General features: G+C 36.9%; 3 protein-coding genes across 3 annotated transcripts; 1 reads left to right on the forward strand and 2 right to left on the reverse strand.

Moving 5' to 3' along the window:
* Positions 1 to 14,803: 14,803 nt before the first annotated feature.
* On the reverse strand, positions 14,804 to 99,610 carry commd10 (COMM domain containing 10). Its single transcript, XM_020937945.2, has 7 exons — positions 99,484 to 99,610; positions 98,974 to 99,064; positions 98,061 to 98,171; positions 97,652 to 97,807; positions 96,280 to 96,390; positions 17,166 to 17,225; positions 14,804 to 15,551 (listed from the first exon to the last, which is right to left on the reverse strand). The coding sequence occupies exons 1-7, from the start codon at positions 99,516 to 99,518 to the stop codon at positions 15,513 to 15,515; spliced, it is 603 nt and encodes a 200-aa protein (XP_020793604.1). The 5' UTR covers positions 99,519 to 99,610; the 3' UTR covers positions 14,804 to 15,512.
* Positions 99,611 to 99,786: 176 nt separating this feature from the next.
* LOC110172091 (adaptor related protein complex 3 subunit sigma 1) lies at positions 99,787 to 113,361 on the reverse strand. The gene is made up of 6 exons (XM_020937912.2): positions 113,093 to 113,361; positions 108,846 to 108,937; positions 106,985 to 107,096; positions 106,171 to 106,242; positions 105,256 to 105,363; positions 99,787 to 100,890 (listed from the first exon to the last, which is right to left on the reverse strand). The coding sequence occupies exons 1-6, from the start codon at positions 113,159 to 113,161 to the stop codon at positions 100,762 to 100,764; spliced, it is 582 nt and encodes a 193-aa protein (XP_020793571.1). The 5' UTR covers positions 113,162 to 113,361; the 3' UTR covers positions 99,787 to 100,761.
* Positions 113,362 to 115,213: 1,852 nt separating this feature from the next.
* Positions 115,214 to 119,276, forward strand: cdo1 (cysteine dioxygenase, type I). The gene is made up of 5 exons (XM_020937923.2): positions 115,214 to 115,472; positions 116,333 to 116,410; positions 116,609 to 116,763; positions 117,234 to 117,403; positions 117,979 to 119,276. Exons 1-5 carry the CDS (start codon positions 115,303 to 115,305, stop codon positions 118,006 to 118,008), a joined length of 603 nt encoding a protein of 200 aa, XP_020793582.1. The 5' UTR covers positions 115,214 to 115,302; the 3' UTR covers positions 118,009 to 119,276.
* The last annotated feature ends 2,620 nt before the right edge of the window (positions 119,277 to 121,896 follow it).

Raw genomic sequence — 121,896 nt, forward strand, 5'->3', positions numbered from 1 at the left:
GAAGAGAATCTGATATAAACTTGTCAGTGCGTGACTGATTTGCTGCAGTCTTTAACTAAATGCGTGTTTGGTTATTGCACTAAAAACATACAGGTATGGTAAATGTCAACATTATATAGCGCTTCTATAGTACTTCTGTTCAGGCGCTCGAAGCACTTATCTGCAGTAGTTCCTCTCTTCACTTTCAACACAAACCCCCAGCCACTTAAAACTACGCATTCAATTTATGTAAAGCACTGAGATACAAAATGCTGCTGTACAAGATGAAAGCGTTGAAGGTAGTGTATGTAGCACTTTACTCTTAATTAAAACTCCATTAAAACTATGCAACAATCACAACTTAATTATACAAAATCGACCTTTCAGAGCTCTTAGTCATGTTATAGTTGTTCTCCCTTCTCATTTACCCTCTCTAAGTTGTACTTGGAATGATTCATGTGTATTCATGAAAATTGCTGTTTAAAATTTGAGAATTATATCACAATGATAGACGGGGGTGGTAGGTTATAACTATACAGCAGGCTCAATGTTTTGTGGCAATCTAAAGAGCTCATTCAGAAATGGAACCAACACCTTTTGCAAAGCTTTGTAAACATTATAGGAATTTTCACTAGCTAGGACCACGCCAACAATGACATAGTGCAAAGAAGTTTATTGATAATGTACGAAGCGAGGCAGAGATGGCTGGGTTGAGACTATGAGTGGGGGCTCCGTCTCAATCTGCAATTGGCCCAGCCGGAACGAGACCCCCCTTGTAGGATTCTTATGACTGAAAGACAAAATAGGGGATGGGAGGGTGGGGTCGAGTTAGCCAGTTAGTTAGACAAACTGGGATGATGGGAAAAGGCTGCTACATATAGGCTTCTGGAAAATTAGAGTCGTGGTCGAGGTGAGTTGTGGTTCGCTGGTGAGAGGAGAGGGCGGCTGAGGTGTGGTCCTGCTCCTGAATCTCAGTTAATCATATTAACTACATATAAAAAATCTCCCCAAAAAAATCTAATTTGATTCCATGGTGATGTTATTAATCTTCCTGGATTGTGATGACGTTAGGCCTTTATGTTTATCCATGCAAACAAGCAGGTGACAAGTTACAGGTCAGATCTATGGAAAGACGACACCAGTCACAGTAATAATGTGTTTTTCAAGGAATTATTTAGCAGTTAAAGCACCTGTAGTTGAATAAACGCAAGATAGATCAATTTAATGCCATTCTGTAAAACATTCCAGACAAGTTAATTGTTTCTCCATGGCAACAAGCATGTCCATACCAGAAATGTTACATAGCACACCTTTAAATGTGATGGAAATAAGAAAATTCTTAAAACATTAAGATAAAACAACATAACATAGATTAAAAAAACTTTTCACATAATTTCTCAAGTGAAGGATGAGTACAGCGGGAGAACATCTTGTCCATAGCCGTGGGTGCAGACGATACCAAAGAGAAAAGAAGCTTTAAGAGGCTGGGTGAGGCGTTCTTATCTGCACACAGTCCACAGGCCCAGGGATCAAGTCCTGCCTCTGGTCAGGGCAGATAGGAAAAAGTCGAAAAGTTTAGAGAGAGCGAGCTGTCCGAAATGACCGCATACTAGCGTTTGATTTCAGCAGCATGCAACCAAGACTCCAGGGTTTGCGTACTATCAGTTTAAAAGCACCAGAGTCAGAAATATGCTGCTCAAGTCTGGATTATACTGTATATGAAGAAAAGAGACTTACAAAATCATTCGCTAAAGAAAATGTTCAAAAAATGAGTCTTCCATTTGCAATAAAACATTTATAACAGATTGGATTTTGACAGAGTAGACCAAATATATATTATACATTTTCAGAGTGAGTGTGTTTGAATGTTTCAAAGATGCATTATGTAACTTTTCTGGTGGAGGACCTGCTGTCTGTGTTTCTCCACGGAGATATTGCTTTGCTTGTTCCATAGTAATGCAGCACTGGTATAAACTTGCATCTTCATAGTTACAAGATATTCAGGACGACTTTAAAATATTTAAACCATAATTTGCCTTAAAGGGCCCATATAAGACTATTTTCTGATCTCTGTTATAACATTATCTCATCAAAAACATACCTGGAGTTGTGTTTTGTATCATCCACACATATTTAACCCACAAATCCTGCATATTTAGGTTGTGCTCAAACAGGTTCTCTCAAACAGGAAACAAGTGGAATTGAATCTCTACTAAATTAAAAGTAAAAGGTAGCTGTTAACTTCACAAATATTGCTTCACATCACATTACAAGGTGGAAGAGAGCTTTTTGAGCTTTAGAAATCTGAACAGACTAATAATAAAGGATTACTCAGACATGTGTGAATGAAACAAAACATCCATTTGAGAAGATAGCAGCATTATAACACGACTTAAAGCTCACAAGAGTCAACTTTGTGTAATATAGAACCTTCGATAAGCATGAGCAGATTTAATTAAGGGCTTAGAGCTGTGAGTTAGGGTTAGAGTATTAATTTACTAAGCCTGAATCCTTTAAACCATGTCAAAGATGCATTTCCGAAATAGTATAATATTGTGTAGCCAGACTGCATATATATGTCGAATATTAGGTATTATTGTAAAGTTCTGAAATGCAGTAGAATTTGCGATGCTATTTGTACTGTTGAAACGGCGTCTGTGTGAAGTGTGTGTAACCAGGAGTCAGAGGTGGAAGTGTGACATGTTAACACCACAGCAGAGTTAACAAAGCACGGAGCGGGTGACAGGAAGTTCAAAGCGAAATCTGAATATATGTGCTACCAGTGCGCACCCCGACAGAACCAGACTTTGAAGTCAGAACTCAGAGGGCTAATTACATTACTATGCTACTAACGCTAAAGTAGGTTACATCCAGTGATAACATGTACAGCAAACAACCTATATTACTACTATAGGTGTGAGGAGTAGTTTTACAAATGGTTAAGCGTGACCGCCTCAAATGGTAGAAAAAAAAAGGACATGCTGTTGAATCTGCTGGAACATGGAGGGATGGACTCAGAAAATTTAAAATCATAGATATATTGTAGATTATAACTGCAATAATAAGATCTGCAGTTTTTATAATTCTCAACCAGAGTGAATGTATACAGAATGCAGTTAATTTTCCAAAATCAAAGCATATATACTGTATTTGATCATGTGATTTAGGCTTCAAACGAACAGAATCAGTGAGAAAAATAGACAATATTACTCTTGCGGTGAGTGTATGTGTGTTTTGTACATAGTGAGAGGAAATGCTTATCAAATGAAACAAATATAAAGCTGTTATCAATACTATGTTTAATCTTTACTCTATAATTTGAATGCACGTATTCTAAGTATTCAGAATGCAGTACTCTTATTGTACCATGTATCAAAATATGTTACACTTTAAGCTAGGTATTCAGTATTGTGTACCTAAATGCATTTTGTTAGTATTCTTCCCATTACTGCATGTTGTTGAGTGAGCCGGGACATGGAGGGATGGACCCAGAGAATTTAAGACAAGACATAGATTATAACTGAAATAATATGATTTTCATAATTTTTATCTTTCGTAGCACACTGAGAGATTGGAATAGATGGTAACATCCCACCCCTGAAAGTCAGAACACCCAAAAAGATTTGATCTATTTGAGAAAAAAAAAAAGTTATTGTGGTTTATATGTAAATGTAAGTCTTTTTTTCTGTAATTTATTTGGCATTAATGCTAAGTTGGATATTCTCTAAATAAGTGAAGGATGAGAAACAGGGGCTTAAATTACTGTAGACGACAAGACTATGAGCTGTACTTATTGTTTGCTTGGACATGGTGATGGTGAAGAAGAGGATATGAAGAGGCTGGTGGTTTGGCTGCTGTGGCAGAGTAGAAGAAGGATGATGCATGTGGCTCAATGAGGATAAATCTTCTTTTCCCTGGCAATGGAGTGGTTGACTGCGTTTGCACCAGAGCGGAGTAAGAACAAAGCCTTTCCTGTCATGTTTACCTCGCTGCCCCTGGGTGCTGCTGTGATGCTGCAGGACACAGAGGAGGGACACTTCCTCTCCTCAAACTGCCCTGATACGAGATCTGCTGACCTGGACTGACCAGTCCTCCTGTTAAACTCCTGAGACCTTTCACTGAGACATAAAGGTGAATGAGAAGTAGTGGAAATTTAGGGGAAAGAGAGTGTATCTGTATGAAGGACTTGAGCTAAGACTGGTTGAGAAGCAAAGAGGAGAAAACGCAGATTGGTTGAGGTCCAATTCTACTTTATTTTGTACTAGTTTTCCTCTTTATAACATTGATTAAAGTTTGTATGAAGTGGGTCAGACCAGCTCCTTCTTAAGTTTTAATCCCAGGACTACTAAAAAGTTTATGTGTATTAATAATGAATGGCTTGAGTGCATTTGGTTTCTTTTCCCCAAAAGTGAGAAACATGCTAAGTAAGTCACAGGTGCATAAGATCTAAAGTATCCCAAATCCACTGACAATAAAACTAAAACACAAACTCTTTTCTGTGTAATTAACTGTTTAAGGTCCTATATTACACAAAGTTAATTATTGTGAGCTTTTTGTCGTGTTATAATTTCTGTAAACTGTCTCATCTTGATACAGGTAGTTGTGCCGTGAGGATGACCTTTGATTTCTCCAGTGCATTTAACAACATCCAACCTCTGCTGCTCAAAACCAAACGAATCAAGATGAGAGTGGATGCTTCTCACCGGGAGACCTCAGTATGTCCGACAGGGAGCGAGCACCTTTGACACTGTTGTCTGCAACACCAGAGCTCCACAGGGGACTGTACTGTCACCAGTTCTGTTTACCCTGTACAAGTCAGACTACAGATTCAACTCAGAGCTGTGTCACATGTAGAAGTACTCTGATGACACAGCCATACTGGGTTATATACAGATACACCCCACAATGGTTGCAATTTAATATTTACCTCTCCACAAACCTCCAAGAAGATAGATATGCTGACTCTTATAAACTTTAAGCAGTGTTATAATGTTGTTACCTCCTTAAAGGCATAACTGGAGTTGTGTTTTGTTTCATTCACACATGTCATGGAGTAATGTTCAATTATTAATCTGTCTACATTCCCAAAACACAAAATGCTCTGTTGCATCATGAAGCAGTAGTTTTCAAGTTAACAGCTACCTTTAGCTGAATAAAAATGGGCAATTCCAGGGCTGAAATGACCCAAATGATTCTGGTGAAAGTGTATGAAGTTTAAAAACACAGTGGAGCACTTCCTGTATTACCACATGACATCGCAAGGTGGTACAGTGTTTCCGGTTTGAGAGAAGAACTCGGCATAAATATGAAGAGTTTGTGTGTTAAACATGTGTGAAGGATGTAAATAAAACACAGCACCAGGTATGTTTGTGATGAGGAAACAACATTATAACATGGATCAGAAAATAGCATAATGTGGGCTCTTTAAATGAGCTTATTTGGATGAAGTGGCCCTCTTAAACAGGAAATGGACTTATTTATGTATAGTTTTGCAAAGCTAAGTAGGCCATTCCTAATTAATTAAAGTGATGCCTTAATACCTAATTACATTTTTGAGTTCATAAACATATTTGGGTTAATGAATTCTCTTTTTATATCTAGTCACTTCAGTGCGTTTAATCTGTGTTGAGAACAACTATGTGCCATTCAACTGTAAACGTTAATCCTATAGGCACCAATCTACACTATTGTATTGGATCATTAGCTATAACAGTTGGCCAATACTAAGGAAATTGACCATGACACAATAAAAGTGCGCTGTGTAACTTTTCTCGTGGAGGGTTCATCAAATGCTTGTCTTAATCAAAATGTTACTGCTTTGTCTGGAGTGTTTCACAGTGTGGCATTAAACCTTTCTATCTTCATGGAGGCCAGACCAAACCAAGTTACAGGTTAGATCTGTGGAGAGGTGACCCCACTCAGTCAGAATACCTTTTTTTTTTTAGGTATTTTTGAGTTATAAAACTACCTGTAATTTAATTCAATCCACTTTCAGTCCAATCCACTTTAGTTATATAGCACATTTTATAAGCATGACATTTTCCAAAGTGCTGCACAAACAAATTACTACAATAAAAGACAGTAAATCATGAATAAAAAGTGTTAAAATGCATAAAGCTAAAAAATATTTTTAAAAGAATAAAGCAAAAATAAATGAATAAAAGACACAGAGGACCACACAACTCACATGATATTAAAAGCCAGAGAGTAAAAGTGGGTCATAAGACAAGACTTAAACACTCCATTGTGGGGGCTGTTCGGACCTGGAGGGACAGAGCGTTCTAGAGTTTAGGGTTGGCCACAGAGAAGGCCCTGTCCCCGTCCTGTCCCGTCTTAGGCATCACGAGCTGGAGCTGGCCCTTGTACTTCAGAGAGCGTGCGGGGGGTGTAAATCTGGATGAGGTCCGAGATGTTTTGTTGGGCCAGTCCAGGGGCAAAGCTTTAAAGATAAACAATAAAACCTTAAAATCAATTGTAGATCAAACAGGAAGCCAGTGCAAAGACGCAAGGATTGGTGTGATATGTTCTTGTTTTGTGATTCCTGTTAAAAGTTGTGCAGTGGAGTTCTGGACTAATTGCAGACGGGAAAGTTAATAAATGTAAGGTAAAGCTGTCATACTGTGGAACATCTAGGAAGAGCAAAGACATCTTCATGGAAACAAGGAGGTGATGGATTCCCAACTAAAACGTTACATAGTGCACCTTTAAAGATGCAGTTTTACCCACTGCTTGTTGCTAGTCTCCATGGAGATATAACTGTTTTCCTAAATTATTCCACAGCATGGAAAAAAAACAACAACTTGGTTATCATAATGGAGACAAGTTAATGGTCAGATCCATGGAGAAGCAAGCATGCACATGGTAAGCATTCTTGTTTTTTAATGTAATTTTGAGCTATAAAATACTTGCAGCTGAATAAATACAAGGCAGATATGCTTAAGGCCCTACTGTGGAACATTCCAAGCAAAGAAATAACATCTACATGGAAACAAGCAACTTGCAGAAGCCCCACCTTTACATACTGCAGCTTTCCTTTTCACTGACTGAACTGAAATTAACCATCTCCTGCCCTTGGTACAACGTTTTATAAATTAAAAAGTTCTCCACTTGTTTGCCAAATGTACCAAAACCTCCCCAAAGCTGAACTGTGCCAAACAAAGTGTGCCGCGATTGCAACTCACTGAATAATTGATTGGACTAATTTAGAGGAAAAAGCATCGCAATCTCTGTCAGAAATGGGCCGTTCATTTTTCTCCCCTAATGATGCATAAAAGTGGTGTCAAAATAAACATGCTCTATTATAAAGTGCAGATGGAGCACTGGGGCTGGGTGGCTAATGGCTCAGGCTGATGTTTTTAAAAATAAATCGACACGTCCAAAACTGACGCTAAAAGGCAAAGACAGATTCTGGTAATTTCAGGGTACTAGATTAGGAAAGTAAATGGTGGGTAGATTGGAACTGCAACCACCCTATCAACTGTTTTAGTGAGACGCATGTGGAATGACTCAGGACAAAGCTGTTGACATTTTTGCCATTTCCAACATGAGAAACAAAGTTGGTTAGAATTTAAAAAAGAAGAAAATCACACATGGACCAATAAAACGTCATAATAATAGCCTACGTAGTGGCCAAACCTCCTTGTCAAAACTTGGACTTGTCAAAACTTTGTGCCCTTAAAAAGCCCATGTTACTCTATTTTCTCAACACAAACATAGCTAGAGTTATGTTTTGTTTCACACATGTTTAACACACAAACCTTGCACATTTAGTTTTTCCATCAAACACAAAACACTCTGTTCCACATTGTGATGTCATGTGGTAATACAGGAAGCGCTCCACTGTGTTTTTTAAACTCCATAGATCTTCATTAGAATCATTTATCAATATTTTCAGCTCTGGAATTTCCCATCTCTACTAAATTAAAAGTAAAAGGTAGATGTTAACTTGAAAATGACCACTACATGACATCACAAGGTGGAACAGAGCATTTTCATCTTTGGAGACTAAGGCTGAATCCCATTGCACTCCTTGGCCACTTTCCATCGTCCCAGTTACCGTTAAAGCAGAGGGGGAAAGTGGAGGAAAGTGGCAGGACTATATACGACTCCAAATGAAGATTTTTCAGAGGCACACTCCATATGGTATGAGCAATTTTCCAGAATGCCTTGCGAATCACCAGCAAGATGGCTTCTACCACAACCACAGAGGCCAAAGAAGTTCACAAATTGTAGATGGCATGTTGGATTTCTGGCAAAAGCTCATCGCATCTGCTGACTTAAAAGCTGGCAGAGACTACTGATGATGTATGTGATTGTTGAAGGGGTGTATTTGTAGGGGTTTACTTTCAACCCCTACCTCTTGTTGCTCAGTTTCAAGGGGCAAGGGGCAAGGGGCAAGCGGTAGGGCAAGAAATTAGAAATGGGATTGGCCCTAATAATGAAGGGATATACAAACATGTGTGAATGAAACAAAGCAAAACTGTTGGTAACAACTTTAAAGCATAGATCAAAAAATAGCGCAATATGGGCCATTTAAAGTATGTAACATAATTTAAGTGGATAGAATAAACCCTCTGCTTATCATTACTGCTGCTTTGAGAAATAGTTGTTTATCTTTTTGTTTATTCTAGTAACTTTTCTTGGATTACACCATGCACACTCTTTAAATTTCCCTCAAATTTAACCAAAATCATCTGCCATAAACTGGACTTGTGCTACAGTCAAAATAAACAGGTTAGCAGCTTTTAAATAGCCTCACAGCACATTCTGTTTGCATTCCCAAATCCTCGCCAACAGTAACTGAACTGTCATGAAGTTATCCTCACTGGGAATACTGGCAAATTATAATTCTGAAATCCTCTAAACCGTGAAAAAGTGAAATGGAAATCTAAAATTGAACCTTAAATCTGGGAATTCACATTAGAAAATGTAACGTGTGGTTAAATTTGAACAGTGTTATTCTCATAAGTACAGTGATAATGAATATTTGAGGCGCAGGGACCTTTTCAGCAGAGGTATGAAAACCACAGTGTTAGTGACACAGAGCAGACCAAGTGGTGACAGGTCTCTTACTCCTGCTCTTTTTATTAACTCCAGTGTTTTAGGAACTCACATTTGCCTTCAGGGGTTATTTTTTTCTTTCAAGCTACAAGATAGAAGGTAGTTTTTAGTGTTTAGCTCTACATATACATTTTGCTTGTATATAAGACTATTAAAGGGTATATACAGCCGATGAGTGCAAGAGGATGGACTGATAACTTTAAAAGTCTTTTCTGTTGGTGCTGCTGAGCTTTGAATTTCCTTCAGGATCAATAATGTATCCATCTATCTATCTATTAATTAAATGATCTTGAAGCTTTGTCTTTAGAAATATACTGCAACAATTTGTAGCATAGCGTAAAATACACTTCACCAGACAAACACATGTATTTTATTTCATTTTCTGTGTTATCTTTGCAATTGCTTTAAAGTCACTGTACCAGATTTTTACTGTCTTACATGAAAAGGTTGAACTAGTTTAATTTAAAGGGATAGTTTGTTATTTAGGCCATAGGGCGCCATTTCCTAATGAGCCAGAGTGTTGGAGACGTGTGGAGACACTTTTTAAAATATTCCATCCAGTCCTCGTATTTGCAGAGGTCGCTGGTGCTAGGCTAGTGCATGTCAATGGCCATAGTTAGTCTGCCACTAAAAACAGTCTTACCCACTCCACAAAGCATCAGAGGCAAAACAATTATTACCCCAGACTGTTGATGTAAATGTCTGTGTTGATAGAATAATGTTTGAAGTAACAACTGACCTTGCATCACATGAATCGTCGCATGTTGAAGGACTATTTTCTCATATATCAGTCCGCTGCTGCTAAGTTTTCTATCAGGAAGTACAACTCACTGCTGCTGCTTAGACATAAATCCTTAAAATGCAAGGTTGGTTATACTTCTGAAATTATTCTATTGACACAGACATTCACATCGACCGTCTGGCTTAATAATTGTTTTGCTTCGGGTGTTTTGTGGAGTGGGTAAGACTGGCAGGCTAACTATGGCCATTGACATGCCCTAGCCTAGCACCAGCGACCTCTGAAAATACAAGAGAAAAAAAGTGTCTCCACACATCTCCAATGCTCTGGCTAACTAGGAATTGATGCCCTATGTCCAAAATTCTGAATTGTCCCTTTAAAGTGTTAGCACTGGTCCAAAATTAACCCTTACTTGCCTTATGCAATCCGAGCATGACCTTAAAGCTAAGAACAATTAGCGTGCTAACATGCACTTCCTGATTATCAGATAATAAATGCTTTATAATTAGAAGCAGACTTATTTTGACCTCATGAACTTTATTATGTAATATTTTTGCACTGGGCAAGACACATTTTGCTCAAGTACATGGAACAAAGTGAAGTGGAATTTAAACTCTAGGTCTAAAAATGAACACGTTGAAATTACACAGAACAAACTACCATTTGAAATTTATTGGTTTCGCTTTCTTCACTATCTGTCAATAACTTCCCTCTCTCCTCTGGCCCTGCATGTAGCTAGTTTTTCTGGGCCTCTCTCAGCGTGTCGTGTCTTGAGTCGCCGTGTGATCCCAGTGGGACTACAGCCTCACAGAGACCACTCCATCACACACTTATTAAAACAGGTCCACACACGCACGCACACACGCGCGCACACACACACACACACACACACACAACACCTGCTCTGCTCACACCACTCAGGTTACATGTCCACAGTTCCTGAGAACATCTCACATCCCCGACTGAAGAACAGAAGTGCACTGTAAACGAAAAAGAAGTGGTGCTTGTTTTTCAACCATACATATGTCTAATGTCAAGATGAAGCTGCTGTGTGTCGTCTACATCTAATTATAATCATTTCTATCGTCTGCAAACCAGGAAGTAAGGCTGGTGTTCTGTTAGCATGCTAGTTGTTATTAGTTTTACTGTGAGGGCAAAACTCTGCTCTGGTTTATTAGTTTTCTTTGAATGTTTCAATCCATGACATGTAAATTATTTGTTTCCAGGTGACATGACCAGATCAAGTTAGATCTGTGAAGAGGTTAGCTTGTCACAAGGACATGTTTTTAGAGTAAAATAGAGCAAGTAAAACACCCATAAAATAAAAGCTAGAAAAGTTTGATGCTGTATTGTGGAACTTTCCAGCCAAAGCAGTTTCCAACACATTTCCATGGAGATAAGCACATGGCAGACACTCCACTAGAGAAATTACAGTACGCACTTAAATGGTAGAAAATATAAACAAATCATGAGTTGAAATACCCATTTTGCTTGAAACACATCCAAAAATCTGGACTTTTGAGTCAGATATTCCGTTTATGCAGCGTGACCAGAGGAGTAAATGCAGAGACGGAGCCTTGGAGCTTCTCTCAGTGGGGCAGAGTGCTGCTGGTCCCAAACACAGCTCCTCTTCTTTTCCAAGTGGCCCGCACGCTTCCACTTGTCCATCTGTTCTCCCGCCCGGGTTCGGGAGCTCTCAAGCCTCAGGCAACTCCACAAACACGAGAAAATACTCCATGGGTGTAAAAAGGGTTGGAGTGGTGGCACAGAGTGGATTTGGGCTGTTAACTGTTGCTGTGGGCGAGGGCCGATTGGAGAATAGACACTAGATTCATAATTAATGACAGAAAGAATTTAGTTATTGCATGAAGTTCTATCAAAAAATACTAAGTTAAGTGATGGTATATTTAAAAGTTCTCCTTAAAAAGTGACTTACTCCATAGTTTTGTACAAGGAAGTTTTAAAAATGTTTCATTGCATTTTATTTTAATATTTCAGCCATACATTATTGCATTTTGAGAATATGTAAGTACACAACCAGTCAAAAGTTTCAACATACACATATATAGATACAGATTTTTTTACTACTTTCTACATTTTGGAAACATGCCTTATCATCATCAAATATATGAAGCAAGATGCAGTATTATGTAGTAAAGAAAAAAATGTTTAGTGGCTACTTTGATGGTTTGAATTATTGAAAAATTTATTCATTTACCTTTTTTTTCCCTGTTTAAAATAAACTAGTTAAATACAAAGCCATTTTAAAGCCTCTCAGAAAATCACTGAAGTGTTGACTTGTTGGTACACATGTACGTTGAACATTTTACTCAAACCAACCTATTTTATATCATATTTTAAATGCAAGCCTCTCAAATTCCCCATTGAAATGAATAGGAAAGTGTCTGAAAGCAAAAGTAGGCTGGTCACAATAAGGTCAATAGGCTACATAGAAAAGCTCGCCCACTGCATTTGACCCATCCTGCTACTCTGGTTATGGGTCAGTTACTTGTCCAAACGTAGTAGTATGCTCTAAATTCACATCTGCAGATATATATTTATCTATTTGCAGCCTCTTTTTTTTTTTTAACAATGTCCATGCTTTTTGAAAATATACCGAGATTATGTCATTTGACTTTAACTTGGTTTGTTTTGTTGCATGTTGTTATTCTTTTGAACTGTTAAAAATAATGATAAAAGCTGTTTTCATGTGGCTGTGGCATGAGTTATGGAGGCATTATATTCTAAAGCAAGTACACATTTATTTTATGAAGAGCAATACCTGTCAGTTTACATGATCCAATATAGTACTTAGAGGTATTTATGGCCCCAGTTCAAGGCAGAGTTCTCATAGTAAAGTGAGTAATAAAATAAAACATTTTACAAGGTGGAAGTGGGTGTGATATCTGTATTAAGTTGTGCACTCCACCTGCCAATTACCCAATTAGAATGGCAGACTGCAACCAAGGCTTAAAACAGAAAATGGGAAAAGAGCAGTAGAAGGGAACTGCAAAGTGGCCTAGGCTAGAGCAATAAAAAATAAGGCGGTGAAAGAATTTAAACTAAAAAGGTTTTTGACATTTTAAAAGTGTAGTGTGTGACTTATCTCGAGTATTAAGGTGACCTAATGCCATACTGAGGAACATTCCAGGCAAAGCAATAACATCTCCATGGAGACAAGCAACTGGTAGACACGCCACTAGAAAAGATACACAGTGCATCTTTAAATTACTCATATTACGCTGTTTTTTGATCTATGTAATGTTTTTTGCTCATCAAAAACATACCTGGAGTTTTGTTTCATTCACATGTTTAACACACAAACCCTGGATATCTTCTCTCAAACAGAAAACACTCTGTTCCACCTTGTGATGTCATGTGGTAACACAGGAAGTGCTCCACTGTGTTTTTAAACTCCATACAAATTCATTAGATTAATTTGGATGATTTCAGCCCTGGAATCGACTATCTCTATTGAACAAAAAGTAAAAGGTAGCAGTTAACTTGAAAACTACCAATTCATGACATCAGAAATAAGTAAGTCTTTATTTATATAGCGCTTTTCACAGACATTTTCTGTCCCCAAAGACGCTTTACAGTGCATTATTCAGCATTATTCATTCAGCATTCATTCATTCATCCAGCATTAGATTAGAAGGTGGAACAGAGCATTTTGAGCTTTGGAGATGCAGACAGACTTATAATAAAAGGTTGTGTGTGAATGAAACAAAACACAACTCCAGGTATGTTTTTGAGGAAGTAACAGCATTTTAACATGGCTTAAAGAGACTCATAAGGGTAAATTTTGCGTAATATAGGACCTTTCAAGGGACAGTCTGGAATTTTGGACATAGGACCTCATTTCCTAGTGAGCCAGAGTGTTGGAGACGTGTGGAGACACTTTTTTAAATATTCCATCCAGTCCTTGTATTTGCAGAGGTTGCTAGTGCTAGGCTAGTGCATGTCAATGGCCATAGTTAGTGTGCCAGTAAAAACAGTCTTACCCACTCCACAAAGCACCCGAAGCAAATCTATTATTATGCCAGACTGTTTATGTGAATGTCTGTCTCGATATAATAACTTTAGAAATAAAACCAACCTTGCATTTGAAGAATTTATGTCTGAGGAGCAGCAGTGAGTTGTACTTCCTGGCAGAAAGCTTGGCAGCGGCGGACTGATATCACCTAACACCTGCCTGATGCTGAGAAAATAGTCCTTCAACATGCAACAGTTCATGCGATGCAAGGTTAGTTTTATTTCAAACATTGTTCTATCAACACAGACATTTACATCAACAGTCTGGTGATTTGCTTCAGGTGTTTTGTGGAGTGGGTAAGACTGTTTTTAGTGGCAGACTAACTATGGCCATTGACATGCACTAGCCTAGCACCAGCGACCTCTGCAAATACAAGGACTGGGGGAAATATTTAAAACAGTGTCTCCATACATCTCCAACACTCTGGCTCACTAGGAAATTAGGTCCTATGTCCAAAATTCTGGTCTGTCCCTTTAACAGTTAATGTAGCAACAGTGATCTGTTTGTGAAGCCTTGTTTTATAGAAAGCGGTGGCAGATTTCACAATGTTTCTCCTGCCAAATTTAAAACCTTTTTTCAAACGACTCAAAAACAAACAAAATTGGACACAATCAACTAAAAACTATGGTAAGGACAACACCTGGAAAAACTCACATTGGAGAGAAAATAAAGACAGATGCAGTTGGACATGTTACAGCCCAAATCCACACACAAAACTCACAGCCAATGATGGTCGCCATGCCTCCCAGGACTCCCATCTGTTAAAGCAGCAGTCCAGGTTGGTTATAATGAGAAATAATGAGCTTCAACAAACAACAACAGATTGGGAGGATACTTCAGTTATTCTAGTTTTATTTTTTTTATTTTTTTTTTATGGAATGGACTCAACTTTTTCTTCAGTTCTTCTCTATACTGATGTGGTTCCAGTGTTTCGTTGAGTAACACTTAACTACAAATCCTCCACGTAAATAAACAATCACATGAGCAAATGAAACTGAAAAAAGTTATTTATTTAATGTGAAATGTACATTAAATACAAGATACTATGCATACTGTTAAGAGGATGTGAAAACTATTTATGGGGAGCATGCACAAAAAGCAAACAAATCACTATGAACAAGTGAGATAATATTTTATAAAACTACTTAAGGACAAAATAGTTACTAGGATACGAGGGATGCACTGATCTTCTGAAAATATATAATATAACATATAAATCGATGCAAGAAGACTAATTATGGTTTGTAAGAAAGAATGTTTGAACTTTTATTGACTCTGTGGTTACTTGAGAGATAAATAACAGCTACATGGCACTTATTTTACTTTTTTCCAAAAGAAATTAATGCTATTTTCAGTCTCTGCACTTGTACCTATTGATATCGGGTATTGGCAGATACATAAAGCTAAAAAGAAATCAGTATCGGTACTGAAAAAGTCAGATCAATGTATCCCTAGAAGAAAGTCTGACTGGACATATTGTTTTGTAGCTTTGTTATCATAGTTCAGTCAAACAAAGAGTTTCCAACTTAAAGACAGAAAAACACATGTAGTATTAGTCGTACTAGTATTCAGATTTGGTCACAATTTGTCTGTAATGAATCAGAAATAAAATGGCACTGGTGGAGCAGAGCAGCTGTTTAGACTTGCAGCAATAACAGCCCGGTGCAGGTGCGTGGTCAAAGCAAAGACCACCCCACTTCATGTCAGGGAATCCAACTGGCCTTGGACAGTTTCAAGCTGGAATACAAAAGAGAAAAAATATCATAGTTAGAAGTTCAAGTTTGTAACTATTTTACAGCAGGCCCGGTTCTAGCCTTCTGGATTTTGGTGAGCAGACTGAAACTAAAGGTGTATGTGTATTTGTATTAGGCAGTAGGTTTTTTGAGGTGGTCAGTAGTTTGAGTTGTCTATTGATACTTTGCAGTGACATTACATCATATAGTATCTGTGTGTATCTCTATCGGTGAAATGATCAGCATTTGTCTGGGTGACACAATGCACACTTTAGTATACACTGTGAAAAAAGTTTTAAGATAGAAAAAATTATAAAATGGATTCAAGCAACACATTTTCAGTCAGAGCGTTCATGGTCCTGTTTAGGTGTTTAATTTTCAACAAAAAGGTGAGTGTGAGAAACTGAAAAGCTGTTGGCTAGTTAGATTGGTCCAATTTTACGAGCAGGAGACTTTTTTAAGGGCACAAATCATCTCACCTGTTGTAGTTCCAGCTAAGCCAGCTCTTTCTGTTCAGACTGTGTTAAAATAAAGCTCACATTAAAGTCTAACTTGAGTAACAGAGCTTCTAACAGAGTAGTGCCTTCAGGTAGCATCACACCCCCGGGGAATGTTGGTGACATCAACTTCAAAGTATCAATAGCTTGTGCCAGCCCTGGAGCAAAGTTAAATATGGACGACAATGACTAGGCCTACATCTTAACATAATATTCATTACGGATCAAGTCTTTTTTTATGCTTATCTTCTGACCCAACCCAAAACATGCTGCATTGGTCTCCAGGAAGAAAAGTTGATAGCTAAGGTCAATTAAATACAATCAATCAATGAACCTGCCCAGGACTACAGGTAGAAATTAGCACTGGTGCTACAACCTGGTACAATGCATCTCTCCTGTCAAGGTTAATGTATAAATTGTGTGCTGTCCCTGTCTCAAATAAATAAACAAATAAATAAATAAATCTATGTTATAATGTTGTTTCCTCATCAAAAACATACCCAGAGTTGTGTTTTGCTTCATTCACACATGTTTAACACACAAACGCTGCATAATTAGAGTTTTCTCAAACAGAAAATGCTCTGTTCCACCTTGTGATGTCATGTGGTAATACAGGAAATGCTCCACTGTGTTTTTAAACTCCATACAGCTTCATTAGAGTCATTTGGATTATTACAACCCTCGAATTGCCAATCTCTCCTGAACCTTAACACTTGAAAATTACCACTTTATGACATCACAAGGTAGAACAGAGTATTTTGAGTTCTGGAGAATAAGACGACCGAATAATAAAGAGTTACCCAAACACATGTGAATGAAACAAAATGCAACTTCAGGTATGTTTTTGATGAGGTAACTGCATTAAAAAATGGCTTAAAGCTCACAAGAGTTACTTTTGTGTAATATAACACCTTTAAGAATGATTAGTAACGACTTTATCAGTACCCTAACTCCTTACCCTCTTTTTTAAGCAACTACAAAGCCTGAATCATTCTTAATAAACTGTTCACTATGCATTAACTCTTTGTTCATGCTTTATTAAGACTAATTAAGGTATAGATATTGTAAAGGTACCTGACAATAACATTTATATAGGACACGAACTTAGTGGGAGTACAGACCTTGTTATAGAACTCAAGCAGCTCCTGGTGGTTGAACTCTACAAAGACGTTTTCCTGAGCCTGGAGAAAAGAAAAAAACAAAACAAAGTGAAAACTGAAGCCAGAGAAGAGTCTGGGAGCAGAGGGGCAGTCGTGTTCGTCAGCAGGCCCAGTGCTTTCTATAAAAACCTTCATTAATTATTGCAACTCTCTGGCCAGCCTGTTCCCTCCTCTTATCCATCAGAGGGTTTAAAAATACACCAAGGCTGCTGTCCACCTGCACATGGGGAGAAGAATACTGCTTTTTCTATTTTAAAAGAGGTTGTTATTAAGTATTATTATTTTTATTATACATAAGACTATTATGGCAAAATATTAGAGACACACCAATCCAGCCCTCTTAGTTTAGAGTATGAAATGCTGGCTGTAATCATCTGCCAATATCTAATATCAGCTAAAACCAGGGCAATGAAAAGAGGTTTTTGTTGAAGGGAAATTAAATTCTTCAAAGAATTATAGAACAGCAATGAATAGATAAAGAAATTAAAGATGCACTACATAATAACTTTTCTGGTGGAGGGTCTGCCACCTGCTTGTCTCCACTAAGATGTAATTGCTTTGCTAGGAATGTTGCAGTGTACAGCATTTATCTCAACTATCCCAGACTAAGCACCAAGCCAGTGCACTAGGCTAAGTTACAAGTCAGATCTGTGGAAAGGAGACCCTGGTTACAGTAAGACTGCATATTTTTCCTACCTGTTTTAACCGCCTTAATGCTTGAATTTATATAGATGTATATAAAAAATGTTTTGTGTGTGTTTTTGCCTTTGAGTAGATGGTAAATTAAGTTGAGATTATTAATTTGACTATAGCAAAAAAAATAAAAAATAAAAAATAGATATAGAAATATGGATATGTTGCAAATTTGAGACAACGAGAAACAAATGATTGCCAAAGGTTCCAAGGAAGGTCCTGCATATGCACTAACCAGATTTGGGGGAATGCAGCCACTATCTTGTCTTATATCTTGATCCAAAACGGTTTGTTGTATATTTGTGACAGTCGGCGTTAAGGGGTTAAGCAATAAAAAACAGATGAGTCTAAAGCCATACTGTGGAATCAAGCAAAGCAAAAACAACTCTATGGAGACAAGCAGATGGTATTCCTCCTTTAAGAAATTATAAAACACTGTGGAATTATGGACCAGTGAATGTCTTGTTATGTTCATTGATAGCCAAAGTTTTAATGACTGAAGCCAGGTAGTACAATTTTGTTTTGAATGTAGTAACAGAATATAAGAAGTGTATGAGAAAAGGACTTTTGTGACAGACCAAAATATCTGCTGGCCAATAATTGGACTTTGTAGCTAATTGTCTATAAGCCTTTAATTTCCAGCACAGGATGGTATTTTGTTTTGGGTGACATGAAGTAAAATACCCATAAAGCTTTATTTGAACACTTTTGTGCAAATAGATCACTGCTGAAAACATGACAACACAGCTCTCTTATGGGTTTGTGGGAGGGGGGAAAGCCTCTGGGTGAGATTTTAGTAAATGTGAATTATTTTATTTGTGGGAGAAAATCTAAATTGGCTCCACACCTCAGCCCAAAAATACTGCCAGAGCCCATTGGCCATCAGTTGCTCTGGATTCTAGATAATCAGCAGCAGCCATGAAAAAAAAAAAAAAAAACATCAGTCAACCTCTAATGTTTACAGTACAACTATATTACAATTTCACAAAAATCATTCTGAATAAAAATCGCATTGACAATTCAAATTTCAGCAATTTTCAACAACATCATCTTGTCTTGTACGTGGAAGCTTTTTGTCCCCCTCTTTTGTTTCTCCTCCGAAGAGACTAGCAGACTGCAAACTGGGGCACATATCTCTAAAACACAAGAAATCAAGGCCAACCAGCGCGGGCCTGCTATCACCATCACTGTTATCATCGCTCCATCCAAACAAAAGCACAACAATAATCTTTCCCAGGGAGCAGAACAGCACCCACTTTATCAGAAAACAGCTGTAATGTTGGACTGCTTTCTTCAATGAGAGGGGGCCAGTGTAGTGAAGTGCACTCAGAGCTGGAGAGATGTCCAAAAAGCCCAAAAAAGTGACAAAAGACAGAGTTGCCGTGGTGAAAATTGTGAGTAAATAGAAGAGTGTTTTGATTGCACTTACTAGCTGTCTCCTTGCAGAATTAATGGCGCCTAGGGGCTGGAGGCTTACTTAGGGGTTGGGGGGAAGCAGGCCATGAGTCACAGAACATTACTGGCAGAAATTATAATTAGAAGTAACATAAAGTTCAGTTCTTAATAGAGTTAGAGCGATGATCTATTTTTAGCATCGGCTAGGCATGTTGATGTGCTCTTGATGTGATGTATCTACCATAGGCTAATACCTACAACTAAAAGGGCTATATTACAGAAAGTGACTCTTGTGAGCATTAAGCCATGTTAGAATGTTGTTATCTCTTTAAAAACATACCTGGAGTTGTGTTTTGTTTCATTCACACATTTGAATAACCCATTTTTGTTCCAATTTGTGATATCATGAAGTGAAATTATCCATATGATTCAAGTGAAGCTGTATGGAGTTTAAAAACACAGTAGAGCATTTTCTGTATTGTCATGTGACATCACAAGGTGAAATATTGTTTTCTGTTTGAGAGAATAACTCATCATAAATGTGCAGGGTTTGTGTCTTAAACATGTGTAAATGAAACAAAACACAACTCCAGGTCTGTTTTTGATGAGGAAACTACATTAAAACATAGATCAGAAAATAGAGTAATGTGGGCACTTTAAAATGTCTGTATGTGCACAATGTTTTCTTCATAGCCTCATTCATTAAATGTCACTGAGTTGTACTTTTATAATTAAATTTATGCACATAATAGTATAAGTATTGAATAAGTATTGCATATTTTTTACCATATATCTATGTCAATCTGTCCAGGAAATAGAGAAAAGGCTACGTTTCCAAAACCTGGCACAGACATTTGTCCAGGTCATTTTTTAAAGTGCAGTACCTTGATAAACATAATTTAATCAAAATTTGTAATTTGATTTCTTAGTTTTTGTCTTTATACCATATAAAAAGTAGAGAGGTCCATAGCCTGTTCCCACAGTTAATTGCAGATTGACTGATGATTGCAGAAGGTTGAAACTAAATCATTTTGCTAATTGATTAACTTGTAAATTGTTTTCTTTTCTTTTATTTCATTTGTTGTTGTATTTTTATTAATTGGTTCATTCTTAAAAGGCTAATGAGAATGAGACTAATGTTTGTATTAAATGTTCCCCCTGTGATGAAGTTGTGCCGCTTGAGGACATTGTGCTTATATAAAGACAATTTTGGTTGTTCAAAAACACTACACTTTTCCTGTGTCACTTTGGTGCAATTACTGCTCTGTCTGACTCACAAAACCTTTCAGCACCTGTCTGTTTGTACTCCAGACAACATATCATTCAATTGCTAAATTAGCTGACTATTACTTCAATAGAATAGCTGTGATTAATCCAAATAGTTGTATCATAGACTGTATATATGAATGGGCATATCTAAGTGGTTCGTTCTAGCTCTGGTTGCAGTTAACGTCTATAGAAAAATACTCTACTCTCTGTAACTGCTGCTGTCATTTGGGTCTTAAAATTGTCATTTGGGTCTTAAAATGTTTATATTATCTTGCTCTATATGATCCTGGAGTTTTTATTTCACTATTTTGTCCATAAATCAAGATATCAACATCTATAAGAGACCAATCCAGCACCTGCTTTCCCCAAGGTCACTCCCACTAACGTTAGCAACAGGTTGATTGACAGCCTCGTTGCTAAGGGCCTGCCCCCTACCAAACCAGTCGGCGAGAAAGTGCGTGTACATTCAAAGGCCTAACTCCTCATTGTCTCTTTAGATTCACACTCGGATTTCTAAATATGTAGCCAGGCTGGTGCCATCTAGTGTCTCCGCTCAATTTCCAGCGAGTAGGTCAGGAGTCGGAATACAGTAGATGATTTGCAAGAACCCTGGAAGTGCAAGTCCGGGCACTAGCCAATCAGAGAAGAGCCAGACATTCTGTGTTGGCAACGATTCCCAAGATCGAGGATTTAAAGCCGGAACAAAGAGAATGTTTGGTGAATTTTATCAAGGGCAAAGACATTATTGCCCTTCTTCCTACGGGATTCGGGAAAAGCGTAATATACCAGTTAGCACCGTTAGCAGTGCATTACATACGTCACGATCAAATAGCAGCGTTTGGTTACCTGCCTACCGTCGAGCGATCTAATTCTAATGCTGCAAGATCAGATGGTTTCCAAGAAGTGAAACTGGCTGATGAATCAGGCTACTAAATATGGGCCCTGGTTGCAGATTAGTAACTAACTGCTAGCCTCGTTGAGTTCCTCTGGTTGCAGCTGAATGCTGTGGGTGATGTCCACTCCTTTTCATCCGCTTCTATTATACAGTTGTATATGAGTCTATGAGTTGTATACAGATACTTTCTCATTCACTTACTGTGTATGGGCAGACTTAGATTTACCACGTTCAAAGCAGGACCTCTGGCTGTAATCACTCACTGTATTCTAATGTCATGTTAAATTACCATAAAGTGCCAGTGCTCTACACATTGTTTTACTGGGGTCAGACTGAGGGCTGAAGCTGACAGTGTATCTGAAATGCCACGTCACTCAAATAAAAACTCAACAAACACAATCCAACTCTGGGGCTAAAGTCTGCCTTTATTCTGCTGCATGAGACACTGACAGAGCATTATGCGCACATGTTTGAGTAATTCTGTGTTACAGGACTATCTACATCTTCAAAGCTCAAAATGCTCTGATACACCTTATAATGTCATCAAGCGGTGGTTTTAAAGTTAACAGCTATTTTTTTTAGCTTGAATTGAACTATTGAACTGTTATACACTAGAGTAGCCACATTTTCATTTTGTCTTTTGTTCAGAACACAAAAAGACTGCAATATTTTCTGATGTACTGAGGGCAGCAAATGATCCAAATGATTCTAGTGAAGGTGTATGGAGTTTAAAAACAGAGTGGAGCACTTCCTGTATTACCACATGACATCACAAGAACATGTTTTTTACTCAAACAGAAAACACTAACTTAAAAATGCAAGATTTGTGTGTTAAATGTGTGCATGAAACAAAACTCCAAATATGCTTTAATGAAGATACAACATTAAATCATAGATCTAAATTGTGCATAATACAGGCCCTTTAAGATGCTGCTACCATTCAACCCACTTCACTGTTCCTCCAGGCCCAGTTTTTACCAAGAACAACCCAACGCAGCTCTGACAGATCTGGGCTAACACTAATGGGGATAGGAGGCACCATTATCTTCATCATCACCGTCATCATCCTCCTCACACGCCCACAGCACAAAGGGCACAACACAGAAGACGGGGTTAACACGGAAACGTAATTATTAATTGACTCACAGCTGCTACTCACGCATGAGTCTTGTTTTATGTCAAAATAGGTTAAGAGCTACGGGAAATTAGACATAAGAAAAAGAGTATAAGTTTGTGAATATAATGTTGAATTGAGTGTTTAGAGAACTTTGAAAAATAGATATGGTGTAGTAATTAAGACTAAAAATTGTTATCATAGTTTTACATCAGTTAAGCGGCAGTAGGTGGAAAAAAAAAGTTCAAAAGAAAAGTACAAAAACACAGGAAGTAGCTCTACCAACACTGGCAATTCCATCCAAAATCCAGGGACAACTTTATCTTTAATTAAAGTATAATAATCATATATTAGTGTAATAATAACTACTGTGTAATATACAGTTTGATGGGTGACATGTTTCTACATAGTCTGCTTTCTACAAAATGTAAATAATAATAATAAGAAGAAAATAAGAATAAGAGATTTTAATACAATTCTAACTATTATGACATTCAGTACGTTTGAGTGAAATGAATCATACACATTTTATTGCAATGTCCCGCTTCATATGTTAAAACCATTAAAAAATGAGAGGCGTTCTTCTCTTTGCAAGGCCTCCTTTTACATAGCTGTGGTCATTATTCCCACTATTCAATATAGATCAGATTGTAATTTCCATCTGAATTGTAAAACAGCACAATAAATCCAGGGGAGTATGTGGCAGCAGTAGCTAAATAGTAAGAGCAATTGGAGAGTAAGTTAATAGGATATTGAATGTATTAATATCACTGCAATGAGACCACAGAATGGATACTTCACTGTCCCAAGTTCCACCGTATTGAACATAATAATAAGCCTGAATGATATAGATGTATTTCTGCTTTTAATGGGCTATTACAACCTGAAAGAAATGTTTTGTACTAAAACTCCCACAATATTGAGCATTATGACAACACACAGGGGCCTTGGTAATGATATTATTTGTCTTAATGTTATTTTACTGCCTTTATTATTGCCTTTGTTGACAGATGCAACCAAGTGCCCATTTTCCATTCTCCTTTTTACCAAATCGATGAGTACAAAATGATTCACTTGTGCTCTATGTAACTTTTTTTTGATGAGGGTCTGCTACCAGTTTGTCTCATGGGATGTTATTGCTTTCCCTGGAATGTTTCATAGAATGCCATTAAACTATCTAGCTTGTATTTATTAATTACAGGAGTTTTGTGGCTAAAAAAATGGTACTCACATTTGTTACTGTAAGTGGGATTGTCTCTCCACAGACTTGACCCATAAATTGGCTTGGTGATGTCTCTTATTCATTCCAGGCAGAGCAATAACATCTCCATGGATACAAGCAAGTGGCTGACCCTTTCCCATAACAGATACATTATATTATGTCTAAACAGTGTACTATTTGTACTCTTAAAGGTGCACTATGCAACTTTTTGGTTGGTCGACCATCACCTGCTTATTTCTATAGATACGTCAGTGCTCTGCCAGCAATGTTCCACAGTATAACATTACATAGAGCTACCTCACATTTATTCAGTTACTGGTGGTTTTAGGCTACGTTTATATGATGACAGTCTGAACAAGATGCAAAAGCTGCGTCGCTTCTTCTGCATTTAGAAGAGCGTTTTTGGGAGGACATCTGCATGCATACGGTGCAGTGTGCGTGTGTGTGGAATTCGATTGAGTATACTTGTACAGCAACAAGAGCATCTTTGGATTTACGGAAGTTTTGCATTTTTATCAGCTACTCCTTCCACAAAGTTGTTCCACCATCGACCGGTTCTCCCAGATCTCGTCCACAGCCGTCTGGCTCGCCTGCAACAAACTGGTACATCTAGAATTTGGTGATTGCAGATCCTTCTCTGTTCACTGATAGTATCTCTGCATATTCTGTACATTTCCTGTAAGTTTATTAGAGCTGCCAGAGCAGCTTGAAGGTCCGACGCATGGAAATGATCTGACATGTTTTTTTCTGTGTATTGCATGTATGTGATGTATACGCATACGCAATGTGAGCAGATTTGACCAGAGTTTTGTGTCTTGGGCAGTGTAGACAGAAACGGTACGATGGAGCGTATTCAACTTTTCCATTCTAGTGGGCGGTTTCAGATTTTTGGTTTTTAAGCTCCAAAAACACTGTCATGATCTAAACGAAAGGAACTTCAGATAAAATATTTGTTGTGTTTTCCTGCAAGCATTCTCATGTAAACAGGCTCTTAGTGCTCAAAAATACATAAAAAAAAAAGAAAACAGGTAGTCTGACTGTGAGCGGGGCTGCCTCACCACAGATCTGACCTGTGATCTTGGCCTGGTGTGGTCTCCATGATGACAGAAAGTTTTAATGCCATACTGTGAAATATTACAAACAAAGCAATAACATCTTACACATTGCACCTTTAAATCAACAAACATAAAAATATATATAACCTAAACAGTGTATGTATAATACTTCAAAATTCATCTAAAAGTCATATTTTCTAAGCTCGATTGAAAAAGTAAACACGTCGAAAGTAGGTTAACACTGTGCTCAGACTGTGGCGTCAGGGCCGTCAGGTTTACATACAGAGTCTATGGGGGACATGTGTCTGAGCTCATCCAACATTTCCACGGCGTTTTGAGCGTTCAAATGGCATGTTTGAGCCAGAGATAAAACATCTGAACTTTCTGCAAAATCCGCTCTGCGTCAACAAGGAAAGGCGGTCCAACCAGAAGCATTTGATTTTGATTCCGCAGTGTGAACTCACTGCAAAAGCAAGTTAAAATGGCTTAAATTAAGAACATTTTACTTTATTTGAGTAGATTCAACTTCACAAGTAAAATTATCTACCCAGGGAGTAAGTGTTTTCTTAATTCAAGTTAACACTGGATTTTGTTTCTTAGTTATGTGCAAAGAGTTGTTGTTTTTCTTATCTTAGTATAGCATGTTTTTTCAAATTATCATAAGTACAAAAAGGCTTGTTCCATTTGTAGATAATTCTACTTGTCAAATGAAATGAATCAAACCATGATAAAACTGTGTTAACTCAAGTGATCTTAACTTGGTTAGATTTTAGTTTTTGCAGAGGGACAGAGTGCAATCAAATGAGACATGTCCCACCTCACGTGAGACTAACGTTTTCTAGATTAGACTAATTAAAACCATAGCATCTGATTTATTTTGTGTTGTCATAGTTCATATTTTATACAGTCCAAAGATCATGAAAGTATTTCTCCCAAACTGAGACTTGAGCTTTTTGAAGTTGTGCTACAGAGAGTGCATTAAGATAAACAAGACCAAGTCCTTTTACTGCTGATTGTAGCATGTCATCCCCAAGAACAAGCTGTACCTGGGCTGTCCGTGGCCCATTTTCCTCTTGATTTGAAAATAATTTGCAGTCTTCAGGAGATTTACAGAGACTTCCAGAGTGGGCCAATCAGAATGTCTCTTTTTCTATCAAAATGACACGTTACACTTGTGCTTTTATCCCGTCATGTGCTCGATGCTGTCAGTAAAGTCACTTTCACGAGACTGCAGAGTGAGTGAAGAATATAGAGGCAAAAAGAACTAGTTGTCAAAAATGTCTATTGCCAATGCAAGGGATGTGAATAAGTTCTGTGATATGTGTTTATAAAGAAAATGTGAATGGAAAAAAACATTATACAGATATTCAATCAATATTATGGCAATTAATAAAAAAAAATATGACAAAATATGCCTGTACGTCTTGGTTGAGTTTTTAGTGTCTCACAATAGTGAACAGGAAGCAAAGAAAAGAAAGGATTTAAAGATTTTGGTAGACTTAAATAGTTTTCATCATCTACAATTAGGGCTCAGCAAATAAATCTATTAAATTCAAGGTCAAATTTACTTGTTTGGAAGACTTTTTTTTTTTTTTACTTGCACTTAGAAAGTCTGCCCACAGCAGTCACAGGAGCAAAGTTTAGCACAGGGCCATACAGCGATGACTGTTTTGAAATCACGTCACGTCAAAGGAAATTTTGGGAATGCATGTTTAATGCAATAGTCTGTTTTATCTCATTCATAAAAGATTTCCCCAATGGCCAACGGATTAAATACAATCACTGAATACAATCTTTTCAGTTTTGACCATGTTCTGTAGTTTGCAGAAGATTTTTAAAGAAGGGGGGAAACTAAAATTAAATCGAAAATCTGGCAAAATCGCCCAGTCCTATATACAATGTATATATTATTTTTCATATCTTCAAAAATTGTGATATTATCTGTATTTAAATATAGCTTCCATTTATTGTTGGGTTCAACCAATAACCCTGTGGTTTGCAGCAAAAAGTTTTAACCAACCAAAAATCAAAACCAGGATCTCATACATTTTTTCTAAAAACATCTTGGCAACACTATTCAGATTTTAATATTCAGATTTCATTTTATTGTTAGTGAGAATACAAAGTCACGCTGCCCACACAATTCAACCAAGGAGTTGGCAAGTCATTCTCACGTTAAAATCTACATATGAAACTTTAATGCTCACACTGACAGAAGACAATGTCATACCTAAAATTACTTTGCACTTAAGACTTCATCAGGACGGTGTTTAAACTCACTCAGGAATGAGATGTCAGCCAGAAATCATCCTCAAATATGCAGGTCTACACTTACACAACCCAAGTGAAGCAGATGTGGCTATATGGCGTCAACGAATGTCAATCACTTCACAAAACTACAGCAGAAACATGGACTTTTCTGACAGGGTCTTATGGGACAAGACATGACAAAGACAGGTGGACTTTGGGCGGCAGTTTTACTCTGAGACTGAACTATATTTAAGCTCCTCATGATCCTAAATTACCACTTGTCACTGTCATCGTGACTACTGTTGAGTTTCCTTTCGACAGTCTCAGCCATATTGAATTGTCTTGAGTTTGACAGGACTGCTTGGTGACAGGTGGGCTCTTGTTACTGAGGACCTTGACAGCAAATTTGGCCATGTTGGACATCTGAATCACAGAAATAAGTGTACAAGAGACATTTCTATTTTATTTTATTTTACTTTTTTACATTATTTGGATCAGTTTCAAACAACTGAACCATAAACTCTTAACATGGCCTCCAAAGAATTAAAAATGAAATGAGGAGTAGGCCTGTCATGACAACAAAATTTTGATGTGCGTATTGATGAAGAAAATATAGACGATGAATGATAATATTGAAACTAATTTATGCGACTGAAACAAAAACCCTAAAGCAGGATTACCCCTCAATAAATACTGTTATCTATAATGAGTTACAGTACTGATTTATTCAACCTTTTATGGCTTAAATCTTATTGTGTAGCAAAAAAATTACCAAACATTTCCCATTAGTGCAAAGAAATTGTACACATGATAACTACTGACCCAGAAAAATATAGTTCCAGCTTTCATATATTGATCAATAAGTCGATATAGTAATTATCGTGACAGGCCTAAAAATGACTAATGCTTTCTATTTCCAAAGGGATTTCAAGGTTAAGGTACACTTTTCTTTTTTCATTTGCCATTTTCTGATCTATGTTATAATATTCAGTCCGGGTATTGCCAATCTCTACTGATCTAAAGGTAAAAGAAGCTAACTTGAAAACTGCCACGAGCTTTGGAGATGTAGACAGACTAATAATAAAACTCAATCGTGTGAATGAAAGCCAAATGCAGGTATGTTTTGGGGGATCTAACAACGTTCTAACATGGCTTAAAGCTCAAGAGTCATTTTTTGCATCATATAGGACCTTTAATCCACCTCTCAATCACAGCCATGAGAATTCAGACAGATAAGATTGGATCACACGTGTTTGTACAGTCTGAGAAAAGTGTGAACGTGGCCAGGCAGAGTAACTATGGGCGATATGAACACAAATCTTCCATTAAAAGTTTTAGGCAGCCCTCCTTAAAGTACCATAATTCTTCCTTAAATAAATACTCAACCATTCTGCTACTCCTCACACTAAGTCTTATCTGGTGAATGCCTTTGACAGGTTCCTTGTTTTACGCGTTACCCCACTTGACCCGAGGATTTCAACTACATCTAATGGCTGACAGGTCTATCGTGTCTGGTCCCTGCCTTGTCAATTGATAAGAAACATCATACTGTTCCACTGTCCATACTGACAAATTTATTGTGATAGACGGCCCAACTGGAAGCTAGGCCTGTCAAATCAAAATAGTTTAAGTCCTTCACAATGACTCATTCTGGGCAGAAATATCCAAAAATCCTCCCTGTAGTCCACCTGCAATGCATACATACAGAGCTCAAGTCAAAGCTGTCATATAAAATATTAAAATTCACAATGCTCCTGTGAGTTTTGAAATAGTTACCATGATAACTCCAACGGTGTTTTGATGAGGTAACTTGAAATGGTAAAGTTTAGATAAGTTTAGCACAATACAGGCACATTCATATTAAAGCAGTTCTATGTAACTTTTTTGTGGAAAGTCCGCCACATTCTGAGACGTTATTGTCAAGAATATTCCACAGTGTGAATGGCGTGAAATCTAATCTTACCGCTATGGAGACAAGCAATAGACCTTTTTCAAAATGGCCTGAAGTGCCGTGATGTAGAGTAAACGTCACTTACGTTAAGGTGTTTCTATGGCAAAATACCTGTGGAAATGTCTCACGTATTTTCCACCAGCATCAAAAATCTGCCTACTCAACACCAAATCTTCATCCAACAAGGTCCACAAAGGACATATTCTATCCATGAAGAATTTATACACAGCTATCAAGGTAATAAAGATGAAAACGTAAAGGCGAACAAGCATTAGTGAACTACTCCTGAGCAAAACTAACTTTATGGTCATGAATAAAACATAAGTACCTTGTCAACTCTAGACTGATTCCACAATTAAAATTAAGAATCAATTTCATGGTGTAGATATTAGCATAAACTGAGAGATTTGTGCAGTTTAAATGCTCGACATATAATCCCTGAACATATGTAGTATTTGAACTGCACAAATCTCAGTCTATGCTAATACCTACACCATGAAATCGATTTTTAATTTTAATCGTAGAATCAGTCTGAGTTAACAAGTTACTTATAGTTCATTCATGACCATAAAGTTAGTTTTGCTCAGGAGTAGTTCACTAATGCTTGTCGATATTTGCCTTTACGTTTTCATCTTTATTACCTTGATAGTTGTGGATAAATTCTTCATGGACAGAATATGTTCTATGTCGACCTTGTTGGATGAAGATTTGGTGATGGGACAGATTTATGAAGCTGGAGGAAAATATGCGAGACATTTCCATAGATATTTTGCCATAGGAAAGCATTAACATAAGTAATGTTTACCCTACATTGATGAACTTGCGGTCTATAAAGGGTTTATAGGCACAACCTGGCAAAGTTACAGGTCAGATCTGTGGAGTGGTAAGCTACCTTAAACACAGCATGCAATTTTCACCCATGAATAATTACTCACCATGAATAATATTAATCTCGTCAATAACAACTTGATAACAGTATTTTCATGAGCCTATAGACTCAGCTGAACTGTGTTGGTAAATGTCATTTCGGAGCTCCTTGACAGTTGGTCCAATTGCCCGGCCGCAGACTTGAGACACTGACATGCGAGACTAAGACAAAATGCGAGCGAGAATGCACAGGAGGCCCAACTGTCAGAATTTGGCAAATCCATATCCTCCTCCAAACACCGGCCTCCCCTTTCCTGACAGGAACAAGCACACACACAGACCCTGTCAATGCACTTTCAGTCCAATTTTAATTACACACAGAACCATCTCCAGGCTCGTCGCTAACCCAGTGCCTGCTGTATTGACTTACAGTGTCCATCGGCCTGTCCACATGCCTCAGAGCCTCCCTGTATGTGTCATTACCGTTTGTCAGTTAAAGCTAAGCGCACTCTGCCCACCTGTCTGCCTGTCTATATATGGGCCTGCCACTGCCAACCGCCGAATACAAGCCTCCTGCCATGAGAACTGCAGGCGGCCATCTTGGAACTGATTATCTACTTCAGAGTGAGTTCAGGAGGGTGCCACCTGTAATGTTTTTGAGATTAGCAAGGGAATGTGTCATGAAATTAAAAGACATTTGAGGACGCAGAGGACACGGGGAAATGGCAAACTTTTCAGTTTAAACAAATGTGAAAAACAGGACTAGTTCATTGCAGTTTGCAGTGGTGATTTTTTCACTTTCTCATGCAATCTGAACATCCTAATTAGTTCAGTGCGAGTTTATAAGTGCTTTTCACAACTCCAGAGACCAGTGGTTTTTGCTTTAATAGTAAAGTTAACAACAGCATGCTTACACACACTTCCTGACTGTCAGACAAAAAAATGCTTTATAATTAGATGCAGACAGCACACAGCCGACTTATGTTATGTCTTGCCTCAATACAAATATATTGTGCAAGCTGCTCTTGAGGTCAGACTATTTTGCTCAAATACAGGGGGAAAAAATTGAGCACACGATCAAGTTCAGAAATAGTTCAAGCATGTTCGGTCTTCTACATATGCGGGGCCAGTTTTAGGGATCCAGAAAAAATAATAAGCTTTTTTTTTTTCTTTTTCAAATGGGAGAAAATAGCAACTATGCATCGCATATGTCATTTCTGATAGAATTAGATGAGCAACAAGACTAAAGAAGTAGAATTAGGACTTTTTTTAAGTGGAAAGGTAATTTTACTACAATTTAACTTCAATTTGTGGTTGATATTAGCAAGTTTTTGTTGTCAGCCACAAAAGCAAGTCAAATGTAAGTAACAGAAGAACAAAAGCCAACACTAAGAACTTCCTATATACAGCTGGGTTGATGGAGCACCAGCTTAAGTAGAGAGGCCCAGACCATCTCCTCCAGGGAGTATTCCAAGTCATTCAAAAAACACCTGAGGGAAAAAAAAACTCCCAGTGGGACATGCCCAGAGATATCAGGAGGAATAGAACATATGCCCAACTCACCTCACTTGGCCTACAGCTTGATATCGCCATGGTGGGAAATGAACCCATTTTGTCCTCTTAATCTTGATCTCATAGGATTGACCAGAAAAAGAAGAGCTTTGGCTAATAGATCATCCCCCTATTCATTGCAACAGATCAGCACAACAACTCATAACTTACAATTTCTGAAACAAACTGAAAACTGAATAACCCTAGAAGAGCTCAATAAACTCCACAACACTTTGGTTTACAAAAACCTTCTGTACAAGGTGTTCTCTTTTAATTGTGTTTAAAATGTCTATTCCTGTTCAATTACCAATTGAATTAGGGGTTGTGCAGTTTAATAAGAAGAAGAATCTGATCAAATCTCAAAACTAGACATGGTTTAGTTCTGGTTTAGTCCTAGTTTAGACCTAATTTAGGCCTGTTTAAAATGTGAATAAATGTAATGTATGTAATGTAAAACTTTTTAAATCTTGTCCCAAAGAGAAAGGGTCCATTGTTGAATTTGGTGAATGTCCATGGCGTGCGGAGAGGGCCAGTGTTTATGCGTTCCAATGAGTTGAGCTACAAATCTGTCAGTAGTTTACACAGACACTCTGTCAAAGTCCGCAGCGCTGTCAAACCTGTGCACTTTAATGTCTCTATAAAGACTGTGGAGTTAGCATCAGTGCTACAGGTGATCCCCTTTAAACCCTCCATCTGCCTGGACTCCATCACCTCCTTCCAAAATAAACTGAGCGGACTGCAGCTGAGACACAGATGGGGAGGTACACAGCTGCACCAGAGTGGACTGACTAAGTTAGGACATTAACTGAGGAAAGGATGATTGAAGACACAATATGAGACACACTTAGATAAACACCACATTAGAATTGGGACTAAACCTGGACCAGAATTAAACTACAACGGAACCAAACTAAGCATACATCAAGATTAAACTGCACTCAAACCAGGACCAAACAAGTAAAAGTTATAATTCTTTCCTTAATATCAATATTTACAAATTATTAACCTAAAAGGGCTACACTTATAAAACTGAATGGAGAATTTAATTTGGCATTATACTTCTAGTGCTCGTGCCTCACATCAAGGAAGTTTCTCAGGCAGGGTGGGCCATGCACGCATGTTGGATGGGTTTTCTTCGGTCATGCGGGTTTATTCCATCAAAGAAAAACCATACTATAGAGGGGCAGAGGAGCTGATTCTCAAACAGGCTCCTACAGCTCCGCTCCAACAGTGAGAGATACAAGACTACATTTATCAAATCTAGTACTTTCTTACATCTAGCTAAGTGCTTACCTGTGTTACATACAAGTTTTGATTTTACTTCAGATAAGCTTCTGTTGCTGCACTAGATTCCTGTAAAAAACACCAAAGTGGATTTTTCATTCCCATCCCAAAAAAGCTTGGCATATTTTTCAATAACACCAACAGAAAAACAGGCGTTCCGACAGACCCCAACATGTTTAATCTTCCCATGACCCTTTGAGCCCTCCGCGACAAACAACCGACAGGAGCCACATATTGAAAACACACACACATACACACACACACGCACAACTAGACAACAACAAGAGCCCTTAGCCATCCAGCAGTGACATACATAGAGTCTCAAAACGTCAAGCATTCACTAAAAGCCTGCCTCCAACAATGAATAAGAGCTGTCAGGGCCCCAACACTGGAAGCTGCCAATCACCACTGGTATTTAGAACAGAACTGTGTGCAAGCGGAAATATGTGTACAGAAAGAGGAGGAAATATTCAAAAGAAAACAAGATTGCCAACACCATCGAATATACAGTACGTCACAATTCCCTCTAACTTTCCTCAACGTGGGACTTTGCTGGCCTAGAATTCATGATCACTCGGAATATCAGCCCTGAAAACATCCTCCTATATCTCGACAGCGCGTTTTGATTCTGCTCTCATTCTATCTCAACTCTAAATAGGAAGCACGCCGAGAACAGTGAAGCGCCAAGGGACGACGTCTGGGAAACTCTTGACAACAATCAAACCGAAAAAATAAGACAAGCAAAACAATAAACAAGAAGATTTGGAGAAGGCGGGAGGGTGCGCGCTTCCTCAAAAGCCTCAAAATAGCTTACAGTGGGGTACATGTATGCGGTAAAAACATTGGAACATTGCTAGCCATCTGTTGTAACCTCTCCTCACTAAGCAGAGCCTTCAGGCATTTTTCATAGACTGTCAAGGTGATTCTTCTATCTCTTTATTATCTTCACATGTTGAATGTAACATCTAATTCTTATTTCATATGTTGTCGTATGCTGTGTTTTTTTTTTTTTTATAACTAGGCTCAGTCACCTACGGCAACTCATTAGGAGCAATGTGCAACTTTGCAATGTCACCCAGGAAACCATAACATTGGCTAGGGTCTTTGGTCAGGAGGATTTGTTTATAATGTACATGTTTTACCATGACACAATAACAACTTAGAGACTAAAATTCAACTCTTTTTTGTCAAAAGTGCAAAATAAAAGTACAAAATACAACCCAGCAGGTGCAGTGAATGTCATTTTCACATATAACATGCAGGTAATTGTCAGTTTTGTATTATAGGAATAGCTACATAGATTTATAGTCAAACCCATGGTGCTTAAACCTGTCATGAGTTGGATGAGTGGTCAGTCCATTGATGCTGCAGTGACAAATCCAGCCCAGAACATTATCCCCATTGAACATAACAAACTGCTTTTGTTCAGCTGACAGGGCACCTACAGCTTTCTAAAGGTCCAATTTTGTGGCCATTTTTACCTGTTTTCAGATCATAAACTTTGCCTCAATTTAAAATAAATCAGTTGACTTAAAACAGCTTTTTAATATTAAGCTTCGTCAAAAATTTGTACTACTGTATATGTTTTATTTTATTTATTTTTTAAGAGCTTTTGGGTAATTTAGTAAACTATACAGCAATGATGTATAGAATATCCACTTGTCAGGCTATGTGAGTAACACACCTAAAATGTGTTGTTTTTATATGGTACAGTAGCTTCACACCTTTCAAACAAACCTGGTCAGATACATATTATGTTGCTGAAATAACAGCATTTTGTGAGACGTATTGATCAGACTTTGTTTTGGCAAGGACAATAATAATAATCATCATCTAAAAAATTCTCCAAAGATTTTTCCTCTGTCCACTCCCTACAATTTTTTTCTGTGTCCAAACAATACAAGAGCATTTCCAGCGACCAAACGGTACATTTTTCATCAGTGGATACAGGTGGTCGAGACATAGTCACAAAATGAAAGGCACAGCTGTGTGGGCTGGCTCTTTTAACTCTGAATAGATTGTATTGCTCATTATCTGTGATTTCACTATGTACTCTCAGTTCAGATGAATGTAGTATGATATTATAATATTGGGCTTAAGCTACAAACATCATTCTGCCTCTTGTTAATGCAGCAGAGTGGCATAATACTACACTTACGTTGTGTTTTAAAAGGAACACATACACATTTATAACAGCATGTCTTTGCTAAACAATTACATGCACTAAAAACAAATCAATAATTAAAACTACAACAACATAATAATAATAATCCATTGGCTTTATAAAGCGCCTTTCATGACACCCAAATAATGTTAAAGTGCATTATTCATTCACTCCACATTGGTAAGCTAATAGCCATAGCTGACCTGGGATAGACTGAAGCAAGGCTGCCAATCTGCACCATCTGCCCCCCAACCATCACACACACACCACATTCATACGAGGCAAGATGGGTATGTGCCTTGTCTAAGAACACAACGAGAGAACTTGGTCCAAGCAGGAATCGATCCTCTGATCTTCAGGCTGGGGGACCACTGCTTTAATCACTGATCCAGCCTATATCACTTTTTTGCTTAGACTTTTTGGTTTTACAGCAAACTAGAAAAGCACTCAGAGAGCGCAGACCTCCGCCAAGGACTAGCCCCATTTTTTATATAAATTGCGATAAAATCAGTCTTCTGGATCAGATCCGGATCAGCCTTTGGAATATGAAAGAGGATCCCATTGTCCATCCCTGAGTCAAATTTCATGGGGTTTGGTCAATAATTAACCGAGATATTGAGAAACAAAATCTTTGGCCCCATTTACCACAATGTTAACTAAAATTTCAAAGTGATCCAGAATCCAGGATTTCTTCCGGATCACCCCCAAAATGAAATCAGTTCTTCCTTTTCACATTTCCAACAAATCCTGAAAATTTTATCAAAATCGGTCCATAACTTTTTGAGTTATGTTGCTAACAGACAAACAAACAAACAGACAAACGCCGGCAAAAACATAACCTCCTTGGCGGAGGTAACAAGTTATTTTTATTATGCCTTGCAGTCACAACCAGCAACACCCAGTGAGACTAGATGGTCAATGTGAGTGAAGTATCTTGCTAATGTGTACAAGAACTGCATGTACTCAAGCACTGAAACAATGACCTGTTAAGTGTAGAAATCAGTTGCAAACCAAATTAGGCATTCTTTGAGCCCTGTTTGAAAATGAAAACCTGATCAGGGCTATTCAACTCAAAATCAGGACAAACAAAAAGTGATCCTTGGCTAACCCACGCAAAATGGTAACCTAGATTTCATTAGCAATCTGTTGAGAAAGAGCAGAACATTGCCGTAAACATTCAATGAAATGGGAACACAACCCGCAGCGCAACATCAACTGCAACAACAAGCCTATTGTTAAAAGTAGAGACATTACCAAGTCACTAAATAAACACTTTATACAAACTGGGAGCTTTGACAGTGAAAAGATGGCGCGCTCTGTTGTTGAACTGTGATAAAGCCTGACGTTTATGACCAGCAGGGGGTTGGCTGACTAAACAAATGACTTTGTAGCCCAGAGGTTGACGTAGATGACAGCTATTTTGCCTATTGGGTCTTTACAAATAGAGCAGGTCACCTATGTCCCAATCCCGTTCCATTGTTCGGATTTGTTTGCGCGTTCCTCCTCAATTAGAATCCACCGCATCCTGTGTTGTGGTCACGGACAATGGGAACATGACTAGACTTCCAACCAGAGCACACAGTGGCCACATCCTGCCCCCTGGATCTTTACATGCTACAAAGGACAAAGCTATGTCTGATATTGTCGACTGTCTAAAGAACCACTGAAATACTTCTAAAGGTATTTTCTGATCTACTGTATATTATCATGTTTCCTCATCAAAAAAATACCTGGAGGTGTGTTTTGTTTCATTCACACATATTGAACACACAAACCCTGCATAATTAGGCTGAGTTGTTTTCTCAGACTGAAAACACCCTGTTCCACCTGGTGATCACGTGAAGCAACACACCTCACTAGAATCATTTGGACAATTTTTGCTCTAGAACTACAGATCTCTACTGAACAAAGGGTGAAAGGTAGGTGTTGAAAACGAGGTGGAACAGAGCATTTTGTTATTCAAACATGTGAATGAAACAAAACACAACTCCAGGTATGTTTTTGAAGTCAGTTTAAAACATGTCTGAAAGCTAACACGAGTAAATTTTGCACAGTATTGGACTTTTAATGACTGAATACTCTTTGCATATGTTAAAGTCATATCGGCTTTAGATTTCACGCGAAGGTTCTGAGTTTGGAGGGATGCCAAGTTTACAACATACAAGGAGATTGTTAAAAAGCGCTTTGGTGGTAGTTACATATGGCACAGTACGCTCCACTCTGGATAATATAGGAGTTCATTCACTGGAAAAACACACTACTGCAAAAACGGAATCCGACCTCACGCCCGCATGTAAGGTAATACGGAAAGGTTTGGGAATTACTAACATGTTATTTCTAGCAATATATGTACATGATGGACGTACAGTATGGTGAATAAATGAAAATGAATGGTAAATCTACATATAGGCTTCAGTCATTTCATTTCCAAACACCCACATTTAATTTTTAGTTTATTTTTAGTCTGTGGTTACTATCTTCACTGGCAGGCATAAATTACAAATGTGCATGTTACATTTATCTTACCTGACGAGTCAGAATCACACACTTTGGCAAAACTTTACAAAGACTAGTAGATCTGGAGTCGTGATTGACTGGTGGGTTAACCAATCAGAGAGACACACGCTCTGTTCATGTCAAAAATATGGCAGTTTACACGTAAAAAAGGGAAAAAACAACATAAAGAAAAACAGCATATTTACAGAATCAACTACTGACGCACTAAACTATTATTACTATTACTTCAGCTAAAAGAAATTGTATATTTTGTTCAGAATTTTTCCAGATTTGAGAGACAAGTGCTACAAATTGACAGCTGTGGTAGGATTGTCTCAAGTTTGGACAGAGATTTTTCTATTGTCCATTTCCCTTCTGAATTCGAACAGAATGTAGAAGCTGATCAGACAAACGTTTATCTGGGCTTGGTACCAGCAAAAATACTGGGTTTCTACTGCAGTATGGTTGGATCGCATCAGTTTAAATACACATCCCACAGTGGACCAAATTATTCCCAGCAGTATACCTCTTACCTACTATTATTGGGAGTCTTGGATTTCTTATGAAACAGTTGAGTTGTTGCATCTTGATTGTATAACAGGTAATACACATAAAAAGTAGTGATGGGATTTTCGGCTCTTTTATGGGATCCGAATCTTTTGGATCTGAGCCATTCAAAAGACCGGCTTTGTAAATATTTACTTAAATGACAGACACTAATATGAAAACTAATTTTATCTACAAACTATAGAAATTATTATTTACTAAGCCTGCTCTGCTTCTGTGCTGCTCTTGTGTTGGTTCAACTTTAGTCAGAATAAAAATGCATAAAAATTTGCAAGAAAAAATATGAAATTCTTCTGAAAAATGAGATTCAGCTCCAACTGTTCACATTAAGAAACTGTTCAAAAGAATAGATTCATTAATCATTAGTAAAAAGAATAAAAATAATGGAAATAGTAACTCACAATCAACAAAGTTTGTACAGTTGTTAAAAGTGTCTATGTATAGTGGTGGAAGGTAATGAAGTACAAACATAAAAGTACAGTTTTTAGGTATCTGGACTTTTCTTTAGTACAATTTACAGTGGATATTTTTTTTACTTTTACTTCACTACATTTGAGAGCAGGTATTTATACTTTCTAGTCCACTACATTTTAGATTTGGACTGAAAAGTAAAAAGTATTTTTCTTTTTGGTTTGAGATCTGCTGAAATGGCTGAAACTTATTTTCAAGAACATTTAATTTGAGGTAAAGTCTCAACACTGAGAAAACCAAATACACAAATACACAAAAACAGCTAGAAAATTTTGGAAATCATTTGAATCACTTAAAACCACGTAAATTCTTTATCAAAATCACTACATTTGATGGTTTAATCATTTTAAAAATGTCCGTAAGATACTTTGTAATTTTAACATGCATTTTTAAACATGTACTTTAATAATTTTACTTAAGTAGATTTTTTCATGTATAATTTTCATGTGTAATAATTTGACCCTGTAACAGAATTGAGTACTTCTTTTTGTTTTAGTTTTCAGCCATTTTCTTAACAAAAAAAAAAAATCACATCTCATGGGCCTGTCTGCAGCTGAGAGCCTGCAGTGTAGTACAATCATCTAATTATTGCAGGGCTTAAGAGTCATTTAGCTGCACGTTTGGACAAAGACAAACTGTGCTGATGTTGCTGAGTCAGTGAAAGCTCCGTGGCCTCTATCAGGGTCAGCTCTTGAGGTCAATTAGATTCTCACAGTCCTTGAAACAGAATGGGAATATGTTGAACAAGAATGCAGTTAATTCAGATGCAGTATGCACTCATGTTCCCATGGTTTGACCCAACACACCAGTGTCTGCAGGTATTCAAGTGACACATTATAACATAATTCAGTTCATTCACACAGCATGGAACAGCAAGTCACAAAGCTGGCCATTGTCTACTCTCAGTGGGGTAGGAACATATCCATAGGGTCAGGCTTATTACGCAGTTTTCTGATGTATGCCATAATTTATATAAAGTTTTTGATAAGTTGTTTCCTTATCAAAAATTTACCATGTTCTGTTAAGTTCACATATGTTTAACATACAAACGCTGCATATTTAGGCTGAGTTCTTTTCTCAAACAGAAAACACTCTGTGCCACCTTGTGATGTCACGTGGTAATATTATAACATAGCTAATAGCCCAGAAGAGTCAACTTTTGGGCGAAATAAGCATTTGCAATTTGAATGGGTGCAATGGTCAAATGGCAAAGGGTGCAAAATTCTCATTGATTCTGCACAAAGTATGTCACCTGTGATATTTTATTTCTTTTTTCCTCATAAGCAGTCATTGATACGGATGGATCATGCAGTTCCTGATTGGCTAATCCACCTGTCAATCACTCCCATTTGAAAACAAGAAGATTCTGGATCCCAGGCAATTAGTTCAGGCCTCTAAAAACATGTCTATGAACTGAGTCTTGGTATGTGAAAATATAATTGCAACAGTTGACAAAAAAATCACAATTAAATATTTGTTTCAAAATGATTCACAGTACTCTGCTATATTAGTCCTTGTTATAAGCAGCCAATTGCTTAGACAAAGTCACTAAATAACTTTTTAACTAAGCCTGCTGTCAAGAAAAGCGTTACACAGACTTAAATGGGCGATAACTCTCCACTTCAGTTTAATGAGGACTACTTAGAGCTGCAGCGTCAACACATTTGGTTTAAACGCTCATTGTATTAGAATGCAATCAAGACTGTGTGTGTTAAAAGCAGCTCCACTGTTCTGCCTGATGGCTTCCTGCGGCGTCATAAAGGGATTTGTGGCATTTTGATCAGTTAATTCATAAAAGCTACAGACAAAAATGAGGACCAAGCGCCTGGCTGCCAGCTACTGTTAGCTTAAGAAAAGATTCTGTCACGCTTTATTAAACCATAGTAAATGACAGCACTGAAGACAATGGACTCATTGTGCCTAGAAGGAAGCCAGTGACATTTTTCAATTTCAATTTAGTCAAATCATGTGTTAGCTTTGTTTTTCTTTGTCCAATCCCTTATTTTCCAAAATAGGTGCCCAGTCAATATTTTATCATTAAGATATTTAACACAAAAAGCCTATTTGCAAGTCTTAATTTTGGATTTTGTGAGAAAATGATGCATGTACGATGCCACAGAGGATGTAAAGTAGCGAAAGGATGCATTACACTAAATATGCACTGCAAATGTGCACAGTCATCCCACACACAGTAAGAGTGCATGTTTTGTATGTTTTTCTTATATATAAAGCAATATATGTTCATCACAAAGGGTCACCACAACAACTATGAGAACATTATTTACAGTATATGATTAAAATATGTTATTTGCATGTCCTGGGACTGACATTATTTGATTCAGTGATTTCATCTTGTTTCCTGCATTTTAATTAACATGACTAAGAAAAAGAAGTTTCTTTCACAGCCTTGGTGAAAGTTATTCAAGCTGAGCATTGGGGTTATAAGTTGGGCACTAACTGGCTCACATTTGGAGACTGCGTGCTCTGGGCCTAGTGAAGCAGCGTTCTAACATCTGTGCTGGTCTGACTGGGACCACCACCAGCACCACTTGGCCCAAAATCCTCCAGCCTTTTTGTGGTTGCTATGACACTTTGCATGACAAATGACCTATGAGCACATTCCCCCACTTCACCACATCATTATTATTATTATTAAACCACACAGAATCCGCCCTATGCAGAACTATATGACAGCTCCTCCGTGTTTCTCCTTTAAACTGTGGTCAGAGCTGCAGGCAGAGAAGGCAAAGACTGCGTCAACTCTCACGTGCTGTGCGGTCTCCCTCTTCGAAATGATACACAGGGCCAAGTGACAGTCTATAAGGAGTTCACTGGGAGTTTATAGTGGTCGATATACACTACGAGTCAAAAGTTTGTACTCACCCTGTCATTCAATCTTTACTGTATGTTTACTACTTTCTACATTTGATATAAATACAGAAGACATCAACAATATGAAGTTAGATGTATGGAATTATTTTTATATCTTATTATTTAGATATAAAGGTGCATTGTGTAACTTTTTGGTTGGGGGTTCATCACCTTCTTGTTTTTAAATGCAATTACTCTGCCTGTAATGTTCCACAGTATGAAATTAAACAGCTCTACCTTACATTTACTCAAAAATACTCAAAAATAAATAAAAATAGAAAAACAGCCATTCTGTGAGCAGTTGCTTATCCACAGGTCTGGTTTGGTCTCCATGACCATAAAAATATTTAATACCATACAGTGAGGCATTCCAGACAATGAAATAACATCTCCACGGAAACAAAAAAAAGCATGTGATGGACCTTTGACCAGAAAAGTGACACAATGCACCTTTAAGGTCTTCTGTATGTAATTCAAATAAAGAAAGTACTAAACATGTATAAATATTAAAAGCAAAAAACAAAAAAACAAAAAAACATTGAATAAGAGGGTGAGTCCAAACTTTTGCCTGGTAGTGATAGAATGAACTTTAAATTATACTAACCCACATATTGAAGGGCTGTCCTAAAACCACGTGAAGTTGCTCAAATACCAAATACCACCAGTGATACAGGGACCAGCAACACCAGTATACTTAAACTTCTTAAGTTGTTTTCTCTTTTTTCTGTAAGTTAATGAACAAAAGAACACGAAATTACCATTTCTGGATTCATTCCATTATACATCTAACACCTGTCTGACACCACGTAATACCTTAAGGAGAAAAAGTACAACTATAATGAAACAACTGACTGATTGAGCTGTTTTGAACAGTACTTTTGCAAACCTAAAAATAATAATGAGACTTGTTGTTTGTTTGTCACATTCAGAGACGACTTCACAAGATTTCATGAAGGAACAAAAGTGTTTTTACACATTGGTGTAGCAGTGTGGCTCTTGGTAATTGCAGAGCAATTACACAACAGCAGTTTTTGTGTTACCTCACAAAACTCACATGTTCACTCAGAGTCCCTGAAATCCATGGATTACTTTTTAAATTTCTAAACAAATAAACAATACAAAAAAACAAAAATACAAAAAACAAAAAAAAAGTGATTGAAATAGTAACATTCTTTGTGGAAGCATTAACTTCCAAATCAATACGGCTGCACAACATTGGAAAAGACACAGTATGTGATGGCTATCAAGTCTCATGATAATGACATTGCAATAATTTATTATTTATATATTATATTGAAAAAAGACAATTTAAGAAAACCTTTTCATTATAAATACAGTAAATCTCTATGCATGGATCTTGATGTAATTAGGATACATTTAGTTGTAGCCACTATTATGATATCAATACTTTCACAATCTCACAAAAACCAGACAGCTTATTATTATACATTCTAAAACTAAAACTCTAATATTAGTCAGATAGCTATTATGTTTACAATAGAAATTTGAAAGAGTGAATATTTAGTTTATCCAATGAGTACCTCAAGGTCCTGCGTTAGATCATTTTACACAGCAGCTAAAAATGCCCAAGGCTGAGCCACAGGCAGAAATAAGAGAGTGACACTGTCACATACAAAGCAGTTCATTTTTAATGAGTGAATCTGTCATTGTTTCGAGGACAGAGGGAACAACTTAAGGGAGAAATTAGACCTGACAATGATTTAACAGTACTGAAATTTAAGAAAAAACAAGATACACTATGATATGATAAGGTATTTTCAGGTGATATTTAGTTTGATAACTCAATTAACATTCAAATCTACAAAATATATACTTTTTAAACATTACTTTAAAATATATAACTTTGGCTGTATCGGAGGTAAATCATTTTTAGGCCTATATCTTTGAGCTTAAACATGTTACTTGAAGACAATCCTCCTCGTCAAAGCCAGATCCCGCCTCATCTCAGAAGGGGGAGACACTAGGAATATCAGGGGCCAGTCATCTAGTCCTTAGGCAAGACACACATTGCCTAGCATGAATGTGGTGTGTGCGTGACTGATGTGTGGTGGTTGGAGGGGTCGATGGCGCAGATTAGCTGCCTTGTTACTGTCAGTCTCACATTTTAGAGTGACTTTGAGTATCTGAAAAGCATCATTATTATTAGCACAATATGCTACTCCAGTCATTTCCACTCTGAGTCATGGTTACATCATTATAGTGACAGATGGTTTGATCTCAACAGAAGTCAGTGCACTTTAGTTTTGTTTTTAGTGAACAAAATGTCTTATGGGGTGAAATTACACAGCCCATACTCCATTAAGCATCGCCTACAAACAGCGCCCCGCTTTCATGTAATCCTGATGATATGAAACTGACAAAATTGTGAACTTTGAACTACGAACTTTGAAAACTTGTGCCAAAAGACCCTGGAGAGCTTTTAAAGACAAACGGAAGACATCTTTTCATCAAGGTCTGCGCCCTGTAGTGAAAGAGGCTAATGGAGGCAGGGAGAAACTGCACATCGCAGCCTCCTCCTGCTAAAGCTCATTCCATCTTTCATATTCATCCCTCGTTCTTGTGTCTCTGCAACAGCCCTAACAGATCCTCCTGCTGTTTTAATACTACTGTGTGATTTGCAAAGTCGTTCCAAATATAAACTGACTGACTAGACTTATATAATCTCTTTGGGAGTGGAGAGTATAAAAGCCAGTTTGAACCTTTTGAACACGTTAGTAAACTAGTGGCCATGTTACATTTTTAACAGTGATTACATGTTTATGCAGTTTATTCATTAAGATAAGAGGTTTAATATGGACAGTCCAATTGAAATTCAGAACTCCATTTCCAGCTATTGTATAAGAAAATAATTAGGATACTGAGAGAGATGAAGTACTCAAATAATAATTCCAAAGCACGTATTGTTGAGACATGCAAATTTTATATATTTGAAAATAATAGCGTATGTGTTCTTATAAAGACACTCCAAGTTGCTTAATTCATTCAACTTATATAGTGTATATATAGTATAGGTCTGATTGGATGCATGGCTTCCAATGCAAAAGTGGGAGAAGTGACTTGCTCAGGGACAGAACAACTCTAAGCAGTGATTTTGATTAAACCACCAGCCTTTGGGGAAAGGATCTGAGCCATTTCATGTGTAGCTGTGTCTTGTGATTTTATACCACGCGTACTTCAAAGTAGAGCTGTGCAATGAATTTGAATCAAAAAGGTCTAATCGTTTTAAATTGTCAATTATCAGAGGTCACCCACCAATCCTGTCAGCAAAATTATGTAGTTTGGAGTAAAGTTCAGAGGAAAACTTTTGCTGTACCCATTTTTACTGTTATAAACCAGTTCAAAATTTGTTCATATGGATTGTAGCAGTCCAAACTTATGCCTCACTTTCCTGAACACATTCTGAACTACTTATTTGTCCACCACAATGAGTTTATAAGCAGTTTTCACAACTTTCAGAGGCCAGAGGTGAGTTTTGCCATCATAGCAAAGCTAACGCAACTAGAATGTTAGTGGCACATTCTTTCACAGTGATAAAAACTGTATAATTAGATAGAGAGAGCACTTTTAGAATTGCATTTACAACATATATGTAATATATCTGGGGCAAAAAACAAAAATTTTATTACTTAAAAAATAAGGTAAGGCCCCTTTACATTGGCACAGATTAAAAGTTTTCCAGGTAATGATGAATGAAAACCACATTTATTCATATTTAAGAAGAAAAATGATAATAGTTACTTTACTCACAATGTAAGGAACATTAATGAAGGCCTATTGTGCTTGTGTCAGCTATATAGTTATAATCTTTTACACCCATGGATCATTAATGAATTAAATATTCATCTAAAATGACTTAATAAAATGCACAATGGTGCGCATCACCAATTAAGAAAATAAAATTAGAGAAAGAAGTAAGTACAGAGCAGTGGGGATGTGCTGGTGGTGGTGAAGACAGAGATTGATCAGCAATATGGTGTCTTGAAAATAAGCGATTAAAGATTGCTCAAATCAGTCCCTCCAAATACAACTTCGGGTGAGTAAATTGTGAGGGGAAATGGCTATCACATGGTTAAATGCTCTAAAAAGTCAATTTTGCATAATAGGTCTGCTTTAAAGACTCTCCTTATGATGAACTATCCCTTGAAGGCAAAACATTAAAGTAAACGCTAAGCTATCCTCACATAGCGTTACACTGAAAATGAGATAAAGTGCGGGCTAAATGAGGGGAGGGTCTTCGCGGGCGTCTGAAGATGGGTAATTCCATTTGAGAGTAAAGTGAGAGAGTTAATCCCCGTCACCCGCCTGGCAGGCCTCGTACTGTATGTGGTCTGTGGGCGTGGCCGGGCTGGGCTGCCCTAGATACATGCTAAATGAATAAAACCAGGATATCCTTTGATAGACTCTTTGAAAATACAGCACAGCTCCGAGCGGCATCTGTTCCCACTTCTAATCTGGTTAGGCTGTTTTTCTACGGCCACGCATAACCATCACTGGCAGCAAGCATGGATCTAGGAATACCACATTATCAATACTGGAATAATTATTAATTCACTCACTAAGAAGCATGTCAAATTTTTAAGCTTAATATGGAGTAAACTGATAATGTACAGATTTTATGGTTTGAAGCTATAGTATTAATTATAATGGGTGCTCTAAGTAGCCTTGCACTGGTTTATTGTTCTCTTATACTTCAGCATTAGCAACTGAACCATTTCAATGGATATGGCAAGCTAAAAAGGGTCAAAATACACTTTGTATATCATAAAATGTGTCTTTGTTGAGAGAATTGTCTATTTACAGAAAGTAAATAGACGTATTTTATGTTGACACTTGATATTCAAATTTTGTATAACCTAAAACAATTATAATAAAATAAAAGCCGGTGGTGTAGTGGATTGAGACATTACACATACAGGACAGTGTAGGTGGTTGTTACTATCTCTGTGTCACGGGTTTGTAGGTCTGTCATAATAACAAATTTTATAGCATGATATATTGCTACAGAGATATACTGCAAAACAATAAATACAATAACATTAATGTAAGATAATCATTGTAAACCATTTTTAGATAGACAATATACTCAAAAGGCCTGTGCTGCAACAAATAAATAGCAGAATGAACCGATAATTAGCCATAGAAGTTACTTTTTTAACCCTGAACAGCTCAAATCATGTCATATTACAACAAAAATACCCCAAGTCTCCACACTTTTCCAAAGAAATGGTACACACAATTGTACACAAAACACAGTTATCTTACAAACTCTAGATATATTGCCCTTTTCCAGTTATAAGTCTTTGCCATACTGTAAATGTTTTATTTTTTTGTGATAGTATGTTACTTGAAGAGTCACCCAAAGTTATTCAAAACAATATTTCCTCATTTTTTAATGGTTTTAGCCACCTCTTGGAAAACCAATACCACCACTACTATTTATCTGCGCAAACATACTTGCTAAATCTTCGCTCCCCACTTACCAAACTTTGAACTATGAAGTACGCAGAAAGTCACCTGAGACCTGAGCCGATGCTGATCAATTATAAATACTGACATGAATTTGATGGTTTGATTCCCGGCCAGCTCCACACTTCCACAACGTTGAGTCCTGTGTGGCCCATTTAGCCTGACCGACATCCACATGCTCAAAGTGCGTCCGCCTCTCCCCGCACTAGTCATTACTCTGTTTGTTTATCTACTGCTCAGCGCCTCAGAGGACTCTTGTTAAAGAGGAAGACGAGGAAGCTTTAAAAGTGGAAAATACGGCGTACATTTTTGAGGCTGGTCCCCGGACGGAGCTCGGCGAACCGGGCGATTTCCATAATGGTTAGCTGATCGGGAGCGGTATAGCTAACGCGGCGCCCTCGTTAAGGCAGTCACTCAGGAGCAGATTAGCGGCTCATTAGCATACAGAGGGGAGCGGGGGAAATTAGCGTTCTCCATTTCACAGTCTGAGAGGCAGAGTTACAGATAAGTGCCGCCGAAAAAGATGGACTCAATTTGGCTGCAGATAAAAATCAGTGTAGGGTTTAAAAACTGGCATTTAACAGAAGCAGGTGATTTTATGTTTGCAAATTAAAACTAAAATCTTGTATATTAAGGATGTCAATGTTGATACTTTGCAGCTGAAATCATTAACATTCCCTGGGGGTGTGATGCTAACTGTAGGCACTGCTCCATCTGAGGTGTTGTTAAGACTTTAATCTGATCTTTGTTTTAGCACAATCTGACCAGAAAGAACTGATTTAGTCAGAGAAATATAACACCTGCTAAAGTAAACAGGACCACAAACACTTGTATTGATCACCGGTTCCTGAAAATGTGTTGTTTAAATCCATTTAGTATTTTTTCTTTTTCAGACAATGTTAAAACTTTTTCAAACAGTCTCTGCAAACGTGTGCATTGCGTCTCCATGGTAACTAGTAAAAATCTATACTGACGAATGTTTGTTTGATTTTCTAACTTTCTGCTGGTTAAATAAACAATCTAGTTAAGCCTCGTGAGATGAATGCTGCTGTGATTTTGAGCTTTACAAAATAAATTGAATTGAATTGTCTATAAATTTCATGTTACAAAATATCAATTTTATTCTAAACTGAGACATTTACCCATCAATATTCACTTTTATTCACATTGTCTAGTATGTGGCCTGGTGGTGTCACTTTCTCGTCTCCATGGAGGTGACTGTGGGACATTTCTGGTATCTCAGTGTAGACAGGCAAGTGGCAGACACTTGACCAGAAAAGTGATATAATCCTCTTTTAAAAATCAACTTTATACCTTATAAGTAAACCTAAAAGGATAGATTAAATCAAAATACATTATTCTTGCTTCTAAATTTGTTATGTTTTAGTTCTTGTGATTTGTATAATCACAGTTATAAATTAACCGATTAATCTCAATATCCCAATGTTAAAACTGATAAAATTTTGTGGTCATACAATACAAGCCAATTTTTATGGATCAGGTTTTCACCTTTGAATTTTGGAATATTAAGTGCACACAGAGTCACTTCTATATTAAATCCTATAGCAATCCAACTGCATGCCTACATTTATTTCAGTGACGATTATAATTTGTGTGATATTCTCGGTATAAGAAGGGCTGGTTTGATTCGTACTGAGATGAGACGTTTTTGCTACAAGTTTTCATCCATAATAACCCAGATGCAAAAAGAAAGGAGGCGCAGCAGGGAGAGTGGTGAGTTTCAGCCTCTAAAGACCTCCTGCTGGTGGGGCAGGGCAGACCACTTCTAACCCCGAACAATATCCATTTCAATTAGCTCTGATTCATCGAAAACTGGGCTTTGGAGAAGGCTAGTATTATTCTCCTCAATCTATTCAAACTTTGATGTCAAATGTCAAGAAGAAAGTTTTGAACAAATGATTAAAAGTGAACAGGAAAAATTTCAGTCATTACAGATGGAAGCAGAGCTAAGTGGGTCTTAAGTGATTATTTGAATATATATGAACAAAATGTGTACCCCTGCATTTGAGTGGCCTTTATTTCTTATATCCTCCCTACATTTCAGGAACTCTAATTAGTGAAAATGCCAGTCTGACCAAGAAACAGATTTCAACTTGAGATTTTTATATTTCTAAAAAAAAAAAAAGTGTTTCCTCAAAGTATCACCAGCTGCTTATGCCTTTACTTTGTAGTTTCAGAAGTTTCCTTGAAAAAAATCATGATTACAAGTTTTCAGTATGGTGTGGCCAGTGTAGAGATGGTTTCAAATAGTGGCCTTAGTTAGCTCAGAGTTAACTACATCCATCCTAGTGCCTCACGCCAGAACTATCAAATTGAAAATGTCTCGATTGCAAAAAAGCAATCAAACACAGTGGAGCACTTCCTGTATGACCACATGACATCACATAGAGCAGGGGTGTCAAACTCATTTTGGTCCGGGGGCCGTATCCAACCTATTTTGATCCCAAAGGGGCCGGATCAGAAAACTCATGGCAAATAAACCCCAAAAATAACAATAAGTTCAAATATTTGTGCAGAGAAATGCAAATCTATTACAGAAATCTTTTTAATGGATGAACTCTTTCTTATTATAATATTATAATATTATGAACAACTTGAAACTTTGAGAAAAATTCAATTTCAACACAATGTTTTAACATGAACTTGTATGTAAATAGGAATAAGTCAGTTTTTCTTGGAAAATCCTGCACTCGGCTCCACTTTTCTCATTTTTGACATTTTGTTGATGAGGGTGTCACGGTCAACAGTCAAAACGATCGTCTTTTAATAGCGTTTGGAAAGAGACAAGTCTTCATCTGTGCTGCTCTGGTGGGAGGGGCCACGTACAGAGACGCTGGAGACGCTGCTCTGATAAACACCACAGAAAATTAACAATATTTTAATAGAAAATATAATTAAAATATTTTAGTAGAAAATGACCCAAGGGCCACATTAAAGGTCTTGGAAGGGCCGGATCTGGCCCCCGGGCCTTATGTTTGACACCTGTGACATAGAGGATCTGTTTTCGTTTTGAGAGAAGTATTTAGCATAAATGCAGATTTTATGCGTTAAACATGTGTGAAACAAAACAAAACTCCAGGTATGTTTTTGATGAGGAAACAACATAACATTGATCAGAAAATAGTGTAATATGGGCCCACTCACCAGCCAATCTCCATTTTTAACTACAAAGGCTAATCAACACCACAGCAGAAAGTGTTAAACTGTGAATCTCATTTGGATATTATACAAATCTGAAGCTTGCAATAAATTAATAAAAGTTGTCTTTTAACACCCATCTATAGACATCTCTCTCTCCTGCCGTTAATGCTTTAATATTAACAGTAAAGAAATACTTTTTGCTCAAAGATATATAGTTTTAGTATTTACTGGTTGCAGTCGCCTCGAAAAGTCTCTAATATTTGATGATCTTTTATTTACACAAACCTGTTCTGTGGTTACTTCAAATAATAAATGACAGCTACAAAACACATTTTGATGAGTTTTGTCTTTTTTTTTTTTAATAAAGAAAATAAATGCTGTTGTCAGGTTTTGCACTGGTATCAGTTGATATCAGGAATCAGCAGATACTTAAAGCTATAGTATCAGAATTGTTATTAGAACCGAAAAAGCTGGATTGGTGTAACCCTAATGTAATTAAATAATAAGCTGACTAATAAAAAATTTGGTCAACTAAGATGCCACTGATGGACCTAACTAACTAACAGCCATAAACAATACATTATCAAAATAAGTACTATATTTACTTATAGTTCAGTATATGAAAGTTAGAACAATATATTTTGGGGCTCAATATTTATCGTATTACCTTTGCAGTACTACTACGATTTGCAGTAGTACTGCAAAGGTACTACGGAACTGTGAATCTCACTTGGATATTATATAGATTTGAAGCTTGCAATAACTTAATAAAAGTTGTCTTTTAACACCTGTCTATAGACATCTCTCTCTCATGCCCTTTGCCTCTCGTGCTCATAATAAAAAAAGGGTTATTATTACCTGCAGAGTTGACTTCGTTCTGCAATCACTCAAACTATGTGTTCAAGGCAAATTAACTGTGGACCATTCAATTTTTAGCCTCATATGCTTTAATATTAACGGCAAAGATTTTTTTTTCTTTTTGCTCAAAGATATATACACATATATTTTTATTATGGAGATAATACTGAACTTTAAAAAAAAAAAAAAACTCTTTAAAGGGCCCATATTAAATTATTTTCTGATCTATGTTATAATGTTGTTTCCCTACCAATACATATTCCATACACCTTAGACACACTAGAATCATTTGGATAATTGCAAATCTCTACTGAACTAAAGGTAGAGGGTAAAAAGGAGTAGGAATAAAAGAATTACTCAAACATTTGAATGAAGCAAAACAAAACGCAATGAGGTAGCAACGTTATAACATGCCTTAAATCTCACAAGAGTAAATTTTTTTGTAATATAGGACCTTTAATCAAATGCCTAACCCCTAAAACCAACCATTTATTGAAGGAAAACTTGAAAAATTTGAAGCTACAAAGGACTTACTAAATTTATGTAATAGGTATTGAAAAACAATTATTAAAACTCTGCTATCTCTGTCTATCTACCTTCTATTTTTATGTTCAACCAGCAGTTATTGAATCATTGCACTGAAAATCATCATATTAGGGCCGTGCACTCAATTAAAATTATTGCATTGTGTAGTTCCTCCTTATAAACTATTTCAATGGGAGCCGCTCCAGATTTGTAAAACAGCGCTAACAATACTGCATCAGCCTGGTTTTGAATAGTTTTTAGCTCGTTTAGCATTAGCAAAGTTAAATTGCTTTCAGACTGATCCTCAAACCCAATCAGGAGCACGTTTTGGGATGCGACCTGAATATTAAAAAGTTAATTTGCAAACCAGAATTCACATCAATTTCCCACCAATCCTCATCTGTTTAAAAATTTAATTTGCTCATAACAGCTTGGCTCTCTGGTGTCTTAAATTATTTGTTGGGATTCTGGGTGATTTCTGAACTTAATGGTGTCAATCTAACGTACAAAGCAATGAATGTAGGCATCACTATCCACTGTAAAATCAAACTTTTCTTCTCCATAAAATCTGGATTTTAACGACATTTTAGTTTAAGGGGCGTCTCCATGGAGATGTTATTGCTTTGTCTAGAATGTTTCACAGTTTGTCATTAAACCTTCCTATCTTCATGGAAACAAAACCAATATTTTTGAGCTATAAAACCACCTGTAATTGAATAAATCTCAGGTAGAGCTGTTTAATTTCATACTGTGGAACAGCAATGACATCTCCATAGAAACAAGCAAGTGCTGGATCTCCAACCAGAAAGTTACATAGTGCACCTTTAATTTGCCAACTAAATGGAACATGGAATTAGCAAAATTATATATATATTTCTAGGATTTGAAAATGCATTTGACTGGAAGTGCACTGACCAGACAAGAAAAGTTAACTGTGTATTTGTTAAAAAGCAAACTCGATTCATTCACAAATTTCAGCTAGTCACTGCCTTCTCCTTTCTGCTGTGGTGCATATAAATCCTAATGAATCTAAATTAGGGATGCACCGATACTGATATCGACTTTCAAATATCTGTCAGGTCGATATCCTGGTTGGACATATAAAGTTATGTAATAAGACTATTTACTGGTCATAGTCGCCCTGAAAAGTTTCTAATGTTTGATGATCTTTTATTTACACAAAGCTGTTCTGTTGTTACTTCAAATGATAAATAACAGCTACAGAACACAATTGGATCTTTTTTTTTTTTTTAAATAAAGACAATAAATGCTGTTCTCAGGCTTTGCTCTGGTATCAACTGATATCAGGAATCAGCAGATACTTAAAGCTATAGTATCAGAATCATTATTGGAACTGAAAAAGCTGGATTGGTGCATCCATAATCTAATTAAATAATAAGATGACTAATAAAAATTTTGGTCAACTAAGATGCCACTGACCAACCTAAGTACCTAACAGCCATACACAGTACATTACCTGAATTATTCATAGGTCTGTCACAATAACTACTATATTGTCTTATTGTTCAATATATGCAAAGCTAGAACAATATATTTTGGGGCTCAATACTTATCGTGTTACTTTTGCACTACTACTAAGATTTGTGCTGTAAAAGATTGAATAAATAACGTCTATGACTCATTACAGATGCAAACTAAGAACTAAAGTTTCATTCTGCTGTTTATTTATTGCAAGCTCATGAGTTTTTAACAATACTGAACAATTAAAATAGTTTTTGAGGTTTAAATCTGCTCTTGGGTTTTGTATCAGTGACATGAATTAGTTTCAATATTATCATTTATCGTCTATATTTACTTCAGCAATATATCGCAATTCAGAATTTGTTATCATGACAGGCCTAATTATTCAAGCCTTACAAGACTTGAAACGGTTCCCTACCTGCACCTAATTCTCTCTTGAGTGAATACTGGAACAGTCCATGCCCCGGTTTAATGGTAAAATCCCTGTAGTTTGAATAATAGACGAAGCAGGCTGACAGGTCCACTGCTCTGACCATAATGAGGCTACTCAGAGCTGGGGGCCGGTCTCCCAATCTGCTCTCACATTAGAGTTCACAGGTGGAGGAGCGACACTGAGCTGCAAATTGAACCAGGAGGGAAAAAAACACTTCTAACAATGGAGTAAGATTAGGAAGTCATGTATTCATAGTCCCACAATGCATTGCAACGTCAAGGGTATTAATTATAGCAATGAGGCGATCCATCAACCACCTGTACAGTCAGTTGGACAAGTGGCTCACCTGGGAGAAAGATACATTCAATTTATACCACTACAAGTCTGACCATGTTGAATTTTAGGATTTTGAGGAGAAAGACAATTGTTAAAGCAGACCTATCGACTTTTCAGCACCTAGCTATTAATGTTATAGTTGTGTCCCCTCAACATTTACGTACCCATAGTTGTATTCTTAAAATCTTGAGAATGTATGTTGGCATGTGGCTACGAGTGATTAGGCGGCCGGACCAATCACAGAGCAGTACTGAGTTTTGTGCCGAAGCCAAAAACAAAGCAGCCAAACAAACCCAAACAAACATGGAGACGCTGGCAGATGCACTTCAGTCAATTTTATCATAAATACAGACTATTTTGATTGTGAAAAATGTGCAGAAAGTAAGCGCTTTGTGCATTTGTGGACAGGGAAGATGTCTGTGCTTTTCTCTCAAGTGGATGTAATGAAACATTTAGCTTGTTCCACTGTTGTGCTGCTTCGACAAATCAGATTCAAATAGTTATCATGACTTTCTGCTTTTTTCAGCAACAGCCATCTCAGATTCTTAAATGTGTAGACTCAATTCAGAGTAGGGATGGGCATTCGATTAAATTTTCTTAATCGATCATCAGGACAATTAACAATCGATTTTCAATTAATCAGTAAAGTTTTTATATTAAAATTATCATCAATATTATTACTATTACTAATCTGCATAAATAAACTCAACTTTACAAAATATAAACCATAACCACTATAGAGCCACATCAGCCCATTTGAGATTATAATGTTTTTAATGCAGCTTTGTGCACATTTGTTTACGTCTTACAGAAATGAAACTTAAAACTGCATGGCTAATTAGCATAAACTAAAAGCGCTGCTCTGAGCACTTAGCGCAACTTTTTATTCAACAGTCATTTCACTCACTTTATTTATGTTGGTCACTTTATTTTGGCTACTGTTGTGATGAAAAGACTGAAAAGTGTCTTTTGGACACATGCACTTTATGTTGCAGTAACCGGGATACATGCACCATGACAGAATACTGATGTGCATGTAAACGCACTTGTTGAGTGGTACAGTGATCTCCAAGGAGGTGCCAGAGCCGAAACGTGGGACTGTGAGGCCGCAATTCCAGTGTTTGCACTGTCAGACACAGACTCTTCTCCTTACACTACGCACAGCAGCATACATTCTGTTTGTAGATTAAAATTAACATGATCGACAAAATTCTTAACGATCAATTATCGATTACATGAGAAATCATGCCTATCCCTAATTCAGAGTGATACACATATTAATGTGAGTCAGGTTAATAATCTATAACATAATCTACTAACTGCGTAGAAAAACATAAAATTTATTCTCTGTGCTATGTTTCAAATAGAATACATAGCGATAGTTCTCCGATATTCTCTTTTTTGCATTCATTTTTTAGTCCAATAAGGTTTTGTGCAACACTTAAACCTCAACCCCATGACATTTAGAGGCATGTTATAGTAAATTTTTGATGGATTGCTCTAATATTGTCAGAATATTGCATGACAGCTGGCTCTGGTGATGCATTGCTATCTAGTACTTTTCCTTTTTATTCAAAACAAAAGCTTAATGTAACCTAAACATTCATTGGTCCAAACAGGGGGAGTTTTTTATTCAGATTTAAAACATAATTACACAGTGTAGTGCCATAAAGTGACAGCCTAGAACCATTTCCATTGAACTGCATAATGTGTCTGTAATTATGTCATCAAAGTTCAGTTATATAAGCCAATATTGAAATAACAGTACAATAAACCTTGTCAAACTTAACCATTGTGTGGTGAATGCTGAAGTAAAGGCCAAAGTAAGTAAAAGGTTAAGAGCATCAAAAAGAAGATGCCATATTTTTTATGTAATGGTGAGGACTCGACACTACAATGTTTCTGCACTAAAACTTTATTGTCTGAGCATAGGCCTTTCAATAAAAATATCAGAGATCATAAATATATGCAACAGAGATTGGGATTGTGTCGTCACATCTCACATATTGAAGTTAATTTAAAGATGCTTAAAATGCTTTAAAGATTGTTTACTTTTTCATGCTGTCTTTGCGAGTGCATCAATGCCAGTGCCAGTAAGAATACACTTTCCCAATCCATTCAGGTAAAAAAAATATATATACTAAAGTGCAAGACCTCAAAGATCTCTATAAGGTTGCGTGTAAATGCATAAATGCATTATCTCCCCATGTCCCTGAAGTCACATTTGAAAGCAGTAATGGAGCTAGCGTAAGACCTAACTTCACTCCAGAGCTTACTTGCTCCTCAGCCTTCATCCATCACCCCAAATACTCCTCCCCACTGTTTGCTGCACCTCGTCCTGTCCAATAGGTGCCCAGTCTGCCCAATTAAACCTTAAATAAACCCCCATTGCAGGTGCACGACTGCTTCAGTTTCCCCACCTCCTGCCTAGCACCACCTCAGCTTCTCATCCTCTCATCATCGCAGGCTCCAGGAGGAAGACATCTCCTAAATGTCATCTAACGGGCCACGCCCTTCAATGTCTGTCGCCAAAGCTAACTAATTCAATAAAACTACTAATATTTTTCTCTTTCTGTCTGAGTCCCTCTAGATTGAATTACTTTTCTGTTCCAAAAGTTCCACTATGTAACTTTTATGGTGGAAGTATGTCACCTGCTTCTCTCCATGAAGCTCTTATTGCATTGCCTGGCATTTAATATATCTATCTAGCATTATTCAAATACATTTTTATTGATAAATAAAAAATACATTGTTGCATTCATACTGTAAGCGGGATCGCCTTTCCACAGATCTAACCTGTAGAAGTAGATTCTGCCTACATCTAAAAACAGAAATAATTTAAATGTGCACCACTTGCTTGTGTCCATGAAGATGGTTATTGCTTTGCCTACTATGTTCCAAAGTATGGCATTAAATTTATCAGTCTCCACAGCGACAAGTAGGAGACATCACCAGGCCAATTTACAGGTGAGATCTGTGGAGCGGCGACCTCACTCAGTTAGAATGCATGTTTTTAAAGGCATTTTTGAGCAATAAAAACCCCCATAATTTAATAAATACACCTTATAAGTGTAAAACCATACTGTTTAACATTACAGGCAAATTAATAGCATATCCATGGTCTTGAAAAGTTACTTAGTGCACCTTACCAGTTACTTTTTTCATACTAAAGATATGCATTTGCGACATAAACTCCAACATTGCAAAGGAACATTACCGACGCCCTTATGTACAGCTGGATTCCTCCTCTCTTTCAACATCCAGAACTCTGAGAAAGAAACTTAAATGAAAGCTTGGTTTGTATTCTCTCCTTCAACTGTGAAACGTCAACAGTGGAGTGTGGAAAAGATGTGCAGGTGTCACCCAGACTGCACAGCTCCGCTTCTCTCTTTCACGACCAAATCAAAACAAAAGTCTCTCTTCTACTGGTTTTCAACAATTTTACTCTCTCCCCTTTTAACCTGTCTGCGTCAACCACCTATCAATTTGATTTTTTTTTAAACCCAAGATGCATAAACTACTCACTTTCAGTCATAAAGCATTGGTAAACAAATCGTTCACATACCAAAATCACTCTTACATTCTACCATTTATCCCTGTGGCCCCAATATTTCTGTAGCAAACTGCTGAGGTCAGATGCATTGATGGAAGCTCGTCATTTCTAAACTTCAGAGACGTGGTCTTACAAAAGTGGGTTTCAAAGTCAGACTAGCATGTTCCACCTGTCTGCAAAATGGATGGCCTCTCTAAGTGCTGTGTTGAAAATTGTGAGGCTCCATTTATTTCAGGTTTGGTGCGATCCAACTTTTTAAGCTTGAAAAGTGCCTTTCATAATAAACCGTGGCGGGTGAGTCAATCTGATATTTTCACAGGACAAAAGCATGTTATAAGTTCTATAACTTCCTTGCATGCCATATCTTTACTGTTTGAAATCATTCATTTAATTAAAGGTGCACAATGTAACTTCAGGTTGAGCGTCTATCACTTGTTATTCTCTCTAAAGACAATATTCCTGTGAATAGAATGTTTCATAGTACAGTTAGTGGTTTGTATTGCCATAGCAGCTTGTCAGATCTCAGAAGCTAAGCAGGAGCTGGTTAGACTTGGATGGGAGACCAATGGGAATCCCAGGTGCCACAGTGTGGCGCCAGTGGTAAAAACTGTTATTGTGCCCTTAGGCAAGGTACTTCACCCACAATGCCTAGTATGAAAGTGGTGTGAGCAGGTGTTTCGGTCAGAGGGGCCAATGATGCAGATTGGCAGCCTCGATTCAGTCAGTCTGCAGATATAACACACAAATCCTGCATATTTTCAGGCTGTGTTCAAACATAAAATACTGTTTTACCATGTGATGTCATGTGGCAATACAGGAAGTGCTTCACTGCTCCATACACCTTCACTAGAATCATTTGGATAATTTCAGTAGGTAAAAAATAGCTGATAGCTGATAGCTTAAATATACAACTTCATTCCATCACAAGGTGGAACAGAGTATTTTGAGTGTTGGAGATGTCGACAGACCAATAATCCAGGATTACACAGACATTGACTGCAGGTATGTTTTTGGTAATGTAACAACATTCTAACTTGTTTTAAAGCACACAAGCCAATTCTGCATAATACAGAATCTTTAAAAATTGTATGCATTGCCAAAGGGATGTACTCAAAACTACTGTGCTTATAACTTAATATGAATGAACTTCAATTTCTTTAAGCATTACAACTACTTCTGTATCTGTCTGTAACTGACGTTCACTTTTGAATCCTTGAGACATCGTGCTTTAAAAGTATATTAGCGACGCAGCCTAAACCATGCCTATAGATAGAATTAACTAAATTTAAAATGGCTGCTAACAGAGACGAACTCCAATACGATGAGTTGTGTACGTGCATATGGGTAACTGTGCCCCTCCAAGGCCCAACCCATCCTCTCTGTGACTAAGAGGATTGTTGGATTCCCACTCAATGGCTGATGGGTAAAAACAGCTTCATTGGGTGAAAGTGCCAAAAGGGCAATAGGGAATTTTAAATATACCAGACCCTGCCTTGTATCCGCTGCTTCTCAGCTCTCCTCTAATGTTGTTGTCTGAGGCTCTGGAAGGTTCAGTGTCTTATCGGAAGTTGCCAGGTATACAAGCAAAATTTAGGACAAGCACCGAAGAAGTGTGCATACAGACAGAAAGAGAAAAATTCCAGACACAACAAAATATTTGATTTTAAGGATGAAAAAGAAAGTGAAATTGTGCTTTTGCAATGGAAATAAGGGAAGGTAAAGTCCTATGTGCAAAACTCACTCTTGTGAGCTTGATACCATGCTATTATTCTGTTACCTTCTTAAAACATACCTGGGGATGTGTTTTGTTTCATTCACACATGTTTGAATAATCTTTTTATTATCAGTCTGTCTATATCTCCAAAGCCCAAAATATACTGTCCCACTTTGTGATGTCATGTAGTAGTAGTTTTACATGTTTACGGCTACATTTTACCTTTATTTCAGCAGATCCTGGCAATTCCAGGGTTGAAATGATCCAACTGATTCTAATGAAGGTGTATGGGTTTTAAAAATATAATGGAGCACTTCCTGTAATACCACATGGCATCACAAGGTGGAACAGTGTGTTTTGTGTTTGAGAGAAGAAACCACATTATAACATAGATCAGAAAATAGAGAATTATTACCGGTAATTGCATGTAATTTTATAGTAAAGAAAGTCCTAACCCACAGGCAAATGGTCAGATTTGTAGAGCACTGACCCATCTCCAAAGGAACAACTTGCCTACTAACTTCTGTGTACGCAAATATAGAATAAAAGTGCCTTGCCCAAGGACACAGCAAAAGTATTCACCTGTGGCACTGGCAATAGACCTTTCCTTCCATCTCACAGCCAATTCTCTCTCTTCCCCTCAGGCAGGAGATATAGGAGCAGTAGCCTCCGGAAGCAGCCGCTCTCACAGATTTTTCCATGTGAACAGACTGTTAAATCAGAACAAGATCACTGGCACTTTTTCCTCTGTAAATTATGCACTCAGCACTTTTATATTTGTACTTTTTATGTAGATATCTGGTCATACATTTAGTTTGTTTATGTGTGAATAAAAATGAACAAACAAACAACCCAAAATGCTGATCTTGATTCCCAGCTTTGCTAGTTGGCTGAATTTCTTTCCCCACTTTCACCTCTTTATACTTAATTTTACAACTGATGTGTTTGTGACTCATTGCTGGCAGGAATGAAAGGGCCTTTAAAAGTAAACGTGAAACACAGAGCACACATAAAGTTTGATTTATCTGCCATCAATAAACTGAAGATCATGATGTCAAAAATGGAGAAAGAAGATTGCAACTGCTGATTTAAACTTTCATTGAATTTATTCTCTAAATTCTATTATATACATGAAGTAACATGTGAGGAATGCAATTACAAATAAAAAGATGTTGTTCTTTGCTCATATTGTTTTCACAAGTAAAAAAGCCTACATACATTTTCAAAAACATACCTGTTGTGTCTTGTTTCATTCACACACGTTTAACACACAAACCCTGCATATTTATGACATGCTTTCTGTAAAATCTATCTTATCCTGGACAAAAATCCTACATTAAAAGTAGTCAGGGGTGGGTACATTTCAGCACTACAGAGAAACCCATTATAATTACAGCTGCTCAATGAACTGCACTGAGTCTCTTTATAAGATACTTACTGGCAAAAAGAAGAGCCAGGGTAATTTATCTACATTTACTGACACCACTTTAGAGTCTGCTCTGAACACCCCTTGAATAATGCATGTAATTATATATATATAAAGATACAATTGTTGACAGTCAGAGTTAAAGCCTAAAAGAAATGCAATGTCTGAGTCACTTATCCATGGAGAGGTTAAGCCTTTTATTTGATGCTGCTAATTGGGAGCAGCAGGTATTTATAGCCCAGTGCAAAGGTGAAAGCTCAAAATACAACTTAGAAAACTTAAAAGCTTTGTTTGTCTGGCTGTTATAGGATTATTAAAACTTTTTTTAAATACCAAATAGTGCATAACTTATTTAGTTCTATTTTGAGACAAAGCTGGATTTTAATTGGATCTTGTCCTGTTTTGAGGCATCATAACCTATCTACAGCTGAGGAGGAGGGTGAGAACAGTAGGCATGCTGGGTAGGAAGATGCCCATAGAATAATTAACAATATTGTGACTTTATTTGATTTTTTTTTTATTGACAAAAAATGTGTTTTATATTAATAGTGTTATTCAATTTTTTGTCAATTGATACAGCTGAGTTCATCAACATTCCCTGGGGATGTGACGCTAACAAGAGGCTCTGCTGTGTTTAAGGCTCTGTTAGACTTTAATATAAGCTTTACTGTAATGCAATCTACTGTAATCAGAAAGAGATGTCTTAGTTGGAAGTACATCAGGTGAGCTGTGTGCTGTTAAACCAGTCTCTCACACATAAATTTAGTCACAAGCCATCTAGCTTTTCAGTTACTCCCACTCAACATTTTAGTGGTAAATCAAACACCTGAACAAGACCATGAACACGGGCTCCTGAAAATGTGTTAGTTTAAATCCATTTAGTTTTTTTTTTTCTTGAATTAGACTATCTTAAAACTTTTGTGTCAGTATTTTCTATTGTGTGCCTTGTGTCACAATTCTAACTCCTGAACATTCCATCGTAGAGATACATGCAGAGCACCCCCAGCATGCTGTCACTGTATCAATATCTCTTATCAAACAGTATATGTCGAAAAGAGTGATTTGAAAATACCCTGGTGCCAGTGTAGAGTAGTAGTACATATAGGTTAGTAATGGTTTTGTACTTTGATCCTCTCGGTGCAGTACATTGGGGCCAAAGCCTGCAGTGGGAATACAACAGCAGAGGACGCCTACATAAGCAAGTGGGTTCTGACACTTGTACTTGTCTGTGAACAATCAGAATTATTCCTCTACACCCACCACCACTGGCATGTTCTGGCCTATCTGACAGCCTGTCATCTCCTGCATTGTTTTCCCCCTAATACAACATCGTGGCAAATAGAACTAACAAAACAGGGGAAAAACAAAATGTCTCAGTGCAAACTAACTTCAGTCAAGGGTTGTCAAAAGTATGGAAAATCAGATGCTAATCGATGCTAAAGTTACATCAAAATTTCAATATGCATCAAATAATTTTTTTTTAAATCACACAAAATTTGTCCTTTTCTGAACAGTTTTAGAATGATCCTCAGTTTTATCAGAATTAGTATAAGACTGCACAGTAACAAAGAAACTATTGTTATTTATTATCATTGTGGTATTGAAATTGGTATTAAAATGGAGTTTGAAATTTTAGTATTATAACAGCACTACTTCAGTCTATCTACAGCGTTCAGTTGCACAGCTATTTGTAAAAGGTTTATAAACTTTTCTAGTAAGGGGTTGTCCGGCCACCTGTCTCCATGGTGATGTTACTGCTTTGCCTGGCTCGAATGTTCCCAAGTATGGCATTAAACATAGCTGCAAGGCCAAGCTACCAAGTTATCTAATCACCAGAAAAACAATGTATGTTTTCCAAGGTAGTCTTATAAATGCATAGCCAGGCTGGCTCCACCTAGTGCCTCTGCTCAGTTTCATTTCTCTCCAGCAACTAGGTCAGGAATCAAAATACACTAGATGGTTCGTAAAAACCCCAGAAGTGCAAGTTTAGGTACTAGCCAATCAGCGAAGAGCCATATATTCGGTGCTGTCAACGATTCTCGAGATCAAGGATTTAAAGACGGAATAAAGAGGAAGTTCGCTGAATTTTTATTGCACTTCTTCCTACAGGATTTGGGAAAAGCTTAATATATTAGTTAGCGGTGCATTCCACACATGACTACCAAATAGCAGCGATTGTTTAAATGGTAAAAAGTACCCGCCTACCGTCAAGCGAACTAATTCTAACCCTGCGAGGTCAGACGGTTTCTACGAAATGAAACCGGTTGATGAATCAGGCTAATAAATGCATCCCTCCTGAAATAAATGTAAGTCATATATGTTTAAATCACTTGAGTCCTTAAATATTTACATTTTATCATCTTATTTTTTTATTTTATTTCATCAGTTATACAGCGTAACTTAAGTGTGTCAAGAAACCCACTTTTCAGCTCTGATGCAGCTAGTTTGTGACGTTAGTTATTTAGCTCTATATCCCTGATGTACTGTGAGTTGCTGGTTTTTCCTCAAATTGGTTTTGATAGCTATAAATGGTGCAATATAACAGCTCCCGACAGGCCATTTTGGACAGCTAAAATCCATTTGAGCCACTGCCACCATTTGCAGCAGTAGATTGGCCTTTGTGCTTCTCTATATTGGAGATGTGACAACCTCTATCCTTTGCAGATAATGCACTTGACTATAAATACCTCAAGTAACCCTCCCTTTACTTTATATGGGGATAAAGCTAATCACGGCCAACTTGTCAAAACGCCTGTTCATATATGGGGTGTAAAAAAAAAAAAATCTATTCACTAACGATGTAATGATATCCAAATCTCACGGTATGAAATTTTCACGATATACCTCACGATACAGTATTTATTGTGACATTTTGTGGAGGCTAATAAAATTGTGAATATGCTACTTTTTCCTCTTAAAATAGCTTGCCAAGACTTAAGAACTCAAAGAACAAAGACTTAAAAGTGCTTAGAACTGTTATTTCTTCATGTAGTTTGCACCAAGACAGAGCAAAGGATCATGGTCGATGTAGTTCCCTATGTTTTTTTTTGTTTTTTGTTTTTTTCCATTGCTGCACCATAATAATGAATTTAAGCAAAGAAACTTGTAATTCAATATATCGTGACAGCCCACGATACTACTGAGAGACTTTTGACAATACGATATCACAATATTTTGGTTACTGTTACACACCTACTATTCACTGATATATCATGATACTTCATTGTGTGATTCTCGTATAAGTTCACTTACTGTTCTTATGATTTAAAAATTATTCATTGTATTTCATCCAGTTTTGTTCTCATGAAGGTGTACTCAACCATAATATTATAAGTAAATATTGATAAATCACAATATACCATCTTGTGTTTTAGTATCAAGATATATTGTGATATTGAATCATCTGAATTAATCTGATTCATGGCAATGCACACAACTTAATATGATGTGCACTTAATGTTACAGTGACAGTTTAAAGTTGGATTATGAAACTTTTTTTATGGACGTTTCGCTACCTGCTTGTCTCCATGGAGATGTTATGGCATTGCCTTGAATGTGCTTCAGTATTACCTTGCATTTATTTAATTGGGGGTTATAATCCACTAAAATACACGGAAAAACATGCATTCTTACTGTTAGTGTGCTCCCTCTACAAATGATCTGACCTGTAATTTGGCCTGTTCATCTACAAGGAGAGTTTAATGCCGTAGTGTGGAACATGCAGACAAATTAATAACCTTGCCATGGAGACAAGCAGGTTGCAGGTCCCACATCAAATATATTTCGAGGTATGTATCCTGTAGGCAGTTACAAAAGCAGTAACTAAGACCAAATTGGACCAAAAGGAGTTAAAAAAATGGTGAAAATATTGAGCTCACCAGAGGGATTGTGGGTAGTGTGTTCCCCACATCTGTCGGCACAATGCTAGCCCGCACGGCATCATTAGAAGAAGGTCAGTGTGACTCCAAAGCGCTTCTTCATAAATAATGTAAACCGAAACACAAATTAGACTTTGTAATTAAACCTCTCCATGGTACGGGCCGCCCTCCTGCACATGTGTACAGTTGTGCATGGCAAGCACGTGTGACTATGGGCGCATTTGTACAGTCTTTAATTAGCTCCAAGAGAATAACGCACTACATGAGTGGGCGAGTTAGAGACGGAGAGAGGGGCAGGCCAGAGCTCCACTAACTTGGCTTCATTAGAAAGGATGTGAGCTGGGGTGTACTGTGTGTGAAAAGATGGAAAATCTAAATTGAAAGTACAGGATAAAGTTAAAGCTTGTAGCCATAGTGTCTTTTGTTTCCAATTCTGTGTAACTATAGCCAGGAGATAAAGGAAGTAAAAGTAAAAACACTGCACACTGTTAATAGGCTCTGTGGACAGCAGCAGGTTAGATAGCTCACGGTGTCACAAAGCTGACAGTCACTTTTATTAAAATTATAAACAACCGGCTAAAATTCTGATTAATTAAAATAAAGACTACCCAATTATTTCCATGTGTAGAATAGTTTTAAGAGCTTGTCGTGCCTCAAAATTGAGACACAAACATCTCTTTCTAATCATGGATGTTTAACATGTTGTCAGTGACATGCACCTGCAGCTCTCTGTTCACTGCCTGATTTTTAAATATGTATTCATTTTGGCACGGCTCAGCAAAAAACCCATAGATACACAATTGGACAGTAAGTAGTGATGCTAACAGTGAGGTTGCTGGGCACAGTTGTGCACAAAGCCTACTGAGAGGAACATTTGGAATTGAAACTTGCCACCTAGTGAAGCAATCAGAGAAAAGCAAACTTATGAAGGATGTTGTAAGAGATTTTAACTCAAAATGTGGGTAATTAAAAGAATACTGACAAGAAATATCCAGTCCAAAAAACAAACTTTAATACATGCCAAGATGCTTTTTCATTTTAATTGCATGCCTTAATTTGCCAACAATCTAACTGAAGGCCACAGACAATAAGACAATAAGACACATAACACAAAAATATAAAACACTGACTCTTTGGATCCCTTATTTTCCATATCCATAATATTCCATGGATATGTCTCCACTCGACATGATTTCGGAATATTTTTCAGACACCCTGTAACTCTACACCTGGCTCTGTTCTTTACTAAACTTAGACAGAGACAAACTTTATTGATCCACAAGGGAAATTACTTGAACACAGACTGTGCAATCCTGAACAGATGAATATTGTACGTCGAAGTAAATTTGTCAAAGACATCACACCAAAACATATGAAACACTTTTCTGTTTATATGGTCCATAAAAGGCATTCTGCATGGTACTATGTACAGTGTTGTAAGGCAAATCGCTCTACCAAATGACAGCATGGTGGCGAGGGCTGGGTATCATTAAGTTGCCGATATGATACATACCTCGATACATAGGCCACGATACAATATTGATACTGTATCGTCAATTTGAACGTTAAGATATATCGATATTTCAGTGTTTTTGCACACTTCTAGTGGCTATAACTCTCACCTCACAGCAAGAATGCTCTGAATTCAACTCCAGGATGGGTCAAATGCAGGAGACATTTAAAGGGACAATAAACAAGCGTTTCCACTACAGTCTAAAAACAAGTTGTACAAAACTTGGTAATACAAATTATACTTTCTGTTTGTAATATTGTCATAACTATATTTAATCTGCAATCAGTCTTTTTTGATATGTAAAGGCCTTATCGTATTTTTCAGACAGTAAGGCGCACTGGATTATAAGGCACATTAAACGAAACAAATGAACGACACTTGAGACTGATATCCCAGCCCCAGGTATCCGTGATTCATTGGCAGATCGTGGCATAACTCGCCCAGTGTCGCCTCTCTGTCTTGGTGAATGTGTATTATGAATGTGAATGCGAGTGGATAATAATTTTTTTTTTTTTTTATTTCTTACGAGGAGGACTCAAATATACATTGACTAATAATGTGTTTAATGCACCTTTTCACACATTTGTTTACGTTTTAAAGAAATGAAACTTAAAGCCACATGGCTCATTTGCATAAACTAGAAGCGCTGAAAAACAGTTCACTCCTTATGCGCTAATGTGGTCAGATTCTGTCGAAGTCCGCAAGGCTCCTGACTACGGTAGCCGAAATGCTCTGACAGTCAATCAAGCGGTGCAGCTTCATAAGATTTCAAAGTCGTATTAAAATATTTTGACAAATTTTTGAACACCGTGTACCACATAAAATCGGTTCAAGGTCAGTAAGCACAACCAGAATTAATACATAAGGAGCACCAGATTATAAGGCACACTGTCGAGTTTTGAGAAAATTTAAGGTATTTTAAGTGTGCCTTACAATCTGAAAAATACAGTAAATACAATTCAAATATGCATTGCTTGTCCCATAGCCTCAGTAAAGACCTCTGGGAAATACTGAATGTAACTGTACCCTTAACCTTAAATGATACCCCAGAGCAGTCCTTGTCAAACTGTACAAAATAACCATTATGTTTTTTTGTCAGATCTGCCTTATCTAGTTGCCCGAATCTACTATCCTCTCCTCACAGTGGTATTCTGCCCCTCTAATGACATTTAGCCCTGACCGATGGGACCGTGTGTCACTCCAATTAGGAGACGCGCTCTGTAGAACTGAGAGCTGAAACAAAACCTCGGCTCCTCCCTGCAAATTTGGGTATGAATTATTGAAAAGGCCAAAGTCGGGCACCTTGATGAGCTTGGCACATTTGGTCGGCTAAATCTGACACAGCTGGAGGGATCAGAAGAAAGGCCAGTGCTATCTCAGCAACTCACAGCTACACCGCCGCGCTGTCTTTGTGCACGAGAAGGCTCTTATCTGGCAACCCGCAGCCTGCTCCACCTGCTATACCACAAAGATTAGACATGACAAGGTAGAAAAGTTGGAATATTTAATAACGCTAACACTGAACATTTAGGATTCAGGAGTTCACTTTTCACACGGGATTAGCTATCTCATTATTGAAGCACTTCCTGTATAATAATCTATGGGCAAACAACCTTGATTGCATAACAACAACATAAACATCAGTATGCACTTACTGTACATCCCACAGGTAAAGCTTGTTTTGCCATTAATTTTAATCCAAGTTTCATTACCATCACTAATTTGATCAACCAGGCCTTTTTGTGCAGAGTTTGCATATTTCTTCCTGTCTCATATATAAACACTGAAAATATGACAATTAATATTTTAAAAGCTGAGGTCATCAACATTACCTGAGAGTTGATGCTAACTGTAGGCAGGTTACTCAAGTTAATCTTCAATCTGAGCTTTATTTTAACACAATCTGACCAGAAAGAGCTGATTTAGCTGGAACTACAACAGGTGAGCTGATTTAGGCTGTTAAACAAGTCCATCTCAAATCAAATTAGAGTCATACGCTAAATAGCATTAGCCAACAGTTTTTCAGTTAGTCACTCTCGTCTTGTTTGTTCAAGATCATATATAGTTAAGTGTCTTGCCCAAGGACACAACAACAGCATTCACCTGTGGGAGCTGGAATGACACCAGCCAACCTGTGGGACCGCTCAACTAATGATGTTTTATGTCGAGAGCGGGATTTGAACCGTCAACCTTCAGGTCAGTGGACAAACACTATCTACTGTGCTACTGTTGCCCTCAATCATCCACATAGGGCCAGGAACACTTATTGATCACAGTCTCCTGAAAATGTGTTTTAATCAATTACATTTAAATTAATAACAATGATTTAAATCAACCAAATTTCAAATCATTTTTTGAGTTAAACTTTAGTCAATCAGACTTGAAATTGGATGTTAAAAAAGTCATTACATTTCATCAAAATCTTGTTAAGTAAGACTGAAAGATTTGATGTATGTATGAGCCTTATGCCCCTATGAGAAAAAAGTGCATTTTGCCATTGCAGTTACAATATCCCATATAACTCTCTGGATGCAGTTGATTAAACTAAATCAGGGGTCTCCAACCTTTTTCCTCTGGTGAGCTACTTTTATAAAACAAAAATGCCAGAGAGCTATTCATTTTAGCAGTTGCAAGAAATTGAGAAAGTAGAAAAGTTGTAGTAACCCTTAGATGGGGTACAGTTAGATGCCTCTTAAACATAAACCATTATCCATTAATTAGTGCACAAGGTAGGCATCAAAATTTCACATTCACAATGGTAATTAATCAGATTTTAGTGATTTTAAGTTAATACATATAATTCAGAAATCCTTTTGCAAGCTACTTGAAAGGAGCTGGAGAGCTGCTGGTAGCTCAAGAGCTGCAGGTTGGAGATCTCTGAACTAAATAGTAAAATAACTTTCAATAGATTGAACAATTTTGTTGTTTCCACGTGAAAGCATATATGCTAAGAGACCAAACCCAAAACAAAACAAAAATTAAAGTGAGTTTTGCCTGTAGTGTCAATGTTGCCCTGTTGTCAAAAACTTGTCATGTGTGGTCAGTGTGGCTGCCGTGTCTTGCTCAGTGAGACAACAGCTGTGCACAAAACAACATTAAATTAATCGTCATTAATCACTTTCATTTTCTATAACACAAAAGTTAACTGGAACACATCCACAAGTCTGTTTTTGTTCTCAGTAAAATATTGCTTGATCATGTTCTTGGCTTACTTCTTGTCATTTCATTTACAACTCAACCAAGCTGAGTGAAATCCAATTAGCATTTTCTTTTTCAATCATTTGCTGACGACTCTTTTGACAACTTAATGGAGACACGTATGCAGAGGCGGAGAGATAACTAAAGTGTTCAAACTTTGACAAAAATGTGTGTATTTCAGATGCTCTGGTATTTGAGAGAGTTGCTAAAATGCAAAGGCTGACAGCAAGTCATGGTCCTGAGCTTCTGACCCGTCTAATTGGTTTTTCAGTGTTAAAAAGGGACACATTTAAAGGCCCACTGTCAGTCTCACTTTGCTCTATTATTAATTGCTGGAAAGAAACCGTTTTGAAATATGTATGATCTATGGAGGAAATTATGCAGTGGTTTAAACTATTCATCCCTATTACGATTCTCACCTGAGCACTTGCTATTTTTGTGTCACTGGGCATGATACCTTGAAGGCCACAGGTCAAATGAGGTTCACTGTGGCAACACCTGATCAAAACATAGATACTAGTTTTGCCGTCGATTTGTTTCTGATTTTCAATACTTTTGACAACGTTACATACTCCTGAACCTGTATAAGTTGCATTATTTGTTTGACGTTAAAGTTGCAAGGTAGTCAAACTAAAATTGAGTTTGGCTAGCTGTTAAAAGTGCATATAGGCAGATGAGCTCCCAAACACATACAGCAGCGGCGTATTCAAAAAGAAAGTGAGTGAGTCAGCAGAGTGGCTCATAGCAAAGAGAATATGTAACCAAAAGAGATCAGAATTTCAATGTGTGTTTGTGGATCTGTACGTTTGGCAAAGGAAAACTGGAGATGGACAGACCGCGCTTGTGTATTCAAAAAAAGTTTGAAAGACACATTTTCAGAGTGGATATTTGCATGTTCTAAACCCTGGTGTCTTGAGTTCTGACAGAGCTGAAGTTGACACTGCTGGGAGTTTTAGGCCTCCAAAAACAAGTGAAAACAGGCTCATGTTGGTGATCAAAGTGTGCCAACAAACCCAAGCACGCATCACAGCATAATCCTAACCATTAAAAATAGATTTGATAATACTTGTTAAACTGCTTTCTGCACGCAAAACAAATGTTGAACACATTGTGCCCATGCAAGAATTTGAGAAGAAGACAATAAACAAAAGATGTCATGTTGTTGACTTAAAAATGTGTTTCCAGAAAGTTCAAATAGCTTAACATGAGCTCATAATATTTTCATTTGAAGAAAAAAGTACAATAGCCCCACATACACTTAAGTGCTTTGTGATCACAAGAGGTTCAGCTTCTTGTGTATCAGCAACATTTTGAGGACTTTTTTATGGTTAAAGGATTGATATTACGTTATGTTATGATGTTTCCTTGTGAAAAATATACCAGGGGTTGTGTTTTGTTTCAGTCACACATGTTAAATACACAAATCCTGCATATTAAGGCAGGGTTCTTTTCTCAAACAGAAAACACTTGTGATGTCAAAACAAACAAAATGCAACTCCAGATATGTCTTTGATGAGGTAACAGCATTATAACATGGCTTAAAGCTCACAAGAGTACATTTCCTTTAATCCTTTAATCGCTAACGGTGCTATTTTTTCATCACTTGAAACCAGTGGACATTATAGAAGATATGGGCATGCAACTATTTATGCGTTTTTATTCATGTTTTAAAAGCCAGTGTTGATGAGAAAAATGGCTTTGCACAGAAATGTACTTTCAATTACACATTTTTTGTAACTGATTAATCTGCTGTATATATTTTTTACAGTATCAACCTAATATAATATGACCAGAGAGTGCACACCTTTCCCAAGCTACCTTAGCCAAAAAGAACCATGCTTTAAAAACCACACACAATGCATCTATTTAACAAAACACACCACCTGCTCCAGTTTCTTCAAAGCTCCTTCTCCTTTAGAGCGCCAATCAAACATTTACAACTACGGTTTTTGGACAATAACATCCTTGTGCCTGCAGCTCCATATAAATTCACTTTTGCTTGCAGCTTTTTAACCAAGTATCAATACTGGGGAAAAAAAAAAAAAACATAACTAGAACATATTTGTTCGTAAGCTATTTTATCCAGGTATTTTACCCCAGTACTCTTGAGGTCAAAATAAGTCAGCTGTGTCTGCATCCAATGATAAAGTAAGTTAGTGTCCAATCATCAGAAAGTGTACGTTAGCATGCTAGTTGTACCTTTACCATGATGACCAAACTCCACACTGGCCCCTGAAAGTTGTGAAATACGTGAGGAATAATTTTGAACAACTGAAAACTGTTTAAAATGAACTAGTTCTGTATTTTACTTTTTTAAATAAAGCATGAAGACTTTTTCTTCGTTATGAAATCAAGTTTTTAGTATTTTTAGTTACATGACAACTTTACTATGTATTTTTAGTATATTCGGGTTTTTTTTTATTTTATTCTTTTATGCCTTGGTTTCAATATGGCAGAGATCTGAGAGATAAAGTTGTTTTGTTATTTGCAGCGTAACAAAGAGGTCGTGATAAAGAGAAGATGATAACAAAACTGCTTACTCCTCTGCTCTCCCACATACTCTTCTTATATCATTTAGAAAACAGGAGCCACAGTGGATCACATCTAATGGCCTCCGTGAATTAGCTCTGCCACAGTAAGGACCACACGCCATTAGTCATTTTGTGCACATTAAATAGAACATCATTATATTTAAAACCCATGTGAGCTGCAGCCTTTGGAGTGGATAGATAGGGAGATTTACTGGAGCGAAGAAATAGCAATCTAATTGATAACGCAAACACTGAAAAATGTTTCAAAGCAAATACAATTATGTGAATATATATATCTTTTTTTTTTAAACAAAATTATGTTACCATGGCTCAGGAGGTTCAGGTGATTCTGGCACTGCCCCCAAAATCCACATTACGCTATATACACATAAAAAGAAACAGCACCATCCAAGGGAATGGCACACCTACGTAAGGGTCCAACATTTTTGTGGGCGAAGCATCCATTTATTTTAGTGGAGAGGAACTGCTCTGTCACACCGTGTCAACAACTACGAGCTCAAAGGCAAACTTCAGGAGTTATATTGTGCCAAATACAAACATGAAGATGTGGAGAAGAATGAAGTGGCCCAACAGCTCAAAGATGTGTTTCTTATTGACTTCCCTGCGTGCTTATCTTGACTACACCCCCTACTGAGAAATGTGGCCGACTGTGCATAAAATGAGCATTTTCTGAAAACTCTAGCGGCGCAGAAGGTCAAAATGGGAAATGGGACAGTCTGCACTTCAACCACACATGTGTACTGCATTGTGAGCGTATTGAATTGTTTGATGTTACATAAAGCAATGTTACACCTCTAATGAAAAAGTTAGACTAACATTATTGCTTTTTTGGTGAACTAAGACCAAGGAGTTGGGTCGAAGCACACAAGCCCCCATTTTACATCGCATCTAGTATTGATAGTTTGCTGTGACATCACGCTGGATACATGTGTCCCACATGTATCTCAAAGGTAGAATGTTCAGCAGTTACCATGGTGACACAATGCACACATTAGCAAACACTGTCAAAAGCTTTAAGATTAAGGCTGGGTATCATTAAGAAGTTGCCGATACGATACATACCTCGATACATGGGCCACGAAATAATACATATCTCGATACAGTGAACTTTTGATTCGATACGATTCAATACGATATATTTCTAATTGATATGATTCAATAAAAAAAAAAAAAAATCAAGGCTAAATCAAGGCTGTGATACTAAAAGCCTTTGTTAAGCCACTTCTTGTGTAAAGTTAATATAAAATACACCCATTTTAATCATCAAAACAGTGAAAGTCTCAAATGAGTTGCATAAACAAGTTTCCTTCCTCTGAACAAGCAACAAAAATGTAGGGCTGTAACAAAATAACTTAGTAAAATATGCCAAAAAATACTCTTGGCGATATATCGATACAGCAGCCCGCGATATCGATACTGTATCAGCACATTAAGCGATACGATATATCGCTATTTTGATATTTTTGCACACCCCTATTTAACATGGCCTGAAAACTCAAGAAAAAATAGCCTACACAATGGATTTAAACAACGCATACAGTATTCAGGAGCCTGTGATCAATATGAGCATTCACTAGGGATGGGCATGATTAATCGATTAATCGATAATTGATCATTACGAATTTCATCGATTACGTTCATTTTAATCGACAAACCGAATGTAGGTTGCTGTGCGTAGCGTGACCAAACAGGGGTCCGTACATGTGTCTCTCTGCATCAGAAGGAGTGAGCAAACACAAACATTCGGTCAGTCTGCAGCGTACCGAAGCACAAATGCGTATTTAACGATGATTTGTACAAGAAATTCCACGCTTTCTGTTGCGTTCGGGACAAGTGGGAGTCCATGTGCACAGTGTACAAAGCAGGAACATATGTTTCGGTGTCCAGTGGGAAAAAGCTTTACCAGGTGAGAGTCGCGCAATGTCAATGACGAGTCCCCATCTCCCTCCTCCCGTACGGTGTCCTGGTTTTGACAAACGCAAATCTGGTCACACTAACCTGTATTCACCTGAATCATGTCTTTTAATCCGACAGAAATTGACCGCATCAGCGACACAAGAGCTGTAGTTTTATCTTCGCTGAGTTTATGCAAATTAGCGATGCGGTTTTAAGTTTCGTTTCTGTGAGAGTTGCGCAAAACTGAATTAAACACATTATAATCTAAAACGTATTGATGTGGCTCTTGAGTCGTTACGGTTTATATGTCGTAAAGTTGAATTTATTTATGCAGATTAGTAGTGCAGATAGTAATAATAATGATGATCATTTTAATATAAAAACGTTAATGATTAATCGATAATCGATCGTTAATTCTTCCGACGATCGATTAAGAAAATTTCATCGAATGCCCATCCCTAGCATTCACGGTTCTGTTTCGGTGTTTCATTTTCATCAAAAAGGTGAGAGCAACAAACTGAAAAACTGCTAACACAAACTAGCTTGTGACAGTAGCTTGAAGTGTGAGACTTTTTTAAGTGCACAAGTCATCTCATCAGTTCAGATTAAAGTCTAACAAGCGTCAGATAGAGCAGAGTCTACAGTTGCATCAGTAATAAAGTAAGCAAAGTAAAGTAAGTATCAATAATAAACCCATGCAGGCCCCATTATTAGTTTTGAAAATAGAGACGACACAGACTAAACACTTGATCCTATTCAACTTCCCTGCATGAAAGTAAGACAAAACAAAGTACATCTTATTCAAACTAGTATTATTTATGACTACCCGTCTCCGCTCTGTGGGTAAGAATGCAAACCAGCCAGACTCTGTAGACCCAAGTGGAGACAGACAGTGCTTGGAGGTGACGTTCTATTCTGATACTGGAGCTGTGTTTTTCTTCTGTCATTCTCAAGCACAAAACATGTTCATGGAAAAGGCGCCTCTGGGTGTTTTCACAGACACATTAATCATCTTTCTCCAGTTTTTTTTTTTTTTTTTTCCTGTGATAGGAGCAGATCCAGAGCTCACACCTGGTGACATCATGTAGTGTTGGAGCGCCGCAGTTCCATGTTCAGACTCCGGGGGTAATTTAAGCGTCTGTGTTTCTAAATTTACACCTGATTGGCCCGAGGACGAACATGCACACACAAGACTGTTTGAGTGGGTGCCATTTTTGAGTGTTTGAAATGACGGTAGATAAGTGAAGGTATTATTAGATCATAAAAAGAAGAATGCACAAAATGAAAACACTAGAATTGTAAAAATTTTGGGATTGCGATTTGGGATAATAAAGTGGGATTATATTTGTGATGAACGTTATGTTATGTTATGTTATATATGTATGTCTTTGGCCATCTTGAAAGGCACTATTGATATTTTGAGATAACATCATGCTGGGGGTGTTCTACATGTGTGTACGGTGTAACAGTTACCATGGTGACACAATCTACACATTAGCAAATATCACCCAAAGAAGTTTAGATGGTCTGAAAACTCAAGAAAAAAAAACTAAATGGATTTGAACAACTCGTTTTCAGGAGCCTAAATCGGACGTTCATGATCCTGTTTAGATGTTTCATTTTGAACAAAAAAGTGAGAGTGACTAACTGAAAAACCGGCTAATAATTGGTAGCTAGTGATTGTAATGTAAAGAGCACAATTCAGCTGCATTTCCAACTAAGTCAGTTCTTTTTGTCAAATTGTGTTTAACTAAAACTCAGATTAAACTCTAACAAAGCCTCACACAAAGCAGAATTATTATGATTATGATTATGATTATTATTAAAATCAGGACTCAATTCACACACAAAGTTGAGGAACTAGACTTAGACTTAGACAAACTTTATTGATCTACAAGGGAATTTTTTTGGACACAGTAGCTCAGACATCACAATATAATATAATAACAAAGAGAAAAAATATAAATGGTAATAATAAATTCTAAGTAAGTAGCAAAAAAGGTAGCAAGAGACAGGTGTCAAATAAGGCACAATTATATAAATGTGTGTGTACACGTCAAAATAAAATAGAAAAATAAGTAATAAAATATCAAATCTTAGCTGTATACAAGAGGTCATTGGAAGACAGTGCAACAATGCTATGATGATTGACAGGACATAAGGTTATCCGTTACATAACTACTAGTTCTAAAAAGTGGTACAGACAAAATATTTCTTTTGATAAAAAGTTTTGATGCCTGGTGCTGAGCTACAGAAAGTTACCAGCACAAAATTAATCATTTAATCATTCTGCTCAAACAGAAAAATGATGTTGATTCAAGGTGGTGTAAATCCTTATTCATCCTCATTCATCCATTTGTGTATTGTAGCTATTGAACAGAAATTATGAGTGTTTCTATTGATACTTTGCAGCTGAAGTCATCAACATTCTGGGGTTGTGATGCTAACTGAAAGCACTACTCCATCTGAAGTTCTGTGACTCAAATTGGACTTTAATCCAAGCTTTAATTTAAAGCAATCTGCCCAGACAGAGCTGCTTTAACTGGAACTACAACAGGTGAGACGATTTGTGCTGTTAAATTTATCTATCAGACATCAAATTACAGTCACAAGGTCATCATCCAACAGTTGTTCATTTTTCACTCTTAAAATGTTTTTTGCTGTGTATGCTAATGTTCACATGGTGTCACCATGGTAACTTCTAAACATTGTGCCATACACATATATGTAGAAGACCCCCAAGCCGGATGTCACTGCAAAGTATGAATTCTGATTTGTAAGAATTGTAAGAAAATATCTCATGTCAAGATAATTATAATTTTTAAATGTATTTTGAGACATCAGATTACACATAGAAGTAACTATGTATTTTGAGAGTCTCTAGCTGATAATGCAAAGTACACTTCAACATTTCTTATTCAAATGTCATGATCAAATTCTACAAAGTATAATAAGTAAGAGCTGTATTGATGATTTAAAAAGTGATGGAAATCAAAAGTAGGCACTACAGAGCTCCTCTAGATTTCAGAAATGAACTAAAAGCAACAATTTCAAAGGCTTTTATTATGGCGACCCAATAGTTTCCCTGGGCCATTGAGTGCTACTTCAAAACTTTTTGAAAGAATCTGAAATGTTATCAGTGTTTTCAGTCCCAAGTCTACACTGAAAAATGTACTATGAGTCTGAGTATGAGCCAAATTGAGAAGACTGACAAGAAATTCAAAAGTCTATTCTAAAGCACATTGCCTAGCGTGTTTTTGTCAGTCATGTTCTGCTTTGTTCCGGTACATTTCTTTACACGTACATGAAAATACACGTACATTTCTTGCACGCGTGTGATAGCATTGTGTCCCCTTCACTGCAGTGGATGTAGCAGACTTTAAAACGGCATCAAATCACAGAGCTTCCAGTATCTATAATTCATTGCAGTGCCTCTAAACAAAGAAAGAATGCTCCCAATAGACACGCTTTTGGGGAGGCAACATGGAGGCTAAACACGTTGGATGGATCGGGCTTGGAGCTCATAAAAGGTATTACAGGGAATGAGTGACACACATTGAAATATAGGCTACTTTGTCCTGTCTATTATGGTTTTCTCTGACCCATATTAAGCATGAAACAGCCTGGCAACATGTAAGCAGGCCCAGTATGAATCACGCAGGCGTCTACGCAGAAACAAAGCAGCTTTCAAAACAGTACACATTTCTATTATCGCGGTGAGCACCTGTAATCATGCAACGCCAATAACAAAAGGCATTCATGTTAAATCTAAAAAACAAAGAAAGATTATCCTCCTAGAACAACTAAAGAGGCTTGCATGTCAACAGAGGAACAGTGATCTACTTTCATACCACTGGTTTTGTAGTTCACAAAAATGTAAATTGTGAAAAATAACTGAGAACTGAGAGAATATAAAACTTCATTATAATGGAAGTCAATGAGGGGAAATCATGGGAACTGTACAAAAATCACCAATGCTGTTTCAAATCTTTGACATGTCCAGGAATAAAAAGCTATTTCAAATGCAGTATACATTCATATTTTATAGAGAACAACAGGGCGCATGTAGGTTTGTCACATTAATTATAATATTGACTTATTGTTCTGAATATGAAAGCTGGAATAATACATTCTGGGGCTCAATATGTATGGTGTGTAGATTTTTTTTTCAAGATTTTATCAATTTTTATTTATGCAATAATATATGAGCATTCTGGAATTTATGTGTCAAAGCTGATGCCTTTTAATGATACAGTATTTTGTTGCGTTCACACATATTTAACAAAAAATCCTGCATATTAAGACTGAGTTCTTCTCTCAGATAGAAAATATTCTGTTCCACCTTGTGATGTTACTGTACATAGTAATACAGGAAATGTTTCAATTATTATTTTAACTCCATAAACCTTCACTAGAATCATTTGGATAATTTCAGCCCTGGAACTTTCAATTTCTACAGAACTAAATATAAAAAGTACTACTACATGACATCACAAGGTGGAACAGTATTTTGAGCTGTGAGATGTAAACAGACTAATATTAAACAATTACTCAAACATGTGTGAATGAAACAACACAACTCCAGGTGTTTTTGAGGCAGTATGTTTGTGTAATATAGGATCTTTAAATTTTGTGTTCTGGTTTTCAAGGAAGCAGTGCAGCTTATTTTCCCCCACATTTACCATAGGGAAATGCACAAAAGAAATTCCAAATGACCCAACATAAGGAGTGTGGTGATGGGAGTGTTGAATGTGGTGTTTTGCGAGGGAGGGTTTGTCTCTAATCCATTCATATGTCGCTGTGACTCATCTACACGGGACAGAAATAGATTTTCCCACCAACAGCTCCAACGAATGTTCCTCTTCTGATGCATCCACAATTATACACTTAGCAACGCAGGCCATAAGGAACGCACCACCACAAAATGTACACAAATACAGAGGAGACATCCACAAAGGTACAATTCAGTCTGTTTCAATCTGGGGCTTCAATTATCGCTTGGTTTGTTTGTTGTTGTTTATATTAAGTCATAACTTCTTTTCACTTCTTTGTCCAGATGAATACTGGAAGTCTGTACAATCTGTGTTTGATGTAAAGTTTTGCTTGTTAAAGTCCAAACTAGTTTAAATAGAAAAGGTAGAAAAGGTCTACTCAATAGCAATGTATTGGTGTAGATTGTCCAGTCGGACAATTACAGCATCATTACGCTATGCACTATTCAAATTAGGTTGGAATTCAAACCTTTCAGTGTCAGCAGAGTCTCCAGGCTTTTTAGGAGATGCAAGACAGGAAATAAGCACATAGCGTCAAAATAAAATTCTGATGCCCTTTAAAAACACATTCTCCAAAATCACTACAGTCACATAAACACCATGCATCGCATCCCAGAGCTCGGAGAATAACTCGTGGTGGATTACGGAAAGTTTACAGCCATGGAGGATAAATATAAAACACAACATTAAACAGCAACTTTTCAAGAACAACTTCTGAAGGAAAAGGCGCGTGGTGCAGACAACCAATGTTAAATAGTCAGTAGCTCAGTTAATGCAATCACCACAGATATGGCTGGTTATTGCTGCAAAGCATGGTGTTTCTTGTTCCAATCAACAATGAATATATAAGCAATGTAAAAAGTTTTGTGTTTAAACGTGAGAATATACAGAAGCTGGCATCACAGGAGCGTGTAAACTGACACTTTTAAAAGTATGGGCATATGCAGCTTTGCCTACGTCATGTGCCACTGACACTCCTGATATAATTTTAGGGTTATAGCCTTGTTTTACTTTTGTTTACATGTGTTTTATAATTCTAGCATCACTACTAACACTCTACTAAAACGCTAACACTAGACCAGTGAATGTATAGCTGCACCTTCCCCTGCAAAGTCAACCAGGTCCACAGCAGCACTGCAGTCACCTCAGCACTCTGGAGATGTGGGTCCTACACCACTGGGGCAGCAGACTCACTTAATGTTGAAGAATGTTAAAGCCTTAAAGAGCAAAACAGCAAAAACAAACAGACTTGTACAGATAAAATGCACTATACACTTAAATCTGGAACAACAATACAGCCATGAAAAATTCAAGCTGTGTTCACACTTGTCATGATTTGGTCCTAGTTTCAGGTTTACTTCCAGGTTTAGCCACAGTTTTTATGTGGTTTATATACAAGTGTGAACACACTTTTAATTATATCCATATTGATACTTTGCAGTGACATCCTGTTGGGGGTGTTCTACCTGTATGTCTATGGCAGAATGTTCACTAGTTACAATGGTGATGCATAAAACAGCAAACACGATTGTCTCAAAAGTAAAAAAAAAAAACACTCACACAAACTGAATGTGAACATGTGATCAGTATGAGTATGTGCATGGTTACATTTAGCTGTTTGATTTTCAACAAAAAGGTGAAACTGAAAAACTGATGAAACTGAAAAAATGTTGGCAAATGCTAGCTATCTTTTGACTGTAAAGGGGAGTATAACAGCAAAAATCTCTCCTCTCACCTGTTGCAGTTCCAACTAAACCGGTTCTTTCAGACTGTGTTAAAATAAAGCTCTGCAGCATGAAGTGACTCAAATTTGTTGTTTTTTTCACCCCTATGCGACCTGTATCTGATCCTTTTAATGACATTCTGAATGACACAGATCTGAATTTTTGAAATGCGACCCAGGCCACTTGGATATGTGCTTCTAAAACCGATCCTATCTTTTGACATGCGACTTCAGTCTGAACGGTCAAGTCACATTCATCCCACCTACATGTCATCCAGTAGGCACTCACAAATGTACACAAACGTTCTTCTAGTCATACGGAAATTGTGTATGATCTCAGTCTCAGTGAAGCAGCGAAGCACATAATTCCACCACTACTGGCTGCGACTACGCACCCACACGTTCCTTTCTACGGATGCTTCCACTGCCCCACAAAATGCCACAGCCAAAAACCTTGTTGTTCTCCTTCTCAATCTCCTCCTTAACACAAATAAGCTGTACCTGTTTAGGCTACTTCCGTAAACACTGAGGACAATCTCTGCCAGTGATGCCATCGTGTGTCCCACATGTGCACAGGGTGTTTAAAGTTCACACAGGAAGTGGGAAAAAAAGTGGGATGCATATTTGGGGTGTTTAAAGTTCACAATGGAGATCACATACAAGTCGCATTTAATTGGAAATGTGAATGACCTCGCAAAACAATCGTATTCCGTAAAAAAATCTGAATTGAGCATTAAGCCCTGCAGTCTGAACATAGTCTAACAAGCCTAAGATAGGGATTTGTTCAGGGGTGATTCTCGGAAAAAAAGGTTTCATTTGTAGTCATCTGAAGAAAAACATGCCCTACCTTTTAACATACATTTTCAAATTGACTAAATGCAGCTGAAATTTTGCTTTGATTGTGAATATGCAACTGATCTGGCAGGACTGAACTTTAGCAACTCGAATAAAGAAAACACATCAAACACTGACAAATAACATCAACTCGGCGCGTCTAGTCTGAACTGCACTGACTGAAGCTGGCAGTGAGTGAGGGCAGTACGGAGCCAGATCAGCCTCAGCGGACCATCTATCCGGAGCCCAATGTTTACGAGACTTTTAACTCTCTGAATTTAGCACAGACCCACATGCATAAATCTGTGTTATGCTGTAAACATGTCAAACAGGGATACACACTTTATAACTAACTGACTGTCAAGTTAACAGCAAGATGTGGTGTTAAAGAGTCCAGTGGCTCATAAGAAGCGCTTAATCTCTTCTAACATGAAACAAACACTGAATCATGACTTTATGTCCTTCAATGTTAATATAAAATTACAATTCTCCAACACAATTTCATAGCCAAAGTTTTATGACAGTTAGCAGCATAGAAGAATCTATAAAACCAGTCAGCCTAAGATAAAGTACTTTCTTTTTTAATATATGTCGGACATTATTACTGCATTCAATTATTATAAAGGTTCAGGCAAGGTAAACTTTTTTCAGAAGACCAAATTTAAATGACTTACCTAAATCATTCTTCAGTCTATATAGTGGTGAAAAGTAGAGGTACTGATAAAATCTTCCTTCGACTTCATTGAAAAATCGATTGGGGGTGCAAGGTTCCGGCTTTTTCAGTTCTGATGCTGATTTTGATACTATAGCATTAAGTATCTGTCGATACCTGATATCAGCCAAGCTGAGCAGAAACTGAAAACAGCCTCTATTTCCTTAAAACAAAAATAAAATACGACAAAACTGATCCAAATGTGTCATGTAGCTGTTATATAACTACTGAACAACTTTTAGTAAATAAAAACTCAACCATTATAAGACCTAGACTGACTATGACCTGTAAATACCGGTAGTCTTATTACATCAATTGTGTCCAACCAGGATATCGACTGAACCAACATTTGGAAACCGATCTACAAGCCAGCAAATTTTTCAGTATTGGATGGGTGCAATGAGTCTTTCCTGGTAAAAAGTACAGTAACTTTCTGGAAGTTACTTGTTTGATTGAATTGAAATATACAATTAAAACCATACTCGATAAAAAGAGATTTTAAAAATAAATAAATAAATACATATTAAACTTAAAAAACTGAATTATTAAAATCTCAGCTCAATTTTATCTATATTTCAAAAGAATATTACTTAAGTATAAGTAAAAGTTTATTATTGAGTCAAGTTTGTGTAATCCTCCTATTAACAGTAGTTTTAAAGTTGCAAGGGCAGCATAGTCCAAAATGTAATGTGCTAAACTTCTGTTTTTGAAACTCAACAAATAATAGTCATTTTAATCATTCTATCCATTTTTATATGAACTGAAGTAAAACGATGTACAGTTTTTCACCTCACCTGCATCTATGAAACTGCAGCAATCTGCTTACTGCAACAGAAAACCATTTAAAAAGCTGTGCCAAGGCATTTTCATCTTAATCTACTAAATGTGCAAAGCGTGACTTAAACATGAGCTGATGCTAGCCAACCACTTGTTACTGAGCCCAACTAGACCAAGCAGGACTGTGCCAGGCCATAAGAGCCACTCAACCCCACAGGGAAACAGTGCATTTTAATGTATTAGGCTGGCACAAGACGGGCACCCACGTCATGGCAACTAAATAACAAAGTAAGCAATGTGTTTTATGTGAAAGAAACAAACTACTAGCTTTCCATGGTGAGACAAAGTTAGCCGATTGCCCTGGTAGCCAGCTAGTGTCTAAATGGTATGTAGACACTGTGGCACAGAGAAGAGGGACAGTGAATTGTAGCTGGGACAGAATTATAGCGAGAAAGAAGAAAATGGAGTTTACAGTTCTGCTTTAAAAGACTGTTCATGATGCCTTTGTGTAAAGTTATGGGTGTGCGAGTGAATTTTTATAACAGTAATAATGTTAATAGTAGGGTAGTTTTTTTAAAAGGGAGTATTACATTACAAAACTGACACTGTAATGAAATTAAGTAAAGAATTTGTGGTGTGTGGTACAAATGTCCAGAGCATTCTACAATAGAATAGACTGCATTATCTTTTGTCCAAGTGAAGTGTATTGTCTATACATAAAAAATAAGTTTCATCGTAATTCAAGATCATAATATTAATAATAAGGCTTTCAAGATAGTTTAAGTGCTTAACAATGCATTATTCATTCACCGCTACACTCACTGCACTGACTTGTACAAGCACAACCAAATCCCACATTCATATAGGCAAGAATAAAACAAGTGTGTTGCATCAACACAGTATCCAACCGTTAACCTGCATGTTTGTAGGCAAAAATGAGAATTGAAAATGAGAATATTTGCCTTGTGTTGTTACAATCCAAAATTTTCAAATTTGAAAATGGTAATCACTGAGCCCTTGCCACTCAAATAATATGTATTATAATGAGTTGATATAACTTACATTTACATAATAAAAGTTATACAAAAAAGCAAAGCTTTGAAAAACCCTTCCTACAGCAGTCCCGCAGAGAAACCTTGAGACAAAATACCTTGCACCAGACGGTTTTCATCTGCTCCACTTAACCTCCCTGAAAATACTCCTTAAAATAGCTTTAGAACATCAAAGGCTCTGTGGGCCTGATATGAGTTTGTGTTTGTTGGTGCGGGCGGAGGAAGTGCGTTTGGCCTATCATTGCACTGAGGATGACAACAGCGCCAAGCACCAACCCACTCATTAGAAACACTGTTTCAAGAAAAAAGCAACCTAAATGCACAGACCTTCCTTATACTGTCAGCTCAAGACGATGTCCACTGCAATTTAAACAATAAATTGATACCCAGAGACCAATTAGATACTAAAACTTGTATGTAAGTCCATTTGAACAGGTACTGATAGTAAAAAAATAAAAGGATAAATGTGGACCATTCCTGAATAGTTGTAGTGGTGTTTTGTCTTGTTTATCAGATGCTCACATGGTAGTGCTCGGTATCGGCACTTCTTCAAAAGAGCATTAGTTTCAGTGCAATAATATTGATTGGCATTTCACTTTTGATTAGTTTGACAACATAGTGAAATTATTATTGTAAATAATAGTAGGCCTATATTGTAACCAACTATGGTAACAATAACAGTTGAGTTGAACTGAAGCTAAAATCCACCACACACTACAGGATTTTTCAGTCTTAACCGATTTTTAAATGCATAGATTTATGTAAACAGACACACGTGAGGAACTACTCTCACCGTTTTACTTCTGAGGAACACTTCCAACTGGATTAACAGAGTGTCCTTATTTGTGGAGGACAAATTCTATGGATAATATGGATGAGAATGGTGCAGTTTAACTTTACAAAGAAGGGTAAGTAATAAAGTTGCCCAAATAGCATTTCTTGAGTTTGTGTCTTGTGCCTCAGTCCATCACTCTCTGCCCCTGACGCTCTGATTCACTGGCAGGTGCAGGAGTAATGATGTTTTGTGGTTATGGCATGACAGTGTGTGGCGGGCTTAAAGCAGATAAAGAGACAGGAGTTTACAATAGGACCACATCATTACTTCATGGCAAGGTGTTTATATCACATTGTGTATTGAGTTTATTTCTTTGAAATTGAGTTTGAAATGTCAACAACAATTATAAATGACTCAATAATCTTAAAATACAACTCATATTGTTACTCATTTTGCAGTGGATAAAAAGCACAACAGTTTCTAGCATATTTAGTAAATGAATAGAAATAATTTAGCTCTGTGCTTCTGCAATCAGAGCTTCTTGTTTAACCCAAAAGGATCTCTCACCCCGCCAAGATATACAACAGCCTCTTTTTACCAGAAAAACATCTGAGAATCTCACTGTTTTGTACCATCCCCGCGGCTATGGCAAATCGACACTGCATTATCAGGGGATTAATGGTTACTAAAAAACAAAAAACAGCCTGAATAGAGATCACAGAAGAAGAGGGGGTGTCAAATTAAATGGTGCGGTACCAGATTTTTACTGTCTTAAAAACGGGAAAAACTGAACTTGTTCATTTTAAAAGCTGCATTGTGAAACTTTTCTGGTGTAAGGTCTGTCAAATTCTCCATGAAGATGTTATTGCTTCATCTGGAATGTTCCACAGTATGGTATTAAACCTTTGTATCATCATCGAGACCAAATCAGCCCAAGTTACAGGTCAGATCTGTGGAGAGGCGACCACACTCACGGTCAGAATGCCTATTTTTGAACGTACTTCTGAGCAGTAAAACCCTCTGTAACTGAATAAATGTAAGGTAGAGTTGTTTAATGTCATATTGTGGAAAATTCCAGGCAGAGCTATGACATATCCATAGAAACAAGCAGGTGATGGAAGAAAAAGTTACATAGTGAACCTTTAAATGATTTGCAGTGGTCTAAACCTATCTCTTACTTACCTCATACTTTCAAAGCATCCTAATTATTCACCACAAGTTTATGAGTGCTTTTCACAGTTTTTTTGGACATGATGGTAATGCTGACAACTACTAGCATACTAACTGTGCACTTCCTGGTTCTTAGACAATAAAACGGTTAATATTTAGATTCAGATAGTACACAGCGGACCTATTTTGACCTGTACATTTTTAAACTGAGGCAAGACACATTTTGCTCAAATATATGGAAATACATAGGTACAAAAATTGGGTACAGGCCCTTTAAAAAGATGTAAAAAGAAGGTGGATTTGTGAGGATGAATGCTCTCCTATAGGGTGTCAGGCATGTATCGTGGGTGTGCTAAACAACAACCAAACAGCTACAAATCCCCTAGGCGCATTTTGAGAAGCCAAAGGATCTGGGAAAACTGGCAGAGCAAAAAACACAAGAGGAGGTTGGGTGGGTGGATAGAGAGTATGTAATGGGGTGAGGGGGGTGCCGATGGGTGCCCCTCTTGGTGCTAAGACAAAAAAACGGCATGACATCATCGTATGGCAAGCAGCAAGAGACACCCCCGGGGAGCATAGGATCGCGCCCCCATCCTCTTCCAACGGATAAAACTTGGGACAATGAGCTACTTATTGAATGCGATCCCCAAATCCCACCGAAAACAAATGAGGGCACCAGTGTGAAAAAGAGGAAAAGATGGAGGGAGAGAGGAGGGATGAAAAACTCTGTAAAAGGGCTCAAAGCAACAAAGCATCCCGAGGACATGTAGCGCAAGGCAAGTAGAGCATTAGACAAAACTGGCTTTGTCCGATCACGCTGGTGGGTGGTTGGTTGGTAGCGTAGACACAAGGCTTTCCAAATATATTGATCAGCGGTGTAATCCCCGCAAGGAAAAGATGAAAAGATGGAGGAGTCGGAAGTGTTGCTTGTAGCGTAGGGCAGACTTGACAAGAAAATGTGGGAGGAAGTTGTTTTTAGCTTTGAGTGGAAGACTGCGAGATGCGTGATCACAGTGTAGAGTCCAAAAGGTGTTGTTTAATTGTGTTTCTCATCACAGCGGGTTAATACGTTGAGTCAGAGGCTTCGTGGAGAGTGGGGATGTTTTCAAAAAAAGGCATCCTATTCACAAAAAATCATAGGGTTGTACTTAACCAAATAAATTCAACAGTTCTTAAAATTATTATTTCTATGTATCTGACCCAAACTGCACTCACAACTGCACTGGGGTTTATGTAAAAAGTACGTTATGCATTTATGCAGCAAAAAGTTAACAATTAGGGATGCACCAATCTATTTTTTTTTCAGTTCCAATACCGATTATGAAATTACAATATTACTGCTTTAAGTTTCTGCCGATGTCCAATATCAACCTGTTTATCCCTCAAGTAAGTACAGAACACATTTGTGTAAATAAAAATTCTAATATTATGGAACATTTATGGACACATTTTATAATATTAATTAATATGTCCAACCATGATATTGGAAAAATCAATATTTGGAAGCCGATATCTGATCCAGCAAAATTTTCAGTATTGGTGCTGATATGCAATACCATCGTATTTGTATAAAGCAGATTAATCTTGTATATCATTAGTTTAATTTGTTCTTTCTACATATAAAATACCAAAAATAACACAAATGTTTACCAAACTCGCTCACATCGTTGTTCTGTTGTCCCAAATAAATCCCTGTAATCTAAATAAAATTATTACTCAACTATTGCAAAAAAAATAAATGAGTTCATCTACAATTCTCTCATGTCTGCTGCTCTGATAACAACGCAAACAATAGAAAAACCTGGCTTGAAATTTGGTTTATATCTGGCACAGAATATAATTAGGAAATAACAAATAAGTGTTTTCCTGGCAGTGTGAAAGGTAGAATTATGTAACCATTGGCGATAGCGAGCTGCGATCACAAACATGATTTTTGTAACAACTCAGACTCTGGGAAGTGGAAAACGAACAGCAGGGCCTCTATGATGCTCACAGACACTTGAATCGTATGAAATGGAACACAGCTGGAACCATTACGAAAGCCTAAAATGAGTATCATAATTTGTGAAGAGAACAAAATTATACATGTATTATTTATTTGTATCAAAAATACAAAATCTGACATTTAAAACGTGGAGTTGTGGTGAAAGCTAAATAGTCACCTACTTGACTCTATGAGAGGTTAATACTTTACTCAGAATGGCTCATAGTATAGTATTAAACTTATCTATCTTGCATTTATTCAACCTGTCACCTACTTGTCTCCATGGAGATACATAAATTAAATGCCTCACTATGGAAAATCTCATAAAGCAATAACATTGTGATGAAGACAAGGAGGTGATGCAACTACAGGTTACAAGTTACAGTTACAGTTTTTTGTTTGTTTTGTTTTCTTTGGAATTGAATAAATCAGGAACAATTCACTAAAAAAGTTGCATCTTTAAGACATACATATACTATACTATACTATACAACAATTAATGCCATGACAACACCACATCACTAATCATGTAATGAGGCCAGGTCCACTTGAACAAACTCAACATTGCATTTCAAAACCCAAATAAACCTTTGCATGCATTTAAATTTGTACTATTTATGCAGAAAATTTCAGAAAAAGTAAAAGAAAAAAAAAAAAAAAGAAGTAAAAAGTAAGTAAGGTAGACACGAGTCTCTGGGAGATTTATGTCTTGGTCCACTTGAGTAATATTTCAAAACCGACAGAAGTCAAACTCAGTACATTTGCCTTTTGAGGTTTGAAACTTGGAAACGCGTAACTTTATCAATTTCCATCGCGTACGTGTGAAGCTGTAAGTTAAAGATAGTCTTAAAGTGTGAAGCGGCGCATGAGGAGAAGCATTAGCTCACTGGCTCAGACTGAGTGCCTTTTGCAGCTTGGCATGTCCACAATAAATATTAAAATGAGTGGTGGCTGTGGCGCAGTGTTCTGTATTATAAATGTCATCCTCCCCCCTCCACTGTGGCTCTGCGGCTCTGAAGAATACCACGCAACAGATACTGAAATGAAACATGGAGGGACTTTCAAATGCGTAAAAACATGTAGAAAATAAAATAAAACTCATCTACATTTATAAAAACAACAAAACAAATGAACCAAAATCTGTGTTAATCAATAATAACTACAAATAACTAAAAAGTGTGTATTGAGGTAATCTGAATTTCTTTTGAATATTAAGTAAGGATTAAATATGTATATTACTTTATTTTACAGACTCAGGGTCCAAACCGAACACAGAAAGACACATACCCACAATACACTACATTCATATATAAACCCACCAGCACACACAGAGACACATACACATACACACCCCCACATACACATACACATACACATACACACCCCCACATACACATACACATACACATACACACATACACATACACACCCCCACATACACATACACATACACACATACACATACTGTAGGTTTTTATGTGTATGTGTATGTGTGACAGTAAGGTCCGTAGAATTAAAATACATACAGCTGGCTCTTCCAATATTTCCAGATGTCAGAGTAGGGGTGGGCGATATCTCGATATTTTAAAATATCGAGATAGTTTTTAAACTCGATATGAATTCTGACATATCGTATATATCGATATAATGCTTATATTAAATTCTGATTTCGCCGCTTTGGTTGTTTGTCTCTGTGCGTGCCGCCGCGCGCCCCCGCTTCCCTGATTTTGCTCGCTCGTTGGTGCCAGTGAAAAGCTTCTAGCGCCACTAAACTTTTCTACCATTTACAGACAAGACCAACAGCAGCACATCTCATATTCCACTGAGTCATGTCCTTCAGTCCAAAAGAAGTTGAACCGCATGAGCGGCACGTGGAGTGCGCTGTTTATGCAAATTAGCCATGCGCTTTTTAAGTTTTGTTTCTGTAAAACATAAATAAGTCTGCGCAAAACTGCAAAAAAAAAAAAAAAAAAAAAAAAAAAAAACACATTATAATCTCAAATGGGCTGATGTGGCTCTAGAGTCGTTATGCTTTATATGTTGTAAAGTTTAGTCATGTAAAGTTTATTTATGCAGAAGATTTTAATTCATAATCTGCTGCAGTGTCACTTGTACAATAGTGTTTGGAAACGTTGGGTTTGATCTGCAGTGGATTGTGGGAAACCTTATAGCTCTTTACTGCTGGATAGGAACATCTGTTAAAATAACGAACATCCTGAGCTTCCTCTGCTAAAGGAGCTCGTGTGTTGAGTTGTTTTATTTATGAATGAAAAGAAGGAAATATGTATTATTTCTTTTATTTTACAGTTAAATTATTATTTATGTAATTAGGGTTTTTTGTAATCTTCCTATATGAACTGCCTACCTCTTACACTTTAATAAAAAAAAAAAAAAAAGGACCTTGTGGAATTTGGCAGTTTTAGGGGGTTATTTTTTCCTGTACAGATATCGAGATATATATCGTATATCGAGATATAGCAAAATATATCGAGATATATTTTTTGATCCATATCGCCCAGCCCTATGTCAGAGTAATATTGGGTGTCACTTTCCTTAATATCAGTCAAGCACTTTATAATTCCATTTCTTGATTCATTTAACCTACACATAAATTTATACATGAGGTTCCTCATTTGAGCCTGGAATGTGGGAATATTTGCAGTCACAAACAAAGCATTAGCACTTTCCCACCTTGGAGTCTTTAGCAGAATTCTGAGAGCATCATTATATTCCACCTTCATCTTATTCATCTTTGCTTTGCTGTAATTACACCATAGGTGAGCTGGGTACAGTGGGGTACAGTATGACCTAAAAAGAGTTGTTTTGATATCGTTTGTACACATGTGGAATATGCGTGCCCAGCATATTTGCTAAGCAACGAAGAGCATTGCGTTAGACTATTTTAACTTATACCATGGAAAATAGTTTGTTTTTAATCTGACAACCCTTTGGCTCTCCATGGATGTTAAATGCATTAGTTATTTCAGTTTTAGCTGAACTTAGTCTCTCCTAACAGTTGTGTACCTGTTGCTATGATGATACTCACACTGTAGTGATATAAAACAGCGATTAACAGTTGCCGGATTTCCTGTGTGGCATCTTAATTGTCCACAGAACTATGGTGCATTGATTCAACTAAATTTAAATTTACATATTTAATTAATCTATAAAATGTAAAAAAGGTAAACATTAAGTTAAACATACAAAAAAAAATAGCCATGAAGGAATATGGTTGGTTTATATTACAACTGTAATCAACTAAAGATCTCCAGTTGATTAGGAGACTAAAAGGGGGCATGATAAAAGCTTTCAAAACTATATGCAGCTCAACCCAAACTACACTCACAAGACTACAACTACAGTAATTTATGCTATTTATGCAAAAAAAAAAAGTACTAGGAAATAATGTATTTATATAAAGACAGATTCAACTTGAATCATGTCTTTTCACATATAAATACAAAAAATAACTAATTTCTCCTTTCTGCTGTTGTCCTGTTTAAGTTCTTATAATCTAAATAAAATGATTAGTTGACTAATGAAAATTCTGGCATAGAGACTCCATTGTCCTACAGTCCTACAGTTTATATGGAGGGCGGGATCACATGTAGAGGAGGTGCCAGAGATCTCAACGGGGTCCCTAGGGCTCATCTGGCCTGAGGATGAGGTCACCTAAAATATTACACAGGCAAATTAAGCAATAAAAACATGGAGAAATTGTATACAGAAAGCACTCTAGTTTGATGTAACCATATTCTATCCAATTCCAAGACTGTGGTTTGGGAGGAGGGACCCAGAAAATTGATCAAAGTCAAGAGATCAGTTCATTTGAAAACCACAAAAAACACACTGTTTCAATTAGAAAACATGTTGCAATTAAACTTCCAGGAAGATAAAACCAAACTAGCTCATTTTAAAAGGATACAATCTGCAGCCAGTGATCTTCTTCCAGATTTTTTATCCAAACTCCTCATCAGTGACAGCCCTGTATCATTCCCAAAAAACTGACATTTCACAACAGCAGAGTAGCGCCTAAATAGCTCAGTTCAGAGTTCTCCAAAAGTGCGCTTTGACATTACGCTGTAAGCCAGACTAAATGATTTGTCAATACAGCATTTTCAGACAACAAAGACAGATTGAGTTAGCTTCCCAAACGGCTGCTCGGAATATGATCTCTTTCAATGTGAACAGTTTTATTCTCTGCGCGAATGACACTCAAACCACCACATCCTTCAGCCGTAATGGCCTATTGCACCAGCTGTGGGTAAGAAGCAGTCTCCTCCCCTATGCATATACCAAGAAGCAATTACCTGGAGACATATGCATCTATATATAAACCTCATATTTACCGATAGCGTTGAGTCTCAAAAGCTATCGGTTCACCATTTGAAAGTGAAAGGTTGAGAGGGGCATGTTTGAAATGGAAAATAACTTTCTAACTTTTTTTTAATAAGTCATCCTCTATCCAATTAAAAATAAAGCATATGGTATTAAAAAGCAATATTGGCTGTTATTATCTACAGTATATTGTTGCAAAAATGGATTAGCTATTCACTCTTGAAGGCACTAGATTTTACCACAATTCACAACTATTTCCCTTTTTTTGCTGTCATTTTTGCACTGCTTCTTGGAACTATAGCTTCTGAAAATGTTAACTCACCACCGTTTCCTTTTTGTGTCCAATTCAATCCTCCTGTGTGTGCAATTTGATCTCACAAGATCAGGTGGAACAAGAAGTTAATTGCCCACATTTTTATATAGCGCTTTTCCATCTTCAAAGCTCTAAAAGCGCTTTACATCAAGGAACCACTCGCCCATTCACACACATTCATATACCAATGTGCGCAGACACTGGGGGCAAGGTGGGTTAAGTGTCTTTCCCAAGGACACAACAACATTATTCATCTGTGGGAGCTGGAATCTCCCTGTCAACTTGTTAGCCAGTGGAACCAATGATATTTATGTTCAGATCAGTGGACAAACATTACCATCTGAGCTACTGTCACATGAGATCTTGACTCATCCTATTTCTTTGTATCTTTTAAATTGTCTTAAAGAGGTAACTAAAGCCATCTGCTGTTTCAGAAAGTTTACTCTTCAATGTGATTAGTTACACCCACTTGTTACTCAGAGCATGATGGAGGCGCATTTAAAGGTCCTATATTACTCAAAAAATCGATTCTTGCAAGCTTTAAGCCATGTTAGACTATTCTTACCTCATCAGAAACATACCCAGAGTTGTGTTTTGTTTCATTCAGACACATTTGAGTAATCCTGCATTATTAGCCTGTCTACATCTCCAAAGCTCAAAATGCTTTGTCCCACCTTGTGGTGTCACGAAGCGCAATTTTTCTAATTAACAACTACCTTTTACCTTTTGTTGAGTAGAGAAATTCCAGGACTGAAATGATCAAAATGAATGAGTGTTTCCTGTATTAGTTCATGGCATTATAAGGTGAAACAGAAAGAAACAGCATGTTTTCAGTTTGAGAGAAAAACTCAACCTAAATATGAAGGGTTTGCGTGTTATACACATGTGAATGAAACAAAACACAACTCCAGGTATGTTTGTGATAAGGAAACAACTTTATAAAGTAGACTAGAAAAAAGAGTAATATGACCCCTTTAAACAAAAAAAAAACGGGGAAGCACTATATGGCAATACAGCTCTAGCCTGATGCATGTTTATTTATTTAATATTCTAAAACACATGAGAGACAATGTCATCTCTCATTTACAGTATCCGGCCTCATGAACAGTGCATTCAGGCTGTCACATACTGTTTACTGGATGTATTGTCTCCTCATCCTCAGGGAGAGTGCTAATGAAGCCAGGCCCTGGTCACATGGGATCACTATATGCAGCTTTCAACCAATCAATAACATACAACAATTTCTATGTTGCACTGTAGTCACCCTTATTTCTATTTCAGTACCATTACATTTACACACTGTATCGTTTTTATCAACAAATCTAACCAATTTGATGTTGAGGTAAATATAAATTTTTATGTACAATAATTTTAACCACATTAGTAAAATCTTTAAACAGCCCATATTAGCTATTTTGTTGTCATATTACGTTGTTTCCTCATCACTTGTTTAACACACAAACCCTGCATATTTAAGATGAGCTCTTTCTTCAAACACCTCAAACACAGGAAGTGCTCCACTGTATTTTTAAACTCCATACACCTTCACTAGAATCATTTGGATGATTTCAGCCCAAGAGTTGCCAATCTCCACTGAACGTATCAGTTAACTTAAAGCTTACCACTCCATGATATCACAAGTAGATGTAGGCAAACTAATAATAAAGTACAACATGGCTTAAAGCTCACAAAAGTCAATGTTACGTAATATAGGACCTTTAAATAAAACAAAACAAAAAAAGAGGAATAGTTCAGAAAGTTCAGTGTTTATACAACTATTATAGAATCATACTTTTTTTTTTAAAGTCAACTCAACTAAAAGACCTCAGAATGAATGCCTGTTAAAGCTCCCCTGATCCTTGCCATAACACAGGTTTCCAGGCTTCAGCGATCCAATCCGCAGTTCCCTCATGGATAAGTAGCTTTTTCAGCACAATCTGGCGGTATATGCAATCATACAAATTACTGTCTTCTTTTTTTATATTCTGTCTATTGTCCTCAGTCACAAAAAATACTCATATAATTCTATGTCACAATTAGTATGGCACTTGGAGCAGAAATAAAAAGACAGTTTAGACATAATCAATGCAGTGTTTTGACACATATTAAATTAGGTTGATTCAGAAAAGTCTGTGTGAAAAAATAGTGTCAAAAAACCCTAAAATCATTTTTAAAAGTAAAGCTTTTAAAGTATAGTGTTCAAACTCCACCTCTCATCTCTACAAATCATTTATAGGTCAACAGTGCCACCTGCAGGTCAAAACGAGAACATGCGCATGCACTTTTAACTAGTCTCTTTGTAGTCTCCTACAAGATATCTCTTTCCACACGGGAAATAGTGTGAGTGGATTTAAATAAATTAATACCAGTTTACCAAACCTCAGGGAAAAATTGTTGAAATGGTTAGGAACAAAAACCCTGCACCACAGTCTCCTAAGTAATAATACTACAGATTTTTCCTGGAGTGTGACTACGGGCGAGTATTTAAGATGGGAAAAATTTAAATATGTCAGCTCTAATTCCTCATTTAGAGAGTCTTGCCTCGTTGTCTCGAGGGACTGGAATATAAACCAGCGTGAAGAGAAGAGACACCTGACTAGTCATTTGGAACATCACTCTCCAAGCAACAAGGAATAATCAGGCTCACAAACAAGAGGAAATCGGCTTTGGTGTGGTAAAAAAAATATATAATTTTTTTTTTTTCTTTTTTTAAAGGACCAGGAGAAGTACATTAACTACACCCTGTTTGTCTATCTATTATATATGATGGCAATTTGTTAAGTTAGGAAGCACGTTTTTGTGAGCAAGTTTAATTTTGGGCTAATTATCAATTCTTAATATGCAGAATTAATGAAGACCAACACAAGTCTGAACCAATGTTGAACTAATAGCAGTATATAGCACAAAGTTGTATGTTTTTCGGTATACTTGCCCAAAGTGTTGCCACAATTGTTAAAATATGACAAATAAATACAATACTGAAAACAAATCACCAATACATTATATAATTTGCTTGCATGGCCCTATATAGATATCTTGATTGCTGCAATTGTAAAAGTCTACATTGTTTCTCTCACTGAATGGATGTTGCCCTGAATGTTAAAAACGCACAAGACAAATAAGGCAACACATTTCTATAAAGAAAATAGTAAACTTATTTATATTTATTTAGCTATTAGATTCCCTAGTTTTCACTTTTCTTCATAAACTACCACTTAAATGATGTAAAACTATAATAAATATTTAGTTTGGGTACTATCCCACTTAATAAAGTGAAACTACCGGCTGTAGTTGACCAAAGAAATTCTTGGTTGATTAAAAACACTAAAAATGGAGCGCGGCAAAAGCTCTCAAAATTATTTTTCTTATCTCTGTGGATCTGACCCAAACTTCACTAAACTACTTCTGCTTGAATCCATGCAAAAATAACTATTTATGCCGAAAAAAGTACTAGGAAACAATAAATTTATAAAAAAGACAGATTAAACTTGGAATCAAGAATCATGCCTTTTAGCAAATAAATACCAAAAAATACTAACACTTCAGCTAACTGACCTCACTAACTTCTTCTGTTCTTCTTCTGGACAAATCTTTATCATCTAAATACCATGATTAATCAATTAAAACTAATTTAAAGATAAAAAAAAGACTAATCAACTAACCAACTAATGGTCTACAGCCCTAGTGATAATTAGAAAAACATGTAAAACACTTTAGTATGAAGAATCCAACAGCAATTATGTTTCTTTAAAAGTATCTTAAATCCTGTTCTGTTTGACACTGTTCTTCTTGGATGAAAGCCCAACAACAAAAGCCAAATTCAGTCCAATTCTGGCAGCGGACGGAGCCTCTCCAGAGAGCAGCGCCGCCCTGGAGGATGCAGATAACAAGCTCACTGATACACTACACTTACTGCGGAGCCAGATGTCTGTCTACCTCTGGGTCAAGGCACACACCAGTGGGATTAGCATCTATTAGCAATGAAACTGGGCCAGATTGGACGAGCTGCTCATTTACCACTAAGCCCCTAAACTGACATCTAGTTAAAATTAATGACTCTTAGAAGTTAAGTGTCAAATCGAAGGTTGAAAGCAAACCTGTCCTGGTTTGATCCCAGTTTACTAGCTCTGTTTTAGTCCTGGTTAAGACTGAGGTACCCAACATTTTTTGTAAATGTGTAAATGTAGCTTTTACGAGTCTGTCAGAATTCAAAATTTAGGAATAAGAGAAATTGACAAAACCTGGATTTAGGGATAGAAAATTTGTGATCTGATCCCAGTGGAGTAGATTAACACAAACCAAGTCTAGATAAAAACTAAACTGGGCTCAAAACAGGACCAAACCAGGACCACACCAGGACCAAACCAGGACCACACCAGGACAAGTGTGAACATACATTAATTCACGGCCTTATTCTGGTTTAGGGCCGGGTTTAATACTAATTTAAATGTGTTTTAAGCATAGCCTCATATGTGAATGTAACCAGAATGCATGTACCTCTGAGTCCTCACTACGGAGCCCGAGCTGGAGCACAGCACTGGGAGACTTCATCTTGGACTGGCTGGACTGGGCCATCAGCAAATTCAACTGCCACCCCACGTATTCCAGCTGCAACACACAAGCAAACTTTATTTATATAGAAAATCACAAAGACCTTTGCAGAGAGCTGGGACACTACATATTGTGGTAGAAATTTTATAGAATAGAAATACAGTAAAATAACAGAACTTTCACACTAAAAAGAAATCGTCCTGGTGTTATTATTTTGCTATTTTGTCCATAAATCAAGTCCTATTCCTAATATGGAACTCGGCTCCAAATTTGCAAACCTCAGTGAGCTTCATTTGACTGGAGCCAAACACTATGGGTAAAATCAAACTCTCCTAGCCCACTTCTCAATGGTACAAACATTTGCTTAAATTTGTGTTGATACAAGTTACAGTATCTGGGTAGAATTTTTCACTATTTTTTGCAGTCATCGTCCCTCTCTCTGACTGGTGGTTTGAAACAGAGCGTTGACACCCCATCAACGCACAGTAACCTCTGATATATGTGTGACACTGAGTGGAGGCAGGGCAGTAAGTGTTTTATGATGGCGAGAGAAGCTGTGATAAAACTGCATCTGAGTTATAGGGTCTCAGGCCTGTACAGCATCGGCAGACAGGTGTGGTATCAACAAGGCAGGGCAATTTTATTTATGCCCACAACCAAATGAGAAATATTTTACAAGGGGGATGCAAATGAAAAATATTATATTACCAAGCGGGATGCACAGAGCGACCAAACGCACTCAGGTGTGGACAATTCAATCTAAATATCTTGATAAATATTTTATTACTATGTGCTAGCAGTAGTAACACGGGGGCCATAACTTAGAAGAAAAATCCATGTGTGTCTATTGACTTTCTGCATTCAGATACAGTTGCAGACTATATTGATACAACAAATACAACAACCAAAACCTAAATGAAACATACCTGAATATAAAGTTATATAAGAAGACCAAAAAATAATGATTGATTCTACATATATGTAAAAAAGCTTTTTGTTTGTCTACCGAGTTACACTGTAGATGCAGAACTTATTTAAAAAATATATTAAACTACAGATACACTCAGTTTTTTTCACTGGTTTTGCAGGGTTATGATTAATATATTATTGTTGTTTTAATAGCGTTGGAATCAGTTTTATGACACATTATCATTAATAAATCAGATCGGCACATTACCCATTATGATATCCAGGACAGTTGTAAATAAGGCCCATAACCATAACTGGATGAGAGGATGCTGGGCGTGTTTTCTGGATGTCGATGGATTGAGCATTAGTGCTACCAGGTGAATCTTCCTATACTATATAAAAGTTTTACCTTCTTGGGTGCAAAGATATTGTGCTTTAGTTTCTCCACCAGCTCGGGTCCAGCACTGGCCCAGGTTTGAGCAAAGACTTCAGCTTTGTCCTGGTTTAAATTAACAGACTCCAACTGCTGTTGTAGAGACGCCGGCTTCACGTTATGGTACACAGCCTACAAATGAAAAAATACAAGTTATTACCAGTGTTAATTTTGTTGACTTAAATATTTAGGTCATAGTTTTCATTAATGTCATTTTTTTTTTATGTCTAAAAGTAAATAAAAACTGAATAAAAAGGGGAACACGTCACACTTTCATTCTAAATACAACAGTGACACCAACTGGACAAAAAAGGAAAATCACGTAGCTGTATCTTTTACGTGGTTTATACATTAAAAATGTATTAAAAACTTATATTAAAATTACCTGTTCCAAAATGAAAGCTGAGGTCTCCAAAACAAGGCTCAGAGCTTGTTTATCGAGAGACAAAGCAGACTCTAGCTTCTGCTCCTCTTCTTCACTAAAGGTCCTCTCTCCCTGTGGACATTACGTATTAGGTTCAAGTCGCCATACAAAATGCAATGAGCATGTCGATTTCAATTTTTAAATTTGTGCTGTAGTTTTTGTTTTTCCTTGAAAAGAAGAAGCCACTGTCTGTGTGAATGTTCACGTATGTTAGTAGGCAAAACCTCCTCGTCAATGCCTGATCTCATCAGATCTCAGAAACTAAGCAGGGTTGGGCCTGGGATGGGAGACCACTGGGACAATCAGGAACCACAGTGGGGCGACAGTGGTAAAAACTGTCATTGTGTCCTTAGGCAAAACACTTCACCCACATTGCCCAGTATGAAAGTGGTGTGAGCGTGAGTAATGGTGGTGGCCGGAGGGACCGATGGCACAGATTGGCAGCCTCGCTTTCGTTAGTCTGCCCCAGGGCATTAATTACAGAAATGGAAAATTTTCCACCATTCCTGTATTGCAATAATACATAATTATTGTATAGTTTTATTACAATTCTATTTACTCTTTGATATTACAAAACATTTTAAAAACACAGGAAAAGTTTGAACTTCAGAGGGCTTTCTAAATAAAAAATAAGAATAGTTTGTTTGTATAGTCTAATAACTGCCCTAATAATTGTCTTGGCTGTGTTCATCATTGTACATACACTACATCAAAATAGTGACTACATTAAAACAAAAAATATTGCTTCTAAACCTGAAATTTAGGCTGCATTCATTCATGTTCTGTTTCCGTCCTGATTTGAACCCAGTTTATTTCTGTTTAAAGACAGGGTTTGGTCCTGGTTTAGTCCAGGTCACTGTGACAGTGCTCGTACCTTCAGGTGGAGTCTCTGGATGATGCGCGAGATCAGCCTGGAGAACTTATTCACGTCAATGGAGTTGATGAATCTCACAGCTTCTTTTATGCTTCAGGGGAGATCACAATCACATCAATGAGGTATAATTATTCAGTCAGACAACTCGAATATACATAATTATACATATGAATTACGTTAGGCTATGTCAGTATTTTGAACTATACAGAAACTTCTTAAGTAAGTCAAAAAAAAAAAAAAAAAGACACAATTTGTAGATAAGCTACTCGATGAAAATGAAATATAAATTAAAGCACTGCAGTAATGACAGTATAACAGAAATGCAAAGTGATGCGTTTGAGTTGTTCAAATGCCAAACGCACTGAACAGTTTATGAAACCAAATTTGTAATGTGTGTTTGTGTGTAATGTAAAATTTGCAGGATAAATCATGCAGCTACAGAACGGCTATTACAAGCTAAACGCCGAAAGCAAATAGGAGATCGATTACGCGAAATAAAACAGCACAAACCTCTGTGTTTCTTTGATAATTGAAGCCATATTCATGGACAAAAAGAAGTTTTATTTGTCAGAAAGAAGGCTGCAGCATCTTCAACATGCTCCTTCCTCACTGTACGAGTTTACTTCCGGGTTGTCACATGACCACGGTCATGAGACCAGTGCACTGCCACGAGACCAGCGTTAACAAAAACATTTTAAAATCACGGATCGATTTAAAATATATAATTCTACTATTTATAACTATTATTAATACACATCAGATTTGTGCGTATTGGTATTAGTATTATCTGGAGTAAAACAGAAATATAGCCTATTGTTGTTGGAATTCAACTTTATTTTTGAAGAAAAAGAAAATAATACAAACTCATGCTCATATCCAAAGAAAGATATATATAAAAAAAAAAATGAAATAAGATAAAATATTTTAATATATTTTTCATACCATAAACAAAAGTAAATCATACTTTTACATCCAATCACACAACACTTCTTATTCAATAAAATTTATTGTCTTGTAATATATATTTGATGATACAATAAGAGTTGAATTTATTCAATCAAGCAGTCTTTTTCTATAATAGATATAATTTCTTCATTTAATTGATTGATTATTTGGTCTGAAAAAAGCAAACCAATATAAAACTGCCCCCATGTTTTTCACCATCAGCACATTAGTTTAATGTATACAACACAAACAAAACAATTCAGGTCACAAACTTTCACAGATCTGTAGCAGGCGCAGCGCAACACTAAAGGTGCACTACAGAAGCTTTCTTGTGAAGGGTTTGTTATCTACATGGTGTTGTTATTGCTTTACCAGGAATGTTCCACACTATGGCATGAAATTGTCTTAATTTAGACTAGCAGATTATGTCATCAGGCCAAGTTACAGGTCAGATCTGTGGAGAGGTATTTCTTTGATCAATTAAACAAGATATAGTTGAATAATTATATTTGATATTTAATGCCATATTGTGGAACATTTCAAGCACAGCAGTAACATCTTCATGGAGACAAGCAGGTGCCCCCCCACCAGCAAAGTTACATAGTGCACCTTTAAGCACCAATGTCCATAGAGGCAGCGGGAATGTACCACTGAGAAATAAATACTTCACTTTAGTTGAAACAGAAAAAATAAGCAAAACAAAAACACCAGCAAAGGAGTTTCAAATCACTCAGTACCTTCCACAAGTATACTGTGATAAAGTAAGTTAATTGAGGTTTTGGTAAACAGATTGCATCTTAGTAAACACTGGCGGACATCTGCAGGCTGTGAATCACGACGCCACTATTTGAAGGAGGGCAAGTTTGGCACTTTTATACTGATGTCGCCTATGTTGATGTTTCGGGGCATTTCTGGGAGGTTCATGTTCTTTACAGCAGATACAGCACGAGCGGGTGCCCCTGCAATACCAGCCTAGACACAGAGAGGGGGAAAAGTTATAAGTTTAAAAATAAATGTTTATGTACAAGACAAAACAGTGAACGAGACACATAACAGTACAGCAGGGATGTCAAGATATCAAATTTTAGTGTTACGATTATTCTAAGTACCATAACTAAGCACTAAAATCCTTAATTGTCTTTCCTTCCCATAGTCTAATATGCTGCATTAGTATTGTTCAAATCTGTGAACAGCTTTATAAAATCAAACATTCTGAATGAAAACGTACAGTTAATGTGACATAAAAAGCCAAACTAAAAGTGTGATAACACTTTAAAATAACTATACTTTTAATAAAAAAGCATGTACAATAACTTTATGTATAATGAATAAATAGATTATAAATAATGATTCAGACTTAGTACCTATTTAATACTCAAAATCCTATTAAACAGTGACTGAGCCTGAATCATTCTTAATAAACTATTTGTTCATTATGAATTAAAAGGGCCCATATAAGGCTATTTTCTGATCTATATTAAAATCATCTACCATCACAAATATACCTAGAGTTGTGTTTTGTTTCATTCACCCATGTTTCACAGAAAAATCCTGCATATTTAGGCAGTTATTTTCTCAAAGGGAAAACACTCTTTTCCACCTTGTGATATCATGTGGTAATACAAGAAGTGCTCCGCCGTGTTTTTAAACTCCATGCACCTTTATGAGAATCATTTGGATAATTTCAGCTCTGGATTTGCCAATCTCTACTGAACTAACAGTGAACAGTAGGTAACTTGAAAACGACTGCTTCATGACATCACAAGGTGGAACAGAACATTTTGGGCTTTGGGAATATAAAACTCACAATAAAGGGTTACTCTTTCACATGTTGTGAATGAAACAAAACAACTCCGGGTATGTTTTTGATGAGGTAACACAATTCTAACAGGGCTTAAAGCTCACAAGAGTCAATGCGTAATAACCTTGTTCAAGCTTTCTTAAGGCTAATTTTAGGTGTAATTATTTTAAAGTTGTACCAAAATTACTTAAATAAAGGTTTACTTTTTGGAGCCTAGACTGAATTGAAAAGACTAATTTTTACTCCTAAAAAACACTAACAATTATTCATTTTTAGCTCTTACATTCTTCTTACATTGCTACCTGAATAAATATGATTACTAATTAGCCAGATAATCTTGACATCCCTTCAGCACAGCTCTAAAACAGAACAGACAAAATGCAAATGCACTGACAGCTACCAAAATACAGACAATATATGCAACAAATGAACATTCAGATGCCTTCAGAGCCTCATATGCACATGCAGTTATGTTTATTATGACTTACATCACAACCAGAGCCAATTATGAATCAAATATGAGACATATGTATTTGACTTGACCATTCACCAATTTTAGTACTTGGTATTTGTTTACATTTATCAAATCAGCATAGGCAGCAATGTTTGAAAAGTGGACCCACCGGACAGTTGAGGACCGAGGGTTGAAAAAAATGCAGGGAGAGAATTGGGTAAAGCAGAAAATGGGGTTGGAGTACATGAAGACATACAAAACTATCTGGGGAGATTTTAAATGGTGGAAATTGTATAACATTTAGCTATTATACTGTACCTGGTTGGCAACACTGGTATGAAAACAGCAAGACAGGGGCTACAAATAACGATGACCAATAAAAAAACTAAACTAAAATGACTATACAAAACTAAAATGTAGATATAGATGACATTGATCCTATACTGAGCTAACTATAATGTTGCTAATGGGCTACTGATGGCATGAGAGGTTTGAGCCTGTCACTAGGGCTGCAACTAACAATTATTTTAATAGTTGAATAGTCCACGATGATTAGTCTATTTATTTCTATTGGACATTGAGAACCAAAATAAATGTTGAACTATGGTGACTGAAGGCTTTGACAAATCAAACAGTAATAATATATAATAAGTGTATTATTGATAAAAATCTGAAATGTGTGTAACCAGTTCGTGATCACAAATTATCAAAATGTGATTATTTATTTTAATAGTTAACTAGTATCCCAATTAATCATTGCAGCCCTATCTGTCACTACACTGTTTTGAAGTAAAAACAAGGGGAGCTTGTCTGACGACTAATGAAACTAAACAGTGACAGCCTGCTCCAGTTCCAGAAGTAAACTTTTCATTCATTCTTCCCATAGGCTTTTCAAAGATTTCAGGCATTAAGAGTTCAGGCATCACAAAGGCTAAACAGCTGCACGGTGACTAATATCCAGAATGGAGTTGTTTTAAGTCTGAAAAGCACATTTAAAACACAAGATTCTGTGAAATGCTTTAATAACTTGGCAGTTTATAATATTACATAAGCAGATTTTAGATTAAATTAGAGGACTTGTTCTCATTAGTTACCACGTAGCTGATAAGCCCTGAGCAAGCTCTGAAACTTTTTATATTTCCTCAATCGTTTGTGAAAGTCTATGGGAAAAATTTATGGACAATTTACTTGTCCAACCAAGGGCAGGCGGTCACGGTTGAGCTCCATTAGAGTAACAGCTACAGGTTTTAGTTGTCTGTTTAATGTATATTTTGAACATTACTGTGTTAGAGATCTCCCCAAAGGAATCTTCAGTGAACAAACCCAAAAATTACTACACTGTGCGATGTTTGCTTCTGCTGAGTGTGAGAGAAGAGTTTAACCAACTCAGCCCATATCTGACACGGACACTGGGTTAACGTCTAGGTTAAGAATGTAGCCTCTTAACCCATGAAATGTTGAATGGACCACTTGTTCACAGGCCATTGCTCTCTGGCTCTTGTCGAGACAGGCTTAAGCAGACTAGGGCATTAGCTATGAGAAATGCAGCTCATGTGCCCAATTGATATTTTGCAGAGACATCAAGCTGGGGGTGTATTTCTATGGGGGAAAGTGTCTACCAGAAAAAGTTTTTAAATTGTCTGAAAACTCAAGAAAAAACAGAAAATGGTTTTATGGTGTTTATTAGGTGAAAAAAAAGTGACTAACTGAAAAACTATTGGCTAATGACTGCATTAAAATAAAGCTCAAATTACATCTAACTTGAATAACTTCAGACAGAGCAGAGCCTACAGTTAGCTTCACACCCTCAGGGAATGTTGATGATATCCGCTGCAAAGTATCAATATTTGAAATGTAGGCCAGTGAAAATGTACTGAAAATACTATCTACGAAAATTCCAGATTCAAAATCAGTGGTAATTTTGGGTTTGTTACGAAAATTCCAGCTGCGTGTGTTTTGTGTTAGTAATATCAGTGAATTAAATGGAGGGCCACGAGGAAAGACTGCGGGGAATAGACTTAAGTTTGGGTTACAGTACTTGTTGTAAATTTAGCAGTACCTGTGTCTACCTGTCCTGCCTGGTAGACTGAAAGATAAACGTCTGTAAAGAGAAAGAAGAATGAAAAGAACTAGGCAGAGTCAGAAAAAGAGGAGTGAGGAGTGTTAAAGCAGCAGATTAAAGTAATTACAGTTCATCTCCACAAAAAAATGACCTATCATAGACCGCATTTTGGGGAAGAAACAATCAAGCACGCACCGTTGATCAAAAAGAATAATGGAAAAATGTTTAATTCAATTAATTTACAAAATTAACTATTTTCTAAGGTTCTCTAAAAGCACGCGGTCTAAGATACGTCTATAAGGGAAGAGACAGAGCAGCCCTGATCTGTGTACAACAATCACAGGTTACTACAACTACAGCCACAAACCACCTTCAATAAAAAAAACAACTTTAGCGACTAACGGCTAAAAGAGAAGGATGCACAAGGCTGTTTCTGTGAGTCAACATTAGCTCAGCTCCAGGGGACACTTTTACCCACAGAGTAGAAATTCATCATCGTGATTTCATGAAATTGTCTCTGGCTGTCTGTCAAAATGTTTTACGTTTGATATAAATAAAGTTCTGTGCAGAAGCTGAGTGGGAAGCCAAGCAATGTCCTTGCAAAGAGAGCGCTCTAGGCAAGGACACTAGAGATGTTAGGAGCACATTAGAAAGAAAGGCATTTGCAACACTTAGAGCAGGTAAAACTATTGAAAATCCACATTAAACCTATAGCATTGTGATAAAACACTGACAACTGCCTGCTATGACTATGTTGAGTGATTCTTGAAATGTATCTGACAATGGAACAGTTCAGTCCCTGCTGTAATGACAAATGATGAGGCCGTATTTCAGAGTTTTGTGTCGGGAGCAGTGTAGCAAAAGTTTGAGGAGCACAAACACTTTTCATTGGAAGCATCCACAGAATCACTGGAGGAGCATGCAGGGTGCAGCATACACACATGCCTGCATACGGTGTACAAAACCCCGAGAACAGAGCGAATGTGGGATTGTATGGTGTCCAGGAGGGCACACACTCACCTCAGACTTCTCCATCTTGTTCTGAGCATCCACCTGTGTGATGATCTCATTCATATTGGTCTCAAGAACCATCCCGCCCATCACCATCTCAGCTAGAATGTTGTGCACCTGCCAAAAGAGACATCAGGTTCGGAAAGAATTTCAGAATTTCTCATTGTCCATAAATGCATAGCTTAATTTCATTAGGCAAAATACATAAAGAGGTTTAAAGAAGCACTATGTAACTTTTCTAATGGAGAGTCTGTTGCATGGATATGTTATTGCTCTACCTGCATGTTCAGTGGTATGGCATTAAACCCATCAAGCATACTGTGGATTTGTTTAATTATATGTTTTTCAATGCCTAGAAAAAATGTGGATTCTTTCTAGCTCTCCACAGATCTGATTTGTAACTTGGCCTAGTGGCGTCATTTGTCTCCATGGAGACAGATAAGTTTGGCAAGCAAATGCCGCCTTTAAAAATAATAATGTATTTAAATTATTAAGATTCATAAGGTTATTATTATCAAGATTATTAAGAGGATATACATTAGATTATTCATTCAATGTACACTCAGTGATGGTAAGCTTACTTGTGTAGCCACAGCTGCCCTGGGGTAGACTGACAGATGTGAGCCTCCCAATCTGCACCATCGGCCCCTCTGACCACTACCGATCACTTTTGCACACACAATATTTATACTAGGCAATGTTGGCAAGTGTCGGTAACAATAAGGACAGAACAAACTCTCTAACCCAAACAGCATTTTCATACATATTCTCAAAATGCATTTCTAAAATATAAATATTTTAGATTTCATAATTGTTTACATAATCATCAAGGGTGCAAATAAGGTGAGGCTAATCTTTGTATGTGAGTGATAAAAATGTGTTTGTACAGAGAGAAAAAACAAAAGCTATCTTATGTAACTTTACCTTATCTACATGGAAGATTAAGTCAAGCTCACAAACATTCTCAAAGCACTTGTCCAAAGTCTCCACAAACACCTTGGCACAAAAACAAACAAATTCAGTGACAAGATCAACTTGTGTGCACTTTATTATTAAAGCAGCGTTATCCTTTTGTTAGTGATATGTTATCCTTTTGTCTATATATTATTATATCTTAGAATTTTGTATCGTATTTTACATATTTAAAGTACAAGATTGCTGTAAAGCAGGTCCAATGATTCCTGTTCAAAATTGAAACCTGATTTGCACCTGCCCCCTAACGGTTTGTCACCACAAACATCATCACAACAAAGTATTACCCTGCCAGACCATGCTGACAGTGCATCTATGGATAGTTACAGTCCACAGATGCCAGTAGTGAATTAAAGAATTATGCCAGGAAAACCTACAATATTGCTGCTGAATCATATGTGTAACTCTATTCATATTTTTTCTTTCTTTTTTTTTTTATTAAAGAACAGAGTAGAATGAAAGGCTAGGTGAAAACAGGATTTATTTTTAACTTTTTGATTGAGGGTCCATCACCTGCTTATTTCTATAAAGATGTTATTGCTCTGTTTAATACCATACTGTGTAACATTTCAGACAAAGCAATAACATCAACATGGAGAAAAGCATTTGACGGACCCTCTACCGCAAAAGTGACACAATGGACCTTTAAGCAATGTGAGTGAGTTAATGATGAGTGGGAAAATTATGAATTATAACATGATTTTTGCATTGCATGTCCATACATCTATATTCTGTCTCCTTTAACATTTTGAAACAGTTAAATTACCTGGATTAAGTCTAAAATTCCTAGTTCACTCTCTGATGAGTCCACACAGAAGACAAAGTACAGAGTAGCATAGTGTCTGTAGATGAGCTTGTAGTCTGATCCTCCAATCAACCTAAAAGGACAAAAACATGACAATGCAATGAAATAGTTAAGAAAAACATATTTATTATTAGAACATCCCCTTCTACTACTCTCTTCATATTGATGTCAGATTAATTTATTAATGTCATTTGATTTATAGACTGTGACTGAGGTCACTTAAGGTTAAAGCCATGGGGTGTTCTGAGGTGTGCCCCTTTAAATGGCCTGAGTTCACACGCTATGGACATGTTATCACTCATGAAATGATAACAGAGATAACAGAGATAAAGCAATGAAATTAATATAGCAGTAACTAATATTGCCTTCTACTGAATCTGAAAGGAAATCCTCCATGATAACGTGTAATAGACCAGGGCAATAAAGTGAATTTTAATCATAATTACAGTTATTGCCCCGATCAGTTATAAAAGATGTAATTGTATAAGTCATTTTGTAATGAATGAAATGGCACATCACACTCTGCCCTCCTCTCATCCACTCAGCATGGCTTCAATAATCATAAAACAATACAAATAAGTGTAGTGTTCTTTGCAGGTTAACTGTAAAATCAGTTTACATTTCAATGATGACCTATAGTTTCAACTTGGGATGCACTGATCCAGAGTTTTCAGCTCCAATACCAATGCTGATACTTTAGCTGTCTATCGATGCCCGATATTAACCAGTGTAGAGAGAGAAAATTGACTTTTTTGCCACAAAACAGTTAACATATAACAAAATTGTATTATACAATTGTTCTTTACCCTGTAAGTAGCAACACAGCAACTTAATAAATAAATGTATAAATAAAAGTTCAAATATTTTTAGAGGTCCTGGGCCTACTTCACACAGTACTAGTAAATGGTCTTATTACATCAAAATAAAGCTGAATCGACATCATGGAACTGATGCTTGCTGATATTTGATACCACTATCTATATCGGTGCATCCCTAGTTTTAATTTCAATTATGGCCCAAATAATTTATGATTTTTATATCCCCTAATTGTAGAGTCTCAATAAGGAAAAACATAAAAAATTACTTAACACTGTGTAATTTAATTAAATGTAGGCTAGTCATTTGTGAAGAGTAAAGAGATGTCCACTGATGTAAAACAACACCAGTTCATGAAAGATAGATGAGAGCTGCAAAAACTATTACAGTTAGAATTACCTGTCGCACACTAAAAACTACCTGTGTGGACCCGGGTTGTCACTACACTCAAATTTCAAACTCAATTTCGATAGTAAGGAATTGACTCAATGCTTGACACCAAATCTGATACCACAATGAAGATAAAACTTGCTTTTTTTCATTAACAGAATGTAATTTTCATACACAAAATAATAATACTTTCTTCATGTTACCATCAGGTCATCATTTCTGATTAAGCTCAAAATGGCCAGGAAAGCTTACATTTTGTCCTGTTAATGTGATTTTTTTGTAGTATCGATACTTGCTCTAATGAGCATTTAGTTTTGATATTAGTTTTAGTAATGATTAGTATCCGATTTTCAATACTTTCAACAGCCTTATTGTGGACAGATCTTTGTATTTACTTAAATTATTTGGGACATATTAGAAAATGGAAATCACAATTATTTGAAACCTGTATCTGTCAACCTGATAGTAATATTTACTGATGCACTATGTGACATTTTCCTATATTGCATTAAACTTTTTCATCTCCGTGGAGACAAGTAGGTGCTGTCACCGGGGGCAAGTGGGAATTCAAATGAATAAAAAATAAACAAAGGAAAGTACTGAATTTTTTACTTACATTCCCCCTTCAAGGAAATTGCAAACATTCTCATCTCTTTTCGAGACCAAGTGAAAGGTTTCCCTGATGATCTGCTGTTCTGTGTCTTCTGTCTGCAAGAGAAAGAAAATATAAGATTATGACATCAGACTCAATTTATTTTAGTTTTTAATGGATAAACATTAAGAGTGTGGACTGACAGTTTCCTTGCAGGATCCTTTGCCGATGAAACGCTTAAGCCTTATTCAAACTTAAATATTGACACGGGCGTAAAGGCTATTGAGAAAACGTCATCTTCACACAATCTCTGCAGGGTTCAATTTTCATAAGATTAAAAATGGTTTCCAGAAGTAAAGAAAAAATTGATTTTGAGAACTTAGGACTTGTTTAAATATGATATAGTCCTGTTTAAAAGGTGGGCAATATATTGACTTACTGATAATATTGTAAAGGCCGTATTTGAAGATACACAGCATTTGAATATCAGGTATGATTATTATTATTATTATCATCATTGGGTATTATTATGAAAAGACAGATTTTTTCAGTTGAGATCTGTGTGCATTTTTATGGGTGATTTTACAGTCATTTCCCATTTGTGTGAAAATGCCTCAAGCAATAGATTTAATGAAGTATTTCAGCACATTACAGTAATTGACAAAATCATGTTATAATGTTATAGAATTGCTACTACATAAACAAAAAAAGATATTTTACCTAGTAATATTAATATTTGTCAATAACACCCATGTCTAGTCCTGTCATAGACCTGATTTAGATCTGGTAGAACCCTAAAAAGGTCAGATATTTTCTTAAGAGATACATCTAATATATATATATATATATATATATATATATATATATATATATATATATATATATATATATATATATATACACACACATATATACATACATAAAACCATGGATGCTAAATGTGATTACATGGCAGACTCTTGCAATATGTTTCTAGATAAGTCTAACCTGATTATTATATAGAAGTAAATTCAAAAGGTAAAGTACTAGTTTTGAGGTTGGTTAGTACAAGGAGAGAAGAGGGACTTGCTGCAGCTGGAAGGCTGGACCAGTCACGTGACCAGAGCCATGGGACAAATACTATTGTGATGTATTTCTAATGGTAACATTGGAAAGCCTGAAAAATAGATACGCGCTCATAGTTGGGCTGCAAGATTAACTGTAATCAAATCAAAATCGCAATTGGAATGGTCACAATTACCAAATCACACAAGCTGCAATTTTTAGCACCATAATTTTCTCCATAAACAACAAAATATCCTGTCTTATTCTGCATATAAACAGATAACCCTGTAGTTTAGATCTGTACAAACATGTTCCACAATGCTATTCTTCTATTAATTTCTCAGTTCATATTTTAATTTCTTTAAATGCTTCTGGACAGGATTAAAATTAACTTTGAACACAATCCTATTAAAAATCTCAAATAGATTAATCTAATCACAATCGCACTGCTTGTTAGAAATCGTGCAGCCCAATTCAGTGTTCAGGGGAAGATGGATAAGACAACTCTGAATAAGATACCACTAATTCCAGCTATCTCCACCCAGACTTATAATTTAGGCAATGCTGTGTGTTCCACTTTATAAATAGAGTGGATGTAATAGCTTCTCTCTGGTGCCATCTGCAAACCCCTGCCTGGACAGTTGCTGAATTTATGTGATATAGATTTAAGATGCAGGCCCCTCTCCTTCAATAATTACACAGATGCAGAAGACGGGGTAATCGTTTCTACTTTGCAACTCATCACATCATATCCATCCATAAACCACTTTCTATGCAATAATAGAGTAATTACATGTCTTATATTTGGACATCACATCTTACACAACAGCTTGGGCGTAACATTAAAGGTATACTATATTACGCAAAACACTTGACAAAACTCTGACTCTTCTGAGCTTTAAGCCATATTATAATGTTATTACCTCCTTAAAAACATACCCAGAGTTGGGTTTTGTTTCATTCACATATGTTTGCATAATCCTACATCTCCAAAGTTCAAAATGCTCAGTTCCACTTTGTGAAGTTCACAGGTACTTTTTACCTTTAGTTCAGTAGAGAATGGCAATTCCAGGGCTGAAATGATCCAAATGATTCAAATGAAGGTGTATGGAGTTTAAAAACACAGTGGAGCAATTCCTGTATTACCACATGACATCACAAGGTGAAAATGAGTGTGTTGTGTGTCAATGAAACAAAACACAACTTGAATATTTCTTCTATAATGATAAATAAATTGCAGGACCCTAACAAAGCATACACAAAACTTTTCAACAACCGAGCAATAATACTGGGGGTGTTCTACATGTATCTCTATGGTCGAATGTTCTGCCATGTTGACAAAATGCACAAATTAGCAAACACTCTCAAAAAAAGTTGCAAGATTGCCTAAAAATAACTGGATTCAAACAACACATTTTCAGGAGCCTGTGATCAATCCAAACGTTCATGGTCCTTTCAGATTATATTAAACTCAGATTAAAGTGTAATAGGGTTTCAGACAGAGCAGTGCCTGCAGTTAGGATCACACCCCCAGGGAATGTTGAAGACATCACCTGCAAAGTATTAATTCTTTCTATATTTAACACCCAAAATTGCAAGTAAAAACAGTGGCCAATGAGATATAAACTATATACCAAGACGGTAACATGACACCTAAGCTGCAACAGATGGCTAAGCCCCCAGCGTAATATTCAATTTAAATTGTTTATTGTCCACAGTTCAAAATGTGAAATCTAATCCGATGTACTGCCATAGAAAACAATGGCTTTTCCTATGCATCCTATTTTACTCAAATACTACTGTGTAGTAGTACCCCATAGTGAACATCAGTGTTGTAGAAGTTGTCAGCTTGTCCAAGAAAGGGTGGAAGTAAAAGGCTGGACACCAACTGGATGACTTGAGCAAGAGAAGTTTATTTACCATCAATAATATGGGCCCGGGGGGATTTGAAAAGTCAACATACCGGTTGTATGATTTCAAAAGTGAACATAGTATGATCTTTGAGTGTTCAAGCCCCTTGACTCTGCTTCCAAAGGAGGAGGTTTTTAAAGCAAATGTGGTGAGACTCTGAAGGCCAGTAGGCACCAGTTAGACAACAATATGCCACAATTTAGATAATGGTATGCCAATGGTATGACAAGGGAAGATCATGGTGGAAATAAAGGTTTTGTGAGTCAATGATAAACTGAGATGTACATGGAAGATAAATTACTCAAATTCTCTTACAATCAGGCCAGTCACAATAATTACTACATTGGCTTATCGTTCAATTTTTTTTTTTTTTTTTTTTGAATTTGTGATCAAATTGAAGCCGTAAAAGGTTGAATTAATAACTTCTATGGCTCACTACAGATGCAAACTAAGTACAAAAGTGTTTCATTTTTGCAGCTCATGATTTTAAACCATATTGTACATTTAGAATAGTTTTTGTGGTTTAAATCTGCTCTTTCAGTTTCAGTAGTATCCACTTTAAAATGACTAAACGTGACAGGCCTAATGAACATATTCATTCAGTAATTTAATGTAAATTTAATCAGTCATTAAGAATCGGTTTTGTTGTTGGGCACACGGGTAAAGGGCACTGCCTGCGTCACCAGCCTATTGTCCTAATAATAAAGCAGGGGGACAGCCGAGCCCTTCACAAATAAATCTACTTAAGAATATGCTAACGTGGTTTATCCCCGAAGGATATTACGTAAGCTTGTCAGTTGCAATCTGGAGTAATTATTTGAGGATTTATTGAATACTGAATGTGGCCTGGTGTTGCAAATGTGTAATATGCGGGCAATTACATCACCCGGGGTAATAGCAAAGGCACGAGTCTCTCACAAGGGCGTTATTAAAGTCATGTGATACAAACAGTCAACTCCGAGCAGCGGCGGCACACAGCTGGATGGATAAAGCGCCATAGCGAGCAAAACTGGTCGCTTCCCTACTCCAGTGAAAGCAGATAGCCTCGCCTCGGCTTGCATGTGTTTAATAATTCATGTTTTAAAGGGACCGCGGAGTAATTCTTTGATTTTTCATAGTTTCTAAAACAATATCTCCGTGCGTCTCCGGTTTACGCACACACATGCCCATCAAGCTGTTGTCAGGAATCTCATATTTCCTCTTCACAGAATATCACGAGTTAAGGGCTTTAAATTAGCCATTTATTTTGGTCATTGACTGCCACAAATACACTGAGGTACAAAGCTAAAATAAAAACGCAATGACAGTAAACTTACGTAGTGCTCGTAGAATTTGGAGAGCCGTGGTTTCCCGTGGTTGTTGAAAATCAGAATGGCTTTAATCATGATGGAAGCGGAGTGCAGGGAGACGGGAGCAGAAAGAGACCAGTCTGTGAAAGACTGTAGTCTGCCAACCCCCGTGGACCCAGCTCTGACCGGGATTCAGGACAGATCCAGGCTCAGATCGAGGCTAATTCAGATGAACCGCGAGCCGCACACTCTGCTCACCCATCGTCTCCATACGGAAATGGTCCACGTCAAACGCAGTCATGCCTTCTCCCTCCTCCAGGAGCTACAGCAGCCGCGAGGGCTCAAACAACAGGCTGATACCCCCCTCTCTGGTTAGTTGGTAAGGTAAATAGACTTGAAGTAACAATTCATTAGTTAATAGGCCACATAGCCTAGGCCTAGAAACTTACCATGCACATTTTCTGAGTATCCTTAGTTATGATTTTTGCACTAAAGTTACAGCATTAAATGGCCCCATAAAAGCATCCCAAGCTCCACTAAAACAGCTTTAAACTAAAGTAGCCTTATTTGTGTTTGATAGGCCTAGATATCAATTTCCTATTTAAAAGCATATGCGCATTAAAGACTTGAGCTCTGCAGATATTTCTGTTCAGCCTCTGTCTGTGGTTTTCCTTAACACTAAACATGGACCATTTCAAGTATGTGTTACTGTAGAGGTTGTATTTTATCCCTTAACTGGGCACCCATGAGACAAATTGCTTGCTCCTAATGGAAAACGACAATGGCATGACTAAAGTGGGGCTATTTTAAACAGAATCTCAAATGATTGTAAACAGCAATAGGCCCCGTTGCATTTTAATTATGCACTCTTATAATCTGTTATTCTCAACAAAAGATACATTTGCGTTTTTACATTTAAATGTGCTATTAACAGTTTGTAGGCTCTTTTTTAGAAACACAAAATATGGGTGAAACAACTTTATTTTTTTAAAGAAATAATATTCTTACTCGAGTACAGTGTTGGCTCTGTCTTCCTCATCCCCAGAGCCTGTTGAAAATGTTTGACGGTTCTCATTTTGGCCACGAGGTGTCGCACTTGTACTTATGACGTGGCGACTGGAGGGAACTTGGCATCTGCAGATGTGCTAAAAGAATTCCTCCTATAGGACTCATTCCTGGATAGTTTTTTTTTTTGTTGTTTTTTGTTGTTTGTTTTTTTTTTTGTTTGTTTGTTTGTTTTTTAAAGCCAGAGAAAACAAGTTTCCATTAACCCATAGAAATGCAGACAGTAGCCTGGGTATAGACTGTCACAAACTGTTTTACACTGTTTACCATGTGGGCTAAATAATGAATAAAGTTCAATATTCTAAAGACATGAACATGAACATTTTAGTATCTGGTTTTTGCACGTTTATATGTTTCACCCTTGTCACTGAGTTTATCTCATCTTATTATTGTTTGTTTGTTTGTTTTTTATCTCATTTTTATTGGTAATGTCTGTTGCAGATTTATTTCACTGTCATTAGATAATCTTTCTATAATCATTAAACCTATTTACTTCCCCCTCGAGCTCCCTTCTGTTACTGGAATGGCATCTGACTACACTGATTAAACATTTCATCTTTATAATTTTTAAAATATTTTCTATTCGTGACACTTTGGATGTTGGCATCATCTCATACTTTTTATTGTATTTTTTACCACTATCCCAGATTGGATTGCTTAGTGTGCAGTGGCCCCTGCATGTTGGCCATTAATTTTCGGAAAATGGGGACACAACAAAGAGTTTGAGCAGCTATTGTCGCACAGAGGCCCTTGGGAGAAAGTACTAAAAGGAATGAGCAAAGAAGAGGTTCTGTTTGTGACAACGTGTAGGGTAGAACCGGCCTGAAAATGGGCTGGTCCACATTTTTATGGAGTAAATTAAATAATATGTAATTATGTGAAAGCAAATAAAACTCCCAATGTGCGTTATGTTTGAGTAAATTGTGCAAAAGCATCAACGTTTAATAGAAATGTAGTTAACTAAATACATAAACTAGTCTCAGTATTGGTTGATGTTGTGGCTTTTTAGGGGCGTACACCCTTCTCCAAAGTGGTACGGTCCATCCCTGTCTTGTTGCAGCGGTAGCCTATAAAAAGTAAGGGACTCGGCAAAGTTGAATGCCAAAATCTGGTGAGCAACAACAAAGCTCAATCAAAAAGAAGCGACGAGCCCAGAAAAACTGCACCCCGAAATGGAGCAAACCGAAGTGGTAGTGCCCAAGACTCTGGATGAGTTAATTGCCATTTTGCACAAGATTTTTGAGAGTGACTGCATCAATGTTGAAGAGGTGCAACAAATAATGGAATCATATGAGAGCAATCCGCAGGACTGGAAGAAATTCGCAAAGTTTGATCAGTACAGGTAAAACACTTTTTATGCTTTTTTGCATCATTCCGCCTAGGTAGTTAACCATTTATTAGACAAACTTTATCACGTCTTATAGATTTTACTTCACATGAAAACGTATTGATCAAGGCCTAAGCAGCATTTAGCCTATTTAAATAGTCACAAAAATCAAGTATTGATTTAAAAATGAACTGTTCCTTTTTTTTAAATCCCTGATGCCGCGTTTGAAGCAGTGCCACGGTGCGTCTCATCGTGAAGACTCCGCTTTATTACTGCAATTTACAGTAGCCTATAATATTTGTGCATTTTATTTGGGTATAAATCTTATAAACACACCAATGTTTGAACGAAATTGAGTGGTTCCCACACTAATAACACATGCCGCTGTCGTCACATCTCATTTGAATAAAAAACACTTCACTTGTTTGCGCTAATGATCTTTACAGAGATTTACGCACGCATCTCACGTCCCTGTTTAAGTATCGAGGCGATTACAAACATGAATTTAAAATATGTTTAAAGGTATTCGGGGTTCCTCTAGTGTGAATGTTAGTTTAATTCAAGAAACTCGGAGCTTTGGTGTTTTGATTAGAAAGGGTCAATGGAGGGAGTGTGGTCGGGCGTCCAATCAAAGTTGAGGACGGAACACACCCGCTGTTTTTTTGCTGTGATTTAGCGCTTGTTGCGTGTTTGGCAACATACAGCTGCCAGGGAAATTTCTCGAGTCTATAAGCACACAAGTACTGTAGGAGGCTATAAGATGAACACGTGTGTAAAACTCAGCTGTTGAAGCCCCATGTGAAACTGCAGAGCCTACAGGCCCATGTCTAAGCATTTGCCTCCTGTCACAGCACAAAATATATGTTTTTTTTTAGGTACACGCGAAACTTGGTGGATGAAGGGAACGGAAAGTTTAACCTCATGATCTTATGTTGGGGAGAAGGCCATGGCAGGTAAAACAGTAGTCCCACATTCATATTTTTGTCCTTTCATTAGTCTAATGAAGATCTGACAATATGTGGAAGGTTGAAAAGGCTACCATGTTAGAATAAAGAATGCTTGTATTATTATTATTATTATTATTAATCATCATAGTATCCAGTTGTGTTAAGTGTACTGATCCACGGCTGTGGTTTGTGTGCACATTGCAGTAGTATCCACGACCATACAGACTCTCACTGCTTCATGAAGCTGCTCCAGGGTCAGCTTAAAGAAACACTCTTCGAGTGGCCTGAGAACAAAAAAGGAGTGATGGTCCAAAAATCACAGAGAGTCCTGGTGGAAAACAAGGTGGCCTACATAAATGGTGAGAAGTCAATTTTATACTTCATGTTTTCTAATCGGTAGTGACTGATCTTAGCTTGCACCACCAGGTGTTGAGGGGATTAATAATGTTCTGTAAAGAGTACAAAAAACCTCTATATAAATCAAATGCATTATTATTATTATTATGATTATTATGATGATGATGATTATTATTTTTGTATATTGTATATGTCTTTGGTAATATGACATATGCTTTAGGTTATGTTTGACAAACCCTTTTACCCTGGTACATATGGTACAGTTTGTTCCATATGACGTTTTACATAAAGTACATCCAGCTGTTCACAGGCCACTTAAAGGCTCTTTTTCCCCTCATGTATGCAGCTCGTATGGAGACGCCATGTACTTTTAGGTGTCTTGACTTATAAAACTGCTCGTATCCGTTCATGAAGCTAAGACCCATTTTATAGCATTTTTGTGGCTGTACTGTAAATGTATGTATGTTTGCAGACTCCATTGGCCTGCACCGTGTGGAGAACGGGAGCCACACAGAGACTGCTGTCAGCCTGCACCTGTACAGCCCACCCTTTGAGACCTGCCAGACGTTTGACCAGAGGACCGGCCACAAAAACACAGTCAAAATGACCTTCTGGAGCAAGTTCGGTCAGAGGACTCCATTTGTAAGAAAACGCTTTTATTTTGTCCATCTGAAATGATTGAGCTGAAATTTACTGAGTCAACATATCAGTTTAAATAATTCAGATTAGGTAATAAAACAAAAAACAAAAGCACACAAATGTATTCAAAAATATAGCTGAGACCATCTACCATTTCTTGTCTGACCTTAAGATCAGGAAGTAATTTTATTTTTATTGCACTTATTACTCTTGATTGAACCCTTAGGTAGTTGGAAGGGCAAGAAACTATGAAAGAAAAATCCCCAGGAGGTGTGTAATAGTTATATGATTTGATCACCCAAGTGGGGCTCATTGTCTGCTTCGGGCCACGCTTTTAACCATATTACCCTTATCTAGCTGCTTCAGGTTATATAAGCATACCTTGACCATAGCAGCGTAAGGTTAACGCATCAGATTGCAACACTAAATAGTAGAGATAAGATAGAAGTGGCAACTAAAGTACACAATCAACTGACAATAAATGCCAGCATCCCAGCTAAAGGTGTTTTTCCATTCGCTGCTAAACTATCACCTGTCACGAGGAAAAACTAATTTATGTTTTCTCTTGTTTCTTTCAGGAGCTAACAATGTCACAAGAAAACAACTGAAAACCACAAAAGTTTGATTATGTGAGCATTTAATTAAAGGGCCTATATTAGACTATTTTCTGATCTATGTTATGACGTTTCCTCATCACAAACAGACCAGATTTGTGTTTTGTTTGATTCACACATGTTTAACACAAACCCTGCATATTTAGGTCGAGTTCTTCTCTCAAAGAGAAAACACTCAGTTCTACCTTGTGATGTCATGTGGCAATACAGGAAGTTCCCCATTGTGTTTTTTAAACTCCATACGCCTTCACTAGAATCATTTGGAAAATTTCAGCTCTGTGTTTTCCAATATCTACTGAAAGAAAGGTAAATGGTTAACTTGAAAACTACTGCTTCGAGACATCACAAAGTGGAACAGAACATTTTGAGCTTTGAAGATATGGATAAACTAATAATGCAGGGTAAGTTAAGCATGTGTGAATGAAGCAAAACACAACTCTGGGTATGTTTTTGAGGAGGTAACAGCATTATAACATAACTTGAAGTTCATAGGAGTTAATTTAGCAAAATATAGGACCTTTAAACATTTGGATTGTGATTCATTCCAAAAGGGAATTGCTGTGTAAGCAAATGCGCACCTACTATGACTAAGCATCCTATTTAAAAATGAGTAGCGGGCCCGTAGAAAACGACAACCCAGTAATTAGAATGGCTTTATCGCTGCCCTATGTGAGCTTGGCAAATACTGATGAGCACAGGACGAATGCATGAATAGGCCTGGACATGGACTCAATCTGCCTTTTGTCTGCTAGGCCCGAGAAGACCCTTTTCCAATAACAACATTCCTGTCCATCTGTGACCTGTGTACCCACTCCAGTTCACCACCAGTTTTAGTCATTTACAAAATGTTATGAATATGCAAAAATGTAGTATTTTTACTGTTGATTTGACCCAGTTAAAGTGTTATGCCACTTGTTGCATTGCCTGTACAGTTGGATTAAAATGCCATGTTCCATTTGTATTTGAAACTGTGTAAAGCTTTAGAGTTGTGCTGTTTTTTTATTGCAATTGATTTAATTTATTTGCAGGGTATTCGGTTCATCAAAGAAACTTAGAAAGAGCCCTATAACTCCTTACAGAATCCATGACATGTTTTTATTTTTGAGACAGTCTCGGTAATATTTTTCTCAGGATTTGAAGATATTTGTAGCGCAAAGTATAGTTTTTGTAGTTGTAAAGAAAATACCACTTATAGCCTTAGCAATTGTGTCCATGGCTTTTTGGCATGACTGCAAACTATTAAACACACTTGCTCTTTCAAATACTGGCTTTGTGTTTTCAGTTTACTGCACATTATAAACCATTTTCACACCGTTTAAACGTGTCTGTCAATGATGTCGACAAACACCCGTGGCTTAAGTTATCTGTGTACAATGTAAACCTGTTCAAATCAAATACAGCTTTTACTGATTACAATTCTAATGCTGATGTATTCTTAGTTGCAAAAACATTGGACACAGTATCCCATTTATCCTGGTTCTCAAGATGGTGATCCAATCAGGAAGCAGAATGACCTCTCTCATTTGGGTGGCCAATTTCAGTGCTGACAAATCCAGCTGGTTTAAACCTAAAATGCCTTTCTCAGATCTGAATGGTCACTAGGTAAAACCCCAGCACCAGCAGCCAGCCATTAGTGCTAGTGCAGCCTTTTTGTTAATTCTTCTAAGGTCTGAGCTTTCACATGAGGCATGGTCCATCCATATACAGAGGAAAAACGTGTCCTGGTTTATTCATTGACAACTCAGGTCCAGTTGTGAGTGAAATAAGCCTGTCAAGATAAATATATAGACTTATCATTCAATATATGATAGATGGAACAGTATTTTGTGGGGACAGTATTTATCGTAGGTATTTTTCTTTGCAGGAGTGAGATATTTTTGTAAATTTTTTGGGAATAATGTTCATATAGTTTAGTGCAAAATGTCTGAAAAATGCAAAGATAGCCCATTGTGTTACATTAGAAGAGTGGGGGTGAGATTAAATCAATTTTCTTCTTCCCACTCCTTTTTGGGCAAATTTTTTATTGTTATGGTTATGGTATGTGGTTATTTTCATTGCTATTATGATTTCACTTATGTTATTTTTTGGGAATATGATAAGATTTGAGCTGTAGAAGGTTGAATACATATACTTATATATATACATAAACTAATTACTTAAGTGCTAGATTCTATTATTTAGTTATTTATGATTATGTGTTTTTAAAATTGTACGTTTGGTTTATATAATAATATGGTTTATATTTATTTAAGCAATACATCACAAAAATGTATAACAAAATTTGTTTCTGTGACAGTCTGGACTGTAACTACCTCTTCTAAAACAGTAAGAGCACAGGCTACATAAAAGTACATCACTCAGATTTGTAACTGGCAGTAAATTAGATGTGTCATATTGAACTTTGGTATCGATCAATGCCCTGGTTATTAATACAGCAAATGAATGATGCCCCAATAAACTTATTAATCAGGGGCATGAGAGGTCTTTGGCTTGACTGAGTCTTGGCAGCTTTATATGGGCCAGAGTGACGGCATTCCTAACAAGGCCATGATAGAAGTTCAATGAAACTAAAACGTGTGAGTTCACAGATGAGTCAACAATTTGGTATACCACTGTGTTTAAACTACATTATGACTATTTACATATTCTTTAATTGCAGTGATAACCTATAGCTGCTTCTAGTGGAACATGTCTAGGCCCTTGCGTCTATAGATTTCAGAATCAGAAAATTAAGCCTGTTACCAAAGTGTGTAACAATTTAAAGGCACACTATGTAACTTTTTGGTTGAAGGTTCGTCACCTTTTTCTGACCTGGTCTTGTTTGGTCTCCTTTGAAGATAGAAAGGTTCAATAGCATACTGTGAAGCATTCCAGACAAAGCAATAAGACCTCCACAGAGAAAAGCATTTGACAGACCGTCCTCCAGAAAAGTTACACAATGCACCTTTAAAACTAAATATTATATCTGGAATAGAAAAAAGTCCTTACAATCTTGAAGCTGAAAACCAATAATTTGACACATATATTTCTTTTTTTTAGTCCTCATACTACTTCAGCCTAGTTTAATCCCATTTTTGACCAGTTCTAGGTCTGATATAGTCCTGTTTTAGTCTTGATTTAGATCAGGTGGTTCTCGGAAAGCCAAATCTTTTGTTAGGTGGTGTTTTGGTGTGAAAAGTTGGATAAGCACAGGGATACGGGACTGGTTTACCAATGTCTGCCCTCTGTTGACTGTTACAAAGATCAATAGTTACTCAAACAGCTTATGTGCGTCACAAGACATGTTTGTCCATCGTACCGCCTCTGGTTAGGTCATCTTAACTTTGTTTTCTTATGCAAATATACAAATTGTTTTAATTTTATAATCATTTTTAGTTGATGATATTTTACAACATACAACTGTGTATTAATGCATAATGGTTATTACTACACAATAGGCTTCACCTGCTTTTCTCTTGTCACTTTTACAGCTGTTATAAACCAGATCTTTATCTTTGTGATTATTACTGTAGACTGATTTTGTTTTGAGATCTTTGCACTTTCACACAAATTGCCCATGTCCTTCACTTGTAAACAGAAGCTGATGATCATCTCAGCTTTTAACCTGTTAATATTTTATTTTGATAGATAATGATGATGAATGAATGATGAATTTACTTTTAGATTGATACTCTTATTATCTTCTTTTCATTTTATCATATTAGTATTATTTGAAAGTTACCTTAGCTGCTTTTGAACATAAAAGCATTTGAGTTTGGTGTCAGTACCCAGAAACTAATCAGTACTAAAATTAAAAACAGTTAAATAACTTAATGGATGCAGAAGATAATTTTATTAAGAAATTGCTGGATGGTCTGGTCATTTTCTTGTTTTTATGAACTA

Source organism: Boleophthalmus pectinirostris, unplaced genomic scaffold (assembly GCF_026225935.1).
Source record: "Boleophthalmus pectinirostris isolate CB_2022bp ecotype Guang Dong unplaced genomic scaffold, ASM2622593v1 HiC_scaffold_4, whole genome shotgun sequence".
NCBI lineage: Eukaryota > Metazoa > Chordata > Actinopteri > Gobiiformes > Gobiidae > Boleophthalmus > Boleophthalmus pectinirostris.

Excerpts from the sequence above, each read along its gene's own strand:
- commd10 (XM_020937945.2), bottom strand. The coding sequence starts at position 99,518 with ATGAATATGGCTTCAATTATCAAAGAAACACAGAG. Across the intron at positions 97,808-98,060 it reads CAGCTTTCATTTTGGAACAG|GCTGTGTACCATAACGTGAA; the intron begins GTAATTTTAATA and ends TTTCATTTGTAG. Across the intron at positions 17,226-96,279 it reads TCCGTAGTGAGGACTCAGAG|GCTCAGGAAAACGTCTTTGT; the intron begins GTACATGCATTC and ends TCTTTTCTCCAG.
- LOC110172091 (XM_020937912.2), bottom strand. The coding sequence starts at position 113,161 with ATGATTAAAGCCATTCTGATTTTCAACAACCACGGGAAACCACGGCTC. Across the intron at positions 107,097-108,845 it reads AATTTCCTTGAAGGGGGAAT|GTTGATTGGAGGATCAGACT; the intron begins GTAAGTAAAAAA and ends TTGTCCTTTTAG. Across the intron at positions 100,891-105,255 it reads ACAAGATGGAGAAGTCTGAG|GCTGGTATTGCAGGGGCACC; the intron begins GTGAGTGTGTGC and ends CTCTGTGTCTAG.
- cdo1 (XM_020937923.2), top strand. The coding sequence starts at position 115,303 with ATGGAGCAAACCGAAGTGGTAGTGCCCAAGACTCTGGATGAGTTAATT. Across the intron at positions 116,411-116,608 it reads TGGGGAGAAGGCCATGGCAG|TAGTATCCACGACCATACAG; the intron begins GTAAAACAGTAG and ends TGCACATTGCAG. Across the intron at positions 116,764-117,233 it reads CAAGGTGGCCTACATAAATG|ACTCCATTGGCCTGCACCGT; the intron begins GTGAGAAGTCAA and ends GTATGTTTGCAG.